Source organism: Pelmatolapia mariae, linkage group LG2 (assembly GCF_036321145.2).
Source record: "Pelmatolapia mariae isolate MD_Pm_ZW linkage group LG2, Pm_UMD_F_2, whole genome shotgun sequence".
NCBI lineage: Eukaryota > Metazoa > Chordata > Actinopteri > Cichliformes > Cichlidae > Pelmatolapia > Pelmatolapia mariae.
Genome location: NC_086228.1, coordinates 3,643,076 through 3,787,254, shown reverse-complemented (window position 1 = coordinate 3,787,254; position 144,179 = coordinate 3,643,076). Strand labels below are relative to the sequence as shown.

Here is a 144,179-nt window from a genome sequence, read left to right as displayed (position 1 = left end):
AAAACGCAATCACAATCAGTACAGAACTAACAAAGGCTAATCAAACTCTGCCTTATATTTATCCAGGATCTACAAATCTTGTTTCTATTTAAAAATATAGCCAGCATTCTGTAAGGGAAAGAAAAAAATATCACGTCTTATCTTCAGTGTGTATAAGGGTTGCACCAAGATCTTGAAAAAAAGCAAAGGACAATATAAGTTCTTCTTTACCTTTCTTTATAAAGTTCATTTCTGCTTCAGTAATTTCTATTTACATCACCTGCTGTGCATTGCTTGACAATGGTGTCCTTGTGTTTTTTAATTGAGATTTTGCATCTTTATTTGACTAATCGCCGTTTGTGTAAGGGGATTTAATTCAACATGTCATTTGGCATCTATTCAGTCATAACTAGATAAACTGGTTATCTAGACAATTCCTGCAGTGTTTGCATTAAGGGAAGCAGTATAGCCACTATCCCAAATTGTATATGCAATGTAAAACTGAGCCACAACCTGAGACCTTATTCACATTTAGTGTATTAACTTACATAAACTTGTTTGTTGCAGAACCGCAGAACTATGATCAATGATCATACAGGCATTGTCTTTAAAATAAGTAAGCATGCCCTGCTGCAGCTTTAGCAATAAAATGTGGCAAGGCAAATAAGCAATTTGAAATTTCTACAACCTCCTCCTTCACTACTGCCACATCAGCAATAAACAGCAGAGCGCCTGAAAGAGCAACACTGATTTGATGCCATATTGTTAACAAGGATACACCCTCTCTGTGGTTTTCAGGCAGACTGCATTGCTAAAAGTTGCAGGGTATGGTTACAACTCTGACAACATACTCTCTTTTGTAAAATGTGGCTTAAGCCATGAAAAGTATTTGAAAATTACCACGCCAGAATCCTTTCACAGCTAATTAAAATCAGCCTCTGGGCCCAACCATGGATCACAGTCAACATTTGCTGAGAAGTCCCAGACAGACATTCAAACATTCTATATCCAAGAGGATTCTGGTTACTCCATGTGCAGTTATAACTTTATATATATCCAGAATTTCTCTAGCTAGTTAGGGAAAAATGCTAACCTGCCATGCATGAATGACAGACAAAAAATAAAAGGCATTGATGCAACTGCTTATCTTCACACAGAGGTTGCTGCTGTTCTAGATATCAGCTAGATAAAACGGAAGCTGTGATACTCTCAGTGACACACAATCACACATATTTCCGCTGCTATACTGCTGAAACATTTCCCTTGCTCTTCAGTGCAACTGCACTTTAGCTCTCATATTAGTGTTAATTTTACTCATAACAAAAGTTAAAAAATAACAAAAACTAATCAGCATTTTACTCATTATATTTAAAAAAAATGCACATACAACCCTCTGATTAATCAGAGGAAGAATGTAACAATCAGTCTTAATGACTCAGCATTTATTGACACTTTAAGAAAACAAGTCAACAAGTTCCCAATTTCAAAGGTCTCAAGACACGAGCTCTTACACCACCCAGTAGTTCAAATAAAGCCAGATTAGAATGAAGGCACACTCATTCAGGCATAAAAATAATCTCTCTTTTAGTCTGTCAATTCAAATTGCTTTAAATTAAAAGTTAAAATAAAAATGGTGCAGATACATCAGAAAATAAATATATGCAACAATATACAGTATTAACACAATACTGCAGGATAGTGTGATCTATATAACATTAAGTTTAGTAAATAATTTACATGCTTCTGGGTGTGTGTAGATGAATGAATGTTTCTGGCACGTCATGACCACTGTTTTTACAAGTTGCGGCATCTTTATACATCTATGCCTCGTCTCCTTTATCTCAATTGAGACATAAGTTCTTTCAAATGCGGAATTACTGAGTTAAATTTTGTAAAGTAAATGCTGCCTTCTTTGTCTGACTCGCTCCAACAAAAGTAAAACATGCTGCAAGAGGTCACACACAGAGGGGAGTCAAGTGCATCCACAGGATTGCATTCTTGGATAGACTTAACACACTATTGTCTGACTGTGCACAATAAGCCACTAAGCCCTTGAAAGAACAAAAAATAAAAAATAAATTTTTAAGAAAATCGTGCAATAGCCTACAAAAGCTTCAGAGTACAGTCATCAGCTGAAAATAAACCAGCAGCCAAAGGAGAACAAATGTGCTGAACAAAGGTGTTGGCTTGCTCTTTGATAAAGTTAGGTAATAAATTACTGCCATGAAAGCTTTTACCAACACTCCCATCAAACTATGCAAAAATGCACCGGAAGCAAACAAAAGAGAGAGAGGGAGAGGGAGGGAGGGAGAGAGAGAGAGAGAGAAAGCTTGACATCCACCAACAAGTTACAAAACCCAGCAGATGACTGGTCACTCATTAATAAATACTCTGTAGTGGCTCTTTTAAGTAGAAAAATAAATAAAAACATAAAGCACCCTCAATAACAGTAAAGCCAACTCAAATAACAACTGTCGTAAGTTGTGGTCAAACTTCTAACACACGTTTACTGGTAACTAGTTGCCACCAACATGATTGTAAGCCAAAAGTGTAAAGTTAGTTGGGGGTTTTTAAGGGTGTGTTTTTATTTTAATACACATTCTGCTCTTCCTGACCCCGAAAAACAACCCTCATTTTTTATTGACTTTATCACCATCATTACTATTAATATACAACAACTTAACTAATAACTTAAAACTAAACATTTTCAATACATGTTGAAATAAAGGCACACACGAAGATAACGGAATCTAAACTAAAGATAAAGGCGGAAAAACTAACACGATGTGTTAATTTATGTATTTATGTGTATGCTAGCGTGACGCTGGTGGAAAATCACAAACAATCTAGACAATTTTTGTATTGTAACTTAACGACGGACAAGTTAACTTATAGTACAACTCAAGGGCTCTGGTTCAACTACCACAACGTTGTGTGTAACTTAGCTACAAGTGTCAAGGCGATCGTAAAGCACTTCTACCTTAAATTAATTAATTAAAATGTATTTCCAGGCAGTAGCAGCTAAACAGGGGTTGGACGACAAGTCTGTTTCACATAACTCCAAAAACACCCATTGTTTAATTATTCAGCCTGGGAGCTGTCAAACTAGCTTAGCTGGCTAGCCTAGTCAGCTAGCTACCCACCCAGTCAACAGGCTACATAATTAGCTTGTTAGCCAAGCAGGTTAGCATGCGCTTTCGGAGAAAACGAACAAATGACACGCGCAGTCACACAATATCATCTTAGCTACAGTTTAGCTGAACGACAAGGCAAGAGGAACTGTAAGAAAAACAAGACACCCACACTTAAAACAATAAGTATGGTGTTTGTAAAAGTCAGTTAACTAATTCGCTAGTAGCATACAGGCTAGCTAACTTGTAAAGAATGACGTGACGTCAAAGTTTTGGGTACGTGTCTCTTTCAAACAGGTAAACTACAAGCACAAATAACTCGTTATAGCCGTACTGTGATTAGAAGATACTCACGCTTTGTCAACCAGCTCCCTAACTTTCCACATGTTCAGCATGTTGGCTCTGAGAAAGAGGGCTTAACGCCTTTACTCCAAGCGAACACCGACACCAAACCTTGAACTCTGGAAAGTAAACTATTCTTCACCTCGCTTTCAAGACAGGAGGCGCAAACGCACCAGCAAGCAGACAGGAAAGGTTACTACGGGAAATGCCCGTGCAACGTCATCAAAACTGCGTAAAGCAGGATTGGAGTTGTAGTTTATAGCGTGTGTATTCGGACACCACCTTGATACATAATTACATTAACCTTTATATAAAGTTAGAGAAAGAGCTTTCGCAAATTAGTCACATCTATTAATGACTATGGGGATATTTAAATAATGGGAAAACGTTCTAGGACGTAGACATATTTTTAGAATAAGGACCTCTGACTGAATTTGAGAAATTGTTAAATTAAACAGTAAAGTTAAAAAACAAAACATAACAAGTAAAACATACTAAGACCCCATATAGACCCCCCCCCCAGATTTACGCAATAGATTAGTGACGTCAAACATAAGGTCCAGGGGCCAGAATTGGGCCAACAAATCAGCCGGAATTCTGCTGATATTCTCTTTGAAAAAAGAGAATATATATAGATATACATTTTAGACTTTTAACTGTATTTTCACAACTTTTACAGCTTTTTCTACTAATAAAGACCTTCCTCATAATCACCATTCATACTACACCAAAGTAATTAAGTAACAGAAAAACAATTAAATAACAATTCTTACCTATCAGCTGTAACAAGCCTGACAGGGTATTGTTGTCAGCCAGGTGGGTGGAGTGGACGCCAAAATTTGTGAATGCGATAACTTGAGAACAAGGTGATGTAGAAATTCATACCATAGGCGCATCTAATAAAGCTTGGGGACAAGTTTGACTCCCAGTGAAGGTCAGAGGTCAGGTTTTCTGAAAACTTTCTGAATGCCATAACTCAAGAAGGAAGTCACCTAGGATTTTCACATTCATACCATAGGTGCATCTACTAAAAATCTTCTGCAAATTTGAATCCGGGTGATTTTGAGCTCAAGGTCAAGGCCACTGGTAAAGATTTCTGAAAATCTTGTGAATATGATAACTCAGTAAAAAAGTCACCTTTGATTTTCAAATTGATAACATGTCTGCATCTACTAGGAGCCTGAGGGGTCGCACTGGAAGCCAGCAGTATTTTTCCATCTACTATAGAAATGTTTATTGGGGGGGGGGGGGGGGGGTTGTTCTGAATCACACACATTTTTTTGTGAATTAACAAAAACTTTAATAATTACAGGGAAGTCTGAGCAATGAGCTACCAGAACTTCTTTTTAAAAACACATTTATTTTTTACAGTTTAAGCCCAAAGAATCATGCTAACAGATTTCCTTGTTGCTACAGCAGCATTTCTTTATCATGTATAAGAACTGACAAGACTGTATAGGTATACTTCTTTACATTGACTGAAAGTGGGCTGTATATGGCCCACAATTTAAAATTAGTTTGACATTCCTGCTATAAAGATGTGTTCTTCTATATCACTTGTGCTTTCAGCTTATAGTCATTAAGGTTCACAGGAAGTTGAGACAAGATGCATTATGCTGCATTAGGCCAGTGTTGCCATACTAGTGACAAAAGGGTTTTTTTTCCTATTAGAGAGCACTGAGAACTAAACAATTTCAGTTCCTTAAAAAAACAAACTCAAAAACAAACATGAAGATGAAACTGGATGTAAGAGATCTTTGAATATATTGTCCAGTATTAGATATTTTATGTTATCACACATCTCCAAAATACAATGTTATACTGTCTAGAGTTGCCATTTCTATAACACGTTTTCCTCAGTTTGTTATTTCATAGCAAAATTCTTTGGCTTTGACTTCACACAGCTTCCTGCACTATTGGAATGGGTGTTCTTCTTTGTCCAGATGAACTCCAGCTTCCCCCAAACTATGGGCTGCATCACAGACAGCGGGTCACCACCCCATGTGTTCACCATCCCTCCTCATCTGGCATTCAGGCATGCTACAGTGACCCAGTGATGCTGTGTGACAGGCCAGCCAGGGCACTGGCTGTTTGTGTCAATCCAGATCAATCACTCCCTCTTCTGGACAGACAACGTCATCAACGTGCAGAAAGGTCACGGAGTGTACTCAAGCCAGGCCTTATGTGGCGTGCAGGGAGGTCAGCATAGCAAGTGAACACTCTTGAAAGACTGTGTATTATATTTAATAGACACGGTTGGCTCATGAGTTACCTGTATATGTATTCCAGAGGGTAGTTTTTATTTGGGATGAATTAAATGATTGGCAGTAGTCATTTTATCTGAAACATCTTTTTTTTTCTTGATTCTCCAGTGACTGGGCGTGTGCAAAAAGTGTAAAGGCTCTTTGTCGTATTGATTGATATTCCACAGGGCAAAATAAACCCACGCATGTCCCGCATTCGACAGGGCTTCTATTCTCTAATGATACATGTAAATATGGCCCACTGCTTACACTTCTATAGGAAAGCAGAAAGAAACAACACAATAGCCAAAATACAACCCATTTGAGAAAAAAAAAACAAGAAACAGCACTTAACGGCCCAGAATGCACTGCACCCAAGGGAAAAACCTCAATTACTGTTACACGTCCGAAAAAGGAGAACTCTAGGAGAAGTGATTGCTGAGATGGAAATGGCTGTGTGTATGTTTGTGCATGTGTTGAGTGTGTTTTTGTTTGTGTGTGTGACTGCGTGTAGGGTGGGGTGTGGTGGGAAAGGGATGGCTAGAAAGGCACTCAGTAAAAAGATCTTTCAGAAACACTTTGCCTTGGTGACGTTGACACGAGCTGTTGATTGACGTGCACTTCTCGACAGAAACCAGGGCTATCAAACTATCTGGTTCGCATTAGGAATGGCACGGTCCTCGGGGAGGGGCCTAAGTGGTAAATGATGTTGCTCGAGACACTCTCTGTCAACAACCGGCGTGTATTTGCGGGTGTGCGAGTGCTGAGGATGGCAAAGTATTCAATCAAAGCTTTGATTGAAAAAGCCCCGTGTCCTTAAAGATCAGAATCCCATATGAAGGGGTGAATGTGAGTGTTTGAGAATTTTGTTGTGAAAACAGTGCAATGCTGTGCGGCACAGGGAGGGAAAAAGGTACTGGCAGAAGACTTAATTGTAAAAGTATAATCTTGAGCATTATTCATGGCTGAGAGGTGATGCCAAAGAAAGCTTTGCACAGACTCAAAGTTCAAAAAAGAAAGGAAAAAAAAACATATTTTGCAAGAATCTGTGTAGACATTCTTTCTTTGGATATGTTAAAAAAAAGAAAGAAAGAAAAAAGAAAGGAAACCCTTTCTTGATATTTCATATTTTATAACCATGTCTTCTATTCATCATCTTGCTCCTCAGCTGATCATCAATTTGGTCTACTGAGACCAAGTTGTCACTAACAACTTGTGAGTTTTAGGAGATGAAATACCGGGGAAGACAAACACATGGTAATGGTAAAGCAAGCAGCACTAGGGGGCACTCTGACTTTTCTGGTACTGGAGAATGCTTGTGTGTTGCACATGGGTGAGTGTGCTCAGCGCTGTTCAAGTGTGTGTGTGTGCATGTGTGTGTGTCAGTCGGTGCAACCACTGGGAGTCAAGGCTGTGTGTTTACATGGCTGAAGTTCCCATGACAAATGTGGTCAGAGCATCATCTTGAACTGGGAATGCGCGCAGAAAAACTCGCACAGCTCTGCCATTATTCTTCCTTCTCAAACATGTGCTTCCAATCTGCCGAAACACTTGGCGCTCTTTTTCTTTTGCTGTTTTACAGTGCCATTACAAAACAATGTTCTTTGTTTTGCACATTAGCTATGAATTAGTGATCCTGCCCATCTCTGTGCCCCGTGGAAGAGTTTCTGATCTGTGGAGTCGCTTGGCTTGGGGCCTGGCTTTCCTCCTGTCACTGCGAGGGTTCTTTTGCTGCTGTTATATTTCAGGCTGTTATTGTTGGCCCTCTTGCAGCCCCGGTAAGATCTTTAGTCCTTTTTCCCAAGCGATATAACCCCCACACACATCACACAGTATCTGACCCCTGTCTGCATGACACATGACAGGTCCACAGTGGTGTTCATGTGTGTGTGTGTGTGTGTGTGTGTGTATGTGTGGGTATGTGAGCAAGGAATGATGGGTGTGCGCTTTTATGTGGGTGTTTGCTTTCATGTAAATGTGTTGTAAATATGTGTGCCCTGCATAGATATGTTATGCAAGTGCACAGAGCGTATCTGGCACAGTGTGTAGGTATTGAATATGCTTAAACAATGAGGCCGCTTGTCACATGTTCAAAGTCGTACAGACAACCCGCTGTGATCTCAAGCCACACTCGCAGATGTTCCTAATGGGACGAGAGTAGCATTCGCATTCCTGCGGATAACCAGTCTGTTTATTTTTCTCTCTAAACCGGAGTGGATTGCCACTTTCTCTGGTGAGAAAAAGGATGGAAGATGATAAAAAAAAAAATACAAGGAGGCTGATGAGAAGGCTCCCACCGCAGTTTAGACCTCCAAAGCCAACTTGTCAGTCCTGCTAAACCAGCATAACCTCAGCAGTGGTGATTTAAGGGTGACAGTAATGCAGGGTGTAATGGAAGTTGATGCCAGTGTGCAATTGTGTGCAAGTTAAAACCGCTGTTGTCTTATTCTCCCTGCAAGAATAAGTGAGCTAGGCGTAATTGTGAGGGGGTTATGTTTATGAGTCAGGGGTGTTAGAGTCGATCGTGTTGCTTTAAACACGGGCAGGAAAGCATTCGCGCACACATACGCACGCAGACACACACAGAGTGAAACCCACACAGGTATGCTCGAGTCCTGAGAGCATCTGCTCCTTTACAGCCAGATTGAATTAGCAATTACAGAGAGTAAAAAACAGAACAAAACATCTGGAGCAGTAAGCAGCAGAGGTTATAAATCTGAGAGGGGAGGTGGGGTGGTGAGGTGTATGAAAATGAGCCAAAGTGAGACTCTCAAGGACAGTGGCTCTGATTGGCCCATTAACATGCCAGGGGTGTCAAAAAGGACCCGAGGCAATGGGAGAAATGGGACAGAGCAGAGGGCTTTAGAGGGCATAAAGAACACCAGTGAAAGGAGAGGTAGAGCGTGCAGAGGAGAGCAAGATTCAAGGCCTACTGTAGAGGATTGAGATACAGTAAAGACAGCATATCTGAGATTGTTTTGCCTCTTGAACCTTTAACCAGGAATCGACTCGGACAAGGAGAGAGGAATCCGTGGAACTGATGGGGGAAGTTGTGGAAAAAAAAGACCTAGGGGGAGTTTGGAAAGCTGTGTAAGAGTATAAAAGAATTAAGAAACGGGGGCTGGAGATCACCCCCTTTTTTGCCAAACCATAATTAGACATGTTTGGACAATGAAAATGTTGGGTGGGTGTTCATAAATGTATTTTAACAATTATATGCAGTTTGGTTTAAGTCCATATAAATGTGGGGTTGGAAAACTGCAGTGCCATTACCACATCTGTTTTTGCTATTATTGGCACAATAAATTACGTAGGCAATTTGTTTGCGCTGTTGTTAGAGTAATAGAATCAAATTATCCCATGTTAGGGAAATGATTATGTACGAAGCGGAACCCATCAGGGATTCACAAGGCAATCAGTGAGGTAAGACAGAGCTGAAATGTTGGCGCTCTGCACATCAACTCTTCCAGGTCCAATACGTCATTTGAAAGCCACAGTACCTGTAGTGCTCGCAGTAAATCTCCTGCACAGCGTCAGTCCAGCGGAGCTACGCGAATCAGCGAGATAGGAGGCCAAGTCATAATTGAAGGAGCTTGACACACGTGAAACGAGGAGTGTTTGGGATGAAGGACAATATCAAACGAGCCTTATCAATTCATAAGCCGGGGGAGCAGTGTTTACATTCCCTCTCGGTTGGTGAAGCACTGGGTGGATGTTTCAAATAGGTCAAGGTTACAGCGAAAACAAAAGTTAGTCGATTAGCAGTCGAGGTGCAACATTCCTAATTTGTATGCTAATCTGGCGGATCATCATATCATGTAGGTACTGCCTGCGATTCTACATCTGCACGCACTCATTTAATTATCCAAACACAATTCACAAAAGTCATTGGAAACAAACCAAACCAAAATAAAATAATTTGCATATATTTAAAAGAGCAGATAAACTCCCTTGGGGTTGGTTAATATTTCAGAGGCATAATAATAATATGCAAAATCATTCACATTTCATCCAGCACCAAAACAAAGTGGCTTTGTCGATGTAATTAGGGTGTTTTAGAGTTGAATCACCCTGGCAAATGACCATGTTTTTCTCTCTGGGAGACCAGTGTGTGAATGTATCTAAGCCCCCCCCCCTTCCCAAATATATGTGTTTGTGTGAGAGTGTGCGTTTGCACGTTGTATTGTCAACGCTCCTCTGTGCGCACGCAGTCTTAGAAAAGGATTGATTAAAGAGAGAGTGTCTGTCTCAGAGCAGTTAATGAGGTTTAGTCCCATGAGCTGCGAGGTTTGGTGTGTGTTTGAGTGCACGCACACGTGTGTTTGCGTGTGCACATGTAGACCTAGTGGAAGACGTTGTTAATTGGCTAAGACTTACTTTCAGCAGGGGGATAGTCAAGGGCACAGTGCCTCCACATTTGTGGAGTGCCATTTGTAGAACACAACGATACATTTTCTTTCTATATTCGCTTTTTTTTCTTTTTCTTTTTTTTGAGGGAGTGATGAGTCAGGAGCATGAAAAATATGATTACAATGAAACCTGGAATTTTTTATGCTTGTATTTCATTTAAATTTCCAGATTAAAAAAATCACTTTAAAAAAAGTAAAGAAAAGAAACTGACAGAAAAAATGATATTTGCTGTTTGATCTGAAGAAGGAAGAAGGAAATTCATTTACTTTACTCTCTGGGGACATGCAGAAGAAGAAGAAAAAGAAGAGGAGAAGAAGAAGGAGAAGAATAAAAGGAAGAAAAAAGAAGCAGAAGAGGACGAAAAAGAAGAAGGAAGAGGCGAATAAAAAATAAATAAAAAAATATAAAAAAGAAAAAAACAGACATGGAGAGAGGTAAAGGAAGAGAGATATTCCACAAAGCACAAGATGGATACAATCTCACCTGCTCTGGTCTCCACGCAGACCTGTCCGTCTACATGTATATACAGACCTGTATGTTCTTTTGCAGTGCAACACACAGCTCGTCTCAAACAGCAGGAAGCATCTATGCTTTCATGTGGAGCACAGCCCAAAGTAGAGCAAGATCACAATGTGTGTGCATTTGTGTGTATATGTGTGTGCGCATGCATGCATGCATGCACGCATGTGTGTGTGTGTGTGTGTGTGTGTGTGTGTGAAATCCAGGCTTTTCCCCCCTTGGGACCTACACAAACACGCTTCCCATCTTCCCTTTGAGTTCCACATTCAAAGGTTCCACTCGTTCAACTGTCAATCATTCTCTCAGCCAATCAAGGCCCTTCATTCTCAGTCTGTTTATAGATCAAGGGTGGTTTAAGCGTATGTATGTGATGTGACTGGAATTTTTACCATGACTAATACTAATACTGTAAATATTCATTTTTTTTCTGCACATCACCCGTGGTGTCAATCAAAATCAACGCTATTGTGCCTATACTGTGAGGGCACTGAAAGTCTACAACAATGTTTATGACTGCAAGGTCCTGGACCAGGTGCTGGTGCTAGAGTTAGTTTCGAAAATGCATAATGGGATCTGGACCAAAGAAGGAAAAGATCCTAAAGTTGGATAAATGTAAGAAAAGAAGTTCACTGATAGGTTTAGAAAGAAACAGACATTTCTTTTAAAAGTGTGTGTGCATATGCGTGTATTTGTGTTATCAAAAGAGATTCAGCATCGTATAGAAGCATAAAATACTGTGTTATAGGGTTATCGCAACCCAGATATGTCACACCTAATTAAGTGGCTAAGAGTACAGGAGAAAAAAGGGGTGAAAAAAACGTACAAATTGCTGTGAAATGTACATTTAGAATAGATCTGTAAGTGTGAGTAGACTGCATCACACAGCATCTGCTCCTCATGCTATAAGAAACTGAGAAGAAAAGAGGATGAGAAAAGCAAACAGACGGAGCATCAGGTGACAGCAGGCGTTATCAGACCTCACCTCTGATTACTGTCTATTATGAGGCAACAATAGTTTCCTGTGGGGCATGCTAACGACCTGAGTGTATCAGCAACGTGGGAAATTAACCCCGAGTCTGCTTTATGTCAGGAGGGAAACGGACAAAAGCAGAGTGTGAGAACAAAGAGTCATTCCCATACCTGTTATTTATTGACAGGCAGCTGCCATATGTCCACCTTTACCTACACTGTGTGTGAATGAATGGCGGTTAGGATTGAGATTAAGCCGCCAACAGAGGGCAGCAGAGGGCTTCAGAGCCAACGTATCCCTCAGAGGCCAGGCCAAAGAAGCTGCTTCATGGTGAATCAGACTGTTTAGATCTGCATGCCACCTCCAGAATGTCCACTAAACAGTCATTTTACATGAAATGCAAATGATTTAGTTAGTATTTGCATGTAAAGCAACGATAAAACCACCTCAGAGCTGCCACGGTGAGATACTTGTTTGTTTTTGTCAACTTTTTATTTTTTTCCCCAGCTGAAATAAGGTGGGAGTGAGGTTTGAACTGCGGGGCACTGGTAATGGCGGAGCGAGTGTTCTACAGCACGTCTCAGCGAGAAACTAGCTCGATCTATTCACACTACATGCAGAGCCGTGGCCTCCAGGCTTGAGTTCCTGCTTCGGTAATGACTCTGTTCCCCTGTGGAATGTAGAACATTGTCTTTCCTCAAATGAGGGAAGCACACAATCTCTTTGCACACATGCGCACACACAAACACGCACACAAGCATGGGCTTCAATATGCATGAAACACAAGCTTGTAAACATATACAGGCAAAACAGTGCACACTTGCATGTAAGTACACATAAATACGCATACTTGCACCCACACATGCCCCCCACCCCCACCCGCATATCTCCCTGCTTCCAGAAACATTGATTGGACCTCTTCTCTCAGGTTTGCTTGTCTCTTCCATGGTCAATCAGCGGGTTTATACACCACATTGTGTGGCAGCCTGTATTGCTCTTTCTCCCTCTTCGTTACCGATCAGAGAAAATCCCACTCTAAGCAGGCGCAATGCACATTCATACAATTTTAATGACTCTTAAATTAACCATCATATTTTTTTGCTCCACTCCTTCACTGACTAAATCGCTTAATATGCATCAACGCTGGCCTCACTTGTGGGCTCGGCGTGACATTTTTATAATTCCTTAGCACAGGCATTGTGTTTATTTATGAGTGTGTAGGCTTTTTTGGCTGATAAATGGCACAATTAAACAGTGCTCAGACACTCGAGCAGGCGTTTCAGGCTGCTGACAGATTTTTAGTGTCCTCTTCTTTGGCTAACGATGAAAGTAAATAATGTCTTAACGAGGTTGCTGGAGCAGTTGTTTGAGGATTCATTTTATCTTTTACATTCGCTTTGAGCAGGAGTGGTTGAACACAACACAAAAGCAAGGTTCACAGCCTAGATTTTACGCTTTGAACATGATTTAGTAGCTTGTTAACAAATTCCTTTACAATTATTACCAAGGTTACAAATGGGAATTGAAATCATTTTTGGATTTTTTTAGGACTGTTTTTGGAGTAAGCAGACTGATTACATTATTCATGCCGTCTTCCAGTGACTATAGACCCAACTACTATTTTTGCTGTATTTTTCGGCTTTAAATATCACTTTTTATTTGCATAAATGATAGGAAAGCAGGGTCAAATAAGACATACAACAGCAATGTTAAGCTGCAGTACGCCAGGCGCCATGGAACTTGAATCTTCCGACTTCCTGTATGCATTATTCAAGGGCTTCTATTGGCTGCTGTGGGTTTAGTGATGAAAGCAGCCTGACGCAATAGTCGGCAACAGTGTTTTACAGTATTGTTTTACAAACTATTGTAAGGCAGGGTTAGAACAAGGGAGAATATTAGCCAGGCCCTGGGAGGAGGGAAGCTTTATGAGCCCTCTGAGGCTGGCTGGGGAGCGCCTGGGCTCCTGTGCAGTTAAGCAGTAGGCTACAGCTCTACAAGCTGCCCCTACATTTACAGAATGCCCTTGGACGGAGGATGTGTGCGAGAGGAAAAAAGTGTGGGGCATGCATGCTCATGGGCTAATGAGTGCATGTGTTAATGCCTGTGTGTGTTTGTGTGCACATGTGAATGTGCACGGACGAGATGTTGTTGGGTTGAGTCAGTCTCCAGAGGGAAAGAGAAGGACAAATGCTCCTTAAAAATAGCCCCTGGGCAGCTGGTGTACACAGTCTATCAGCAGTCCGTCCCTGGGGCCAAGGAGGGAGGGAGGGGGAGATGGAGAGAGAGAGAGTGAGAAAAAGAGAGAGAGATGGGATAGATGTAAGAGAGAGAGAAGAAATGTGGAAAAATAGGGTTGAATATGAGTGGAATGCAAAAAGAGAAAGAAATATTTTTTTTATTATATATATAAAATGGTAAAAAATAAACTCTCTACTCAAAAAGGGAAGAAGATAGTAACCCCCCCCCCCCCAAAAAAAAAACAAAAAACAAAAACAAGAAGTAAAAGTCAAGAAGAAAGAGGAAACACACTGATAGTCAGCAGAAAAGAGAAGGTAAAAGATGAAGAGTGGCTCCCAGTCTCAGTTGTGAATGCTCTAGAGGTCACAGTGGAGGGATAGGGTTTTAGAGAGAGCAGATTTGTCCCCAGACGTCTTTAGTTACTAATATACCAGAGTGTGGTGCGCTAAATCGCTCCCAGTCGGCAGGAATAGAGATCTTTGAGACCCACCGAGACCCTTTATGGAAATAACTCTACCCCATTTGCTCTCAATAACTCGCCGTAGCAGTGTACGTGTGCACGCCGGTAGGGGTGGGTGGTGTGTATTTGAATCGAAGGTGCTCATTGAGCATTTGCGTGCGTAATTTTAATGGACATGCACATAATGGATAGATGGTTTTTACAACTGTTCAATCTACTGGGAGCAACAAAGTCATCAAGCCATTAGATATTTATGGCATTGGAATGGATTCTTTTGGCTGCACTGTGTGTGTTTTTTTGTGATCGCAGATATGGCATTAGTGCATACCAGAAAAATTAGATTTAATCCCAGCAATAAGAAAAAGATTCTCAGAAGGAATTTTTGGGAGAATATAGTTTGCAGCATGTAACTGGAAGGGTTCGTGGGTGTATTTTTAACTTTAAATGAGAAATAAAGAGCTGGAAGTCATTCTATAGATGCCTGAAGGATCTCACACTCTCACAGTATCATCAACACACCAATTAGAGCCACAGACTGGGAAAGGATCAATGCGATTCCGAGTGTGTGTGTGTGTGGGTGGGTGGATGGTGTGTGTGTGTGTGCACAGATAGATGTGTTTCGTTAGTTCCTTCACTGAGCTAATTGAGCTGTTTCTCCTCAACAGTTGGGAGCTCTTAGGCTGCGGACAGATGCCCTTGGGCACAAGGTGTGTGTGTCTGTATGGGTTTGTGTGGATCTGTGTATTTGCCACAGTGAGCATGTGTTCCATCCTGCCATAGTGATTGCAAAAGTTTGTTGCTGCATGCCAAAATGAAAACTTGTGTGTGATATGTGTGTGTGTGTGTGTGGCATGCAGGCTGTTGGTCTGTCAGTGGCGTATTTAGCGGTCTCCAGGCGTCATTAGTACTCTGACTGTCACATCGGCCAGTCTTAGTTGAGCTCTTTATAAACCTTTGTTTGGAATACTCCGGCCACATGTGCGCCACTGCGACTGATGGGCCCTGAGCGGGTGCTGATGGAGGGTGCGTGTGTGTGTGCGTGGAAGCGGGGTGGTGATGGAGCAAAGCCGTCCTGACAGAGATGTTACCCAGCAGTGGGATCCTGTGGCCCCCGCCCCCCTCTTTGTACACATATACACACAGGAATTCTCACACACACTACCATCACCTACTCAAAAAATCTGGCTTCCAATGCCACCATTAGGGTCATGTTTAACTTGAAAGATAAGGATATACGTTGTTTATTCCAGGAAAAGGACAGTTGACCATTCCTCACATACAGGAAATACAGCTAAAATGCAATCTGCACCAGACAGCAATATTCAGGTTATGCCACAGCAGTGCCGGAAAAGTAATTTTATTTATATATAATGGGCAAATTAATTTGGTATTTTTTCTTTGTTTTTCTGAATATAGACATTTCAAGTTGCAGTACACTTTTAAATGCACTTTTACATATCTTCATAAAAGCATTACATTGAGGCTAACAATCTATTTGAAAATGTTAAAATTTACAAGTTAAAAGCCTCGGCGGGTCTCTGTTCATCAGCTTCTGCAGGTGGTGCCAGATCCAGCAATTTGAACAACTTTCTGAAACAGACGAGCCCACATCCGTTCTCACGTTACGGAGCAATTGACAGGGTATGAGGAGGCATGAAAGTAAAAGCAAGCATAGTATTTCTCTCTCATTCTTATTTTTTACAACTTACTTTTTTTGTGTGTGTGTGTGTCTGCAACTTCGTAAATTGCAGACACGGAGAAAGAGACTTCTTCACATCACCCATAACGAGCCGCACAAAGTCCCATCTTTGAATGTGGCTGCACGAAATAGGTACATTTTTGGCTCTGAGTGTTGTTGGAAAATACATTATAGTACGTCTGAATTAGTTTCAAGCAAACCACATTGTTATTGTTGGCATTATTTTATATTTTTCTTTTCCTTTTCCATGAAAATACTTTAATCTGTCTCTCAATACTTTCCATCACAACTTCTCTGCTTTGCCTATGGTTTTCAAAGCAAATTTCTTTCTTTCTAAGAGTTAAGATATTAATTTTTACTGTCATACAGCTGACTAATATATTTTCTTATAAAGCAAACATGGCCACTGTAGCGTTTGCACGAGTTGTCTAAAATGGAGTTAAACAGTGCATTTGTTGAAGACTATTTTCAGCTTTGGATAAGGCATCTTTGATCTTTTGTGTTGAGGTGACTTCTTCTTTGACATATTTGGATATGGATAGAGGTTCTTATGCAGAAAAATCACCTTTCATTTGTGCCAAGCAGATCCTCTGTTACTGTGACCAAAAATCTTTGACCTTTATTCATAAAGGTCTGTTCTTAGCCTGGATTCTTCATCTCATGTTCTTTTTCAGACAGTAAAAGTTTTCTCCTGGCTTTTGTGCTATGTAAAATAAATTAGTGTAATCTCTGTCTGACTGTAGCCACCTTCACAGTTGCAAAAGTTATCTCCTGTGGCTCCTGTGATGACATGCAGGCTCCTTGGGCTTGAATTCTGTGTAGCTTTTTTTCCCATCATTTGATTGTGTATGCCAACTGCATACACACATGTAATAAAATAAATTTAAAAAATCAGCAGAATTAAATCAAACAAATGTCTGTATTCGTCACAATAAAGAAAAAATGCCACCCAGTCCAACAGTGTGGCTCATTATTGTTTTATTGATCATTTTTGTTTGCGTGGGACAGCAGAATAAACAGTGTTGATTACACAGACCAATACTGTTACTACAGTTCATTGCAATGTGGAATTCAGTAGTGTATCACTTCAGTGTGAAAAGGACTTTAATGAGTGCTTTATTTTTAATACTCAACTGCATTTTGCTGCAACCACTTCTGCACTTTTATGAGCATGCTTTGAAAATGCAGGACTTTAAATTGTGAAGAGCAGAGCATTAAACTGTAGTGCTGCGAGCAATTAAAGGATCTGCCTTCTTGCGATAAAAATGTACGAGACATGTAAGCAGCCGTGGAATCAACAAGTAGCCGATGTTATTTCCACGGAAACTTCTCTGCCGCATAGCTGGTGCTAGTCGTCTCTCCTCACTGCGGCAGCTGCCTGTGATGGTTATCTCTCATTCATTTTTAAACAAACACAAACGCGCACACACGCGCACGCGCCCACACCCAATGCACGTTTGCGCACCCGCGTTTGCACGGTTGCACACGTTCGCGCACACGAACGCGATTGTTCTTTTTCTCCCTCTTTCTTTTTTCGAGAACACAACTTCCAGCTTAACTTCCAGCAGAAGTGCGCCACTCCCTAGTCCTTCAGCACAAGTCATCACTTTGAGCTGCTCGGGAATACAGTCTAACTTTCTAGTACAAGACTAGTCGTTGAGTTTTTCTCCAGGGAGCGCTGCTATATACCTTATACTCACTTTACAGGACTTCCATATCAGTGGAAGGCATCTCTCTGTGAAAGAACTGAGGTAGGAGTTGGGATAAAGCTATTTGATGTTTTGTAGCAAACGTATCTGAGGTAATGGATACTGTGTGAAAGGGTACGGCTGCGTGAGTGAAGTGACAAAGTTAGTTTGGGCCTTACAGATTTTTTTAAAATCCCCCTGGATCGCTCAAACTGCCCCCTTGTACACTCACCGCTCTACTGATTGTGTGTGTTTATGTGTCAGATGATCGGTACCTGGGCTAACAGAGAGGAGTCCCTCCGGTCCTTCTGTGGAGCTTCTCGGGTCTGGTCAGTTAACCTCCATCTCTCTCTTTGATCGCTACGGCTCAGACGACCCTCAGGGAAAACATAGCACACTCAAACCTGGATCAGACTTGTGTTAGCAGAGACGCACACACACACACACACATATCCACAGCAGACAAATGGATTGACAGAAGAAAAACTTGTGCATATGCCAATGCATACACCCCCCCCTCAACCAAACACACACACATACACTTTGCTGCACAGTCAGACCAAGGGGTAATGCTATACAGCCAGTGTCAGTGAGAGCAGGGTACTTAAGGTGCTATTACACTCCCATTACCTCTACTCTCATGTGCAATCAGAGAGAGGTGATGGCCTGTATTCTGGCAACACACACCCTGTTTCTCCTTCTGACAGCTGTGTGGACAGAAGCCTGAGGCGCTGGGCTGCAGGATCCTAAGTAAGGTAAAGTGAGAAGATTTAATCTGATGGGTGGGTGTCGAATCTAGTAGGTAGAAGAGAAGGAACGCACCGGGTAGCAGCGGGGCTAAAGTGGATAAAGCTGATACTCCGGTTTGCAGATGATCATGACGGATATGCAGAGTTTCATGTGTTTGTGAGTCTCTTGTAATGAAAGGCATGAAAAGAAAACATCTTCAAACCCACCACCCCCACCCGCCCCCATTTTCTACCTGTTTTTTGTGCCCTCTCTCTCTATTTTTCTCACACACACACACACACACACACACACACACACACACACACACACACACACACACACACACACACACACACACACTCTCTCTCTCTCTCAGCTGGCCCCAGATAGTTTTGCTCTTCCCCCAACTCCTCTGGGACCTCTTCTCTGTGTCGTTAATCAGAGCTCCTCAGCTCAGCTTCTCTCTCTCTTTCCCTCTCCTTTTTTCTTTCTTTCCAACCAACACACACACTTGTTCGTGCACAGAGACACACACACATACACGCAGCCTTACAGTCTATCCCCCCACCCCTTCCCCCGTGCATCCTCAGCCCCATCCATCATAAAACAGCAGTGGGAAGGTGGGGTTGTGTGTAAGTGCAAGTGTGTGAAAGTATGCGCTTAAGGTTGTGCGTGCGTGTGTGTTGGCTCATACATGTGCACACTATAGGCACACATCTCAGCAAAAATGAATTGAGACTTTACAAGAAGAAAAGCAATTAGGCCAGGGCTTTGCCCTATCATTCACTGGCTAATGTATCAGAAGCTGAGTGAATATTATTAACGGACGGGGAGGGTTAGGCTGTGTGGGTTTTACAGCCAGAAGGTAGGACAAGAAAAGACTAATGATTGTGATGAAGTAACCCTGAGTTGAAGGGTTTTAATCACTCGCAGGCTTTGTGGCTTCACAGTTGACATGCTCTTTATGATAACTGCACGGCTCCCAGCTTCCAGTCTCTGCCATCCACCAAACGCTAGTGGGAAAGAATCAAATGAGCCATTATCGAACACGGGCAAGGCATGGATGAGTACAATGAAACAAGATTACTCATTCATCAGGACGTGTGACTGAGAGCCGTTGAGATGAGGGAGCATAGAGAAAACAATTCATGAGTTGGAAAAATGGCAAAAAGAAAAAAGTACCACGAACAGAGGACAAAGAGACAAATGATGGGGAGAAGAGGAGGAAGAGGGCACAGGAGACAAAAAGTGCATGTGAAGAGAGAGGGGTGAGTGAGGTGGAGCACTGATGGACAGAGTCAAGAAGGAGCAGGAAGAGGAGTGAGAGGAGGTGAAGGAGCAGCGTTGGGTCAATGATGCATAGAAGCAAACCATTTGCACCTCAGCAGCAACTGAGCAGAGTGCTCTTGACTTCTCTCCGTGTGTGTGTGACATGGGTCAGGGGAAACTGGGTTCAGATCTAGGATAGGTCATACTGTAATGGTGCCTTTTTTAACAGCATTTCTGTTTCACATCTCCACCAACGCTCTTAAATGTCATGCATTTTAAAAAGCCGGGTCTCCGCAGGTCACGCTGACATTGATGTGTGTGCTTTCTTCAAACAGGAACCTTCCTCTCTGTGATTTAAAGCAACATCTTGCGCTCTCTAGTTACGTTTGTTGACATCACTCAGCTCTTAACAGCAAATGTGATATGATAACTCAATCAGGCAAGTCGCTAAATATTGAGATAAGCCCATAGTGACCCTGAAGAAAAAATATGAGGCCAATCTGTTCCAGCCTGTTTCTGTGTTACAGTCACAATTACTGGAGATTACAGCCAAATCACTTCCACATGGACTCAATGAAAACTTTACAATCTCTCCCACAATACACGATGAGGTGACTTTGTTTGGACTTAAACCAATAGAGGAAAGCGGAGAAGGGCTGCAGGAAGTAAAGTGGAGAGAGCCTTAGAGCGCTGATGGGAGGGGTGGGGGGGATTTGAGGAATAGGTGGAGGATTTTTGCAAAGAGCTTATTTTTGAACCATCATGCAACCATCAGTTTCTCTCCCAAGAATTTCTGTTCCAAAATCTGTCAAATTGGAAACAAATGTTGCGGGTGAGACCGCACGAAGATAAAAAACATTCTTGTTGTTTCACAATCCACCACCAGAAAAAGAGCTGGCTCAGAGGATGAATAAAAGAATGAGCAAGCAAAGACAAAAAAAAAAAAAATCAAAATCAGCTTCAACATCACAGCAAGCAGAAGAGTGCTCCAAGACAGACCCTTTAAAAATATATTTGTATTTAAAAAGAAAACAGAGAGGCACAATGAGGGACTGCACAGAAATTACAGGGGGTCGGAAAAGTATCTTTTTGTACTTTGATGGAGACCAAGAGTCATAACTCTAAGGGACATATGGGATCGTCTTTTTTCTCATTCTAGATTTACTGTTTATTTTATCCTTGTCTTGGGAGAGTCTTCAAGAAGATACGCATTAAATGGCCCTTGTGTGTATTTAGCCATATGCCATGACTAATCATAATTGTAACAGACATTTTTCATTGCACTCCTAGAACAATATGAGATCCATGATGGTTCAGTATGGAGTGCTAATTGTTTCCAAATATGCAGTGCTCCATATGCTGCATGATAACCATTTTGATTATGTAGCACAAGGGAAGTAGCTGTCAACTAATTTTCAGCCAGTGATGACAAGCAGGATGCACTCAAATGCACGATTCTACAGACTAGGTTAGAATTTGCTATTTGTATGAAGTAAAAGCACATGGAAAGGGACATGGTTGATCATTTCATTTTCATTTTCATTTCATTTTCATCATTTTCATTTGGCAAGCAAAACCAGAATGAGCAAGCAGAGGCAAAAACCAGGAGACAAAACAGGGGCAAGTACATGGAAGGATTAGATGATCTCACAGAGGACATGGGGAAAAACTTATATACACGGAGAAGACAATTAGATTAAGATGAGGCAAGTACTCCTGGTACTAGAATAAGAGACAAGAATGAGTAACCAAATAAATATGAACAAAATATGCAAGGACAATACACAAAGCAAGCCTTAACTTAAGAATTCTGATGGGTTCTCAGAGAGCTTATGCCCTTTCCAATAGATACTTACCAGTTTTCAAATTTTTTTGCAGCACTGAGATCAACAAGTTTTTCTACTGCCTGCTTGAGTTTTTCTTTAAAAAACTTCACACATCCTTCTCCATCATGATTCCTTCCACCTTGTTGAGATTTCCAGTTCCAGATGGACAGAAGCATCCCCACAGCATAATACTCCCACCACCGTGTTCCACGGTGGGGATGGTGTTTTTGGGTTGTACGTCTCTACCTTCTTTTTCCGAACATAAGCAGCAACTCTGTGGCCAAAAAGCTGTAGTTTCATCTCATCTGACCAGAGGACACGATTCCAGTATCCATAATCATTCTCCAGGTTGTCCTTAGCATACTTCAGTCTGGCTTGAAAGTGTCTTTTCTGCAGAAGTTAAAATTTTTATTGGTGTGCAACCTCTCAGTGCATTGGTATGCACGCTTCTAGTAATTGCCTTCTTTGAGACAGTTCCCAGCTTGGCTAAGTCATTCACTAGTGCCTTGGCACTTGTTCTGGAGTCTTTAGATATATCTCTCACTAGCTTTTGTTCCACAGTCTTTGAAATCTTTCACTTCCTACCTCAGGTTTGTTCTGTACTGTGTGGCTTCTCACTCCAGTTCTTGACACTCGCTGCGTTAACTTTGCACATCCATCTCCTGCTTGGAGAGCATCAACAATTCTTTTTCTCAAGTCTAAACTGATTTCTTGCTTTCTCATGTTACAGCTCAAACTCTTGCTGGAATTTTTACACTGTGTGTAAATTGGAAGATAACCCTCAGTTTTAACTTGATTTTACAAGGTCTGAGCATTACAAAGTTAAAGCACATCACTGCTCGTAGTATGTTTAGGAGTGTGATGTTGAAATTCCCTTGCGCTGTTAAAAAAGCATTTGGAAAATTTTTTGACAGAAACTTTAAATTACATAAGGGGTCTAATAATTCTGTCCTTCTCTATACCTACGAAGAATTCATCCACCAACGGTTTAGTGTTTGATTTAGCTGTGTTAAGGCTAGGAACACCTAATTTAAGACATACGTGAAACGATTTTGGTGAAACATTGTGACAGTGACTTTTCCCGTGTGAAAAAGCCCATTTCCCCCCCAAAAATAATCTACAAGGTGTAATCAAGGGGATCAGTGATGTGTGACGAGATTTAACTGATAAAGGTACACTACCCAGACAGCAGAGTGATGTAATGCTGACATATAACTGCTGTGTGGGTAGTGGTAGCCGCTATGAGCAGAAATATGTGCTTACCAACTGAGAAGAGGTCGTTTCTTGTTTGCTTAGCAGTGCTCTATGTTCCAACTGTCTCTGGGTGACCCACACAGACAGTGACTCTAGCATTAATGTAGCGTTCTCAGCAGTAAGGCATCAGGGTAACGTCACTAACCACTGGTTGTTCGCTGTCTTAATGATCTGATATTAGGTAGCATGAACGTTGTTTCCTCGCTGAAAAGATGTAGCAACGATGTAGCTTACCGCTGCTTTAGCCACTTCCTTCTGCTCTCCAAGTGATGTTCGTAAGACACACGTGTATCTCGCCCAAACCGTGGTCTATTGTATGTTTTAAAATGTATCAAGCATTTCTATCTCCTGCTAAGTAGAATAAATAGTGAACAAATAAGGAAATATATACTTCGATATTTATATGCTAAAATTTAATACATAGGCTAACACAAACGCCTGCTCTATATTAAAAAATGATCTATCTAGTAGTTTTCACGTATTGCATATAACTCCTCTGCATGTAACCTTGTTCGAGTGTACTACTTCTCATTGTTATACTCTCCTAAACACCTGATGCATATGGATGCAGACCTTGTTAATCCTTCAATTATCTCTCGCTCATATTCCATGTTAGGATTGAGGGGCTAGCCTGGGGACCCTTGTTGGGATTCAAAGCCCAATCTGAAAAGGCTTTAAAGATGGTAGTTTTTGGCACTACGTTATCCAGCTACACTACTCATGCCCCAAACAATCTCCAAGCTACCCCATTGCATCCTGGGTAGGGTCAGAAAAGCGGAGGCAAGCAACCAGTGTTGCCAACTTAGCGACTTTGTCGCTATATTTAGCGAGTTTTCAGACCCCCTTAGCGACTTTTTTTCTAAAAAGCGACTAGCGACAAATCTGGCGACTTTTTCTGGTGTTATTGGAGACTTATTTATGACGACTATTTGACGTGAAAGCGCGTATCGCTCTTACTCTCAACAAGCAGCGGGTGCTGCCATGGGCACCTCGCCCGTTCCAAAGCGCTCACGGGTGGAGGATAGTCCTCCCCCAGCTGCTATCAGGGCAGGAGATGTTCACACCTATGCGTCCAAACTGCAAATGAATCACGCATGAGCGAAGCCGCTGTTCTTCTTTTACTCTTATGCTGTTTTGTGGATCACAAGGTTTAAAACTACTTATAAACACACACACACAAAGTAACTCCACCAGAGTGCCTATTTCGGGTCACTTTTTCCGGTCCAAGCCCGGGTAAAGGAGCAGGGTTGGAATTGTGACATTAAAAAAACAATAATTGCTAAAAGAAATTTAATTTGTAGTTCTAAATAAACTCTAAATGCATGTAGGACGTTTTTTACTCACTTTATGTCTCTTCCACGATGTTATTTCTCTCTCCAACAACGCAGGTTACAATTATATTAGCATGACCAATTATGCAAATTAGGTGATGACGTCATTTAGCGACTTCTAGCGACTTTTAGGACAGCCAATAGCGATTTTCCTTACTGAAGAGTTGGCAACACTGCAAGCAACGCAGTCTTGACTTCTTGCCAGCAAGCAAGCTACATTAGCACTACCGAATCTCTCTCTATGTGGGTCACACAAAGAGGTAGAACATAGGCAAAGCTAAATGACCTCTTCCCAGTGAACAAACACACGACTGGCTATGTAGTGACTACCTCAACCCACACAGTACATATACACAGCAAGTTGCTGCGCTGTGCTTTATTCTGTAACGCTGACATTATGGTGACGGAGGGTGCAGTCTGGGTAAGTAAAATCAATTTTTTATCTTAAAAAAACAAGTTTTAAATTTGGTCGTAGTACCTGATACCAGTGCTGTTTGTCCGTGTCTCAGGATAACTGTTTGTTTTAATATTTTAGTGGTAGCTGCATTTTTTTCTTTCTTTAAAAAAAAGTTATTATTTTAGAAAACTCTTTCCAACTTTACCAAAGACTGCAACTCCCTGTTTCAAACATTAGACAACTCCATTATTTATTTTGGTGTTTTAAAACCTTGCTCTTTAATCTTTGCTGTCTTTGCTGCAAGGAGAGAAAGTGGTGAAAATAAAAGCTAAGATAGCAAGCTATTTTGTTTTGCATCTAAACGGTCTGTTCATAATAGAGTTTGAGGGGTCATGCAAACTGAGCGATTTTTCCATAAGAAAGAGCAAAATGAAAGGGCACTGGGAGATGTTCCCAAAACACGGAAGAAACCAGAGACGACGAGTGAGTGTTAACCGATCTGAATGTAGCCTCAAGGTGCTAGCTAAATCTGGTAAGCAGCCTTCTTTCTACACATCCCCTGATTTTTGATCTTTTCATTTTCAAATTTGAGAAGCTTGGGAATTTATCAAAGTTTAAGCAGCTCTGTCAAAAAATACCAAATGATATATATATATTTTTTCCCAACCAATATGTAGAAGTATTCCACAAGACCTCTGAACACACATTAAAAATGGAAAAGCACCATTTTAACTTTTACGTATACCTGTTGTAATCATTGCAAATAATGTTGCTATACAATTTTGAGATATTAGAAATAGTTTAGCATTTTCTCTTACTTGAGAGGAGGATCCAAAAGAAAATTAAAAGTAGCAGCAACAGTGGTGGGCCTGGGCTTTTCATAAAGTGAAACATAAAGATCACCCCTCTCCTCACTCGAGTCGTTTTTGAATTGTCTCAAAGTCAGTGAAAGGAAGGGGGCAATTGTTGAAGTCATTTCTCGTTTTCCTCTTTTCCTCCATAACGTGATCTTGTTGAAATGTCCTCTTTGTCCACAGCAGCTCCTTGGTAAAACAATCCACGTTAAAGTCAGAACGTGTGGTCGTTAACTTAGCCTGGCATAGCAGCCTTGCTTTTATAGGTGGCAAAAGCTACTAATCCTTCAGTCCAATATTTACTTAGTCCAAGTTATGCTTTCCTGGACCCTAGCTATGCATCTCTCCTGCTCCCTGCTTATATATTCTTGGCCCTTGATGTATTCCTGGCTCAGGAAACAACTTTTAGTGCCCCGCAAGGGCTGAGTGAGAATTGACAGTGTGTGCCAGAGTGAGAGCGAGAGGTAGGGGGCCTGTTTTAGTTCCACTGTGTTTGTAAGGTCACTCAGAGTACATCTGTATGGAGTGGGAACTCACTCGCTTTCACTGTCACAACCACTCACAACAGCCATCTGTAATGCTGTTATGTGGAGCACTGTGTCCCTTTGTCCCTTAAACACGCGCACGCACACACATGCGGCACGCAATCGCGCAAGAGGGCACGCGTGTGTACGCAGGCACACATTCGAACCCGAGCTCGCACTCTGGCGAAGTAGCCTTTCACACGACAACAAATGAACCAGTGCAAACACACATTAACATAATGCTAAGCTGTAATTGCGAGAGCATGTGTTTCTAATGAATAAGTTGTTTTAGGGGTTTTATTCCGCTCAGGCTGTCAAACAATTCGGCCGTGTTTTGAAATATAATTGTGGGGACTGTAAGAGTTTCGAAACCAAACCAAAACATTGCCGCGATCCCGGTTTCTAATGTTTCTAATTTGTTAAAATATGCTGAGTGAATGACAAAAGTAGAAGTCGGACCTGCCAAGAAAAACATATCAGAGGCTGGGCCATGTGGAAATACAGAGACTCTTTTAGAAACATGATCAATGTAACCTTTGTTACAGGAAGGGGAGGGAGAGAGAGAGAGAGAAGACGTGCAGAGGAGTGTGGGAGGCGAGGAGACAACATACAGAAACAGTAGGTTCATGCTTGTGTACATGATTATTTATCACCATTGCCACAGTACTGTGCATATAGTTGGGACAAACTCAGAAATTCAAGTGGACAGTCTCGTTGTGCGTATGTGCCACATACTGATGCGAGCGCTTTGCTGTGGTGAACAGATGATTTTCCGTGTGGACAGGATATGTTAGAAGGTCGTTTTCACAATGCAGAGAGGAAGAAGAGAGAGGAATTTGAGTGTTTACAGATGGAAAGTATATCTTCTACTTCTCATTTATGCTTCTTCAGTTCCAGTCCGAGGAGGAGGAGGAGGGGGAAAGGATGTGTATCCCTCCCTCCTCATCCCACACTTCTTACCCAAAACTAACATACAGCCTGGAAGTGGGCTGAAGAGTGGATGTATAAGTGTGTGTGTTGGTAAAGTGGGGAGAGCAAATTTCATATGGCTGCAGAGCATCTTTTTTTCCCCTTTCCCCCCCCCCCCTGCTGCTCCCTGCTTCTCTTTCGCTCTCCTCTCCTCCTCACGTATCTGTTCCTCCGAAGAATAACATACAAACCCTCTGTGAAAGGATTCATGGTTTATTAAACCAGAGGTCCTTTTCCTGTTTCAACACTGAGAAGAAAAAATAAATACCACAGTTTGTTTTCTCTCCCTCTAGCTTAGTCCTCTATCTATCTCTCTATCTATTTTCATGCATTTTTTTCCCTTCTACCTTCCTGGTTGTGTCCATCAATCTTTAAACTTTGCTTTGAGAATATTTTACCCTGAACTTTCCGTGCTCCAGTGACGTGTCTACTTCTTGTTTCGAGTCTTTTTCATCTCCTGGGCACCAATCAGCCACACGGACCATTAAAGCGGAGTGTGTGACCGCTGAATGGGTCCCACTAGTTTACACCCCGTGTCTGCTCAGTCACTGTGGGTGTGTTACAATGAGGACAGACTAGGATAACTCAGGGTAATGTATTGTCCTGGCCGTGCACCCTGACAGTTCCCCCTGCCAGTGCCTGGTCATTCATTACTGCTAATTTGACATGTTTACGGACCCCCCTCCTAACATTACATACTTAAGGCAATCGACTGACCTTAAATGGAAACACCTACAGCCGTGCAGCGTGTCAATACCAGATGAGGATGTTTGTATCTGTGTGCTGGGTGTGTGTGTGTGCGTACCTGTGATGCAGCCAGTGCATCAATACTGAGTTAGCGGTCAATCTCAAGGAGCAGGTAAGTTATGTCTGCAGAGACAAGCTCCAGCATTACCTGAGTAAGTGTCCTTAATGCAGCTAAGAGGTGAACAATTCAGAATAATGCAGGAAGTTTGTGTGTGTGTGTGTTTAAGGTAGGAGGGAAGGGAGGGAGGTGTGTGTTTGAGTGTGTGTGAAGGGAAAGGTGAGAGATTAGACCTGTAAGAGGCCATATCTGTTGTGATTTCAATCACACTCTCTCTAATTTCCCCTCTCTGTTTGTGTTTTTTTACACATTCAGCACTTAAATACAGTGTTTTGTCATTAAACGGCCAATCTTGCGTTCGTCTCTCACTGATACACAACATTAATCACCAATTAGCTTGTCCTGTGACTGGCCACCTCTCTCATTAGAATATGATAGAATATAATGGTACTTAATGATGCTTAGGAAACATAATTAAATGAGTGAGCTGTAGAACATGTGGAAGAACCGCGGTGCATCAATCAAAGACGACCCTGTCAATCCAGCGCTCGCCGAATGTGTGTGCCTGGAAAAACAGAGGGGTGTGTGCGGCGTGCCGAAAGCGCTGGCCTCTATCATGACCTCATTAGGGAGAAATGAAGGGTGGACGTGTCCCCATCACAAGATACCATTGGTGCTTCAAAGTGTGAATGACATTAACGTGTGACTGTCTATGCGTGTGGGTGAATGTCAGCTGGTCTATCTATCTGACTGCACTGGAACAGATGAGGGGGGTGTACAAAAAAAAGGGCCATCTCTCTGAGGTATCTGTTTCTAGCTCTAATTAGCATGTGAATAAATGGAATAAATAATCTATATTATTTATGGATTTGCTTTTATCATTAATCAACATAACAAAAAGCTCGTCTAATGCGCTCGCTGTAGTCGCCACTGTACCGTCAGCTGAGGAGGGGAGGCTGGAGGGGGGAGAAAGAGGGAGAGGGAAAGCAGGAGGAGGAGGGTGGTAGTGGTGGTGGTGGTGGAGGGGCAAATAGCTTATCTTTTGTTTTGTTTTTTTTGCTTTTTGTTGTTTTGTTTTTTTTTCATTTTAGTAGAACAATAAAGATAAGTGTTCTACATGCTTGCTTAACACACACAGTTCGCCGGCCTCCTCCCCTCTTCCCTCTCTGTGTGCCGCCAGTGGTGAAATCCATCTCTCTATCTCTATCTCTCTAACATCCATTACATACCCCAGCCCCTCACCTCCCTACTCATTAGGCCAACGCACAGTAAATTAGCAGCAGCAATTACAGGGAATATAAAGCACGGGCTCTGCTGGGCTCCCTCTGACAGGTACCACACAGATCATAGACAGACACCCACAGTCATCGGGATAATTACTGTGGGAAACGACCACACACCCTCGCAAGCGGGCGCGCAAAACCCGACTGTGAGTACACACTCGTTCGAGGTGTGCTCAAATATGCTCCGTCTAACTGGCAGGCGTGTTCGTGCGCATGCGGGAAGGTGCGCACGCGCTTAGTAAGTAAGGCCGGGGATGGCTCTCGCTTCCCGTTGCCTCTCTGCGTCTTTCTATGATGTCCATTGTGACTATTTTCCAACACAGAATATTATTAATATTCATCCCTCCTCTCCTTGTGTTTTGCTCGCTGTCTAAGCCTTGCCTCCATTCTGAATATCCCCCTACACACACACTCACACACTCCCATCCTCTCTCCTTTCCATTTCTTTCCTTTCCTCTTCTTTATCCGAGATCCCCATGGGGACTCCTGTTTTTCTTTCAAATACATCTCTCCGCTCTTCCTCCCTTCATGTGTCCATGCAGGGAGGAGAATGAGAAAAAAGAAGGAGGTGGAGTAGGAGAGCGAGGAATGTGTGCATTAATATATTTCATTAGGGTACTAGTAGCACAGAAGCTCCTGAACAGCACCTCTCTTGATGTGCGAGGGCTCTGCCGGCTCTATCCAGTGGAGTAGTTCTCCAGGAATAGCGTCTTTAATGTTACGTCTCCAGAGGGCTGAGGTCTGCTGGCTCCACGCTGCCCTCGGCCTCCCACTCCTATTGTCCTCCTCCCACACTGACCAGTCTATCTGGGGCCTGAAAAGCAGCTGGAAATAAAGAGCAAAATGCGTTCACCTTTTGTCTATGCGTATTTATGATTTATGAGTGTGTGCGTGTTTCAGTGTGTGTAGGTGCGTATGTGTGCTGCACTGCAAGCTACATTTGGGGGAAGCCGAATCCCTCGGTGCAACGCGGCATTGGTGCTCGGCTTGCTAATCAAAAACATTAGGCTCCAGGACTCATTTTCCTCGGGACTAAGTGTGCAACCTCCATAATTCAATATCCCACCTCTTACTGCTAAATCATGCACGCCGCCACCCACTTTACTGTTTGTCAGCAAACTATCAACTCTGTTATTAGACTTAGTAGAGAGAGGAAAAAAAGACTGTGTGTTGTTATGAACCTTTAGGCAATTAGGGAGGCAAACACACACAAGCACACGCAGTGTTTACGAGCCCTTATTTCATCAGTACTTCCAGGTCGTCTTGCTCTCCCCCCTCACTGCCCCTTGGTGTTGCGGAAGCCTCCAGTTACCGAGGAGACCCTGGAATACTTTGAGGTCAGCAGAATCCTGGGATCCGCTGTTTTCACGAGCTAATCCAATCGCAGCCTTCTAAATTAGATATGCAAAAAATAAAAAAGAAATTAATTTTCTGCTGATGACCGGGTATGCAAATGATGACTCAATTATGGTGGGCTGGTGCCTTTGCAATTAATAACCTTGGAATCATCATTAACTAATACGTTTAGGAGGAAACTTGTCAGGCTAACCATGTTCACCATGCCATCAGTAATGCATTAATGAATTAGATTCATTAGAGAAAGGAGCCGAGCAGGGGGAAGGATGCAGGCCTGTTTCTGACCTGTGGAATAAGCCGTAGCCGTTCCTCCTCTATTCTTAGTCAGCTGCCTGTCAGCTAATTGAAGAAGGCATTTTTAGTCAAAAAAAAAAAAAAAAAAACCCCAGAGAAAACTGGTAACATAAAATAAATCAGGAATGAGGCATATTTCAAAATAAAAAGACACCTGACAAAGTCACAGACAAGAGGTAACTTTAATTCAACATTGTGAGAGTCCAAAAGTTATCTTACAGCTCAATTTTCATCAAAAACAATAACAATCTATACAGTAGATTTTTTTTCTTCCCTTATATCATAGAGCTGTTCAGTGTATTTGCAGTCAAAGACAAACAGAGGAAAAAATAGACACCAGCTATTTGGTTTGCATCTTCTTCTTTTTTTGTTGTTTGTTACCTAAATACAAAAACTTTGTCACCCATTACTGATATTCATATTTGGGATGGAACTTTTGCTTACAAAGATGCCATTGTATGACAACAGACCTCTGTAGTTCATTTGAAACAGATATGCTGCGGCCCCTCCCGCCCCGGCCCAGACCAGCACAGGCACACAAGTGCCTGAAAAACACTCGTCTGTCAGCAGGCGCCTCTGTTAAAACGGTCCTTTCTACCCACTTAACAAAACCAGGCTCTAGAAAAGAAAAAGCAGAGAGAGAAAAAGCCCTATTCTCTGTCCAGCAACAGCTTGAAGACACACGGCAGACATGAAAAAAAGAAAAAAAAAAGACTACAGAAATGTCTGATGGGCCAAGGAGCTCCCTTTTGTGGTTCATCATGTTCTTTTTAGTCTTGTTTAGCTTGAAATGAAGCTGTATTGTCCAAAGGCCAATACAGACAGCGAAGGACTGGGGGGGGGGGGTTGACTGTCGGATACTGGAGTCAGACCTACGACTCCGTGTAGAGATTAAAATTGTGCTGTGGCAGCGCTTGTCTTCACTGTGCGCCCCTCTGTACTACAATAAAAACAGCCATGTGTTGTCGTACTGTTGTGATCCTGTGGTTGATGAGAAACGTTACTATCATGCTGTCAAAATCATTAAAAAAAAAGCTACATAATTGCTACAAAAAGTGTTTCTGCGAACGTGCAGGAAGCACAGCTGAGAAAGGCCGCTCCGACTTGTCCTTCAAAGCGTGCCATTGCTGCAGTATTATAGTACATCGGGGTGTGTGTGTGTGTGATTGTTGAATTATGGCTCTTTGTATTCTAGTCTGGATTTACCACCAAACAGAGTGGGTTTGTGCTTTGTCCCCAAGTTCTCATGAATTCCTCTGTGGCAACAGACAATTGTGGTGAGGGTAGAAAAACTGTACACATGATTGAATGAAGAATGGGTTTGCATTGTTAAGGCATCTAGACTGCTGGTAAAGATTACAGTGACAGAAATAAAAGAAAGAGTATATAGATACAGTATGTAAGCAGGCATAAATAACATAGGGAAGAACAGAGGAGGAGGAGGAAGAGGAGGGAGGCGAAAAAGAGGAACACAAAGAAAGAAAAACAGAGCAATTTGTTTGTTCTCTTGGTTTTCCACACACAAAAAGAAAGAGTCACTCAAGAGAAGAACCCATGCATATTATCAGTTCAAGAACAGTATCAATCTGAAAGCCTCAGAGTTCAAACAAAAAGATATAGATTTACAGTATATATTAATGTGTGTTTATATTCTTAAAAAATCTACTTCAACGAAATACTCTGAATAGGATGCTACTTTTTTTTGCCGTACAATAAACATTTTCATAAGGAAAAAAAAAGATTTTTTTATTAACTTACAAATAATACAAAAATAGACAATGGCATGTTTTGAATCAACAAACAGAAGCATGGCATACTGATGCAAAACAACATACAAAAAACAAAAAGGAACAAAGATTAAAAAAAAAGTCACATTTAAATAGTGAGAGACAACAGCAAATAATGAAATGAAACACTGCAAAAAGTGTTCACTTACTGTATTAAACTTACACAACACAACTAAACGAGGGTGAGAGTCAATGTACAAATACAAGGGATAAATACATTATTTATAGGGTATTTTACAGGGATCCCCTTTTTGTATCCAAATCCATGTTTCTCATGTTTAGCAAATGAGATATTGACAAGACGCAGTAAATCTATCTTCTGTACTGAGAAGCTGCCTTAAGACATTTAATGTTTACATTTCAAACTAGAGCTATCGCAAAAAAAAGAGTAAAGAAGTGAAAAAAACCCAAAATCAACATTTTTTTTATATACAAAAATATATCACATATATCACGCATTTATTCTAATTTGATATTTGCTAGGCTCCTTCAGTTACAGTGCTGGCTGGACGCACACACATCCTCTGGCTTTTCAAGTCTTCGCTAAAAACCTCGTCAGTTTTGGCTAAATTCTCATCGTCACCTTGTCTTCACATGTCAAGCAGAAAAAGCATATTGCAAACAGCTCTATCCTCACAGTTTTATTAAAATTCAAACAAACCAACCAAAATGAGAGAGAGAGAGATTTTAAAAAAAGAAAAGAAAAGCAAGGCGTGATGTTTAAACAGCATAGGGCAGTTTTGCTAGACAATTTTTAAGATTTATTGGAAAATTAGCAGCAAAATCAATGGTTGATTTTCTATTTTTTTCTGTGTTGTTGAACTTTTTTTTCCCCCTTCTCCACTTGGCCACTGTGTCGTTCTGTGGTTTTAGAGAGGCGGAAACGCTAAGGAAAGCTCCTTCATTTGTGACAGAAGTTATTGTAAACTTCGTGGCCAAACCAACGCTTCACTGTTGTTTGTGCGAATTATGGATTGCAAGGCGGCGTGGGGGCCTCCAGTAATCAAACCCAAACCTTACAGGCATAAACACAAAGATAAATAAATGCTCTTTTCATGAGGTCAGTGTCACACTGTGGGCAAACTATCAGTCTCTATACACTCCATCCAACATGGTGTCAGAGAAGCTACACTATTTCAACCAAGAGGGAAATAACATCACAAAAGGTTCATATTGTCCCCTTTTTCCTTCTCTCCTATCGCCTTCAGATGAAATCCCAATGGAAAGGCCTGAGTTTAACAGAGTCCTGCGTCTTTATCTTGACTTCCTTCAGTTCAGCTCCGGAGCATAACAGAGACTCGCCAGACTCCGCTACTGTGTCTTTTTTTTTCCTCTCAACATTCCCAAATCTCCAGCTATCCCAGATCCTCTACATGGGTGGAACGATCATCCCGGGAATCGCTGCTTTGTGGGAAAAGAGGGGGAGGAAGAAGGAGTGAATGGGAGATTGAGGGGTAAAGAAAGAGAGAGAAAGGTCAGTCATGTGATTGCTGGGTTTCATCTGTCATCACAACAGTCACATAACAGCAATGTGCTCCAGCATCTGGCGAACAAAGACGACTCTCCCTCATTATCTCTTCATTCCGAGGCCCCCAGAATCAAAACATTTCCCTCCGCCGCTGCCGCTGACTTGGCCGTGCATCGACAACATTGTTCAGCTTCTCACAGGCCTCCTGAACAGCTTCATGCAAGAGCTGCCGCTGTTAATTGTTAACAGCTACATGGTGCAAGCCTATTATGTGCATTATGGAGAATGACTCAAACGAGAGGGGTGGGGAGAGAATGAACTGATGCGGAATGACAGAGGTGATGAAAATTAGGCTCAAACATGGAAATGAAATCCACGAGATATACTCACATCTTTACCTCCCTATAGCACCAACTCCTGCATAACTCCTCCCCACAAGCCACCTCCCCCCATCACTCCTTCCCTCTATCCTGTTTTTTTTTCTTACATAGAAGCCATCACAGATAGAAATTTTTCATATAACATATTGGCTCCTTATTGATTTCCTCCACTCTTCAATCCACCAATTCCCAGGTTATTTCCTAAGTGTCTCCCGCTTGTTGGGATTAACAGAATGGTGTGTGCATGTGTGTGTGTGTGCGCGTGTCAGTGTGATCAGAGCATAGTGGCCATTGGCCCTTGGGTCACAGTGGTCAGAGCTCATCAACGCCGACGAAGGAAGTGAGGAAGTGCTTAGCTTGGGGCTCTGATAAAGATTCCCATCCATCATTTCTCTCTCTCAGGATCTCAACACCATACAACATCCTGCCCAGACGAACAGACCCCGTGCCGCATTCGATGGAAATGAGAGAACAGAGTGACCCGTGGTGGCATAACGACCTCCCCTCACACCCTCCCCCCACAGACGCACCAACTAGAGGACGGGCAGGAAGCAGGAAGTGAAAACAGGAAATATAACACATATGGGGTAGCATGATGACTATCTGACAAGTCAAGAATGACAAATAAAAACAGAAACGAGAAGGAAGGGCAGGGCAGGATGGTGCAAATGAGCGGTCTGGGATAGCGTGGAGTGTAAAGCCAAAACGGAGAAAGAGAAAAATGAAAGCGAGGAGTAACATACTTCAGGAGAAGGCCAGGCCCTGCAGAGAGCTGGCTGATGAGTACTTGCTAGAGTCCACAAAAGACTGATCTACGGTGAGGAAGGAGAGTGGAGGGAGGGCCAAGAAAGGGGGAAAAAAAAGGAGTGAAGAGGAGGAAGAAAAAGGAAAATCGAAGGAGTAAAAGTGAGACGTTATCATAAGAGGTGAAGAAAAGCAGGATTAAAGCTTGAGGGTGAACAATTCCTAGCAAATATTTTCACTAAAACTTTTTACTGTGCTCATACTGCAAATTTCAAATTCATCAGCAAGTTAGCGTGAGGCTATTTAGCGGCTTACCTTGCAGGCTGTTAGCATTAGCGCTGGTGCACGTGGGAGGAGGGGAATTCTGGGGTCGAACAACGGGGGCAAATGCGCTCTTCTGCTTGACGGCTGCAGACACCATGTTAGCTGGAGAGAAGGAGAAGATGCCGGAGGAACTGCTGCAGTTGGAGGGCAGGCTGGTCGACGACGCCATCGTCGGGCTGGACGGGACGACTGAGGGAAAGAGAGAGAGACGGGTAGGAAAGGGTGTTTAAGGAAGGGGCGTCATAGGTGTATGTCAGGGAAGAAGGACAGGAAGGGACGACAATGGCAGAAAGGGGGTTAGAGAGAGGGCCGAGGGCAGAGGACAGGCAGACGGGACGAACAGAAGGGGACTGGTCAATGGATGATGGCAGGAGGGGTGACATGTTGGTCTCAGATCAACTGGCTCAGACTTGTTTTGCTACCTGTTGTGCTGTTAAGCAATTATTTGGCAACGAGATTTTCCATATCTTACACAAAAATGTGTTTAGTTGGAAAATGCTGAAAATGGCCTGAGGTCGTTTTTTTCCCCCTTCTGATCAATCTGTTTTGATGACTCATCCTGTGCTCAGGGGGTGATAAACATCTCCTCAGCAACTTTAGGTGCTGTAACCTGTAATTTATTTTCAGGGCAACTTACAAACAAAGCTCCCACACATCTACTTTATCACAGATATTTATGCTAGAGGTTTTAACCAACAAGGTTTAAAAAATTAGAATACATAAGCAATATGCTTGTCCACTGGCTCTTTGCATTTTAACTGCACATTAGGCATCATTCACCACCTTAAAAGCACTCTAAACAGTTGTTAACCATATGTCATGTAATTTAAGGGCTAGATGTGGAATTGTACTTTTGGGACATCCCCTCTGGAATGTTGGATTGAAGATTTCAAATGCAAGATAGAGAAACTTTTTGAACATATTCATATCTAAAAGAGCTTCACGGTGCTTCTGAAATGAAATCAAAAGCTTTGTACAAGATAGCCGTTAGCTGGATTTACTGTGGCCACTGTAATTCACCCTCATGAGAGGCACACACAGCCAAATGACCCAACTCTTCACAATCCAAATCATGTCCTCTGACATCATCCCATCCATCCACTTCTCCCGGGTTTGTCTTTTGTCTGCTAATACACTAAGAGCATTTCCCCCTTCAGTGATTTTACAATCAGCTGAGCCGTATTTCACCTGCCCTGTGATATCTGCCTCTGCCTTTATTGTTGTTATTATCCAACACTTAGCTTTTATGGCTCTTCCTGACAAATCCTTGCAATAAAGTCATAATCCATTTATGAAGGGGCCTAACTAATCAATTAATGAAAATTGGACCTACAAAGGCAGGCCGAGGGGCCATTGATTGAAAGTGTCTGTGTGGGGCCGATGAGCCTGTTAAAATACTTGTTAACACCCAGGAATCAAAGAGCTGAAATGGAATTGCTTCTCTAGCAATTAGTTTATTGATTTAATCAAGAGTCTTTAATGTAGAGGGTGAGTGTGTGTGAGCAGAGGTGGTGGTGGTGTGTGTGTGTGTGTGTGTGTGTGTGTGTGTGTGTGTGTGTTTGCGCGTGTGTGTCGAGGAGGGGTTGGGACGTGCTAGGTGATCTCCTCCCCTGGCCAATAAAGCGGGGATTTGTGTTTGACTCTGCTCTTAAAGAAACAGATGAGCCAGCTGAACTGAAATACTTTCTCCTGTCGTGTCGATTCTTGTTTCCTGCCGTGCTTCTCAGTTCCTCTCAGAGATGTCTTCTGTCATTTACAAAATGCTGATCCCCACCCAAACTTCTTTCAGCTCTAGTATGCACTGTATTTACTCACTAGCATAGGGCGAGTTGCCTGCAGATCCATTGAGGAAGTTGGGCGAGGTGCCCAAGGTTGCCATGCCAGAGTTAGCGTAGCCATTCATGCTAGTGGAGACAGAGCTGTAGCTACTCTGCTGGGGAGTGGAGCTGGGGACATAACCATGAGGGGACACACTGCTTGTACTCCTACTGAAACCTAAGGACAGAGAAAGAAAGGGAGATGGAGAGAGTGTTAGGGGTATAGCAGATGGCAGACATACCAAAACAAGAAAGCCTACATGCAGCTGCTGCTAAATGCTCCTTTTTTCATACTAATGGACATAGCATTACAAGCCAAAAGAAATGTTTTTTTTTTTTGTTGTTTTTTTAGAAAAATCTTAGACAGCATATGGGAGAGAAAAAAAGCAATGAACAGAGTGGAGGAAGAATGATATGAGAGGGATCTAGCTGCAGCCCCCCCCCCCCCCCAACGCCTGAAACAAGAGGACTTTCACCCTGCTGGCTCCTCTTCAGAATTAGATATATTGATAAGGCAATTAACGGTAAAAGGCCTCGGCGGCTCTCTTGTAATTTACAAAGAATGAAGCTAGTATTTCTGACAGGACCTTTCATGCTTTACAGGGGCAGTGAACAGAAGGAGAACAATGTAAAATGGAAGACTATAAATACACACTGATCAGCTACAACACTAAAACCGCTGACGGGCAAAGTGAAAATCATTGTTTCACTGCAGTGTTTTGCTGTGAAGCCTCGGGTACTGCCATTCATGTGACGTGGTAACGCCCACCTGCACATTGCCCTGCAGGACGGTGTGCCCTGCCTGCACATGAATGGTGCCCAATCTGTTCACCCGGCCTTCAAACGCTACAGGATTGAGGAACATCCCTCGTACACGGATGTATCACTCCACATCACAAACTGCCAACATCCCAGTACCAGACACTACAGGGCACCCATGGGTCAGAGCTGCTTTGAAGACACAAAGTGAGCCTACACAATATGTATACAATATACAACATGATAACATAGGTGAGGGAAAAAATGGCTGGAACTGAACATCTGGAATTTCCACTCTCTAGTGTGGGGATGTCAAAACGGATTTTGCTGAGGTGATTCTGGCTCCGGGGCTTTATGTTTGACACCCCTGCTCTAGTGTAACAAAGGCTACTCATCACAAGTGTTGTCTCACTTCTTCACCACTCTGCTCCTCCCTGATTAAGTTCACATTTTCATCTAATATGAGGGTGAAACAAACGATAGGTTAAAAATGTTTCGGGATGAAAATGAAGGGCAGAGGAAGCTTATTGGAATTATTGAGATACATCCAGAGGCTGGTCCATCCACTCTCCTCTGGTTCCCCCGATACATGTGATGAATCACCACTGACTGCACCCACATCTCTCTCTGTCAGACAGGGGCCGACCCCAGTCTAATATACACACCCCTAGGACCCACTCATATTTCTCCATCGTACTCCATCCACGGGTTTCTTTTTCTCCATTCTTCACTCTCTCACCATCTTTCTTTCAAGTTTTCCCCGTTTCTTACTGTCACCTCTCCTCCTCCTGTCCTCCTTTTTCACACTTTCTTATTTGCTCCATGCTCTTAAATCACTATCTCTAAATTTCCCACATGAAAAATAAAATGCCAGTTGCCCCCCCCCTACTGTCATCCCTAAATGGACAACAGCAAATAAACATTTTTGCCTTTTCCCATGACAATAGGCCAGAATTGTTTCCTGGTGCGTTTGCTCACCCTGATTGGCTGTTTGTGCCACCTCTGACCCGGTGAAGGAGTTTACTGCCATCATGCCAGCATGAACAGAGCTGCTGCCAAGACTGGCTAGCTGGTTGTGCCCTCTTGGGACTGTTGTATAGAGGGCCTCCGCGATATCCGCTGCTCGTTTCAGAATCATCTCCTGACGATGAGGAAGAAACAAAAAAAAAAAAAAAAGAGTGGTGGTCAGTAACAGAGAAGAGAAGAGAAGAGAAGAGGGAAAATATACCCTTGATGTTGGCTTTATAGCCTGATAAGAATGCTAGATCTCCACTCAAGATACTGCACGTGTAAATCTAGCAGAGCTGAGTGGTTTTTATCAGTTGTCGCCGGGAGTGGTGGGATTGGTTCAGTAAATGGAGGAAAGGCTCATTAAACAGACTCATCAGATCTTTAGCCTGCCTCTTCCTCCCTGTTTTGCGTTTCCATTCTTCCTCCTTCAGACTCGAGCCTTAATCCCACTCCTCCTCTTCAACTGCCTTCTGCGTTCCCTCTAATCTCATCTCCACCCTCTGCATTGATAAAAAGCTCTAACATAGTCTAGCGTGCATGTTTGTGGGTCCCAGATCTTGCGCGAACACGGCGGGGTGCTACATCGCCAGCAGAGATAAACATCTTTGATGCTGCCACTTGGCCCGAACCACAAACATAATAATGTCTAATAAGAGATATTGCTGTTTGTGTTTTTGTCTGTGTGTGTGTGTGTGTGTGTGTGTGTGTAAGAGAGAGTTTACCTGGTTATTGTGAGGCATCCCGTACAAGGCCTCCACCAGATCTGCCGCTCTCTTTAAAATCACCTCCTGCAATCAAGCGCAGACAGAGGAAGGGGGATTGATCACAAGTGTGGCGGCTCAAAGAGTTCAGTCACTTTTATTACATTTCACTCCTTGCATTATGCTGTGAATGCAGAACAGAGAGAGTGTGAGGGAGAGGAAAGGGGTAGACAGAGGAAGGGAGAGGAAGAGAAATGGGCCCATCCCAGCACTTTGTTACTAGCTGGGCAGTTTGGGAGAGCAGAGGGAAGATACTGTTATCTGTGAATAAAACATGAGCCTATATCTCTCTATCAGTCAACTATCTTCCACATCTTCTCACTCTCTCTCTCTCTCCTCTGTCGCTGATGGATCACGAACCCGCCGCACATGATCACGCATCAATCTCGTTTAACACAACATATCATCAGGTTGACGGCTATACAACTCTCCTCGTCAGCCGGGACACACCCGTCTCCTGCCCTGTATTAACCCTGGTAATGATCCGAGTGAATAGCCCTGTATCCACTTTGTGTGATAAATGTAGAACATCATTGCTCAGGTGAAAACCGCCGAGTAGAATTTCCCACATCAAACATTTATCCTAATGCAGCTTCTCCGCACTCATTTTCCACCGCTTACCACCCTTTCCCTCCTCTCTCTGTCTCTATTCTTTTTTCCTCCCTGAGTGTATGAGTGTGTGACTCCAGGCAGTCTTTATATATATATGTGTGTGTGTGTGTGTGTGTGTGTGTGATGTAGACACCTACAGTCCTACAAAACCCTTTTTAAAAGTTAATGTGCCGGGGCCAGGATATATGCTGGAGGCGCGACAACCAGAAAATTGCAGCCCCCTCCCCTTCAACCTTCTCCTCGTTTCTTTCTCTTCCACTCGCGCACACTCACGCTGTGCGTTATACTCTCCTGAGTGTATCCCTCGCTGTGAACAAGCCCCGGAGCATGTGTGCTCTCTGTTCCGTGACACGCCGCCTTTCAATCAGACCTCATATCGCACACACACACACAAACACACACGAGTGTAACCGCACACGCAGCCATGCACATGTGGAGGCTGTCGAGCACGCCCAGGACATGACGAGAGGGTCAGCAAAGCAATAAAGATTGTAGAGCGCTGTCCGAGGTGCTAAATTCACTCAATAATGGGAGCGCTGCCTCTGTGTTAACCTCCCATTACTAGCACTATCTGGGGGAGGCAGAAAAGGAGGCGAGGGGAGGAGGAGGGTGAGAGCTGGGAAGAGGGGAGACCAGAAAGGAGGCCTGCTTGAGGTGATTGAGAGATGTAGAGGCCCTAGGAAGGTAAGTGGTTCTTTAGTATGTATGCACTGCTCCTCGCTTCCTTCTCTCTGCTTTTCCTCGACGCCCCATGCCTCCCAGGGATTGCTAGATAGTTAGATGGATGGATGAAGGAAAAGGAGAGGAGGAGGAGGAGGAAAAGAAAGCGGGGGAGGAGGAGAAATGAAGGAAGTGCGAGGCATTAGGACACGAACAGATCTGCAGTTGGAGTGTAACGGTGTTCCGGGAGCACACGTGCAACCTCAGTCTCTTTATTTAATTTTTTTTTTTTTGCCCCTCTCTGCACCAGTCATTCTGCTCATTCTCCTTAGGTCTATTATGTGCGTGCATCTCCTCATTTATAATTCACTCTCCCCTCACCTGAGCCTCCGAACTACTTTCACTTGTCCTCCCCCCCCCCCCCCCCCCCCCCCCATTAATCACTCTCTCATGCTCCTGTGCCCTGTCTGTACCTATCAGTCTCTCGTTAGCGAAGGGATCTGTCCAGTAGCTAAACGCGATTAGGCAGCGCTCCAGAGTCATTCTGATAAACAGATAAATGTGGTTAGCGCCGTGCTGCCTCCCTAGCCCTGCTGCTGTAAGGGGAGACCATTTCCTGGGCGCAGGGTCTCTTCCCGTAAAGTCAGGCCCACAGAGACGTCAACAGGAAGGGGAACCTGATCCAGAGCAGAGCCTGGCCTCGTCTGGCAGGGCGGTCACTCATTAGCCAGCCCCAGACCCCCAGCCACACCGCAGCCTTAGCTAAACACCCTGCAGTCTGGCTACCCAGCAGTCCCTGCTCAGTCTGACTGCCTGACTATTCTACAGCACAGTATGGGGCTGTTTTCAGCTGGATCACTGGATCATTATCGCAACATACAGAGATGGAACAGGGGTTGGCATATATCCTGCCTATTCTCTGTACGGTGTATGTGTGTATGTGTATTGGGGGCGGGGCGGGTTCGTCAAAGTGCCAATATATTGGAATATATTATAGTCCCAGTCAGTTGAATCTAGTTTAAAGACCCACCTAAGAACAGCCACACAGAGGCTTGTGCCAAGGTAGCTGTGAATGGACATTTGTAGCTCAAGAAGTTGCCAGCATATGCCCCTCTCCTGCCCCTCTCTAATGATTGAGGCCAACAGTTGAGAGAGAAGCGTGGTCAACAAACTGTTATTACCTCAATAAAGGCACAAATCAATAGAGCTGAAATGAACAACCAGGCCTGCCAGCTACCGCTGTTCATTTAGAAGTGAAAGAGACACCGCCAAGCGAGGGAGAAAGAGGAGGAGAGGAAAAGAGATGGATGGATACAAAGATATTTGGAGAGATACGGGGGGTTGATAGGCTAAAGACCAGAACTCACCGGGACAAGTCTTGTATCCACCAGACATGACACACAGTGAGGACAAGTGATTTCTCTATCTTCCTTCTGCATCTACCTGTGCTCTCCATCTCTGCCTCGTGGTGACGTCCCTCCACTGAGTGTGTGTGTGCGTGCACATGAAGGCATAGAGAAGTCTGTGTGCATTTCTGTGTGTGTGTGTGCTGCATTGTGGATAAGTGTGTGTGTTGGAAGTAATAAAGTCCACCCGGGGTTGACTTCGATCCACTGACCCAGCAGGAGGTAAGACTGGACAGCTATGATGGATCACCTAACCTGCTTCTGCCTCTCTCTTCCTCTCTCTCTCCCCTCAACCTCCTTTCCTCTCTCTCTCTCTCCCTCTCTTTTCCTCTCTCCATCTATCCCCTTTCCTCTTCCCACTTTGCCAGTCCAAATGACCTTATACTCGGTGGAAGGATGAATAGAGTCGCTTGTGCATTCATTGCACAAATAAAGTGTTTGTTTGAACAGAAAATGACCATGAACATGTGGTTAAATGTTTATGTGCATAGTGCATAGTGTCATGTATGGCCTACTGTCTATAGCGCATGGTTTGTTCCTCTGTCTAAGAGGTCATGCTGTCCTTGTGCCATGTATATCCTACATACTATGAAACTCAAGAGGTTTTCAATACATCTTTGTACCAGTGTTACCAAGACAGATTCTTATGAATTTATTGTGCTTGGCAACTAGTGTGAGCAGACACATGAGAGGAGCAGAGGCACTGTACCTTAGGTAATCTCTCTTGATCTCCAGGGTGTCTGGGAATGACCTTCTGTAACCTCTGGAAGCCGTAGTCTATGGTTGGCTCGTTCAGCGCTGAGCAGGAAGTGGAGGGAAGCAGGCAGAGAGAGAGAGAAAAAAAACATTTACAGCTTGATCCTTAATGATGAACACACCTAATGTTCAAAAGCACCAGAGAAGGTACGGCGGGAGAAGCAAGTGACAGCAGACATAACTGAATCCATGAATATTTCAACATTAAACTAACCACGCTGAAAAATGTGGGTGTTCTCTATTAGGTCTGGTGTGTGTCTTTGTTTGCCTGTGATGTAATGAATCTCTCTCTGTCGCCCGCTTTGGTGGTTAATAAAAAGACTGTCAGGAATCAGGGAAAGTGAATGTGTGTGTGTGTGTGTGTGTCCTGTGGTCTTGCGTTGATCAGCGACTAATATAAGCAATTACAGAGCTTGGTTCCAATATAACAAAGGCTTGATCGCTCCAGGGAACAAGCTAAACACACACGCACACACACACACGCACGCACGCACGCACGCACGCACGCACGCACGCACACACACACACACACACACACACACACACACACACACACACAGTCAGATCATCCAGGCAGCAGGGAGAAAGCACTCTCTGCATGCTGTGGTCGTGCTTCGGTAATTGAATATGAGAAGGTTTACCATGAATATTTAAACATTAGAATAAATACAATGAAGATCTGAGGCTTATAGTACAAACACTTCAGAGGAGGATTGTTGGATAAGTGCTCGCTCCACATAATTCATTCCTAATGTACTGTCTCTCCCTCTCCCTCTCCTGTCTTTGCGGGCTGCCTCGGGGGGTCAGGGCACAGTCTTGACAACTTTCCTGCGCTACAGCCTTTAAGACGCTGCTTCCGGACAGAGTTTGAAACAGTAAATGTGCATTTGTATGGAAGAAAAAGAAAAGGCGCCATTACGCGTGAGAATCGCCTGTATACGTCTGTGCTGTCCGTCTGTTTCCCCTGTGGGTCGCAGCTTGGACGTTTCCTGGGGGCTGATGCCCTGCTCGCCTCACATCTGAGCAGCCAGGCTGACTAGGCGGCCCCCAGAAAAAAGGCCCCTAGAGGCTATGAGTACAAGCTGTCCTGCTGGACCTCCAGTGACTTCACCATGGCTCCTCCTGAGCCCGCCCGCTCAAACACACGGAGCGAAAAAAACAGAGCGCGGGAGCGAGAATGGGTGATGCTCTGTTTTGGCAACACAAACGTATTTGGACAGCTCTCCCAGTGGAGTGTTCCAGCGATCCATAAGAGTGAATGAAAGGAAAGGTGAATAGCTAGAAGCAAAGACAGCAAAGAGATGGAAAAGTCGAAGTAGAGATGCCAGAGGCTGGCTCAGCTTACGGAGAATGACACACATTACAGGGCCAGCTGGTTTGCTGATAAAATAAGCCAAAACAATGAGGCGATCACATGCAACAAATAAAGTATGAATTATTTCCGAGGACAAATATTTGACATTACTTCCCTATTCTCTGATCTCTCTAAAGCTTTAAGAAGGATTTGCCCTGGATTAGGCCTTCAGTCTGAGGAGGGGATTGTTCCGACAACATCCTCTCTTTCGTCTCAGAGGCTTTTGTTTTTATGATGAATTTTTTATCAGTTCCCCACAATGTGCCAAATGAGCCTCGAGTGAACAATAGCATAAAAACCCAAGACATACATAGATACCCCTATTACAAATAAAGAGACAATTTTGGTAATTGAGAGAGGAAGTGATATTGTCTCTGCTCGTTTTCAAGGACCATAAACCAGAAGACGAGTATGTGGGGGACAACGCACATCACTAACTACCTGCCTGTGCCTCTTTGGGGATTGTCTTATTTTTTTATGCCCTTATATCCATGCTCAATATCTCACATTTTACACCAAGAATTAATGCTAGAAGAAGAAGAAAAAAAGAAAAAACAACTTTCCAAGTTGGAAAGAGGAGTGGTGTGCTGCTGCCCTCCAGGATTCCAAGCACACTCTCCTATTCAGGTATATTTATAATCCTTAGCTGTCGCTCTCCAGAAGAGCAAATCAAAGCCAGTAAAACATAACTGCCATAAATAAATGAATAGATGAGCAACAGCTCTGGACTGGAGGGATTCACCTAGCAATCACCCACATCAGATCAGATCAATGCTCATGGAAATTTCATGAAGCCTAGAATCCACATCGCTTCATATTTCACTATAATAACCCACAGAGCCGCAGGGGGAGTGTGTACAAAGGGGTGGGTGGGGGGCTAGGGTGAATGGGGGGGGGGAGGGGGTCGGATGGATGTTTGGGGTGCAAAGAGTAGGAGCTCGAGTGGGGAGGGGGGGGGATCAGGGATAATTGAGAGGTCAGAAGAGTGGAGTTGTCCTGGAAACACAGAGCAGGAGGAGGGGAGAACAAGAGCCAGCGTCCAGTTGCCCTGTCTTCTTCTCCTTCTGTGTCACAACACTGTGAGTGTGAGGAGGTGAGTGGGTAGTGTACTTGCAGGGTTAGGTAATTGGCTCTGAGGTTTGATGTTAACACCTTAACAGGCCCTCAGACAGCGGGTAAGGAGCTGATCATATCACAACCTTCTGTTTCTCTCTCTCTCCTCCTCGCTCCTTACTCCTTCGTCTCCCCCTTCCCTCGTCACCCCCCCCCCCCCCCCCCCCCCCCCCCCCCCGTCCGCACAGCCCCCCCCGTCCTTCCCTCCCCTCTGCAGTCTCCAGTGCTCAGGTGTGATCTCATAACCGCTGCCTGGCGATCGATGCCGCCAGTGGCAGGGGGTTCAATAGCCCTGAATTACGGCTTCATTTCTGCTCACCCCCACCACGCCCCACCCTCTTCACACACACACACACACACACACACACACACACACACACACACACACACACACACACACACACACAAGAGCTGCCCGTCCCCCCACCTCCAACACCACCTCTCACACACATACACACACAACACCCCCACCAACTACTCACAATCCAGATCAATACCTTACAATCTAATTTTTATCCATTTTTCCATAAACCCTGAGATTGCGTTTATTTGCAGAATCCGACAAGCTAAATAAAGCATCGCTTGAACATGTCAGGGAGACTAATGCATGGCTGGAAATTCATACACAGAAAACAGATGAGTAGAGCTTTTTGCTCCTAAAGGAGAGGAGAGGCTGAGCCTGAGAGAGGGCTGGAAGGAGGGAAAGAATGTTTGTATGTGTGTGCAGAGAGATTCTACAAATCAATGGAGGTGTGGATACTACTAAAACCTAAGCTCTAATTATCTGTTGCAAAAAAAAAAAAAAGTGCATGTCGACAGTTAACAATACCTGACAGCATGGCTTCTCGCTGGGAGAATGCAAATTCTGAAAAATCCAGATGAAAAGTGTGCGCTTGAATTAAGATATAAGAAAACACGAGAAATCATTTCCTCCGGTGAGCGCCGCTCGTTTCGGCGGGGAACAAAATAATCTACATTCGAAATTCATTTACATCATCATCATGGAGCAGATGCTCCCGTAATAAGAACGGAGCATGCTAAAGAGGCAAGACAAGCCACATGGTGCAGAAAATTAATCTCAATCTCAAATAGAGGTGTGAATTTCCTCGCAGTTAAGACTGCGCGCCGTAAACGGGAATGTATGCAGCTATCTCAGCTGGCCTTGTCTCCAGCTGTAGACCAGCCGTTTTAATCAACAGCAGGCATCCCGCCCAGGCTCAATAAAAGACAGCATTCACAAACAGGAGCAAGACAAGTAATTGACCAGCTCGTGGCTGCACCCCACTTTTATTGCCAGATGACTTCGTGCCACATTCGTGCATCTGTGTGATGTGCGAACGTGCTCATGCGTGCGGCGATCCACGTGTGTATATGAATGTAGACTACGTCTGTCTATGTTAATGTTAAGTTTGTTTATGCAGCAACATGTGCGGGAGATTTTCCCACTGATTATCATGCACGCTTCTCCAAAATTATGATATCAACACAACCAGGATCACATATACTTACAAATTTAAAGCACTCTGGTGATTTGTAATTAAAGCAGTGCTTCTCAGTGTGCATCACCAGCAGATTTCACCACAGTGCGGGACAGTTTAATTAGAGCTAGCACTAACTTTAAACTGCAGACTCTTGTTTGCAGCACTTACCTGTGTCACACTTTTACAATACAGCGTCTGCACTGTATAAAATGAGAGACAACTGACAGTCCTAAAACTAATTTGGAACACACAGGCAGGCGTGCAGAGACGGAGAGAGATGTCAGCAGCAGCTGGTTTAAATTCTGCTCTTGACTTTTGTCTTTTCTCCCCCCCCTTCACTGTTCCCGCGCCTCTTTGCCGCAACTGAGTGATGTTTCCTACACACCTAATCTGCACTGAGCGCTGAAAAACTACCCCTAATGTTTGTGCGTGCGCGGATGCGTGTCTCCGTGCGCGGTGCCAGCCTTAATGTGAGCCAGCAGAGCCTTTTAATATCAGCAGAAGCTGTAGTGGAAGCACTAAGCAGACAAGGCTGCATACTGAGGAGGGAGGGATTGCCTTTTGAACGACAAGGGTGATTCATCAACTCCCCCAATCTATGGCCGGCATCCTTGTGTCACACAAACACACACACACACGAGTACAGGTACACACACATAGGCCGCACTGGTTGGGTATTATCACTTTATGTTGCATGGCGAAAAGAAAAGAGAGAGCTTCCTTGATGAATGTTACAAAGACAGCAATCTAGTAAAAGGTGATACACAACCAAACATGGAGATGCATTTGTACAGGGGGGGTGGGGGGGTGACCTGATAATGAGAGAGAGGGAGAGAGAGCAGAGGAAAGCGAGGGAGATTAGGGAAAGCTCTCAGCCCCAAAGGTGGGTAAGGCAGAGGGCAGAGAGAGGAACAGAAGGGGGATAAGGGGATAAAAAGACAGAGGAAGAGCAGGGAATTAAAAAAAACATTCTTCTATTCTTATCAGTGGATAGCTTAATTGCCTTTGATGAGTCTAATTGGAGCTTTCTGAAGTCTAATGGCACAGGAGTCCTCAGAGACGGCAGAGGACACATTACTGTAATAGCTTCTCTTCGAATTTTCTCTGCACCAAAAGTTCTCGTCTCTTCTTTTTTTTCATTTTGGTGGCGGCTGGTTCTAGAGTATCGATAATGATGCAGAGAAGGGCGGAGGGGATAAACCTATAGGTAGGGCTATGTGGGTAGGTTTGTGTGTGTGTGTCGGGTATGTTTGCAAAGCAGCAGTAGCAGCAGTATTGGGTATGTGTTGACTTAATTAGGTCTGTGAGCTGCTCGCTTTCCTCTCCTCAGCAGAAGTTGATTAGCAATGCCAGCTGTCCCCAATGTAATTCAGAGCGTGCATGTGTGTGTGATCGCGCATGCACATGTAATATAGGAGTATATGCATGTCTGTGAGTGTGGGGATGTGTTGATGTGTGTGTATGTGCCGGCTGCCAGCTGCCACGCAGCGCTGCCAATCCTCCATGATTAGTACCCACTGGCAACTGGGCTCAAACTGGTGCCAAACAGACCCAGGAGGGCAACATGGCCCATGGTAATCCTCCATCCCTCGCTCCCATCTTTTTCCTCTCTCCTCTTTCTCATCCACCTCTCTGTCTCTCCACTCACATCGATTGCTTTTCTGCTCCAAATGCCCTGCTCATCCTCCCCTTCTTTTTTTTTCTTTTTTCCCGCCGCTAAATGTGAGCAGGTTTCCTCCTCACTGGGAGAAAGTAAAATGACAAAAACCTATATTTGAGACGTACAAATGCCCACGGGGGTGGCTGGAATGAAGTGTGTGAAAAGTAGACCTGGGGTCTGTGCCTCGACACAGTTGACTCTGTCACCGCCAGCTCTTGGCACGCGGTACCGCGGCGCATGCGCTCGGCACCCAGCGGATGACCTCTTGCTACCTCTCACCTGTTGAGATTCTTCTATGCGCCTCCACGGAAGCCGAGCACGGAGGGACAGAAAGCGGGGAAAGGATGAATTTGTTCAAAGAAGCTGAGTTTTGAATAAGTGAATGTGACAAGGTGAAAGATTGGAGGACTAGGAAGTGATAGGGCGTTTATGCATGCGGTTGCCACATGTCTGGCACATTAAAAGGCTGCGTATACACATATGCACACCTACACACACTTATACAAACACACACACACATAGCTCTATGGGTTTGGCAGAGTGTGGGCTGTTGGACAGCTCTGGCATGGCAAAGGCTGCCCACCCATCTGCCCTGTGTCTTAGTAATGCAGTTACTTGTCAGCGTGCATGTGTGCGCTTGGACTATGTTCACACTTACGTGCAAACAAACACAGGCATCCTATTGCAGTCTTCCCCACAAGTACACAAAACACAGTCATAGCTGTGACGAATAGGAACACACAAGATGCAGGAAACGCTAGCAATGTGACGCACGCGCGCTGTCTCTCGATTGTGATTTTGTCAAATGTTGGTAATTCCAGCCGGGGCTTACGGCCTAAGTCTATCAGTGGTTGAGATTACAGACAGATTTATGTGATTCACAGTCTCCCAGAGGACCTGTGGCCTTGCATTGGTTAATCACAGCTTCACATTCACTCTCTCTGTGCCGCTCTTCTCGCGGCGCCTTTTTCACTCTGCACCAGTGTGCTCTGATGTAACACTCGAGCTATTCATGCCCCTGTGCTGACCATCAAAAAAAATAAAATAAATAAATAAATATCACACACTCCACACGGACCTCTTCCTTTCTGAATCGTGTCTTCGACAGGGTCAATTCTCAATAATCCCACCAATCAAAAGGTTAAACCTCCTCCTGACCTTCACCTGCTTCATAAAAGAGGGCAAATGCTTTTCCTCCTCTGATCAGCAGGCTTTTTCCACTGAATTATTGAGTTCTGTTATTGAATTTTAAGTTGCTTAACATGCACATTTTTCACCAGAAACCGTCCAGAGAAATGACAGCTTATAAACTGAAAGACAAAACTTTAAGAATACATATATATATATAACAAAAAAGTGAGATTTTTATAAAACTTAAAGTCAGCGTGTGAAGATTTTGATGTGATTATAGCTTTAAATTTATTCTACATGAGTTGTATGTAGAATTGAGAGAAACTGTGAGAAAAGCCAGCAGATTGGTAAATGTTAGTGTAAAGGTACCTGTGTAGATGAAGCGTCCAGGTGTGCCTTTGCAGAACTGTTTGGATTTGTAGGAGAGTGTGACTTCCACCACCCCGGGGATGTGTCTGGGTGGAGTCTGGACGCGGATGGCATGGGGGGTGATGAGCTACAGGAAAAACAGAAAGGCCAGGCAGATTAATGCGATGATACTTCATATCTAAACATGTGCACTGGTGGGGGTGGGGGTATTCTCGGCTCATCTCGGACCTTTCCTCTCTAGCTGTGACTTTTTTTCTTTGTATAATCGGCCTGAAAATGATGCGCTTGGCTACAAGCCCTCAGGTGGCCTCGTAGCCTAAGGCAATGTCACTGTGAGGCTTGGGATGGTTATCAGTGCTGACACGGACTCTGTAAGAGGGGTTCAAAAGCAGTTATCTGTTTATGAATAAAACACACTTTTCCTCTGCGTACGCCTATTGAACAATGCGAGTTAATGTATAATGCGCCTGTCTCTGCCGCCCCTGTCTCCGTGTCTGTCAGCTGAAGCTGCCGTTAGTCACATTAAAGCACAATTGTGTCTTAAACAGGCTCACTTAGTGCGGCTGATGAGCCCGCTCGCCACGCACGTGTGTTCATGCTGAAGGGTCTTTGAAGGAAAACGGTAACAAGACAAAACACAGATGAGACCTCGCTGAGTGCTCGTTTCCTGCACGCTGTAGTGAACGAGCACTCAAAACTAGCAGTGCTCAAAAGCTATCACTGCTGCTGCCAGCACTTTGTGTATGTGCGCATGTATGTGTGCATCTGTGTGTGTGTTGTTCTAACTGTCCTTTTCATTGCTCACTTAGCTAGGCTTTCATTCTAGCATTGTTTGGCCCCACTCACCTCTCAGCGAGATAATATAGGAGCTTTTTATAGAATTATTCCTTTACTAAAGAGAAAGCTGTTTAGTTGCGCTGCTCACTGACCTTCAATTTCACACATAGACTCCATTTACATTTTAGTCATGTAGCAGATGCTCCTTACAAAGGGATTCATACTGTACGATGTGAATATATTTCAAGACAGAAGATAGCACCGTATTAAAAGACAGGAAGAGAGGTGAATAGCAATATGACAGAAGTGAGAACTGACAGAGAGAAATGCAACAATAGCCTTCTATTGAGATTGTTAAATATTTCTAATATGCATTTATAACCCTGCAAACAGTTATTTCTTATAGTATCATTTATTAATCATGACTGCTATTTCAATTAAAAAGCATTTCCAAAAATGCTGGTACTTTGTGTGAAATGCAAACAAAAACAGAATGCTGTGTTTTCCCATTCATTTAAACCCTATATTAATGTAAGAATTGCACAAACATGTGATATGATTTGTTGGAACTAAAAGGATTTACTTTGCTTTGTTGAAAAAAAATCTACACCCATTTCAGATTTTTTTAACACCAGCAACACGTTTTAGAAAAGTTGGGACAGGGACATGTTTACCAATGTGTTGCATCACCTTTTCTTTTAACAACACGATGCAAGTGTTTGGGAACCGAGTAGTTGTGAAAGCCAAATGTTGTCCTGTTCTCGCGTGATGCGGGACTTCAGATGATCAGCACTGCTGAACATGACTCAACAACGACATATGCTTTGTTCTGTTCAAATAAAGGAAAATCGTTTTTAAGGGTTCTGGTTTTTATCCGACAACAGCGTCACACACTGATCCATGTTTTCCTCCAGGTGATTTTTATTTATGTATTTTCACCGGTGCCCAGCTTTTCCATATGCTGGAAACAACTTAACATGCCTCATTTTCAACATTTGATGTAGTTTTGGTGGAATTTAAATAAGGCTATTTGCAGATGGTTGCTCTCTGTTTAGTAATATTGATTTCATGCAGTGTGGGTAACAAGGGTTTATCTGATTATATTATTTGTCTATAAAATAATTACAACATTATCAAAAGTGTGATGCTACAGTGTTACAAGTTTTTTTGCAAAACTTTTGAGCACTTTTAAATCACAATTATGTATTTAATCTAATGTAAAAATAATGGTTCCCAAGTGAAGCATTTAAAAGACTGTTTGCCCACACTGGCTATATAAGAAGTGTACCAAGCCAATAAAAATAAAACAAACAAAAAAACACAAATATGACTAAATTGTGACTAACCTCACTCCAGACCAGCATTGTCCCAAAGATGACCTGTAGGCCGTCAAAGAAGTTGTCCCCGATGATGATGACTGTTGCGCCCCCTGTGGTCCAGCCTTCACTAGGGCTGATGGCTTTGATGCTGGGGGTTGCTGGAAAAAAAAGAAAAAAATATATATATAACAGATTAGATGCTATCCTAATGAAAGCCTAGAAGGTCTTTTGCTATTGGCAGCATGCACAGTCCCCTCTACTTTCCATCTCTCCCTCTCTTTAACACACATGCACACACACATACACATATATCACCTATCGCCTCTCTCCCAGGGGTCGGGGGGTGAGTGAGGAATACTAATCAGAGTGATTATATTCACCCCGTTATTAAACATCACCCCTGCCCCGCATGTGAGGGCAGCGGCGGTGCACTTGTTTTATGACACGTGGCAAAGCGTGCGGGCCTGTAAATGTCAGGTGTGCTCAGTGTCTGATCAAAGGCCATGCGACCGGGGAACACAGCAGAGCCAACAGTAGCTCTGCCCTCTGAATACACTGCCTTCATTAGCCAAACACTTAGCTCTTGCTCAGCTGCCTGTTTCATATATCTGTGTAGTAGCCTGTGTCTCAGAGCACGACCACACGGGCTCCTTCCAGCTTCTGCCCGGTACATTTGTAATGGGTTTTTCTAAGCTCCCAGTGTTTTCCTTTAAAGCATATTCTTTGCATCTTATGGGACAAAGTACGTGGGACCACAACAATAAACAGCATTTTCAATAACTGCCATTCAGTGTGCTTTTTGACCTTATCTCTTGGTGTTATGGACTCGGAGATTACTGGATGTGATTGAAGAAAAGAACAGCATTGGGAAAATACATGTTTATACAAGCTAAATCTCCTCTCCTTAACAGATATGCAGCTTGTCAGACATGCTGTAATTCTGTAAAGCGGCATAATCCACTTTAGACTAGGCTGACTTTTTTCCCCGCAGCCTAGCCTTTGCTCTTTGCCTGACTCCCTGTTCTGTTGATCCTCCCCAACAAGCTGGAATGATATTTAGCCCCCCGATACGCCTGCAGAGATCAGCGTTCACCAAGCAGCAATCTGTGGCCGTAATCATGGCCTAAGATGCCTCCTTTTCACAGCCGCTGATATTATGTGCGCTCGATGTGCATGTGTGTGTTCATGTGTGTATCTGTGTGTGTGTGGATTAACCAGATGGTGGAACGTGAATCCATGTGATAGGATTATACTTTGGGGTGTTCCTCGGTGCCATCTGTTCAACTCTATGCACTGCTCATCTATTACCGCCTGAAATGGGCCCCAAAGTTGCGCATCCTGCACACAAACTGAACCCACACCAGAAAGGGGGGTGGAGGGAGGTAATGGGAAACTACTGTCCTCTTTTTAATGAAAAAAATTATTTCTCTATTCTTTACACTGTTGGGCACTTTTCCCCCATTCTTTCATCACATTTACATTTCTCCCTGTAACCTGTTCTCTTCCTTTTATTCCTCTTGTTCCTCCTTTTTAACTCCCATCACCGGGAAAACTGAAAATCAGAGGGGAAGAAATTCCCAAACAAATCTCTACCACACGAGAAACATCTGTTGGTGTCCTGTGTGCACTCTTCTTTATGTGCAAGATCCAAGCCTCGCTGACGTCTCCAATATGTCTCATCTTTGTGAACTTTTCTAATCATCTGTGAGACCAGTCGCAGGGACAAGTGGTCCACCTTGCCTCTGGAGAATAGTCATTAGAAAGACTTAACCATAACATTCAATCTTAATGCAATCTACTATAGGCCATCATGTAAATCCCCGCTTATTTTTTTGTCATTATCATCCCTGAGGTTGACTTTCCTCAAAGAAAAAAAAATATGTTTCTCTTATTCAATGTCTGGGAAATCGAAATGAGAAAATAACTGGATTAGGGACTTGGGAATCAGTGCAGGCTCCTAAATCATGTGCACATGTCATTATGAAGTATTAAAGGTTTGGGTTTGACTGTGCATGCGGGGGTGTGTATGTATGTGTGTGCAAGGGGCTTTTCAGTATGTGTATGGGTGTGTTTGAAAACCTGAGGGATGGGGAGTGATGGAGGGCTGGAGGATAAAAGCAGGTCTCCGAGGAAATAAAGCCAGTGTTGGCTTTAAGCAGAACAGACCTCATAAGACACATAGTGCTTATGCGAGGCAGAGTAGAAGGCCCAGAGGCAGAGACCTGAGGGGAGCAAGCCACAAGGGAGAGACAAGAGACTCACTAGCTACCACTCACTCCTCTCTTAGCTCGAGTTAGAAACCCTACAAGAGAGGAAAGTGAGAATCCGGGAGGAAACAGGAGAGAGATAAGAAAGAAAGGTTGGAGGGGAGTGGAGTGGGAGACAGAGGAAGGGTTGAGTGTGGAGCCAGACAGGGGGGAAGGGGTTGAGAGAGGGAGGGAGAGGAGTGGAGTCATAGAGAGAGAAATAAAGTGAAGGAGACAAAGAAAGATGGGGAAGAGAGCCGAGGTGTTTTGTTCTTGCTTTAAATACCGTGTTCCAGGTAGGATGGTGTTCCTTCTGACGGGTCCAGCCTCCGAGCTCGGCGCCCGTGTTTTGAGTTATTGTGCACAAACATGTTGTCGGAGACGGCCAGAACGTGACCCTCCACGCTCACCGTAGTCGACACAACCACCTGAGAAAAAGGAAAACCAAAAGAAAGTGAGAAACAAGGGGTTAAAAACAACAAACAGCACCCTGTTGTGGATGCTTACAAATCTTCAGTAATTGAACGCTGTCGTGATTACGCCGGACAAGCATTAGGAGTTCTTGCAAAATCCTATGTGGATTAACTTACTTTCACACTGAAGTAAACATGTTTATACTTCTTTTGTTATATTTACAATTTACCAAACACTTCATGAAGACTGGTTCATATATTTTCTAGGAATAAATGGGTTTTAACATATGAATCACTATTTTTGTAAAGTATATACATTTATTTTAAACATGTAAAAGAATAAAGCACAACTGACATATATGGATATTAAAAAACCCAAATATATTAATCATCTGTATATAAGTAAGTCAAGTTTTATGCTTGAATGTGAGTAGGAAGAAGTATAAACTTATATGACCCTACTACTCCTTCCTGTCTAATGAATGACAGCAATATCTTACTTTCACATGACCTGCCAGTGGCCCATCTACACATACAGGTGCACTCATACATACAACACACATATACAATTATTTATACATACATTCACCTGCGCTATACATATGTGTACCCTGAGATTCACTCCCACCCACACACACACGCTTACACACATTACATAATCTTTAACCCACGTTTAACAAATACTCCTATTTACATTATAATATTTATTCGTATAGTCTCACACGTTCATGACTTTTAGGACTTGTTTTCTTTTATGAACAGTATGTTTTACACTTTTTAAGTTTTACTTCCATTATTTTTTGTCCCAGAGGGGTTAATTTGACATTATTTTGCTTGCTTTACCATATTTGTGGTGCTTGTTTAGTTAAAAAAAACAACAACACTTTGGTCACTTAAGAAAATAGCTGGGAACACACAGTATGTGTTGGTGATGTATTAGCAAACCATAGCCTACAGTTGCCTACTTACACATCCTGTAGACGTGGAGCACTCTCCTTTTGGCTATGCTTTGGTCTCCACCAACCTCTGAGAGAAATGGCATGCTCTTTAGCTGCTAAATATCTCTCTACCTTTACCAGCAGCTCTCTGCACTAGACACATGACACCATTGATCCATAATAGAAATTCATAGGAGAATTCCTTGAATGCATATATGGGGGTTGTTCACATCTGGACATCTATTAGCCAGTTTAGATGCACAAATGCACGTGCAAAGTATTTTGTATTTTTATTATAACATGAATAGTTAAAGTGTAACTTGTTAGGAAAACTTTTAAAAATCGATTCTGATTCACTGGTGATTCTAGACATGCAACACTTATGTCCCTTTGAAATTAAAGTTATTGCTATTTCCTCATTCACTTAGACAGGGGCTTCAAAATAACCACCAAATTTGTTGCCAAGATGGCTGCCAGTGGCGAGCCTTTCTTCCAGAAGGAACAGGAAGTGCGTGCACGGTGGATTCTCAGAGCTTTTTCCCTTAAAGGAGCCAGTGGCTGCCACCAAAAACAAAGCTGTGAGAGCAGTAGGAGTCATCCAAAACTGTAGAGTTGTCAAAGCAAAGAGCAGAAAGATGCTTTGAAGAGCTTTCAGATAGAAAGCTGGGTTTATCATTCCTAACGGGTTCACATCTACTTATCGTTTCAAGAGGCATTTTGCAGCTTTGTTTGTGGCGTTTCCATATGTGGGTTTAGAACTGAACGTTCTTTTGTTGTGATGCTTTTCTCTGAGTCCTCGGGACATTTGTTTGTTAATTCTTTTGTAACTCTCGAACATTTATGCTCTGTGGCTTCTGGACATTTTTACTAGAAAGAGATCTTTTGAATTCTTTCTGTTATTCTTTGAAAGGAAGGAGATTCTGCTGTGGTTGTGTGTGTAGCCTTAAAAGAAAGAAGAAGAAGAAACAGAAGAAACAGACAGAAGTGTTACTCCTGTCCACTATAAACACTGAGCTAGGCATTCAGACAGCTATGTATCACCTGAAAACGCCTCATGTCTCGAGGGTTCCCTGCATTCTTCAGGCAGTTCTGGTTACACTTCAGGAAGAACTTGAGGAAGAACCTGCACGTGCAAAAGAGACAAACAGCAAGAGAACTGAATGAGCTGTTGCAACAGCACCTGTGAGTCACTGAAACAGTGCGAGCTCCCTTCAATAAAACACACAACACAAATAAAACAAATAAAAGAGCAGTGGCAGACAAGGCTCATACACTATCCCACCATCATCCATCAGTTGTTTATGACAAAGGCACTTTTCTATGTAAAAACAGCTCCGGGATATTGAGTAAGATGCTACCTTGTATATCCATCTCTTGGAGCTGCTGTCACAGCTTGCCATAAACTCACCGGGGCAGACGCAGAACCCCCCCACCCAACCACCACCCCACAGCTGCACAGCCGTGTGACGGAGGTTGTGCTGTAGCTACTCTGCAGCATAGTGTTGTCATTCCTGCCTCTCTCAATCTCAGTGTGAGAGACCACATCAACAGCACCTGCCATGCATTATTAATAGGCTGAGATGGCAAGTATGGCTACCCGCATCAATACTTAATGAAGGAGGGAGGGAGGGGAAGGAGAGAGGGGGAGAGAGGGAGGGTCGGAGGAGTAAAGGGGAGAGTTGTGGGGGTGGGCTGAAAAGCAGGAAGGGGGACGGCTGACAATTTATTCCCTAGCCCCACCTCAAGGCTCGAAGCCTGACAACTTCTTCTTTAACTGAACCTACACTACTGTACGTCTCGTCACTCTCCCTTCTGCGCTGTCTGTCTGTCTTAAAAAACAACAACAACAACAAAAACACACAAAAAACACAGAAATCAAATGAGCCGCGAAAATAAACAGCGCCGTGTACAAATAAACAGGAACCCTCAAAAGGGGAAAAATGAAACTACAACACACGCCACCACCACCGACCCCCCCGCCCCCAATCCCCCCCACTCCCTTTGAGGTAGCTCAAAGAAGTGCTGACAGCTGAAACTGCTTACAATACAGATCTCGACCAGCCAGTGAGAGAATCACTCCTTTGCTCAGCTTTTCTTTCATATGTCTTATTTTCTCCCCTCTGTTCATTTGTTATGGCTAGGATTCTGCACTGGGCAGCGCGTTTGGAGCCAACCGCCTCAGATATAATCATGCACGACTGAGCGCATCACACACACACACACACGGGCACACACAGACACACATACAGAAACATGTCAAGAGAAACACTGTAAGTAGCAGCGTGCCTTGGACAATTGCTTCATCTAGGGGTACGAAAAAAAGAGAGAGAGAAAGAAGCAAAGAAGATAAATGGACAAGCTGGAGTTATGTCTCATTCCAAGGGCCAGCCTACTGCTGTGTGCATTATAAGCATCTGATGTAACACAAGAACTCGTGAATTTATCCCTGACAACTTTTAAATGCGTGACAGCTGGTTAGTGGTAGATGCTCCTCTTGAAGCAAAAGAAGAAGAAGAAAAAAAGACTCTTATATGCTCTCAATAACAAACTGTCTTTCTCTGATGCTCTGTTTTATTCTTTGGCTTTGTTTGTGCTCTGATTTACAGTCTCGCTGGCTCGAGCAGCCAAATCGAAATGAGAAGGGGAGGGGAGAAAAAGAGGGGAAAAAACAGAGAAGGAGGCAAAAAGTGAGAGGAGAAACTGATAGAAACATAGACAGAGAGACGAGGTAGACAGTATGTGAAATCTGAAAGGAGAGACAGACCACCCTCCTGTATATTTTAGAAGCTGTAGGCCAATATCTCAATAATTCATGAAGCAGAGAGATGGAGTCCCCCCCCCCCCCTTTTTTTACAGTGGCTGTTAGACCCCACAGACTGAGGGTCTCCCAACTTTCTTATCTCCTCGAGGTCAGGGAGCAGCCTCACAGACAGCTGTGGCCTACCTCCACTTGTCCAACATACTCCACCTTCCTAGCTGCGCCTCCTGTTTAATTCATCGATTCTACGCTTTCTCCAACTGCCCTCCTCCTCCTCCTCTTGCTCCGCTATTCATGACAGATAGATGATGGATAAGTGGAAGGAGAAAAGTTAGGGTCAGCCGAGTCAGAGGTGACAAAATCAGAGGGTTAAATATTAGAGTTTGGAGGAGGGGGTTGGGTTGCTCCTGAAACAGAGCGAGAGAAAGTCAGCGTGCCTCATATGCTGCTCTATATGTCAGCATGCGGATCTCCCACAATCGCGCATCGTCTGATTCATTATTTACATGACTTAAGGTGTCTCGAGTCAGCCGTGTGGAAACATTACAAAACTGCAGCGAGCTGGTTCCTCTGTGCTCCATCTCGTCTCCCAGGGAGAGCCGAGGGGACTGGAATCACCACTGGCACACATTTACATGGATCAACAGAGTGTGGGTGTGTGCTGTAGGAGTGGGGGGTGGATATGCATTAGCAAGGAGATTACCATACGGATTTATGGATAATCTGATTGACAGCTGACCGGTAAATATGGACAGATAGCCTGTAATTCTCTCATTTGCTCGATTCAGCTCCCTATTATACTGTTTTCTTTGCTTTTTGATCAATAGGGGACCCATTTGATGTTTAACAATTGTTGCTTCTCACTCTCTCCATGCACATGGCGGCGTGTGAGAGTAGTTTGGTCCAAGAAAATGGGAACACCAAGCAAAATAATCATGGTCACATTACATCTTATCAGGCTCAGGACCCACACAGTCAGTCCTACGAAAGTCAGTATCTTTAATTCTTTACTTTTTTACTATAGGGAGACGTAGGGGAATGTAGTTGTATAAGATTTATAGAAAATATTGAAACGAATAAGCTGAACGCCGAAAAGCACTTGGAAAACCTGACAACTCATTTGTGTGTGTGTTTGGGGATTTTGCCTCCTTACTTCTGTATTTATATTCCTCAGGCCAGCATATGATGTTTTTTAAGTCTTACACATAGTAAATGAAAAAATAAAACAGCATCTTCTCTGAAGACATCAATTTTCAGTTGCTTTACACGCACCCTTGTCTCCCGCGCACGGTCGTGCTTCGATTACAGCCTCCCTCTACCTTGTTTGTATTTGAAACTCTTGTGGTTTTCAGCTGTTTTACTGTGCAGACTCCACAGCTACAAATATTACCGGTGCAAATTGCTGCGCCGGCTGGATTAAATGAAATAAAACCATTTTGCTTTCACGTAATTACCCCCCCTCCAAATCTAGAAATGGCTGTGGAAGTGAATTTGTGAAAATAACTGCTTGGCCTCTTGAAGCCTCATGGCATAAATTTGTAAAAGCAGAAAAAAACCCCTGAACGAATAAACACACGCAGCCAGTCGGCGTAGTAATTTAATGATCTCACACTTTCATCATATCATAAGGGGCATTATTTGTCACTTTGGAGCAATTAAACACAAACTCACCCTCTGCCCATAAAAAACAAAACAAGGAAAAGCAATTATAACACAACTTTTAAGTAATCCCTGTAGCATCTAAATATTATTACTGTGGTGATAAAGATTGTCTAAGTGATTAGCTAACAGCAATGAAGCCTCCGAGGGACAATGCTGTTATATTTTCTAATAATTTTGCCACATTAGCCACAAATGAGGTAAAGAGTTGTTTTCCTTGTCAAATCTAACACAGATAACTTTGGAACTCTGGGTTTTTTATCTTCCTCCGCAGCTCTGGTTTATTTATCTTTTCCACCTTTTGTTGGACATCTCTTTGCCGTTTCTTTCTCCCTCGCCCCTCCTCATGCTGCTCTCTCTCTCTCTCTCTCTCTCTGTTTTGTTCTGATGCTGATGCGCTGTAAAAATGGCTGCGGGTGATACCATAACTCAGCCCTCTCCTCTCCCTCCATCCATTTCTGCTGTACAGATCATCTCCAGAAGAAAAGCCCCTGTGTCTGGCTCCTAATATGCTTCATGAGGTGTGTAATTCACTGTGCTCCGGAGGGGAGCCATTTGTCTCCGGGGTTAACTAAGTGACACAACAGCACTTCCCCATGCCTGTTACCACCGTGGGACATGTTGAACTAATCTAGGCAGGTAGAAGGATGGAAGTTCCTGCACTTCAGCAATTAAGCATTAAGATTTGCTCAAGAAATCAATCCTAATGAAGTCAGAGGCAGATTCAAATTAAGTGTCAATATTTGTAAGCAAATATAATGTTACAGCACAAAAAACAAGAAAAAAAATATTAAAGGAGCAATAAATAGGCGACCAAACTAAAAGCGAAGTCCGGCGCTCTCACAGAATCAAATATCTTCTTCAACTCCTGTTTTGTATATTTTCTTTTCCTCCCCTCGTGTTTCATTTCTCATTTTCTTTCTTTCCTCTGCAACTCTTTCTTGCACTCTTTCCGCCATGCATCACTGACACTTCAACCGAGAGCCTGACTGGCTTGTTTTTGTGGTGACCTGTCTCCCTGCCTGCAGTATATGTTTAAGCATGGAGGCACACACACGCGCGCGCGTGCACACATACACACACTAATTTAGGGAGATTTATGAGGGGGGCCTTGCACCAGGAGCCATGCAGGCTGACCCCAGGGGTGTAGTGCAGGGGAAGGGGGGGGGGGTGGCACTGGGTGGAGGAGGCGGCCTGGCTCCATGGGGTTGGGGGGACATTAATAATCCAGAACCAGGTCTGTCTCTTGGCCTGGCCCTCAGTCTCGGACACCAGCCTGTAATAGTCTGCAATGGCCCACTTTAGATAGACAGTGACAGAAACACCCAGTGCAAGATAAAGTGATGTGACTTGACTAAAAAAAGAAAATATTTAACTAAATATGTAAAAAAAAAAATACTGAACACAAAAACTTTGAAGTAGATGGACAAAGAGAGGCCATTTTTCTCTGACTCTTTCCCAAACACGCACACGCACTTCATTCCTTTGGAGTGGTACTCCTCAAAGTAGTGGTGGGCACCTCTATATTGCCCTCATGTCTATCTTAAGTGTCATGATTTATTCAAATAGAACATCTCACTGCGCTGAAAAATTCATTTCCAGCTCACTCCGCGCATCGTCCCATCCTCCTCTTTATCTGCTCGATGTGTGTGCACGTCATGTCGGTTGAATTTGCCCTGTCGTTAAATATTTCTCAGAACAAATGGACCCAGGAGGAGGGAGACGACGGGTCAGGGAGCGTGGGGGGATCCACGCTGTGCCTTTGCCGCTCGGGGAGAGGCTCTCCTTGGGGGAAAATCTCTCCTCGCTTCCCCCTGGATCCGGAGCTCAAGTCCCAGCTTGGGGACAGAAGTCCCAGAGACACTTAACCAATTGTGTTTCATCCATTTCATCCGAAAAAGATCATTCAAAATTCAGCTGAGAAGTTGTGCGCCGAGCACCGTGACACAAGGAAATGAGAGCCTTCCTGATGACGGAGAAAAGAGCGCCCGGTTCGACAACTTGTAGCCGGATAAGATCGCTACCTGTGGGCTGGCTTTATGCCACAACCACCCACAGAAAAATGCAACCAAATAAACATCTGTGCATGTGTGTGTGTATGTGCATCTGTGTATCAAAGCCATGATGAATAGCAGGCTGTCTAGGTGATGGACAATCTTGGCAGGCGGCACTGATTGAAACACTTCCTCTGTCGGGCCTGGCCCATTAATCTGATGGAGACAGAGACAAAGAGAGAGAGAGAGGCTCCAGGCCCCCAACCACGGGAGTAATGAAGGGTCCTGGTCCCTCTCACCTCACCGCTGTCCTGCCATGCTGGGACGTGCTGCTACGCTGTCCAGCCCAAACCCTGCCCTCGTGGGACTGACCAGTGAATAATGGCCCTGTCATCAGCCTGGGTTGACACCGCCACACAGCCGAAGGGTGTGTGTGACCGCATGCATGCATGCATGCGCGCGCGCGCGTGTGTGAGACCGGGCCCTTCAGCCTGCTTTGTGTACCTCCCCGTGCAGTCATTTACCTTAACTGTTCTCCCCTCCGCCTTACTTAAAGACTGATGCATTCATATTGAATACTGTTGATTTAAGCACATGTTAAACTTAATGCATAATGCATCGACTATATATAGCTTGATAAAGAGCACTGTGTCAACCCTGGACCGGCCCCATACATTGTGGGGATGAATGTGCCGCTCGCAAAAGTTCTTTCTTTTTGTTCCATTTAAACACCACATTAAATCATAACTGTGACTGTGACTGTACACAGGCTCAAGGTTATGTTTCTAAATGCAGCAGGATCAGAAATCAGAAACGTAATTAGTGTGCCATGTTTGTTCTCGGGTGAAAAGTTGTTTCCTCCAATGGGTCTTGAGGGAGGAATGTGGAAACAGGGAGCGGGGGGAGACCGAGAAAATGCAAGACAGAGAAAGAGTGTGTGATGGAGGGAGACTGATACTGAACACAGATGTGTGTGCGTGTGTGTGTCTGCAAATACGTGTGCACGTGTATGTTTTGGCCTTGCATCCTTCTGTGTTTATCAAACATATTACAGCTCCTTCTAGATTCCTCACCTGCACACCCCCAGCCTGCTACATATGGCCCACCAATCACAAAATAAGGAATCATGCATACATTAGCATAGCTAATCGCCTACCCTCTCCATTTAATATGCAAATTTCCTGAAACATTACTGAATGCCGTCTGTTCTAAATGAATAAATTTGAATCGCAATTAGAATAATCCTTTATAATTAATGAAAACTGTCAATTTTGGTTCATAAGTAATTTGATTAAAGTGGTGATGGGACACTTATGAAGTTCACCGGGCTGCAAGGGGTGCGAGCATACAGTCACACATGTGCGCGCAAACACACGTACATACACATGCGAAGTATAAGATGACCAATGTTAGGGCTGTGTTATTGATGAAGATAATTAATAAAGTTTGAAGAAGGTGGATGCCACACACAAACACACACACTTAAGAAGAGCAACTTCTTTCTTTTATCATGGTGGTGATGAAACAACAGATCAATCACTCCTTTCTGCTGCCTGACAGAGAAGGAAAAGTGAGGGAGTGATTGAAGAGGTTTCCTGGCCTTGTGGTGCTGTGTCAGTGGCCTGTCTGCCCGGTGGGAGACACTGATGGACTGTCGAAGCAGAGAGAGAGAGAGAGAGCTGCACACACACTCTCTCTCACACACACATACATGCCAAGTCATTACAGAGGGCTGAAAAGCTTTCCTTATGTTTCTAACAGTAGGATGGGCTTTTGCCAGTATCAGTACCATGTTACGAAGACCATATAGCTAACGGTGAGGGCAATGTGCGTGTTTGTGTGTGTGTGTGTGTCTGCCTCTTCATCAAACCATTCTTCAGCTGAAACTCTTTTATGCTGTCCCGCAAGCAAATAATGATGCCACTTAAATTAGTCTCAACTGTGCTTCCAGTTGTAAGGTACACGGTGAGTACGCTCGTGTTTGTGCACCAACTTGAACGCGGGCGTGCACGCGAGTGTGCTTGCATGGCTTCAGCCCAATAATAATGGTCCAGATAGTGTAGAGCCTCGCAGACTAATTAGCCAAATCACTGAGAAAATAGCAGCCTGCTAATTAATGGGTATTATGGCATTTCAGAAGTCACTACTCTAATTGGGAGGGGAACTGAGCCTCAGATTTCCATACTGCAGTAATACCGACTTTATCCATCCATCTATCTGTCCGTCTGTCTACCTACTTGGCATGCTTGCTTTTAAACACAATCCTCCACGTGCATACAGGAAAAATAATTATCCTGCACGGGCTCAGATTTTCAGATGTACACGTGCACATCATGTGTGTGAACACAGTTGAGTTTTTTTCAGTTCTGCTATAACATCAAGGAGGCGATGATGACTACATGGACCATTTGTGTGACCTCTGACCTTCTTACCTTTTGTATTTATTCTATTAAATATCTGTATATCACTTTGAGAGCGGAGGGGGGATTGCTTGATGCAGGCAAAATGGTCAGTAATATAATCCATCTGAATAATTCTCTTTTTTATATTGTGCATGTGAATGTCTCCAGCCGGTCCTCTGATACACATGCACGCATGCATATCCCCTATAGATTCCTTTTAACCCTATCAGACGGTGAGACAATCAAAATAGATTTGCATTCAAATGCCACATGCTCGGTATCAAATATCAAATCAAGCTTGAGTCACTGAGACAGGCAGACAGTCACCTCCTCCCTGCTGCCTCCGCCTTCCCTCCAGCACCTGCTCCTTTCTCCTCTCGGGGTCCCAGGGACTCCCATTCTCCCCCGGATGAGCTCTATCGAGGAGTGACAAGCTGTGGCTAGGGCTTGATTGACAGCCTGTTGATGCTTCTTTTTTTTCCATCACACACCCTTCTTTCTCTACACAAACACTGATGCACACACACACACACACTCTCGATTCGCCTCCATCACCTCCCCCTGCTGGTGTACTGGTCTGGGTGTCTGTGATAGCCCCTGGGCTAGTGCCCTGCAGGCTGCACACCACTATACATACAAATCACAGCATGTCAGCCTTGTGAATGGGTCCATTTTGACTTTGTCCTTGTAAAGTCAGGCCCCCCTTGAAGCAGGCTGTATCTGTATCCTGCCTCTTTCTTTACTTTCCCTCTCACTCTTACACGCACACAGGCAGATGCATGATGGAAGTTACACAAAAAGGGGCGAGCGGGAGCTTAGTGCACGTACGCATAAACACAGGCATGCACAGAAACGCGCACAGAGTCGGGGAAAGGCACATCTAAATGCGGTGGTAATGGGCGGCACCGCACAGGAGTAGGATATAAATACATCAACAACAACACAACCTCACAGACAGGCCAACACTCCATAACAGCCAAGTCCCGGGGCCTAATCTCACACACTCAGCTAGTACACCTGGTTAATGTTAAGAGGGCAGTTATAGTCAATTACATTCCCATATAATGCATAAACCTCCACCCTGCCAGTGCCAGGAGAATAATTGAAAACAGGCACAGAATGCAACTGGGCCCAGGCAAAAAGTCAACTTCCCACCCCCCTGATTTTGACTAGTGCTATATGTGCTGTCTTCCTATGCCATATTTTGGGGTCCTAGGGGGGCAAATAAGGGGGAATAAAGGGGTGGGGTTGCCATTGGGATATGTGCAAGGAAAGACCAAGAGGATATGGAGTCATATGAGGTGGTGGAGAAGAGGACAAAAGGAGCAGGAAAAGGAAGACGGTGAGGGCTTTGTACCCCAGGTGAGGTCCAGGGAAGGGGCAGTTAGGGTCGCAGTGAGAAGGTGGTGTATGGGTGGTGAAGTTCCATGCGGATGGAGTGGGGGGAGAGTTGAGGAGGGGTGGGGGACAGCGGTTGTAAGTAGGAGTTTGAGACTGACAGGTGACATTACCCTGCGTCATGGCTGGACGGACAGAGGGACAGAGGGCACGATGGTTATCCAAGCAGAGAAATGTCACTGTCCAGACACCGCTGTGACACGCACAGACACACACACATACACACACACACGAGCACACAAAGATCCAGGACAAAGGAGTCTGGAGTCTTTGAGAGTGAAAAAAAAGGCTGGCTACAGTGGGCAAAGATGAAGAGATTACATCCTCTCCATTTAAAAAAGGAGATTAGAAAAAAAGAGACAAAACGGGAGAAAAGGCTAAGAGTTACTGACTATAATATTACAACGATCATGCATTTATTCCAGTTGTTTGCTTTCTAACACAAACTTCCCTTCCTTTTGTGAAGCTGGTTCTTTCTTCACATTTTTTTGTCCCTTTTCAATCTGTTCTCTCCTGTTTTTCATTAAAGCCTAACCTAATTTTTTGGCAAAGCTTATAAAATGTCCATATTGCTGCTCATTCGACCTCATTGATTTAGTGTTTGGTTAAATATTCACGACTGTGGATGCAATTAACATGCTGTTAATGAATAATTGATCGCATCTTAAGCGGCCATAAAACTCATGCATATTAATTATTGAAACAGGAAATATGGAAAAAAAACAGCCTTTCTTGTTTTGCCTCAATCAAGCTTCTTTCATTTTTTTTTAAAGTCAGGAAGGCGTATTGAGAGTGTTTGTCGTAGAGAAGTGCCTCTTAGGAGTGTGTGCTTGCGCCTGTGTGTGTATGGGAAACAGAACGCGCTGTGAACACTATGCAAATGCCTCCCATAAACACAGCTTTAACAGCCCTTATATGCATTTAAGCTGCCTCTGAGTACATCTATTTCGCTCATACATACAGTACATCTCGTATGCATGTGTGTGTGTATGTGTGTGTATCTGTATGCTGTACAGCTCAGTGTGATGCGGATTACGGTGCAGGTTGAATGTTGTGTTGACAGCCTCGGTGTGACAGAGGGAGTAGCTGCCTGTTACAAGAGGTGAGTGTTTACCACAAGCGAACGGAACAAAAAAAACCCTCAATAAAACAAATCTAGTGAACATGTGAGGCCTTGTCAACGAAATGCTGGAGATCAGTCGACCAGCAGTGAGCTTCCCGCTCCCTCAGTGTCTCTGATAGTTTGTGATTACAGGCTGATGTTGCCCCTGGCGCCTCCCCTTGGATCCCGGTGGGTGGAGAACAATTGTGTGGAGAGGAAGACGTGGGTGGGAATCAGCCGCCTGGTACGTGGCTCACCTGTGGTCAGGTAAATGGTTGACTCCCTTCCCAGTGAGCATGTGTGCATGAGAGCGAAACTGTGCATTTGTGTGAGTTTACACTCAGTTTCGGGGGGTTAAATTCATTAGTTGTACATGCTGCGCTCCAAAACCACTCTAAAATGTCTCGACATGAAAAATACATCCCGGGAGCAGCCGCACACTACAGGAAACACCAATTTACATCAGTGGTTGTTATTTATTTAGCACACAAAAAGCTCTTGGAGGTGTATATGTGAGTGTATGTGTGTGTTACCCCCTCTCTATCTTACTCTCTCTAACTAACTACTTGGCGATGTTGGTGCCTGGGAGCTAAAAAGTGACAAGCCGTCAATTGTGTTCCAATATTAACCCCCCTCTCAATGTCTTCATGCCCATCTCCTTCTCTGTGATGTCGGCTTGATCAAAGCAGCAGCACTTTGGTAAAAATAACTGGGGAGAGTGAGATGGAGGACACCACGCTGCTCGCAGACTGATGAACGACGGCCAGTCTTGCAGCAAAACAATGTCACGTCCTCTTTTTCTTTGTCTCTCCTCCCCAGTCTACCTCATTATCCCATTCGCTCTCTGTTTCTGTAAGACAAACATGAGGCTCTTCAGTCCCCCTCTCTATGCAGCTGAGCGGCTTGGCGGTATTTCGCGTGTTGTGGAGAGGGAGAAGCGCATGATAAAGCTTTTTATATGACGAGAAATGCGCGGCAGTCACCGGCGTTCTTGCTATTCGGAAAGAGAGATTGAAAGCCGGGTTGGGTGCGAGATACAAGAAAGAGGCAGACCACCGGTGAGACAGAATGTGATCGAAAGATGCTCCGCGTCTGCGTTTCATCTCATCTTAGCAGGTTCAGCTAGCGGTGAGATTCCTCAAACGTACCTTCACTCATCAGCAATGGGGAACGGGGGGAGGGGGTGGAGGGGAGGGGAGGGGTGGGGTTGGTAGGGAAAGGGACGGAGACAGAAAGAAGAAGAAAAGGGAGAAAGTATAAGCATACACACACACACACATACAAAGAGAGAGAGTGAGTGAGAAGGAGAAATACGAGGTGGATCTCTGTGTGGCTAATTCTCTGGGTGTGGGAAAGCAGAGCACCTAACACAGGTTGGCCTGGTTTCAGTAATGAGTTTGATTCTTCTCTCTGCCTCCTCAGTCTCACTAGGGACCAAGACTGCATAATAACATCCTTCACACACACACACTCACACACACACAGACTCCCTCTCTCTCTCTCTCTCTCTCACACACACACACACACACACACACACACACACACACACACACACACACATACACACACACACGCAGCCACAAACAGGTCTATGGGGAGCTAATTATTCTCACCTGTGTTAATTATTGCTGTAAGCCAATCAGTGGACTCTGTGCTAATTAGGCAGTGTTAGGTCTGATTAGTGTTTTGCAGAAGGCCCACTCAAACTGTTATCTACCACACTAGTCCCCTCAGGCGAGACAGGGGAGAGGAGAACAGGTGGATGCTTGCCCTATGTGTATACGAGAGTGTGTGTGTGTCTGTGTGTGCTCATCCTTAATGATAAATAACTGAAGGACATCTTGAATTCACAATAAAAGAAAGTCTTATCAGTTTTTTTTTTAAACCAAACTTCTGTTAAACAAAACAAAGCGTGCCATCAATTCAACTAGTCTCAGCCCTCTCGGTTAATTGGTCTTGGTTTGGGTGGGGGTGTCATTTCTTTTATCTGGACAAACAGTTTGCGTACCCTTTTAGTTAATGAGGGCTGATCCAGGATCAGTTCTCTCACTAATGGCTCAGTTTTTGCTAGGATAACCTCTTGAATTGATCCGTATGTCACACATGCATGACACAGGGAGTGCTGTGCATGAGCGTGTGGCAGAAAAACAGTCTCCAAAAAAAAAAAAAAAGCGAGAGAGAAAAAAGGGTGTGATAAAGGTATAAATGGAGCAGTGGGTGGATGACCTCTCAGATGAGGAGAATGAAAAGGAGAAAAAGGGAGAAAAGAGGAGAAAGGATGAGAGGAGGAGAGAGAAAAAAGAAGAGGAGGGAAGAAAGAGGGAGAAGGAGGCTGGAGGAAACCTTCCTCTTATGACACGATTGATTTTCTTTCAGAGGCTCGAGCCTGTCACTACTGAACACTTGGTCCCCCAGTCCTCCACGCACACACACACACACACACACACACACACACACACACACACACACACACACACATGCACTTATGCACAAACTCTGTGCCCTGACCTCCACGTGTGCCTGCTGGTCCATACTGGGTCTAATGACACCGTGGCCTCCCACAGATCAATAGTAAGCTGTCACTCAGCTGGCAAGCACACACATGCACGCACACACAACCACACACACCTATACACACACACAAAAGCAGCCGGACAGATACAGACACACATACACTCATGCAGCTTGGGTGTGCGTTTGCACATTTGTGTATGCTGGAAGCCATGTTTTCTACAACCTCAGCAGATGCCCTCCTTCCCCCCTCTACCAACACCCTCAAGCCCACCATACACACACACACACACTGGACCAAAGCCATATTCTCTCTCCTCAGCTGTTTTCTCACCCTCCTACTCCCTAACCCAGGGAGTCTGAGTCCTGATGTAATATTGATGAATGAGTATGGAGGCCGTATAAAAACTGATAGGTCCTTATGATTGTTAAATTATAAATTGCCATCGATTTCCCATCCCTGCCCACATATGCACACATGCATATGTGTCCACGCAAAAACACACGTATTAAAACAGTCACACAATTGCATTTGCCCAGGGAGGGAAGAAAGAGAGTGCCCCCCACCTTCTCTTGACTTACTCCACGTCATTCACCACGATCTCTTCCTGTTTCTTTTCTCCATTCCACCCCCTCCACCACCCCCCTTCATTCTCTCTCTCCCCCTTCATTCTCTCTCTCTTCTTCTCCTCAACAATCTCAAGCACCCATCCGCCTCTCTCCATACACATCTCAAGTGCCACTTAGAAAACCAGACTGGGGTTTGAGCCAAACTCTCCTCTTGGTGGTTCAGTGTTTGTATGGCTCTGTGTGTGCGCATGTAAGTGTGTGTGTGTGAGACTTTTAGTGTCTTGGAGTCAAGAGGAGCGCAGAATAAAGACCTCCATTTCCCTTTAATTTCGGCACAAACTCGATAATTTATGCCTGACTAAAAATCTGTTAACTGTGAAAAGCCGCGACGAACTCTGGTTAAAAAACATTTGTTTGTCTCTGTTAAATCACTAATTATAGCCTGGCACAACACGGGGCAGATGCGGGCTAATTCACCATTAGGCCGTTTGGTGTTTATTAAACTTTTATAATGTGATCACTCTGATAACGGCACAATTGTTTCCCTGGGCGTGTGTGATTATAGTGTACCCCTCTGTCCCCTTGTAATGTCTCCCATTGAGCGTGCGTGTGTCCGTGTATATGTGTGAGTGAGTATGTGTGTGTGTGTGTGTCTTGGAGCTCACGGAGCGGTGTTTTCCATTTCTCATTAGAGTGGCACAGACTCCTGCTGCAGGGTCAATGGAGAGGGGGGAGAGAAGGGTGTGTGGATGTGTGTGTGTGTATCTGTTTGAAGGGGAGTGGGGTGGTAATGAGTGCAGGAACATAATACTACGGCGTCCATTAATGCTCTGAGGCAGTGACATTAGGCATACTTAACTAATAGAGCCAGTCTCTGCAATTACCCACTGTTATCTCTGCAGCTTTAGAGGGGAACCGGCTTTAATAAATGTTTGTAGTAATGTGATAAATGCCAGGTTTGCTCATTTGTAATCTACACTGCGGGACAAGGGGAAGCGGGTGGATCTAATTGTTTTCCTCCAGATTTGAGAATGAGGTTGAGTTCAGAGAAGTCCTCTGCAGTGGAAGAAGAAGAAGAAGAAGAAGAAGAAGAAGAAGAAGAAGAAGAAGAAGAAGAAAAAAAAAGTCTTCCCTTTTTCAGAATGCATTTCTCCAGGTATACGCCTCCCTCTCTGTTGTCTGTCTATCTGTCTCACTCTCAGCCTCTCAGTGGGGTACTATTACAACCATCCTCCTGTCAAACAGAGAAAAGCATCCCATACCTGACGCTCACCGTCGCGTCGCTGCCTCTTCTTTTCTCTCTCCTCTTATCTCTCTTTCATCCTGGCCCACATCAGAGGTGCTGGCGTGATCGTGTGTGTAAACATCTTGTCATGCTAACATGGGCGTCATGACAGAAGAGAGATGCGCTTCATTAACGGCACGCTTGTAAGTTTGTCTTTGTGTTTGAACGTGCCTGTGTAGGCTATACGTCTCTTCATAGGTGTGTGCGTGTGAGGGAGCGTGTGTCATATTTACTCAGGTCAATGGAGGAAATACAGACGAATCTGGTAGTGCTTTTATTTTATCTTTCTTTTCTTTTTGTAAAAACGTGACCTAATTTAAGTCCGTTTCAGCTCTACAAAACTAAACTTGGCGCCTTATCTGTTTCTCTCGAAGGCTCCTCCAAACTCCTCTCTGAAAAGCTACCTCGACAGAATAGCTGTAAATTAACAAGCAAGTAATTGCCTGCTAAGACAAAAAAATATAAAAAAATACACCAGCAATTTTGCCAGTCACACCTCACACACCCCTTCATTCTTTTGGCAGTAAATCTTGTCTGTTTGTGCGAAGACAATAGCCAGAGGAAGAGGGAGGCAGGGAGGGAGGCAGGGAGGGAGCGGTGTCGCGCGAGGGGAAAAAAGAGAAGGTACGGCAGAGAGAGAGAGAGGCAGAAGAGAAAGCGGCACTGTTAATTGTTTTCCAGAGAAAAAGGTTGCAAAGGTCTGTGTGTTTGAACTGAATGTCACCTCATGTAAATCACAGCTCCTGTGTTTGGGGAAGCCAATAACTGGGGGGATAATTAGCGCGCAGTCTCTCCTGCAGCCGAGGAGCAGATCGAGGAGGAACGCGTTTGCCGAGGAAGAAGCGTTCAAAAAGCGAGGAAGATTCCAAGTGTGATTAACCGAAAAGCCTCCGGAGTTAAATCTGGAGTTCTGAGTGGGAGGACCAAAGAGAAAAAGACACATAGGCAGAGGGGCAGACAGACAGGGAGAGAGATGGAAGATAGGGGAGACACATGGATGGAGAAGAGCAGAGGGAGCGACACAGATCGCAGAAGGAGACGCAGAAGCAAAGGAGACAAGTGAACATTCCTCCGAGTGAGGTCAAGCCACTCAGTAAACAAGCAAACAACGATAGAGGCGCGCACATGAAGAGAGGAGGGGGGGGGTGAAGGTGGTGTAAAACAACAAAGTGCCTCAGTCGATTGCCTACGCCTTACTTTGTCTCCCCACATGAGTTACATAAACACAAACAAAGGCCTTTAAATCCAGCTCTGCTTTTTGAAGTGGAACAGTGACATGTGCTTAGGTCTCATTTGTTGTTGATTAATGCAAAGTTAAAAAAAAAAAAAAGAATATATTAGGAATGTAAGAATATATCATCCCTTTGATCGAACTGAGCTGTTGACCATAATTGTCTGCACACTGACGTCCGCTGCTTTACATTTAATTATGGCAGAGATGCTCCCTTGAAGATTTCCTTTTGTCTCTTAACATCGCAGCTCAAATTAGTCAAGCTCAGTGTCACAGAACTCATATATAAGAGCAGATATGAAGAGGTTTAACTGGGAGAGGATGACATAGTAACTAAATAGCCTTTGGTTGCTTTTTCTTCTTCTTCTTCTTCTTTTTATGGTTTTGAAAACGCTGGACCTAAAAGCAAATCTTGCGCAGAATAATCAGAAGATGACTTTTAATATTGTGACTTTGTCGCAGGATCCCAAGGCTGATATCACAGAACACATCCCCCCCCACCCCCAATCTCCCACATGGCGTGCAGGTTTTCCTTCCATTGTGACATGTGAAACTGAGAGCACCGCTCGCAGCGCCTGGCCAGCGAACCATTCTTCCTGGACAGATTGATGGAAAACAATCAACAGAATATACATCTTGCTCGGGCACAGCGTGTCACAAGCGCTCATCCTGGACACCTGGACTTACATCCTGGGCAACGGCGCTGAGGTAAAACACCAGAGGAGGGACTACTGGCTGATAGGAAGTGAAACATCAGGAGGGTTGGGGACGTGTATGGAGCTGGCATGAGACATACTGTCTGTGTCCTCACTTAGCAGAAACAATCAGTAAACAATGAATCATCAGTGAGGGCTGCGATCGGGGCAGCTTGAAGCTACACTGCTCGATGACATGCTGGCTCAGCCTGCTACGAAAGGATGCCCGAGTATCCTTCACTGAGAGGAGCTGGTGTGTCTATTCAATTAAGAGCAGCAACATGGGCAGCTGTGTATCACATTGGCTGTGAGAGAGCACTTAGTGGGTTGTGCACATCAGAGCACGGGGAAAACAAAGCCTCTCACACACTAACACACACAGCTTTGCACGTCCAAATGTATAGCATCACACTTGGAGGGGCACGTGCACACACATGCTCTTCACGCCTCATTTGAAAAGCAAATTGAGCGCATCTTCTAGGGTGAATCATGGACTAAATCCTGGAAAACGTTACTCTTTCCTCACTTACAGTACACCACACACACACTTGCACATGAGGTCCTTCGCATGTGCAAATATATCTTCCTTCTATTTCACTCCCGTTCTATCCCTATCTCTCTAACCTGCAATTTCCAACACCAAAAAATGTCTTAAATAGCTCTCAGAGAAGTAGGACGCTACTCATTTGGGTCAGTTCTGGCCAGCCAAACCCCTCCATTCTGGGACAGAACAAACACTGACACAAAGGCAGAGGGAACAGCCAAGGAGAGCAGCCAGGTCAAGCGGGGAATGTCAAGCAGTAATGACAAAGCAGTTTGGAGAGAAAATAGAGCTTACAACGGTGCTATGTGGCTCCGGCCAAAAAACAAACAAAAAAATCCCAAAACCCTGGTGTTGTGAAACTATGAACTTTTCACTGTTATGACATTTGTAAATTATGTTTTATATGGACTAATAAACTGGCTGTTACTTCATTCAGCAGGGGGGAGAGAATCAGCTTAAATACCTATAAAGTGGGATTGCAGCTCAGTTTTAGTTTATTGGGGGAAAGAATTAAGCAAACAAAAACACACAAACACACACACGCCCACAAAAAGCATTAATAAAATAATATGTTCAACATGTACCTAATTGTTTCCTTTCCACAAAACTAACTTATCCAGGGTTAATTTGATATGAAGTAACTCACCCCCCCAGAACAATTCCCAGGCATAAACTCTGAGAATTGCGTGGTAATTTATCGCAAATAAAAGTGAGACAGCTTTTGGGGGGGGTTGTAGGTTTGAATGAGAGAGAAAGTGGCAGCGCTGTTTTAGAGGCTCCTCGACCTCCAAACTCCCTGCTGTCAATCAGCGTAGCTGTCCGTACCCTGGGGACACGCTTTCCTCCAATGCTGGCGGAGGGGTGGGTGGGTGGTGGTGGTGGGGGCATCACAGGGGGGAAAAAAAAGAACACAAGCAAACAGATGCAAAAAGCTGCAGGTCAGTGTACATCCGTGCATGCTATATTTCTGAACGCCTGTGGATTCCTTGCAACTGGGCATGCGCATGCCTGCATGTGCACTTGGGCTGGAGGCAGCTCAGGCAGCTCTGCGAGGCCGTTAGCACCTGAGGGAGGGGAGTTCTGCCTGCATATCGATGAGCCGGCAACTTCGCCTCTTTGCCCCCGAGCCCCGCGCAAACAACCAGATCCAACTAAGGGCCAGTACTTTTCAAAGCCTCCCATAGCATCCTGCTTAAGACTGCACAAAAAAGAAACTGCACATTACCTACCCCCCCCTAACCCTAACAAATCAAGCCAAGGCGAGATCATAAAAGTTATGAAGGAAACAAAAAAAGTCGCTGGGGAGATAGTGTAATCCAACTTGAACGTGCAAGTGTCACTCCCAGGGTGTTTCTAGTTTCTCTTTCCCTCCTAGAGAAATGTCAAACTACTGATAGGTGGTCAGATGGACAACAGAAAACCAGCTGTGAGAAAAAAAAGGGAAAGAAAAAAAGAATCACAATCTTGCATAAAATAAAACTGACCCAAGATGTGGAAAAGAAAAGCAAATGATAAAGACCTTCAGGTGTCAGCGTATAGAGTGAGAGGATCACTGCGGTGCAAGTGTGAGCCTTCACCTTCTCACTAACACAGTCATGGATATGAAAATGAAACTAAGCTAAGGGGACGGAAGGCACTGCCAGTAAACCGCATTAGCATCAAATGCAAATGAGAAGGGGGCTAATGGCTGGACAGGTGCAGACTGGGCCTCTAAATGACACACACACACATTTGCAGGCACACGCACACACACACACACAAATGAGATGGATGAATTAAACATGGGTGGGCTCTGCTTGGGGGGCTGGCAGGGCTGACATAAAGTCAATGACATACATTATTCACTAGTGCACGTTAGCCCAGCCAAGGCAACACATGACCTCTCACCCCAGGAAGTGCATCCAAACATAACAACCAAAACAATGAGGGGGTTCCCTGCTTGCAAGAGAGGGACCTGAGATAAACTAGCCATACATGAGACTGGAAAAATGCTGTTTAAAAAAACGTTGACCCAATGTTTATTTGTGTTTTTCTTTTTTTTTAAGCAAAGGTGTAGACCCGACACAGCTGATAGGTGAACCAAAACCTGGTTCACAAGTGCTAACTACCCACCGTGAAGCTGAGGAGTCAGCCTGTTCCACTGGTTCAGAGAACAGGAAGCTGTCGGCCATGACATCACCCTCCCCGGGAGGAGCACTTCCTGCCCGACATTCTTCACTCAACACACACAACTTGTCAGGAAATGGCCTCTATCAAAACACACACTCGCTCCTGGGGAAATAACCAACACTGATGCAGATACACAAGCACAGACACGCATGCGAGGAAATGGGCCACATCAACAGCGGGCTGCAGGAGTGTGTGCAAAGGCAAACACACACCAACACACCCTCAAAAAAGAAAAGAAAAAACAGCAATAAACCTGAAATAACATTGTCTGTACATGTAAACTTGACACCCCTTTGTGCCCCTCCTGGCATTGCAAACGGAAGAGGGATTGCGGGCTACGCGTGATAACCAGTGGATTCTTATCGCTGGTCACAGAGTGTTTCTATCCCTCCCCTCCAGAGAGGCTCTCCCAGCCTCGGGGACACCCTGCAGCAGGCCTGTGGGAGCTGGATGAGCAGGAAAGGGCTACAGGACACAGGTGGTAAGACGCAGGAGAGGACACATGGTGCTGGAGGGATTGCCATACCCCCTCCACTGCGAATAGGGCTGACACATTTGTCCACAATTATACCAAGTGCATATACTAAAATAGTTCAGTGAGAAGACAAACATAAGATTCAGAGAGAGAGAGGGAGAGAAAAAAAAAAGCTTTACATGGGTGAGAGGGAAATGTGTTTGTGATTTGGGGCCCATCAGGGCACGTGATAGAGCGATCATACACTGTGGCTGAATACGATTAACCCCATGCTAACCGAGAGTGATGGGAGAAGTGGAAGTGGAGGTTTAGGGGTTAAGGGCTCCCCCTCATATTATCCTGCCTCTGTAAGAGGCTAAAGTGGACCACACATGTTTCCCTGGGGAGCAGAAGCACAGGAGCATCACACCTTTCAGCTGCTTCTCCTGCCCAGTGTCAAGCACAGACTCAACGTGTCATGCCAAGGTCTGACTGAATTTCCAAGAACTCCCTGCTACTGAGGTTAAATACATAAAATATGGCACGAGTTGCTTTCTTCTTCTTCTTCTCCTTCCTCAGCGCTGATCCACATCAGACAGCAGAGAGATGACAACGCGAGCCACGATAGTCCTAAATCAAAACAGCCAAGAAAGCGGTACAGATTGGCGTTGCGTTAAAGCGACTCCTGCCTAAACAAATACGCTTCTTAACAAAAAATCTGAAGCATATTGCTCCTCGTAGATGCTTTAAAGCCCAAACAAATTCTCTTTTCAACAGAGGGGGTGGGTGGGGGCGAGATAAAGAAAGGGCTGAGACTCTCCCGGTGAGCGAGTACAGTACCCAAAGCATTGCCAATCCACACTGTACCAGATTTGTTCTCCTAACAATCAAATAAGTTTCTCATTAGCTGACTTTATTTTTCCTCATTCCCGTGGTTTTGCTGCAGTGGCCTGTTTCTCCCATCTTAACGAGAGAGAGCTAATTAGGCAATCAGACCCATTACTCTTCCAGAAGAGTTAGAGCTAGCCCAGCTAATTAGGGCTGTAAAATCTAATCATCTCTGCGAAACAGCAGAGGGCTAACGAGCCCTTATTTAACGAACTAAATAACTTCAAGGGTGGAGAGGGGCTGCTGATGGTATTTCTTTATGAATTTGAAGGAGGGGAGCTCATGGTAATTGAGTCAGTTTCAGCCTCACAGTTGTTTGTTTGTTTATGAATCCCTGATTATTACAATTGCCAAGAATATATTGGTACTAAATGAGCAAACGTATAAACCCTCCTCTGCTTATCCCCCCCCCCCTTTTAAAAACTAGCTACCCCCCCAACCTTTCCTAACTGCTCTCCTCTCACCTGACCTATTTTTCTGTCCAGAAAGAGTGCTCACTGGAGAGGAAAACAGAGATATTGCTGTTGTTTTCCCTCCCCCTGTTCTAATTTGTTGTTCGTTAATGCTGCCCTCACACCTGAGCCATCGGGCGTCGGGGGAATACCGCCAGCGAGCGACCACAACACATGCTCAGTGTTGGAAAAGCTGTTGGCGGGAGGATCAGGCCGCTTCACTTAAGGCTGGTCGTGCTCAAACCGTGGCAAACCCAAAGAAAAAGTTTTCACATGGCGTCCGTGAAGACGGAGCAACGGAGCGTGCAGATGAGAAATTCAACAAGTATGCACACATGAAAAACAAAAATCAGAAATATGGCACAGAGTGATGGGCAGGCGTGTTGTCTGAGGCCACGTGGCGGGGTGCAGCTGTCTCAGGGAGCGCTGAGGTGAGGCCTTCTGCTTCAGTGGAGCGGAACAAGGGTGGCGCATGCACACACACAAACTTGAACACACATAAGTATATATATTTATTTATATATATATATACACACACACTCGCACAGGTAAAAAAGTAGCTTTCCACATAGCAGCAGTGAGAACGGGACAGCTGTGTTCATCAGATAGCACAGGTCACTGCCTCATTAACACTCACACAAATACACTCAAATGTGACAAATTCAAATCAGACATCAGATAGACTACAATCTCCCTCATTTTACCTAATGACGCAGTGGCTAGGACATAGTTGAATATCAGAAAATACATTCAAAATTCATTCATGGAAAGTCTTTTCAGCTCTCTTTAAGTCCTGATCAGAACCGCCTTAAATCTGCACGAACAAGAACAGCTCGAGTACGAGCAAAATACCTTCCCTCGTCCTCCCGTGTGCCACACGCACGCACGCGGCAGAGGCCGGACAGTAAATCTCTCTGACTATAAATCCTGCAAGCTGCTGCATCAGTCAGAGGTAGTTTATGACAGCAGGAGAAAGGCAAAAGACTGCGAGTGTTTTAAAAAATACAACCCAGCTAACAACAGCCATCCACGAGTGAGATTTATACACAGAAATACACACACCAGAGCGTAGTAGCTGTAACCCTAACTGCTCATCAGCTAAGTCATCAGCACGACCACACAAACGCTGTTTGACCACACTTGAAGTGGAGCTCGACTGCTCCATGATTGCTCCTCCACTTCACGCACGCAAACACACTAACACAAACATACAGCTGGAATATAATTTACTGCCATTTCACACTTTCTGCTTACACAGACAATTATGGCTGCTCAAAAAAAAACAAAAAACCCCCCAGAAAACAACCTGTGGCTGCTTTATTAGGCCTGCAGGTTGCAATTTCTCAGCCAAATCACATGTCAAAGATCCCTTCCAACTGCTTTCTTTCGCTAAAAATTTAAATGGCTTCTTGTCATGCTTTGTATGTTCCGGCATTATTTACTGCCCGTGTATTTGGCCCACAGCGCTTGTTTCACACACCCCTCCACAGTTATACCTGCTGCACTTGTGTTTGCGGTGACAGCACATCATCGTGCCGAATGGGGGTCAAAGGGCAAAGTTTGCTTACCTGTCGATGATGACAGGGTCTGATGGGGTCTCGTTCCTGTTGCCGCAACTCTTCTTATCGCAGCATCGACTGCAGGGGATGGGGATGAAACAAAAAAAAGGGCGGGGGGTTAGTCACCAGCAGCGAGAGCAAGATAAGGTGTAGCATTAGGGGGAGAAGAAAGCAGATGAGCATATAGGAGAGGGATGTGGGAGTAAAGGGGGCGTGAGACTTTTGTGGAGTTCAAGAGGAAGCATGGATTGGATTTCTGTTTAGCTTGTCAAGGTAAGACCGGGGCTTTTGCACTACAGTAGGTGAGATCAGCCGGGCGATTTTTAGGCAAAGTTTGGAGGAGAACGGGAAAAGCGGCGAGCTTGAATGGGGCTGAATAAAAACTTGAATTAGCCTCCAGGGCTCAGGTTAGCTCCATTTCTGTCAGACATCACAAAACCAGACATCTTATGTTCTCTATTTTTCCTCAGTGCTCGTCCCCTCCCTCTATCCCGCCTCTCTCCCTCTCTCGCTTGTTCTTTCTCTCTCTCAGAAGTGGGTCACAGAGTGGTCCCACTGGACCTGGAGAGTAGTGCATGCCGGGTAGAAGGGGGTTGCATACTGATGTGACGAGTCCTTTCTGAATCATTTGACTGCACTGCTATGTAACAGCGTGTTGTGTGTCGTCGACACCCCCCCTTCTGTATTCCCCCCAAAAAAGTATCATTGCATCTACCTTTCCCTCTCTTGTCTGCTCACCTGAGCCTTTGCATGTCTGTGTGTACCTGTGTCTGACTACATGTGTGCATCTACTGTATGTGTGTGTGTGTGTGTGTGGGAGGAGATGGAGAAAGACACTGAAGCAAGTGAGAGAAGGCTGGAGAGAGACTGACCCTCCCCCTGCTTTCTCAAGTCCCCCAGGACAAGAGGATTGGAGAGCCAGATCAGATTTCTGATCTCGACCGTTTCCTGCAGCATATGAAAACAAGTGGTCTAAATTGCCTTGTGTGATAACCAGGAAGTGTCTACACTTTGCCACTAGCCATTTTTCTCCATGCAACTCTTACATGTTCTTCTAGATGGCTGGTTTTGTAAGAGACAATCACACGCTGTGTGATGCCTTTATTGATTGTGAATGCATGCAATGGGACTGTGAGAGTCCTCCCAGCTTACTACTTTTGAGTGAGTGTGTGTGTGTCTGTATTTTATGTGTAATTTGAGTCTGCCTCCCTCTGCACATAGCTCACTGTCAGGACACAGCAAACTGCATGTATTACACAAACTGAGGAGGATGGGTTTGAGTAATGAGCTTTTCCTTGTCCTAATTAGCTGAACATGAGAGGGATGCACACGCGCACATACACACCGACACATACACGCACAACAGAAATAGGCCAGGGCCCGTCTCCCCAACCCACTTTGAGGAAAATGATAAGATTTCTATTGCAATTTAGCAGCGCTCCTCATGTCTTTGCCCCCTCTTTACACCAACAAAGACATCTCCGGAGTGAGAAATGTGGTATAAAATGCTCTGCGTTTTACCTGCACATGATCTCATGGGTCAGCAGCACCCGACACATCTCTGGATTTTTGTCCTGGCCCTCATAAACAATGGCCTAAAGAAAGGGGAGGGGGAAAGATGACAGAAAGTTAAAATGATTGTAGTTTACATTTTTTTCAGTGGTGTATTAAGAGGAAAAAAAAAAGTCAAACTACGATGCAGGGGGCAAGTAAAAAACAAAAAGATGTGTGTGCATGTGTGTGTGTCTTTCATCTGGGAGTAGTGTTTGTCTATCTGGCAAATCTGTGTATCGTGGGAATCCAGTCCGCCTGAACAGGAACTCTCTGTTCTGACAGAGACAGTAAGAGCAAAATTGTTTGTGTGTGTGTGTGTGTGTGTGTGTGTGTGTGTGTGTGTGTGTGTGTGTGTGTGTGTGTGTGTGTGTGTGTGTGTGTGTGTGTGTGTGTGTACTACTGCCCGTGCATATGTGTTTGTGCATGCACGTATGTTTATACGTGGTGTACAGTGAGCAGTTGGACTGCCAGACTGGAGTATAGTGCACCATCTGGTCCATACAGCACAGCGTCCAAAAATCTAGTCTGGTTACCCCTCCAACCCCACTCAACATGCTCTCCAGGGCTGTGATCGCCCTGCACACACACACACAAACGCAATCTCACACACACACAGACCCACAAACACAATCTCAAACACACTCACACACGCGTGCGTGCGCCGATAAACATGCAAACACACACGCTCTCGCACAAACAACATCTCCTCCTACTCTTTTCAATCTCAGACAAACTCTCTTCAAGCCTAATGGCACCAGAGGAAGAATTGGCAAAACAAAAGACCTGATATCAAAACAGCGCTGAAGAGGCTCACTTTCTTCGTTGTCTAATTCATCCGAGCGGTGAAATCCCTCAGTAGTGCGCCAGCCCACATGAGCTGCTCTGTATTTCTTTGTGCGATTGAATTGGCAATAACACACTCTGGGATAGTTTGTTCTGTTTCACATTGAGGAAATGAGGGTCAAGGTCCTCAAAGAGTGAGCTGGCATGCATCACTGTCTCTCTCAAACACTAACACACCGCCACGACCGAGATTCACACACTCACAATCACACACACACACATTCATGTGAACACACACTTATATATTGCCTGTTAAAAACACACACACACACACACACACACACACACACACACACACATGTCTGGTTTGCTATCCTCGTGGGGACATCCCATTGACATAATGCTTTCCCTAGCCCCTTACCCTAACCCTAACCATTAAAAATGAATGCCTAACCCTAACCCTTACCCTAAACCTAACCATAACCTAATTGTAACCCTGACAGTAAAACCGCATTTTGAGTGTGAAAATTGCTTTCAACCCCGAGGGGACCTGGATTTTGGTCCCCACGGTGCAGAAAGTCCCCACCAGGATAGTAAAAGTCAGATTTTGGTCCCCACCAGGATAGTACGAACCCGTACACACACACACACACACACACACACACACACACACACACACACACACAATTCCCCCTTACTAGCTGCTGTGCAGAGGTAGAATATGAGGACACATGTCCTCTACTTTTCTGGGCCTCTGTAAATGTATTCCACAGGTAAGACAGGTCGTTTATCAAGCAGGCTGTGCTGTGCTGAAGTTGAGGGTCTCAGACACAGGCATGCAGCAAAGCCAGGTTGGGGGGGGGGGGGGGGGGCAAGAGGAGGGGGTTGGTGGCTGGGTTTGGGTGGCTGGGTGGGGGGGCAACAGTCAGACCAACAGAGCCAGCAAACCATCGCAGAGTTCATTTTTTGTTGTTTTTAGTCTAAGGAAGCACGTCTTACCTGTTTAGTCATAGAGTCAATGAGACGAACATACAAGTCCTGCTCCGTCCTGATCCCTGCAGACACACACGTTAAAAAGTCATTTACACATTACATGTGAGGGAAAGCGTTTACGGGCTGGGGAATCTCTCTGAGCACAAAATGTATTATTTCTGATTTCCCCTGCGAGGCACTTCATGGAAACGATGAGTCTAAACTGTTAATAATGACTTTCAGTATTTGTTGCACGCTGTCAGTTTGGTTGGAACTTGAAAATTCAATTTGCTCTCTTTACTGTGTTGATTTTATCTGCATAAACATTTATTATCAACTTAATAGTGAAAATAAGCACAGCAGGAGGGAAACTCAAGTCTACTAAAATATAATCAATACAACTTAATTGTTCAACGAAGGAAGGAAGACTTTTAAAAAAAAGTTTAAAAGGAAGACGTTTTATTTTGCAGCTTGGAGTTTTTTACTCCTAAAGCAGGCCGACGAGGGATACACTGCGTTTACTCTTAGAAGCAACAGCAACAGCAACAGCAATAAATAAATACATAAATAATACAAATAATAATTAAAAAACATGCTTTTGTTTTTTCATTTATGAGCAATAATGCAATAATTTAAAAATATCTGAAGTTATCATCTTTCATGTTGGCTGAAAGCTAATAAATCCATAGAAGAAAACTATAAAACCTCTAAACCGAAGCTCAACCAAGTGACCACCTAAAACATTTATTTCCAGAGTTTTCTCACTTGTGTTTGACGTTTCATTCACACGCTGCTTCTGTTATTGCTCCATAAAAATTATGGAAACCAAACTCACCGTTACTGTAGAGGAGCTGAAGTCTATAATGGATCCCATTGTTGGTCTTTTCCCCCGTCATTTCCTATGAAAATTAAACCAGACCCGGTAAAAGCAAGCAGGCAAGCGAGCCACCTCGTCCTGGGACTTCGACTGCATGTCTACAACTTGATACATATATATATATATATGTATATATATTTTACATCAGCGAAATATCACAACTTTATATCTACAGTGAAATTAAGTTTTCATTTCTCTCTCACCTCTTCGTTTCGAGTTTGCAGAGAAGAGTTAGAAAAATAAAAAAAAGAATTCGTAACTTTTAATGAGGCTATTTGACAAAGAATAAGAAACCCAACTTCTTAATAATTAATTGTTTTTGTTTTTTAAAAAACACTGTTTTTTTATTTGTTTTTAAGCTTTGTAACCTAAACTATTCTACTGTTCTCCCACAGCTTCATTTTATTTTATTTCCTATTTTTAAAATGATACAACTTCCAACACATTTATTATCTCCCCCAACACAACAACGCGCAATGTGTAACGTGTTCTTACTGGCCAGCACAAAAACATTTGACTATAATTAATTATAAAGAAGTCGTTGTTAAATGCTAATAAATGCAGCACTTATTAATAAGTAAAACATTTTCCTATATCGATGTGACTTCAAAGACTAATATTGAAAGTTCCCTTTTTAAAGAAATTTAAAAAACATGTGAAAATGAAGAAGCTTGTCAGGAGAGCACCTGCAGGAATGGGCTGCATGCTGTGCTGAGCTGTCACAGAATATAAAAGTCAATATGGTTCTCGGCAAATGAGCGCAAAAGTTGCCGTAAATATGTGTAATATTCATTATTTTGCAGCTATAAAGAAAGTCAGAGTAATGACAAATATAATCAGAAGTCTGCAAGTATTATATTTTTTTAGGAACCCACGTCTAAAAATCACATCAGGGAAGCCTTCGGGAGTAATAATCCCTGCTGTGTGCGTTTGGTAATTTATCACTTTGACTATATTGTCAGGCGTCAGTCGATGCTTCGCTGCAATTTAAACATTGTACTCTTTCCTTGAATATTTTATTACACGCGGTGAGACGATGAAAATAAATAATAAGGCGTATATATATATATATATATATATATATATATATATATATATATATATATATATATATATATATATATATTTCTTTTTTTTTTTTAATTTGCAAACTCACCTTTTCCTTCTCTACAAAGTCGACGAAAGTGGTTCTCTCTATTTCCACAGGCTGACCCTGTCTGTCGTACAAAGCCAGGACGAAGTGGAAGAAGTTGGACTTGCGGAGGTTGGAGGGCGGCTGTTTCTCGAAGTGTGCCCGAGCGAGACCCACTCCGCTGCGGACACAAGCACAGACCAACTAGCATCCAAAACGACGGGCATTGAAAAAATATATACATATAAAAATAATAGAATAAAATAAAGAAAATAGAATCACAGCACGACAGAAACCTGCCCTCAGATTCAGCCTCATCGGTGGCAAAATTCGTCTCTGTGCAGTTGAATAAAAAAGCTGCAGTTTCATCAACAATAATTACAGAAATATGGCTAAATGTTAAAGCGTAAAGTTGAATTGCTTCGACGTACTATTTAATATTAAAGCCATAATTTGGACACGTCAGTTGCTCTCTCGATGGTAGGCCTGTCGTCCATGTTAGCGTCATTACTTTCTACTGCAGCTTTAATGAAATCAAATTCACTTTCTTTTATTTTGTGGGAAAACTGCGAAATTGTAGACCTGAAAAATATAATTCTGTATGCACATAAGCTACTAGGCTTTATCACAACAAAATCACAACTACTACTACTAATAATGTGAATAATAATAAAGGAGCTGAAAAGTCTAAGCAAAACTCAGCGCTCACTTTTTCAAACTAAAGTTATGCTGAGGGAACATTTAAACCCCGCTCGCCCAGGAGTTTTAGTCACTGTTACAGCCCTTCGTCCTGAAATCCGTTAAATAAAAAACTTCGAGGCACATACAATATTTTAGTAAGTCGGACTTTGAGCTAAAAAAAAGAAAGAAAGAGAAAAAATGAGGGAAAAGGGGCTTGAAATGCCTGGAGGGGGAGCGGTGATTATCCCACAACTGCGTCCTCTGGGGACTCGTGCTGCCCCAAGTGATGCAGCCGCTCTCCCGTCTTTAACACCGCAGATCTGAGCGGCTTTTCTCCCCCCCATATCCCCGGTCTCCACGCCTCGCAGTCAGCGCACCGCCAAGGCCGCCTCGGGCTCACCTCTGGGCGGCTGTGTTGGCGTCCAGCACCCCGGCGCCCTGCATCCATGTCCGAACCGCGTTCATCCCGGCCACCATGGGCTCTTCTTTCATACTACTCCCACTCCTCTGGATGCTCTCGTGGATGCCAAACATCAAAACGCACCTTCACACTGTCTCTATCTCTCACTCACTCACTCTCTCTCTCTCTCCCCCCTCTCTCTCCTCCTCTCCTCGGCTCCCTCCTTTCACTCTCTCTCTCTCTTCTTCTTCTTCTTTTCCCCTCCTGCCTCCCCTCCTCTTGCGTGTCTGTTTGATCGCGCTGTCAGAACGAGCAAAGTGGCGTGGTCTGTTTCACTCGGCGTTTAGTTGCGGCGTGTTTCTCAAAGTAAACAAAAGATGCGACATGTGGAAGGGAAAAAAAGAAAGAAAGAAAGAATAAAGGGAGGCCGGGAGCTGTCAGCATCCGAGGTTAGCTGCACCTCGTGTCAGCGACTCCAGAAGGAAAACGGAGTGGGGAAGCAGCAGCTGTGTGAAGATGAACAGCGTGAGAAACGATAAAAGAGGGGGGAAGCGCAGGATGAGAGGCTGCACTGAGTTGGCGACAGTCCCCGGGATCAAGGTGCAGCTGACACAAACGCGAGCAAAAATGTCAGTTTCCCCCTCTTTCTCTCTCTTTTCTTTTTTTCCTTGCAAACAAACAGTCCAAAGAGAAAACGAAAAACGAGGAGATGAAAACACGTTTCGCTTTCCTTAGCTCCGTTTCCTTATTTACAAAGTCTTCCCCTCCTCTCTCTCTCAGCTCAGATGAATGAAACGGAAGATTACGCGCAATTAAGAGGCAGTCCCGGGCAGCAGCGGCTCAACTCCTCCTCAGCTCCCGCTCGGGTGATTTGCGCTCTTTTTCCTTCCCTGAGGAATCACTTTGGACCATCTCTGGGATGCCAAACAGGAGAGAGGACTAGTAGGTGAAGGAGGCGTGGTTTGCACGCAAAGGGGAGGACTAGTAGGTGAAGGAGGCGTGGTCTGCACGCCTCAAACATAGTTAATAACGCGGACAATCATCTGTCCACCAACCCGACCACCACGTTGCCCGCCCGCCCGCCTTCTGTCCCCGCCTCGCTCCGCGCACTGTCCCGCCCCAGCCACTTAGCCTGAAGCTTTGCGCGCGCTCTCTCTCTCTGTGTGCGTGCGTGATGTGTGCGTGTTAAATCTTTTTTGTGTTTAGTGTTTAGAGCTGACAGTTAATATGTTCATGGCAATCAAACACCAGCTCCAGGGAGGAAGTTAGTTTGATCCATGTAGTTTTCCGTCTGTGAGCAAAGAGAAGAGCGAGAGAAACGGCACGCCACGAAATATCCCCGCATCCATCTGCAAAAAGCCCAAACAGATTCTGATTAAATGTTCTAATGAGGATCATATACAAACATTTTTTTCGTTTTCGTCTCGTTATTATGTGACAAAGCATGCACTAGTGGAGTGAAACAATCCGAGAAGCACTCACCATCTGCGCGCAGATTTATGCGTATATGTCTCAGATTAATTCAACATCAAACAACCAAAAATCAATATTTTAATTGTCCACATTCTGCACGCGTGTGCTGTGGAGAAAAAGGACTTTATTCAAACATTTATTTGTATTTTTTTTTAACTGAAGCTCCGTCTTGTTGTTTTCACACGAGATTCGGAATCAACTGCACGGAGAAGTCCAAGTGTTCATTCAGAGTATCAACTCCGGCAGATTATGGGCTTAACAAAGTTTCAGCGCACCAAAGGAAAAAAAGAAAAAAGAAAAAACAGAGCCTGGCAGCCGCTGTGCGCAATTTTGTGTTACAGCCCGGTGGTTTGAAATTAGCTTTGATTAGATGCATTACATAAATCTTGCGGGACTAAATGCTGAATCCAACATAAATATGAGGATTACAACTAAACTGTTCTGCGTCCTGCTGCCCAAAAAGAAATTTGCAGTCACTCAAAAGGAACTGCTCACAAACAATAACAGCACAAAAAAAGAAATGAAGAAAAAAAGTGTGACAAAAAATTTGCATGGCTGCTCACGGAGCCATGAAACTGTGCGGTGAGCTCACATGCATGAAGACCGGACGAACAAATCCAGCAGCTCTAGCAGGAAATGAGGATGCTGCTGCAGCTCTCCCCACTTTGCTCACCAGTCCTGGTTCTCCTCCGATCATTAGAGTCATTTCTAAATTGTCAAATTCAATTGTCCGGGGGAGGCATCTGCTCACTAAGTACTGTTTGCTTAATTATAATGAAATGGAAAGGATGAAAGAGTCGTTTGGTTTTGTTGTTTTTATCAGGAGGCTATATCTGAAAATTAAGATTTTATCAAAAAACGGCTCAAATGAAAGAATCTGACACGTTGATGCTGGCGGTTGCGGGCTCAGGAAAAAAAAGGTCACGTATAATTAAAACAAAATACACACTATTTGGAATTATGAGGTTATATATTTTGGCACTCTAATAACTCCAAACAAGTTTTACTTTGTTTTTAACTATTACTTTTTGAGTGACATTTCGGCATAATAAGCGACCAGCAAACCGCCGAGAAATGCCATAAACGGTCAAGGTTAGACACCAAACCCGCGGCAATCATCTCATCATTGTTTGTAGCTGTTTATTTATGTCTCCTGCTGTGGGAGGAGAAATGTGAGCACCCTACCACGTGAGTACACGATACAATAAATAGTGATAAAAAGTCTCTCACGCTCGTACTGGCTCAGTTTTTTTTTTTGCGCGCACACACACACACACACACACATACACACACACACACACACACACACACAAGTTGAGATCTATCCTTCAGCACATTTGTTTGATTGTGGCCGGCTCCCTCAAAGTGATCTGTCTGCCTTGGTTGGCATGCGGGCCCGCGCGAACACTGGAGGCCTCCGGGGTGTCGTATATTTATATCCCCAAACACCAACGCACACGGTTAGCCCAAATATCACTGTCTCAGTATCCAAAAACAGGCATGTCAGTCTGGGCCCCGATCTCCCAGCCATGCTAATACCGCGATTTACTAACTCCTTGGCACCCGGACGTAAGGTTTGCGAAATATCTCAGGTCATTACTCGCAAACAGAAATGCGCACGCCATTTAAACGATGTAAAGGTGCGTCTGCATATGTGTGTGTGTATAGGACACTTGACGAGGACTCATGTTCAAGTGTCCACATATGGGAAGGCTATTAAAATTCCCTGCGTGATATCTCTATTAGACGTTTTGAAGTAACTGATGAGAAAGGAGTTGTAGGCGCTGCAGTCCGTCTCTTGTACAGCCAGATGTTCCTGTAAATCAAAAAGGTTGGGCTGATGATAATAATGGCCTGATTGAACGGAAGACTCGTAAAAATCACTAGTTGTAAAATCAGGGCATATGCTTATGAGAGCGGAGCGTATGTCTAACAATATGCTCTCCAGTCGACATAAAAGTGGACAAATATAGGTGTTTGCCTTTTAAAACGTGTCAAACCACCAGCAGACTCGATCCATTTTAATATCAGCATAAAATACGAAAGGAAAAAACAAGTATAATTGTTGTTCCTAAAGTGCTTTTATAGCGTCAGCAAATATTGACTAGAAATTTAATAAACTGCTGTGATGAGAAATGAGAGTGCTGTACATTTTTCAGTCCTTTAGGCTACATATCTCTAGCAATCCCCAGTCCCGTTTCATTTCAGGTCAAGACCTATGAAAAGCACACTTATCAGGTGCAATGTTGCCATCTAGTGGGGTAAAAAAGACATCACACGACGCAAGAGGGCCATCAAGTCTCAGTAGCACTTGCATAGCATGTCCATGTGGCTGTATTTCTGTGCCATGATTGTCATAGTCAGGAAATGAGTGGATAAGGTCAGTAAGACGGCAGCGATGAATGAAAGCAATTCTAATCTAATCTAATCTAATCTAATCCCGTTGTGTATTCAAACCAAGTGTTTAAAAGCTAAACTGTTCAAAATATAGAAAGAAACAATATTTTTATGTGCACACAATATACACTCAGTGTACCAAAACATGACCTTGGCCTTGAAATATCCCCCCCCCCCCCCCCCCCCCCCAAATTGCTATTGATGGGCTCAGTAAGGATGACCTTGTCTTCTAGCAGTCATAATCATTCCTCATTTTGCTTATAAAAACCCTTTTCCGTGGATATGTTGGCCACAGCGTAAACCCCACAGAGACAATTAAAGCAATTTTTAATTTTTTTTAAAGACTAGACGTAAGTGTCCAAATACACATCACATGTATACACATAAATACAAGTATATAAAAATGTCAAAAGTAGAACTAAGTGGAAGCAAAGAATAGTGACTCTGTAGTGGGTATCAGGCTGTGCCCTTCATGTTTTCCGACAGGTGAGACAATTATTTAAACTGCATATAAATCAAACTCTACCAGCTCTGCACAAGAAGACATATCCATACACTGAAACTGAGACAGAAACTATCTTTATTTGGTTTAGAAGAAACTGTAAGAAACTCACTATGTCAGAAAGAAGTATTCCGTTTGTCTGTAGTCACAACCAACAGTATTGTATTTACCGTACGGACAGCTGTGAAACATACAAATTGATTTCACTCGTGCTCTTTGACCTACATTAATCAGAGACACACTGTATGCTGTTCCAGTCAGACCACGTGGCTAATGTAACACGTGATGCATTCAGCATTGTGGTTAGACTGGAGCTGAGGTCATGTTCGCTGCAAATGTTATAATTCCTCACAGACGTCTCCTTTAAATTACACCTACTATAAACTAAAGCTGAAAACATAAGATTGTTTCGATGATATATTGAAGTCCAGTGTGCAGATTTGATATTTTGTTATTTATGCAAGTCAATTAAAATCTTTGGTTTGTGGTCTGACTAGAATAGAAAGATGTCAGTGGTAAGATGTCAGCGTTAGCGTGGGTAAATCACAATTAGCCTTTGTTTTTAATAATTTTCCGATGGTTTACATCAATCAAAGAATAACTAATGGATTAACTGCCAGTAAAAAATGTTATTGCAACCAGTGAGGATCTAATTTAATCACTTATCAAAAGATCATGTCATAGCATTCATAAAGTCTCATTTGACCTCGGAGGACTACCTACTATAACCCTAACATACCGATTTAGTTTTTTTTAAGAAGCAATGTTAGAATTTCCACTTTTAAAAATGAAAAATGTAAGATAAATCATAGTATTTTTTCACTTTTTTATAAGCATAAAAGTTGAAACATTTCTCAAAAATGTAACAAATACTCTCTGTCACATGCAGACAACTAAAACGTAGATCAGGACTGTCATATCTTTTTTTGGTATTTTGCCCCGAAAGTCATTATGTCACTTAACCTCTTCTGCTTTTTACGATGGGGAAGTGAACAGAGCAGCCACCACAGCCTCGCGACAAACAACCATAACCTACAGGCCAATGCACACAAGAGTCGCTTATGATTCACTAGGTCTGATGTTGTTTATTTGGACTTTTCTTGCATGTGACATGGAAATTTGGTTCTAAATGATGCTTCATTAACAATTAGACTGGAATTTCAGGTTGTTAGGACCCTTTACACTCACACACACACACACACACACACACACACTCACACACACACACATACCAATACCAGTAAACATTAATTTAGTGAACTGCTGAACTTCTTAGAGCCACAAGACACTAAAGTGTGTTTGCGTGCCCTTTTCATTGTATAACGGTGATTAAATAAGCTAAAAGCTATTTTTTTAACATCAACATTTGACATTTACATACAAACATATTTAAATAATGTTTGAGAATAATATTTTTATCAATATATTTGCCAAGAAAGTCCTAGTGGGCATCAGTGACTGGGTACTGGTATTGCAAACTATTATAACTGCATAAGATGCTTTCATAGTAGAGGTTGTAACTACAGGTGAACATTACACAGTATTAAACACAGAATTCCTTATAGCTATAATGCTTTGGAAAAGTCTTGAACCACCTCTCATTTCTTTCTATTTTGCTTGGAAAATGGGAAGTAGTTTCAACAATTTATTCAGACATTTGCACACATAAATGGAAACACAGCATATCGGGCAATAGTATAGTTTGTGGAATTCTAACGAGCTTGATATTTGCTATGGACACCTTTATTCTTCAACACAGCCTGAACTCTCGTAGGCAAACTTTTGTGTCATTGAAGTAGTTTTTAGGAAGAGTTCTCCAGGCTTCTTGAAGGACATTCAAAGATCTTTATTGGATGTTGGCTGCCTTTTGTGCTGTTTGTCCAGTTTATCTTACACTGTTTCAATAAATTTGAGATCCAGGCTCTGAGGAGGCCAATCCATGACTGATAGTGCTCCACTGCATGCTTTTCAGTTCAATACTTGTGTAATTTGGCATACTTCAGCCTTTTACTCCTTGTTTCTCTTCATTAACCTCCTAGGACCTGGCGTCCACATATGTGGACATCACATTTTGGGTTGTCTAGACCAAAATACTAAATTTTGCTCTACAGGGGCCTGATATCCACTTACGAGGACATTAAACTGCGTCTGTTTCATCATATGAATGTCTTCATATGTGGCTCTCATTTTTCTTAGAAACAAAAATCAGGTAAAAAGAATCTGGTGATTGTTTGTTTTTACATTCATCAGGTCCCAATCAGCTCAAATAGCAACGAGAAATTAAAAATGCATGCCGTGAAAGAGTTTGGGTCTCAGGAGGTTAAGAATGATTTTTTGGCAGTCACCCTTCCACTGAGACCATTTCTGATGAGTCTCATTTGAAACTTAAGGACCACATGCATCTTTGAGGCCCTGTGTCAGGTCTTTGCTGGTTTTTTCTCCCCCATTTCTTAAGGACATGCCTTTCAGATACTGCTCATCTACTGTGGATTATTTTTTTTTCAGGCCTGACACTGTTTATTTTGTCCTCAACTATATAAAACAATGTGTAGGGTAAACATTACTGCCACCAGCGCTAGGCTGATAACCAGTCATGCGTGTAGCGATGTCCCAATGTCACTTACTGTGAAGAAGAGTTACTGGCAAAGGAAAATGCCAGATTGTGTTGACTAATAGTTTTAATCACATTAACAATTCCTTTGTTTAAAGGTCACTGCCTAGCTGTTTGACTAAGCTTACATTATATCACATGTGCGCTTCCTCTTATATGGGTGTTCGAAACCAAGCATGCTGAGGAACTCTGAGCTCAGTTTTGATATTACTGTATTTAGCTAAGGGAAAATGCTGCTCTATTAATATATCAATACTGGCAGAAGTTAATTGTTAATATATTGACCTTACAGAAAAGTACTGCCCTTTAGAGAATCCCATGTAAAATTAAGAGCTGTCAGCTAGTTCAGTATAAAGCAGATGCGTGATGATTTAATCTGAAATTATAATTTTGTAATATAACCATGGAGAAGGCAATTGATAGAAAGAAAGCAAGCAAACATGACACAAAATTGTGTCCTGGCAAGAAGCACATATTGGAAACCACAGGTGCCATATCTTGACTAATAACAACTGTTTTATGAAACTTCTGGTTTTTGTCCCAGAGCGAAGAGGAGTTTCTACCGAAAGCGACACTCTCACCTAACCGGTTAGGGAAAAGACATAGAAATTCTGCACACCTGATGTCCGTCTACATGTGTTATTCAAACATTGTTCTCTGCAAAATGGGTTTTAATATTACATCACCGACCTTTCGGAAGGCTGATAGGAAAAACAGTGCTACAGTCATTTCTTGAATGACTTCTATAGTGTCTCCCGACTACGTCTGAAATCTGGGCGATGTGTTAATTTGACTGGTAGCTTATATTTGATTTCACCAATATTGTGCAGCAGACAGGTGACAAAAAGATCAAGCTGAGCTCACTTTATTTACTTTCACAATTAGACATTACAAAAAACAATTTTACTCTGTAAAATAAATATATAAAGCACCACAATTCTCCTCTTTTATATTCGTTTGTTCAGGTGCTTGTTCCTCTTCTTCCTGTGGTTCCTCAGCCTGTAAACAGAAAAGAAATAACGGAATCATTTGGCACTCTGACAGACATAAGTTTAAGGCTCAAAAACACACCACAGCCATCAGTGAGTTATGTAAAAAGTGGAAACAATAGAGCCAAGAGACAACACGCAGTCGGCACTCTGACATGTGATCACAACCTATGGGGAAAAACGCGTGGCTTGCAAGATTTACAGAAGAAACGGATGTCGAGTGTCCCATGTTACACTAAAGAGCGGCACAAACCTTTTATGGCTCCACTCGCTCCACTGTGAGAAAGAGAAGGCATCTTTTGCTCTGACGCACACAGCCTTAGCCCTGTTCTTCACTTTGAACTGAAAAGTGTCTGTAGAGTGGAGTGTCAAAGCCTGAAATTGTTTAAAAAAAAAAAAAAAATGCATTTATACATGTACCCTTCATGCACTGTATCATATCAATTAACACATATGGTATATCATTATATTCATTTCTTCCTCTGGAAAAATACAGTCTGTAAATGGCACTTACTTTATAGTCGTTGCAAGGGCTGTCACAGCTCTCGCAACCATCCTTGAGCTGTGCAATCTGGAAGGTGAGAGGGAAGTAGGAGTAGGGGCTGCTCCAGGAGCTCGGGTAACTCCACTGTATCACTGTGGTGTTGACTTGAGCAATCTCCACCTTGTCAGGTTTCACTGTTTAAGACGGAAGCAAAACACCAGAGTAAGACCAAAACAATGAAAAGCCACAAAAGAGGAAGCTTCGTCCAAAGAATTCTCACCTATCTCTGACAAGTAAAAGCACTGAAAATATTCCTCCAACAGAAAGTGCTGGCTCAACACGAACACAGTGACGCAGATCTGCTTGCTCTCCTCGGCGTAAGGGCAATGCTGTTTGTCCAGGCAAGAGATCCTGTTGTCACTCACGGTACAGGTGAAGTTGCCGTAAACTGAGGAGCACGTCCACTGGCCGCTGGTATCCACAGAGCACTTTGTGTTGTTGTCAGGAACACTGTAGAAAAGTAAAAAAAACAAAAAACATGCATTTAGAGTCAAGTGGCTGTACAAGATTCTCATGGGCAAACATTTGCAGCTGTATTATTATTATTATTATCATTATTATTTATTTATTTTTAAACATGGTTCCCTGTACATGACCTTTAAAAATCACAAACATGTTTCCTTTCATAACTGGGTATTTATGTATGTCTTTCTGCAATCTCAGCTCTTACATGATGATTTGTTGTTATTGGTGAGCAGAACCGAAAGTGTTTCAGCAGTACAACGTGTGCTTACCGATGAGCTTTGATAAATGCTACTCTGCCATTGCGACTGCTGTGCCAGGTCCAGGAGCAGTGGAACTCGCCACTGTAATTTTGAGCCGTGCACTTGAGGTAATCTAACAAGACGATTCAGAGAGCACAAGACAAATACTTTAAAATGTATCCAGTTTTCTCAGCTGTATAATTTGTGTCAAGTTTGCACATACCTTCGTCAGTTTTCACTAGTATCTTCCGCCTTTTGCTCTTATCTTCTTTGATGAGAACAATAGTATGATTGAGAAGAGATCCATCCTCACTGTGGCAGGTGTAGTTGCCCCCTCCTAAGCTTTCCTCTAGCTGCACTCGATATGAGTTTCCCCTCTGAGCTTGATTTATTCCATTCTTCTTCCAAAAGATTTCTTGACTCTGGTTGGCACTCCCAATGAGCTCCTGTGGCGACTCCATACACAACAGGTTCTGCTCACCCAAAGTGCCATCCACCTCCAAAACCAGAACTATCGGGGGACAGATTCACATTCAAAGGATTGAAAAGAGGGCGAGAATCAATCATTTAAACTTAGGGTGACAGATTCTCCCAACTATCAAACTTACTGTTGGGCAACAGAGTCCAGTGCTTCTTTGGATTCTGGTAACTGATTTGGAAAACTGCACAGATGATGCTGAAAGCAAACCACTTCATCTGAGTGAAAAAGAGAAGACAGACCAGGGAGGTAATCATGAAAAATCAATAAAAATTGGAAGAAGAGGGCACAAAGGAAGTCAGTAAAAATGCAATAAAAGCAGTACAGGCTCTTGGACGCACATGCTTAAAGACATTACACCTACATTTACAAATGGCAGTAAAGCTGCACTTGTAATAACCCACTGCAATAGTGGAAATGCACTGCCATCAACTCTGATCAGTGTCCAACTGCCTGAATAAATAAATAATAAAATTAGATAAATAGTCATAACACACTCTGTGGAATGATAAGTTGATATCAACAGCAGCATTCGTGATGCTAAAAGGGATCAGTCAACTCAAAGTGCTTAAATGTTAAACAAGCCACACCTACTTATATAATACTTGTGCAATTTATAACCACTCTTATTTTGTATTATTACTTTTATTATTTAACATTAACCTTTTTTGTTTTTAAGTTATTAGTCCCCCCCCTCTCTTTTGCAATTTCCCAGTTGGTTACAGTGCTCAACTTCACACGCTTTAATATATATAATATATATAAAAAAACAGATTTGTAAAGAACCTTACCTTGTCAGTACCTTCCACGCTTAACGAAGATCCTGTCATTCTGGGCGCCTTTTATCGCTGATGGCCAAATTTCCCCGTGCTGCCTCTGGAGGGGGAAAAAGTCCAGAGGAAATTCGCTTTCCCTGCGTCCAGATAAACAAACATATATACATATGAACCCATTCATTACTCAATCCCAGTCGTGTCTCATTGAACAAAGCAGTAACAGGTACGATGCACCTTGAACACAAATCAGTGTGAATGTGTCGGTAGTTGTAGGCGTTTGTAACCTTTATTTATTATCATCTTGTCTTCGCTGGCACCATTAATCGTAGCTCCTGCTCGTTTGCTGCTCGCGAAAGATCACCTCGTTTCACTTTCAGTTTTGGCACCTCCTCTGCTGCATTAAAACACTTCCCAGCACCCCCCGCTTGACCTTTCTTTTTAATAAAACCAAATTTGAACCCTAACTTTTTCACTTAAAAAAAAAAAAAAAAAAAAAAAAAGCCCTCCTTAGTCGCATACAAATACACAATTATAATATTATCCCTCAAAAAAGGACGTTTTATTAGCTAATCTATGAATTAACGCAAGCAGAAGTACATAAGCTGCATGATGACAAAATGTCATTGTCACAGGGAGCCTGTGATCTCCAATCATCCCGCGGTGCCTTTAATCTAACTGTTGTATATTTCGCAAACAGACTATTTTAAAATCCATGGAAAAAGTTGCATAGTATTTTAAGATTTGTGCCTACTTTGTATCTCACCTCCCCTCCAGACTACACCTGACCTCCAGCTAGCAAAAGCCATTTCTGGCCTCCTTTTATGGTAAAGTTCCTGGGAGGGAATGTGCCAAGTGTAGGATGAAGAAGGGGTGGCATTTGGTGAGGTTAAAGAATCTGTTGGTTTTAAACATTTGCAGAATTGAGGCATTTTATAAAAATATTTTTGCTAATGTTCCAACTGTTAACTTCTCATCATTATATATGAATGACAGATTGAGCGCTATTAATTTATTTAATCCTTAAGTGGTATTTAATTGCTATTTCAACGAGTGGGAGGACACTCTCTTGGAGGGGCAGTATGGTAGGTCATGATGTAGGTGGCCCATAGTGTCAGAGGCCCTTGTTAAAGGGGGTTTGCCCATGAAGTACAATGCTGTTTCAATTTTGTTAGGATTAAGTGTTAATGTTATCTTTTTCCTTTAAATTTTTCTAATGTATTTTTTCTTTAGTTGGCTGCACTGTATATGAAACAATGTGAAAGAACTAATAAAAAGACCTGATTATAAACCTTCTGAACAACTTTTTTCTGCCTCCACCCTAACAGTCGTCTTATGTCACCTTGATGACATATACAAAAGTTAGGTTTATAGGGGGAAAAAAAAGCTGCTCTCATGTCTGACAAATGCTCAGCCTAAAGTGGGCTTCTGTTCTCCCTCATGGTTGTGTCCTCCCTTGCAGTCTGTTCTCGTGTCAAAGATGTGATTTTCCTAGGTTTGTTATTCATGTTATTTTTGTGCTTTAGTTTACTTTAAAAAAAAACACCTAATAGTTTATTCCTTGTGTTTTGGGTCCTGCATTTGCAAGACACACGGCCACTGTGACACTATGTCAGTTTTAAAGAAATGCATTGAAAGTATTATTATTTTAAATATTGAAGCTGTGATAAGGGAAAAAGATTGAATGAACTCAAATGTGGGACTTAGAATATAAGTTAAGTTTATTTACAAGCAGGAAATGTGCAAAACTCTTTGTTTAGTGCAAGCTTGGCTCCACAAAACAACAATCTAATGAAGATAATTGCTGTCACCAAACTCTCTCCCAAAATACACCAGGATTTCCTGAACAGAAGGAGTTGAAAGGTGGACAAAAACAAAGCCAAATGTTCAGACAGGAGCTGATTATGGGGTGTTAGTTCAGCAATCATGTCCTGAATGAAAGTCTTCCCTCCTTTTGAGCAGAGGCAATGTAATTTGAAGATGACGCACAAGTGTGCTTAGTAATGCCAGACAAATGGTGGGAATCCCAAAATGACTGGAGTCCCCTCCCATGTCTCCTGACATCCATGATCCTTCTTACAATAGACAGGCCCACTTTCAATGAGGTCAGAAGGCACCAGGAACTCAATCTCCTATGTAAGAGAAGCGGAGCAAAATCAGAAGATGAAAACTTACAGGTCTGGTCTTATATTCCAGGATCAGGGTCTGTAAGTGATAACTAAGTTAAAAAGGGTAAAGAACAGAGTCCACCCAGTTTGCCAGACATTGAGGTGTTTGGCTGCTTTGAGGTAGGTGAGGTTTTTATGATCTGTCCAAAGAATGAAAGGATGCTCAGTGCCCCCCAACCTGTGTATCCACTTTTCCAGGGTCAGTTCAGTTTCACGAAAAAGAGCTGTTGGACACAGACATCGCAGTTATGTTCTGCTGGGGAGAAACAATGAGAAAAAAACCCACATGGGTACAGCTCGCCCTCCTTCTGTTGCAAGAGGGCATCACCCATCCAGGAATCTCAGGCATCCACCTCCACTGTTGGGTGGTGTCTGGCTGGGTGAGAACAGTGAAAGTGAATATTCCTTGAGTGAAAGCTGCTTGTGCTGATTCTGACCACTGAAAAGGAATTTTGGATGAGGTGAGACGAGTGTAAGGAAGGTGATAAATGTTAGCAAAACTTATTGGAGCTGTTTCTGGGTGGACCGATCGGGCCAGTAGATTACTGTCTGCACCTTGGCCAAGTCAGCGTTGATTCAATGATGTCAGTGATGTAGCGTAGGAAAGAAACGGGATAAACATAAAATTCACATTTCTTTCCCTTAATAAAGAACTTGTTCTGAAGGATTTTTGGAGGACCTAACAGAGCTATTGTAAACAAAACAATTTAAGTAGAATTGGAAGACTGTAGGTGTGTTATTGAGGCCAAATGGCATTACTGGAAACTTGAAAGGAGCTAGGTGAATGTCGAAAGCAGCCTTCCATTTCACTCTTTGATTGGGACAAGGTGATAGGTGTTGCACAGGTCAGGTTTTAGTGAACATGGTAGCAACAGGTTGAAAGGAAGGACAATATAGGGTGTGGGGGTGAGATGGGTTAGGCCAAGTTGCATGGGTTGGCCTCATTCATTGTCTTATTTGCGGCTTAGCATGGTTTGCTTTTCTGTGGAAACTCCGCCAGAGCTGGGAACTCTCCAATGCAATGCTCCCTGAGAATTGTGGCCCATGGGCACCAATACTCCCATATGTGATCATCAATCGTAATACACATCAAAATAAGTAATTCCAAAGAGGCAGAGAGATTTTTTGTAGCAAACTCAGTCCCCATACTGTCTCATAAACCATGCAAAAATCCAACCTGAAAGGAATTTCCTCACATCTGAGGTAAGGCTGCTATTTAAAATGGTTAAACATCCTGCTTCCACTGCAAGAATCTAAAAATCAGTGGATCAATCTGCAACACTTCTCTTATCTTGGTGAAGTGAAAACAGTCTATGCCTTGTTGAAAAACTTCTGAAATTGGAAAGAAAATCCACATATGACAGGTCAGGGTGAGAATTTAGGAGCACTTGTGCCCACTGCAGCACGTGTTCTTGTAATAGTTCTACAAGAAAATGCAAGCTTAACACTGTCAGCTGAATAAGCATGGCTCTGCTACCTAAATGCCAGAAAACACTGAATGAAGATTCCACCACTTTTCTCCAACTTACCAGAGAAGACTTGTCGTAAGCTGAGGCGGAGAAACAGTAGCAACAGAGGAAGAACTGGGATTTGATTGGGGTGAAACTGGGTTAGACATTGGTGAACTCGGCCTTTGGAGCATGCCATCCTGTTATCCAGAGATGTGTTGCAGTATTTGTTCATGTCTTTCCAATTGAGCTTCATGTTGAACAAAAGAACGTTGGACAACTGAATCCATTTCTCTGGCCGGATCGTTCTGTCAAGGGCATGGACTCTTAGAGAAAAGTTCAGTTTACTTACAAGCAGGGAATGTGCAACAATATCTGAGGCAAAAACCTGCGTTGAGTGCTGGCTTGGGTCCACAAAAAACAACAGTCATGCAAACAGGTCTTCCCTCTGTTTAAGTAGAGTCAGAGGAAACAGACATAATATTTCTCTTGATCACACTGTGATGTCTTGCACTTAGATGTGCTTATGAAGTGTTTTCATATTATAAAAAGACTAAGAGCTCAGTCACCAGTTATCTAGAATATAGGTGACTAGAACAGCCATCAGTGCCATTGGTTTAAAGGACAGGTACCTTGTTTTTTACAGTGAGCATTTGAGAATTCCTCCTGGGAATGTTACCAAGTGTGGTTTCAATGTAAGTGAATAGGGCCAAAATCCAAAGCACTTTTTCTGTGCAATAAAGCATCAGAGCTTCCACAGTGGTCCCCTTACACTCATATACAGGACCGTAATACACTAAGGATCATTTTTATTAAGTTATCAAAGTCGGCCTATCCAGGCCTTTTACTAATATTAAGTATAGTTTGGAACATGTCATGGCTCAGAACAGATTTCCTCTATCATGTCTAAGGTTACAGTAGAAACATATAAAGAAGGAACCTCTTTCTGTCATGTTAACTTATATTGGCCAATACTGGTTCTTTTTGGATAACAAAATTCAAAACAGTACAAGAAGTGGACAATAAGGGAATATGGTTACATTCTTTCTCTGCAAAACAATAATAAACATTAAACACATTTTGAATGGCTGTTGCTGCTGCCAGGCTAATTCCTGCAATTTATAGCCTCATCATCAGTACTTCCAAATTCCCCTTCCTTTGGCCACACTATTTCTCCATACCAAGTGAATCGAACTGCAACTTTGTATTCTCTGCAGCTGGCACGCCAAGGGTTAACTGATGGCACGACCATAGCTGGACTGGCCATCAGGCATACCTGCCGATGTGATTTTTCGTTTTGATGGGCCGATGTTTTGTTTGTTTGTTTGTTTGTTGTTTTGTTTTTTGTAACGGTATAAACAATGAAAGATGGTGGATTGGCCAGATGCTGGCCGGTGTGTAAAATGTAAAAATAACTCAGTTGTTTGGTGGTGGCTATGGCGGAGCTTCCACAGAGGTCAGCAGGTGGATGAGGGAAAGGTTAGGCAGGAGGAGGAGAGACCCGAGGCGGCCGCCGGTCCGAGAGTCAGGGGAACTGAACCTCAGGTAAGAAGTTATGACCTGCAGTCTATCTGGGTCAGATATAAACCAAGTTTAGGTGTAGTTCATTTTCGTTGTGCTGACTTTTTACCGTCAGTTACAGTAAGTCGTACTGCGTACTAGCTAGCATGATGGAGTTTCTATACAGCTGGGTGGGTGCTATGATGTTACTGATAGTGAACTTTATTTTTTTCATAAGGTTAGTTAGTTGAGTTGCCAACCGCCCCTTAAAAAACAGAATCGTCCCGTATTCAGAGAAAATATTACGTGTTTCGTATTGATGTGAAAAGGAACGCAGTTTGTCCCGGACTTCAGCTAGAATGAAAAAAAAGACACAAAGCTGGAGTTATTCTGCGTCTTTGCGCTGCAGCTGTCTCTTCTTCTCTCATTCTCTCCCCTCCCTCTCCTATTGCTACTTCAATCGTGAAACTGATCAATGATCAGCTGATCGGCTTTTCTGACGCAAGTCCCGTCTCTCTTGATTGTTTATCGCCCACTTTGCGCCAGAAAGAGGAAACCAGCGGATGTCGTGCTAAACAACTGCAGCACGTTGATCAGCTGTTGTTAGAATTGATTTAATATTAATTTCTAGTATCAGCTGATGTTTGCTGGAGCCACAGCCGTAAAGCTGCTGGTCACGATATCGGTTTGGATATGTGGTGAGAAGGAAACATGAAGATGAGACCAGGAGATGTCCTCACTGAATCAGCAGAGCTGAACAGGTGATGGAGAAACAGGTTTACCTTTTAGGTGACATGAATGAGTTGAAGTTATGAACTGTTTCTGCGAGACAAATAACACCAGGATCCTTTTCTAAGTAGCTGACAGGTGGTAATTGTGCAGGGGCGGGTCTAGCAAAGTTTTGCCAGGGGGCCCGGAAGCGCATTAACTAGGAAAGGGGGCACAAAGAAATACCTTTCTTTCTTATTCTCATTTAAAATGTCTCGCTTTTAATAAATAATTATCTGAATATTACAACCAAAGATTTCATCTGATGTAAAATGTATGGAAATCATACATATACCAACAAGACAGTGTACATCACTGTCACACCAGCGTCTGTTTTGATTGTTGTGAAGAGACCATAAATAGCATTTGCATTTTCTGTACAGTTCTCTTCATATAGTAAACTGCACGCCAAAAATCAGATGCACTAATCCTTTTAACCTTGTGTAACCACAGTCCAATTCAGCAAGCAATATTAGGGTTATTTATTTATTTATTTATTGCAGTAATCAAAGGTAAGTAACTTATTTTGGATTTGATTTCTATGTTCTGAAATAACTGTGCATGCTGAAGTTTTTCTGAAACCAGCAGCATGCATGTTTTAGCACACTGAGACCAAGCTACTCCACAAAAATGATCTACTTGCCTGAACCTGTTGGTATCATAGTTTTAGCACAGGATGGAGCACAGGTCATCATTTTTGGAGTCCTGAGCAAACCATGACACACCTGGATCACAAAACTGATTTTCAAGGGTTCACAAGCCTTCTTACCCAAATCACTGTGATTTCTATTTCCTTGGACACAAGGAATAATTTGGATCATTTCCTCCTTGAGATGTAATTTCTCAATAAGGGTCCATATATGGATAGACGTTGGTGCTTCTCGGCACTTTCAGGCATCAGGGGAGGCATCTACTGTACTCACATTTCTTTCCAAGGTCTCAGACAAAAAGATTTGTGCCTCATAGACAAGCACTGTGTCGCTGACATTCATATTATTAAACCCAGTCCTTGCACTTTCCCATGGAAGACCTGATTCGTCATTTGCTCTTAGCTGTAGTTGTTTTGGATCATACTTGTAGCTGGAATATTTTTGACACGACAGGCTGCTCAGTGCTCTGCTATGTGCATGTATGTCAGGTGACAAAACATTTGATGTTTGTGCACTCCCATGGTGAAAGAGTTGAACCACAGCAACTTTAAAATAAGAAGCAATTGTGTATATAGATTTATTTTTTAACAAATGTAATTCAGCAAAAGCGAAATATACTAAATCTGGAGAACCTATTCATTAGTATTTCCAGGACCAAACAATACATTAGCTCACCATTTATTGTTATGTCACTGTGATGTCATGACTTGCTAACCTGTTGGGCATGCCCAACCTGTTTTCCTAATAGGTTAGGTATCCCACTTCTATGCGAGGCTTATTTATGGCACAGAAATTTCTCTCAGACGTCACAGAGAGCAGTCAAGTAATGACATAATATCTACTGTAACAAAATCTTCAAATGGAAACTGAAACAAATTAAAAGACACTTCCTGGTTTCAGGGGGAAACCAGGGAGTCAGAATGAAACAGGGTAGCTGGGGATTAAAAAAGAGGACAACAAAAAAAATGAACAGCCCCCAACACACATGCACACACAAGCACACACACGCACATTCACACACTCACTCACACACACACACACACACACACACACACACACACACACACACACACACATACACACACATACACACACACAGTATTAGTTTTAAAACAACTACCTTCTTTCTTTAGCAATCGAGAAGTTGGGCTTGTCCAAATTGTGATTTACCCATCTCTTAGTGTGTGACCTGTGTAAATCAGGTCCTGAAGAATAGCAGTTTTATTGTACTTGATGGGGTTTCAATAGTTCTCCCTGTACTTTCCTGTGGAGAATCTGTACATTCTTGCTTTGTTTACATTCATCATAGCATCATGGTTCGTTTAGTCACCGGGAGGGACCCAGCCGCTGACTGACTTGACAAAACGAAATCCCAATCAGAGAAAATAGGTAGCAACCTAATTCAAACATTTCTATGGAAACAAGTCTACAGTTTCAGTTGCTGTAACTGCGGACTTTGTATGATGGCATTATTAAGATGTTCTGTTCACATAGTGTATGGCTGTAAGACATGTTGGCTTAGTGAGATTTCATTACAGCTAAATCAGGAAAAAATGCCACCTGATCATGTCCTAATCTGGAACAATGGGAGCTTGACAGCTTTATGATGTTGTAAATGTTTCCTGAAGACAGCATTTACAACATCCTTAAAACATTCGCTTCTCTAACCCATTCATCTAACTCATAAACAGCCAACACAACAATCACAGCATGAATGTGATGACAAGGGTTAGTGACGTATGTTATTGGGCAGGGAAGGCCTGCGTGACTGAAAATTCAATGGTTTCAATGGTTTGGCAGACAGAATAGCCCAGGGTGAACAGCCTCATCTTTGTGTAACCTTCTGTTTAGTGTCAGGGAGTGGCAGAAACATGCAGACAATAACTGTTGGTGGTTGAATTTACTTTAAAAAGTTCTCTTTTGTGCATGATATACAAAGAATTCTGAAATCAAACCGACAGGGTTAGAAAAAAATCATCTCGGTCAATGAAATTTTTTGTGCGTGTAGTTTAGTGAGAAAATCTGCCAGAGAATAATCTGAGATGGCTGCGATTCATAGAGAGAAACTACATTAAACCCTTTTTTACTGTGGCTTCTACTCTTCTGTAAACATTTAAAGAGGAATCTGGTTATAAATTGACCATAAAAATAACCCTTTTTGTGTACTATTTATTTGCGACCACTAGATGTCCCCAGAGGGCCACAGGCGTTCAGCCTGCAAATTTAAACTTGTTTAAGAAGTTCTAACATTCAGAAAGGCCACATATTAAATCTCTGTGGTTTGATCAGTTATGCCCTCAACACAATGCAAGTGACATTACTCCATCACTAATACTGTGGCTCAACGTTTTTCCACCATGGATTGGGATTTAATTGAGTAAGACTGGTGTTCTTGCTCAAATCTCATAACTTAGTGCGCTGCAGCTGTTAAGAATTACACAGCTGGGAGAGAGTCTCTGTATAAGCCTGTGATCTGTGGCTGTGTGCTGGAATGTGGCCTCAGCCCATAACAGCTGGAATGAAATCAGTGCAATGATCTCATTTGCGAGGGATGGAAAGTAGGAAAACAAAGGGGGAAAGGAGAAGACCATAATGACGTAATCTGTGTGGTAGAGAAACGTGAGGAACAGAGTGGACAGGCGTATAGAGAAGCCAGCTTATTTAAACCGCTTTCTTTTTGCCCAGAGGTCTTTGTATTTCTGAGTACAAACAACTGCCTAGGTGGCGATCAATTCATTTAGGTGCGTTTTCTGGAAATGAAAGCAAATTTTCTATTTTTATATTGGTAGGAAGATGGATCCGTGCACACATTCACGGGGTCAAGGAGCTCGGTGACTGAAAATGTCAAGTTGCTCTTTAAAGCAGAAAAACACTCATTACCAAAATTGTAGCAGTTAGAAAAAGTCAAACTGTAAAATGAAGACATTCCAACATGGAGATAGTATTAAAGTGACTAAAGACAGCAAGCTTACTTTAATCTCTCAAACTGTACCGTAAAAGCGCCTTACTAGTCCCTAAGGACCCCAAAGCGCTTTACACATTAAGTCATCTACCCATTCACACACTGGTGATGGCAAGCTACATTGTAGCCACAGCCACCCTGGGGCGCACTGACAGAGGCGAGGCTGCCGGACACTGGCGCCACCGGGCCCTCTGACCACCACCAGTAGGCAACGGGTGAAGTGTCTTGCCCAAGGACACAACGACCAAGACTGTCCAAGCCGGGGCTCGAACCGGCAACCTTCCGATTACAAGGCGAACTCCCAACTCTTGAGCCACGATCGCACCGTACTTGACTCTTTGAATCCTATTCACTCCTACTTTTGTTTGATCCTGAGGATATACAAAAGGTCAAATTTTTTTTAATGTGTCAAGTATTTACATTACCTTTAGTGGGCCATTACGCTGTACCAGAGGTATGTCTTCATGTATTTGGATTGTCCATCATCTGCATGAACAGTGAGGCCAAAGAAAAACTACCTTTAGATTAGGGAACAAAGTGAAGTGTGAATGGAGTATGTGCTGATGTTTCTGACGATGTATCCAGGCTACCTTGTACCAGTAGTAATTGGTATAATTGGGATTGATGGACTGTTCAAACACCCCTTTATTAAGATTTTTGTAGTTTTAGTGATGTTGTTTACAAAACAAAGCTTTCAAACCCCACTCTTTGTGACATTGTGATCCTCCTTCATAGATCTTCTCAGATCTGTTATCATCCACTGCTTGTGATAAAAATCATTTTCGCTGGTGTTTTAATATCCGTGTTGACAAAGCTCCCCAATCATTTGCCACAGAGTTTCTAAACATATTTAATTAATCTGTTTTACAACACCACATGTTCTTCAGTCTACACTTAATCACAGGCATATTTTGGACCTAGCATTTACCAAGGGCATGTGTATTAGCCTCATAAATTTTGTCGACTTCTGCATATCTGATCACTGTTTTTATTTGATAGTAATTTCCAAAGGGTAAACAAGGGTTTCAAAATATGCTTGCGCTTTTAAAAGCATGGAAGTGGGTTGAAATTTTAACCTAATTTTGGTAGCAACAGCGTACCAAGTGTTTTCAGCTTCGTTTCTGCATCCACTTTAGATTCGGTTGCACATTTTAAAGTATAGGATACTCTGGGCACTCTGGATTAATTATGACATTTGCACTCATAGAAAAGAATGAAGAGTGAAACTGAGGTGGAGGAAGATTAGGCTTTAGGCACATTATCAATGTCAATTTTTTTTTTTAATATACAAGTGGGTCGTTTCATTTCATTTTTTTACTCGACTGTCTCTGATTTGCATAAAAATGTTATGGTTCAAAGTTGGAACATATATAATAAGTGCTGTGAAACTTTAGCTTCATACATCATAGTAGTTTTCAAGATATATATTCTTTGAAAATTGATCTGTTGACCTAGGTCTTTATTCCCCCTTTTTTTGCTCATTGAAAGCTGAGGCAATGTTTGAACATGAATATCTTAAAGACTATTAAAGATAAACGCCTTCACTGGTTTTTCTTATCATAAAAAAAAGTCCAACAGTCATGTAAATGACCATAATTGAGCACACGTTAATAAAAAACAACTACAGATAATTTCTGAATGGTATAAAGTTGATTTGTAAAATGAAGAATATGGAACACATCTAGATGGTACCTAATTATAACCTAGAAAATAATTTTGTTAAATATGTGAATATTTTTCTATTTTTACTTTTCGAGACCTACGTAACTCCATCTAAAACAATTTGCATTTTTGATAACTTTTGATGTATCCATTCCAAATTACAGAATCTGGTTCGGTTTGATGATATATAAAAAAAGACCAGTGAAATTTTCAGGCTTTTATCTTATATTATATCTTATATTATAGATATTCATGTTCAAACCTGTTCAATGTGCCAAACTAAGGGCCTGAAAGTGCCGTTGATGGACAAGTTAACAAAAATGTCTTTATGTTCTAACATAAAATTTTTATGCAACTCGGAGATGGTCAAGCAGGAAGTTTGGTTAATTTGACATGGAATGACCCAAGTGAGAAGTGCAAACTTCAGTTATCTCTGTTTTAATTCATACTTATTAACACAGTTTCGCGCTCTTTTGTTTTTACACTAAAGTCTTTCAAATCTTTCATGTTTCATTCAGTGTAAGCTATCTGTTGAGGAATATTCAAAATATTTTTTAATATATTGAGTTTTAAACCAGTCTCCTTAAATGAGCCCAAACACCCCTCAAGCCCTGTGGAGGCTTGCCATATTTTTGTGTGAAGTAATGGATAATTAACGGTTCTTTATCCTTTGGCTGTGTCCCAAGATTTTTCAAGACTGTGTAATCACTCATTCAAGAAACTGGCCTCGAGCCATCTGAATGTAACAACTCATAGTTATAAAACTGCCATGTTTTTTTTTTTTAAAGAATTTTTTTTTTTTCAGACTTTAGTCATGTTGTAGACAGCAGCTGCAAAGTGTTTTTGGCCTTATATGACAATATAAAAGTTATGTTTTTTTCCCCCTCATGAGTCCATGTTACCTCTCACTGATTTGTGGAGTTCCTCAGGGTTCATGGTAAGGACTCATTTTATTTTAACCATATGGTACCACTTTACACTTTATACCACCACATTACATTAAACAGACAGGTAAAAGTTATATTTATATGTATGTACAATACATCTTCTTATGTTATTATTGTCAAAAAATGACAATGAATATGTGCCCCCTAGTATTTCTTTCACTGCCCCTTATTATTTGATGTTAATCACAGTCATGGCATATGCTGCATGTCATGAAAAAAACACTAAGAAGGTTGCCATGTCATGTTGCTACCATGTCTCCAACCTCATATCCAAACAATGTGTTTTAGTGACACATAACTTTCATTCTTGTTTTTATTTCTTCATTGCTGGGCTGTTATAATAGCTATTATTTCATTTCTGGGTTTTTTTTTTAGAATCCCTATTGTAGCAAAAAACATCAACCAAGAAAAGTGAATATCAAATTTCAGTTTTTGCTAGAGGTTTCTTCCTGTTAATAGGGAGTTTTTCCTTCCCACTGTCACCAAGTGCTTGCTCATAGCTGGGTAATCTGATTGATTTCTCTGTATTATTGGGGTCTTTACCCTAATACTAGGGTAATAGGGCTTGGTCTTTACCTTATAATATAAAAGGCCTTGAGGCAACTGCTGTTTTGATTTTGCACTGTATAAATAAAACTGGACAGAATTTAATTGAATGGTCCTAGACCTGCTCAAGATTCATTTCAGTCCTGATTTAAATATTAGACTAAAACATTTAAAGCCCTAGGATCTTTAACAAAAGTGCTGTTATTTTTCTATGAGTGTACAGTCCCAGATTCTCAGTCAGGAATCTGTTGAAGGTCCTCAATTTAGACTAAAAGACTGCAAAAAGATGCACACACTGATTTCACAAATTGGTTCACTGAAAAAAAACATTAAAAGAACATTCTCTGAATCCACAATGCAATCAGAAACTTTTGACTCAAGCCAGTTTTACTTATTTTAAAGGGGAATAAATGCCAACCCCCCTCCCTTCACCACAGTTAATAAAAGTTCAGAGAGTTCATCTTTTGGTACAGATGAAACTGTATTAATGAAACGAACGTTCCACGGTCGTACAATCTCTATAGTCCTCTCTCAGGGAAATGGGTTGTGCTGCACCGTTTATCACCTTCTCTCAGAAGAAAACAGTCAGTGAGGGGTAGCCTGCTGGAGAGCAGGGGTAGGTGGGGGATTTTCTCGACATTATATCACCTTTTGCCAGACTGCATATAAACCTTCTCTTTAAACACAACAGTAAGTCACTTTATTAAAGTTTTGGATGGATTTTTGACATAAAAAACTTGTTAGAGAATAAAATGTCTATCAAATAGCCCTATGGTTTGGTTTTACAAAGAGGCCTTTTGTGTGTTTCTTTTCTTTTTTTCTTTTTTAGTCCTAAGATTCAAGCAATGATTATCTCAACAGACAAGAGAGGAGGAAGGGGACAATCAATTTGAAGAATACAGTAATTCCACAAAATGTTTGGGACATTGATTTTCCCTATTGTGTATTTTTGAAGCAAGACATAATTATGGGGAACATCACATTGACATCTTTGTCATAAAGGCAGGAGGAAGAGGTGTTCATTATCCCAAGATTGATATCTTATAAAATACTTAATTGATATTTCTGAATTGCCACGAGGAACCGGCCAGGAAATGAAATGGCTCCTTCCTCCCGTTTCGCACAATAGTGTTAATTAAAATTTGGAGTATTTTAATATTTCTAGAAAATCATATGTCGGGTTGAAACAATTAGAACTGCATTCTGAAATGGTGACACTTGGATTATTCCAATACTGCCAAGACTTTATAGGCAGTTTCTACAAAGACTCCCTATACTGGAACATACAGGATTAATTTAAGTGTATCACGCAAGGCTATTTAATTTCAACTTTAAATGTCTTTTATTCCCAGGGAGGATGGCTTTTCCTTTCTAAGAGCTCATGGTGTGTGGGACAGAGCTTTGGCCTTTTTTTGCCTGAATCTGTGGGTGGTACTGTAGGATTAAAAGGAGCTGCTGGCTCACGCACAAGATGTTGTTGTTTTTGTCTGACAACTTTATCAGGCTGTCTCATGAGGTCATTTACTGTCTGTGTTTGTGTGTTCGCATAAAGTGCGCACACTTAAAATCAGCTAGGATAAATAAGTTAAGTGTAATCGCTTCCCCTTTCTGTGTGTTTTCCAGTATCTGCCCGTATCAGAGACATCATCTGCACAAAAGGACTTGCCGAATCTGCTCCGAATGATTCAACCTTTGGCCCAGCAAGGAATGAATATCTCTTTTTCATTTTCCCCCCAATTCATATTTCTTGTAATGAATCTAATTCTTCCTATCTTGGCATCCTAATAGTGGCACAGGACAAACGTCTGAACTCTCCTCGGGGATCCTGGCATTCTGCCTGGGAGCGTTTCTAGTCAGAAGTAAAGCCAAAGAAATCGGAGACAAAAAGGGCTAAGTCGTCCGGCTGTGTGTACTGTAGAACCTCCCAACCATAGCAACGTCAAATGTTTTTTTGCCTGTCCGGTCATGATAATGAAAGGATGACAAAGAGACAAAGGGAGCTTGAATGACCTGTCATTTCTTTAGAGGCCCCAACACTTAAGAGATTTTCATTTGAAGGCTATGACAAGGGTGATGTTACTATAGAGATAACCTTTTCTGCAGCCTCACTTCTATTTGTTTACGAATCCATAAGCATTTATATAGACATGGGGAAAAATACATTTTCTTCAAATATTTTTAAACCTGCAATATACTAAACATGGGTATAATTGCATGCCCAAACAAAGTTCTTCCTGTTACTGGCCACCACAGTGCATCATCCGTTTCCAGCTCTTCCTGTCCTGTGCATCTTCCTCTGCCACACCTACCATCTGCATGTGCTCTCTCACCACATCCATAAACCACCTCTTTGAGCTTCTTCCTAAGAGGGAACAAGGGAAGGCCATCTTCAACGATCTGCCTCTGTGCTCTTCTTCACTTCTCTTCCACATGCCCTGATTGGCTTGGATAGTTGACCGAAAGTATTTAAAAACCCATCCGCCTCGGCCATCCTAACTATTCCACTGTCCTCCCTCTCATCAATGCTGAGATCACTATGCCATTTGCAGACATCATAGTCCAAGGAGTTGTTCGCCTGATCTCATCTGTTGTCTGATCATCTAAGTAAGAATAATATACATAAATGGAAGAGTTTGGAAATGTTTTGAGTGAAAACATAGTGCATGTTGCATTCAGCTGCCATTTTTGGTTGAAGGAATACAGAAGGAAGACAGAAAACTGCTGACATATTGTTGGGCCTTGTTGAGCCTTACAAATTTAGCTTTGTATTTATTTTTGACCAAAAAAAGCTCTGGCTGAAGTATATTTGTGTCTATGATTGTAATTGGGTTTGAAAGAAGGTGTGCTAGTTAAACATCAACCTTAAGAAATATAAACAGGAATGACTCTTCCGTGAAATGTTGTATGTTATTCCTGTCATTCAGAGCTGTTGAGTGATACTGAGCAGTTTCCTTGTACAGGCAGTTGTGTATGACAGACAGAAAGTACTCTTACATTCTCTGGTCTGAGGCATTTGTTTGTCTGTACATTTGATTAAAGGTGGTACGTCATATCTCAGAAGCATTAAAGTGTAATTTTGGATCAAAGAGGGTGATTCACAATTAGTGGTAGTGCAGCTAACAGCGGTCCAATGTAATGGTCTATTTTGGTCTGGTTACATTGTATTATCTGGGCTGCACAAGCTGATATGTGAAGAAGTAGACCTGTGATGTTGTGCCAGTGGAATGCCAAATGTCCAACAAGGCAGCCTCTTCAAGCGCAGTCATGCCACAGCTTTGCTTTCTCTTTCGTCACTCAATGAACAGCTTGAGCAAGTGTGAGAAAGACTTTCAGGAAAAGGAGAAGCTGGTGGATCACGTCCAACCGTCAAACTGCCTTCCAGGAACTTAAGAAAATCATAACATAGTTACTTCAGTGACTAACTGCACCTGACATGTTTACATGTATAGCTTACTCGTCTGATTTGCAATTTACCCTAGAAAAAATACTTAGATAAAGTACAGGTCAATAGTGGAGATAAAAATGCAAAAACTTGGTGCATGTTGTTTAAAAACCCCCACAAACAACATGCAACAAGAGATCAGCTCAATAGTCAAGTAAGCATTTCTGATTTGTATATGCTTATATTCTCAAACCAAATATTACAGGCTATAGTATCACATGTAATTCCACTATAGGTACAAGTGAGAAACAAACAAAAAAGTTTGTGATTATTGGGGTTTATGTCAGCACTATGCCAGTGGATACAGAGGCTTCTTGTGTGATGTCACGCACATGATGCTCAAGAGTTGTCTACCATATTGGATTTGATACAACCACCAGTTAAAAGGGAAAAATGGAAAAAAAATGTTGGGTGTTGCTAAGGGGTGCTGCACCATAAGCTACTATAATAGCACCGGTTGCTAGCAGACTGCCACAGTCAACTGTAATTTGCATGGAATGCACCAACTTGTCTGCAAACTCTCACCAACAACTTTCTAGGCATTAGTGAAATTGTGCCCCATAAACAGGAAACTGAGAACATCTGCCTTCATAGTTAAAGTAAAGCTCAAAAGGCACAACATTTACTTTGAAGACAAGATTTCTCAGTATCTGGTTTATGTGCCACATGTCTACTATTGTGGATCTGTGGCAATATAAGAGGCAGCACGTTGGCAGCACTTTTACTACAACCAGACACATTGGTTTCTTACATGAAAACTACAGGTGACCATGACAGCTAGACACCAACGCAATCACAAACTGGTTTTTGGTGTAGCACCCCTTAGCAACAGCTAGCAATTTTTCCCCTGCAACCGATGTTTGTATCACATCCAATATGGTGGCTAACTCACAAGCAACGTGTGCACATGTGTGTACACATCTGTACCAATGGCATGGCACTGAGAGGAACATTAGAACTAAGTACACAGTGTTGGATGGAACTCAAGAACATAGCAGAACTTAGCACAATTATAAAAGCTAAGGGAGAATGTCCATTTGATATACTGTGTGGCTGAATAAAATGAAAACACTAAAAAAAGAAGGAAAAAAAAACCTACATGCACAGTGTGTGTGTGTGTTTGTTTACTTGACCTGGTTATAGATAGAAGAAAATTTGTCATAAATAAACATTAAGTTAATGACCTTTTAGCTCAACTGGAATGCACAAGATGTGGATAATCTAGTAGCCTTCATAATACAGCAACACTGTGGGATTAGATCAAGTACATTCTGTACGCGCACACACACGCACAAAACTCATCTGAATTTGGGAATAATGTGGAGGGTGAAAAAGTAAATATTTCATTGAAATGAGATGTTTCCCCCCGCAATTAGGACGTTTAAGTCAAGTGAAAACAAAGAAAAAATGTTCCCATGGTCATAACTCATGCAAGTTCTGGTGAACTTAGTTTCTTCCCTTACGTAACGCTGCTGTTTGCTGTTTCAGTCGATTTCCATGTCATTTCTTTCTTTCTTTTTCTTCTTACCGCTTCCCTGTCCTTTTTAAACCTTTTTTAAAAAATTTACTACCCATTCATCGGTGCAAGTACCTTCACACAGAGCTAGAATATCTTGGGAAACTCGTAACACACACTCTGGTGACTGGTAGAATTCTGCAGTGGGTTCTAATGATGTTTTGTCTCAGCTCAATGCACTCATCGGCATTCCCTAGAGAAAGAACAGCTGCACTTATACCCTTAAGTACACACATACTACGAGTGTGTAGTGCTGGCTACAACGCAGCATCAGAGGTACAAATGTGTCTCTGTGTGATTAATGCCAGACGAGCAATCATTTTTAAATGCATGTAAGACTAAACTGGTTTCTAGTGTTCTATAAGCTACACAGCCACATTGTCTTCGCAAACACATGACCTAGTTTTGTTTTTGGATCTGTTCCAAAACCTGTTTTGGAGCACAACTGGTCCGCAGGTGTTTACATCCAGGTTCTGGGAATTTAATGGACAGGGTGTGAGACAGTTTGGCTAATAAATGCTTAAATATCAGCTCATGGTATGGAAAGAGTTACATACCAGAAAGTGAGTGGGTCTGGCAGAGCGCTTGCTGGTATGGTGTAGTGTTACATCATACTTACACCTGCCCAGTGGCAGAGACTACGCTTAGATGTCGCCATCTGCGCTTGACGGCTAATGTCCTTGCAGACCAGCAGCCCATGATCTATAGCAGTGCTGACAGCACATATTTAATGGGTAATGAACTGTGGATTTATGTAATGTATTATGTAGCCTCAGCCCTATTCCTGTTGTGTAGTCCTACATGCTGTAGTTGTTGCTGTTTTACAGGTTAATGTTGTCAAGCTCAAACCAACCATACAATCTTCTTGCCATTAAAAAGGTGTCATAGTGCTCTCTAGTGTGAGAGGTATGCTATAAAGGAAATTCAACACAACCAGGTTTCTTTGCGTTTTTCTTGCTTTTTCTTTACAAAATCTAAAACCCCAGCCAGCGATAATGGGTATCATGACAGTTGTTATCTGCTTTCTGTTAAACCAGTCTTCCTGCTTTGGGCTCTGTGCATGCTCACATAAAAAAAGGTGTCATGTGACTCTTCTGACATCCCTGTCAGTGATTATAAAATGATAATAAAAACCTATGAAGAAGAACATAAAAGCAGCTGAAATTCCAGGAATGTAAAAGAGAATTGGCAGCCGATTAGAATCAAGCATAAAAAGATATTTATATATTTCCACCATCACCAACTGAACACATGCAAATTACAGCTGCAATGTCACATACTGTTTGCACTCACGTGACTTTGGGTGGTTTTGCTTAACAAATTGCATGAATAATATGTATTTGTGGAGCAGAATCTGTATCGCACATAAAAACATGGTTTAAATAAAGGAACCAGAGAAAAATGCCACTTTCTTTCTAATTTTAAACTAAAACTCTGACCAGAACCTGGTTTTGATGAGCTGTGTGCTCAGCATAAGTAACCACCGAGCTTTTTTTCCCTGACACAACAAAAACTGACTTTTAGCTCGGCATGGCTCAGTAATCCATTAATCTTGCGTTGTAGTACGCCCCCGTGGTCTAGTGCCTTCACCCACCGATGTTTTCATTCTAGGATGTAAAGCTTCATTTCTTATTATGTGGGTGTTGATTCTTATTTTATATTATTGTCTTCTCATTCCTACTACTCTTATCTTTCAGTAGTTTTCATATGTGTTTTACTGGAACAGGGTTTCTTCAGTTCCCCCAGCTGTTCCGTTGCCGCTGTTTTCATGTTAGTGAGAAGTCTTCTTCTATTAGTTTTACTTCCTGTCTGCTTTCCTTTGATTCCCTGACTCTTTTCACCTGTTGTTAATTACTTTCACCTGCCTCTCATCTCCGAGCCGTTTGTCCTCCCTTGGAGTCAGCACTTGGAGTGTTTGTAGCTTGTCTCTCCTCTCTTGCTTTGTTAAGATGTCTGTTCATGTTCCCTGATGTGTAGCCCCGATTTCTCTTTGTGCCCTTGTTTTGCCTGGCTTCTCTTGTGGATTTTAGTTTTACTTTGCATTTTTGGACATATTTGTGGACTTTTTGTACCAGCCTAAATAAAGCTCTGTTTTTCCATTTCATTCCATTATTTCTGTGTCTTGCATTTGGGGCCTCAGCTCAGCGAAATCAAAATGCATCCTAAAGAAAAACCTATGACTCAAGCATCCTATCAGTGCAGGATGTTATTATTATTATTATTTTTTGCAATGTCTCGAACACACTAAAAAGGCTTTTTATTACTTGTTCAAACCTATCCCGAGTGCTTGGACATGGCATTTTTGGTCATAATCATTCCATTTATCTTTTTTACCTTTAAGAACAGTGTCAACCTGACCAATCTCATGGGGATAGAAATGTTTTATTTTGATTACCGAGAAAAACATTGTAACATTTTGCATTTGATTTATGACCATTACCTCTATGGAGACAAGTGGACCATTTCATATAAAAGCCCTCCACAGCAAAACAGAGCAACCACTTACAACCACTAGAGTTGTGCTTAAGGTTTTCTTTCAATTTGGTGCTAATCTGTATACATCAAAATCCTCACAAAGAAAAAATGTGAAAATTTAGATAATAAAATGATAAAAAATATATGTTTTTGGTTTTTTTATTGGGACTCAGAATGAATATTTGTTGCTTATTTTGATGTTTTTCCCATTTTCATTTGCTTCCTATTACTGGAAGGATTATCGCTGCTGTGCTCCCTGACTATTGTCTGGCGAGAGGACACAAAACAGCCTTTTTTTCCCGACCAGGACTTAAAATCCAGGTGAAAATAAGTTTTCATCATCCTTTTGTGTGCATGTCACATTTCCAAGATGACAAAAACCACATCTTTTGATGTGAGAATTAACTGTGGTCTACAGAGGCTGTTCATTCATTATATTTTCTTCACCCAGCACACAATCCAAAACAGCTTGAACAAGGGCCACAACATTAACAAGACCTACACAGAACAGCCACAAACATTAAAACAGCCTTCCAGTCATTGTGTGTAAATGATGGATGGAGGTTAAACATCCAGTCTTTTGACACTGATTTCAAAAAGAAAGCAAATTGTATAGAAGTCTATCAGAAAATGATTCTACTCCAACCATGAATTTTGACCTCGGAATATTGGCTTTAATAAACGTCAAGTCTTATTTCAGCCAATGTGTTTGTTTTGTATATTATTGACATCATTAGTGTCCAAAAGGAGGATAAAGCAGGTTATGCTTTACGGCTAACCTGTCGTTCTGTAGTGTTTTCAGGCTGGGCCAGAGTATCGGGATCCTTCTTGTGTTCCTCCAAAGCACTTCTTGTAGCTTAGCAGGCCACATTGTCCTGCTATGGAGGGTGGTACAAAACCATAACATCAGCACCATCAAAACCATTGCAGTGCATTGTAACAAAATGATCAATGCTATTCTTCTGATTGTAAAATGTGTGTAAGTTTTAGTCGGGCACAACATGTGCTGCAACTAGTATCACCACCAAGTCGAGTAAGAAAAGGGTCTGTTTTTAAGCATCCTTGATGTTACACAGTCTGCTTTCATTTCTGTTTAGTTTGCCTGGTTTTATAGGGGTTTTTGCGAGTTTTAGTTTTCTTATATACAAAACGTTCTCAGTGGGTACATCTGCAATCTTGCTGCTATAGCAACCGCTGTCAGGAAGAGGCCAACATCCTGTATAATCTGTGTTTAAAAAAACACAATAAAACATCAGACAAACTCTGGAGTAATTTACCATAATATTTGCAGCAGCCCCACCTCGCACACAGTTTCTTATCTCTGTGTGCTGTAAGTCACAAAGAATATTAGTAGCAAAAGCACCATCCAAAGCCAGAAATACTGGACTTAACATTTGGCTTCTTCTTCTTTTTTTTAAAAAAAAGGTTCAAAACCTGTTAAGAATGAACATCTTCCAGTTCATTGGTTATAATTAGATGGTTTGTGGGAATAAAAAAGATGAAGAGAAAAGAAGAAAAAAGGAGGGCCTGGAACATCCTGCCTCTTTGTTCTTGTTCTCACTCACAGGTTCTTTGGGATTCAGTTCTGCTCTTGCTAAATATTCCCATTTATATGCAGGTGAGTGATCAGGTGCATGCCAGTCTATTATGCCTTTGATTCGTATTTCGTAAACAACACGTCAGAGATGATGGTGAAGATGGAGCGCAATCAGATTCTATAATTATATCCACTCTCCTCTGGAACACAACACTAATATAAGAGATTGTGCTAATGCATCTTTTAGTTAAATTCTGAATTAAAAAGCTGCATTATTCATCACTCCCAATCTTGGAACAGAACCTGGGTAGAAAACCCGAAGCCTATCATGCAATGGTTAATAGCAGCCATTTGTCTGTGCTTCAGATAAACTGATAACTCAATGCCCCTCTTTTGTATGTATAACTGAAAAATTAAAAGGAAAAAAAAAACAGCAACAAAAAAACAAAGCAAAAATCATTTTGGAGACAAATAAACCAGGTCTCTGAAATGTTAGACGATAAATAGTGCGCCTTCAAAACGACTTTCCCAGTTTAAAGCTAGCACTAAAGATAAGCAAGCGCTCTTAAAAAATTTTCAGGCATAATCTTAGGAACAACTATGTGTAAAACAACACAAGTAAAGTTATCTAAACTATACAGTGCAATCACTGATGTTAAAAAGTTGTGTGCAAGCTCAATAACGACACAAATGGCAAGTTAATTGCAGGGTTTAGAGTAAAGAGGGTAATTGTCATTAGCTAAGCTAGCACGATGGGCACATGGAATGAAGGCACATACAAAAAGAACCTCTGATATGAAAGACATGTTTAGCTATTCTCTGTCTGCCCATTTAATCAGGGGTGATGTTTTAGTATAAACAGTGTACATGGGCAAGCTTAAAATATTTATTCCTTACTGCCTCTGGTGAAGTATTTAGCTCTTAACTGATGCAGTATAATAAATGTATTTGCATATGTAATAAATCCAAGATTTGTGTTTATTAACTGGCGTCAAATATGAGAAAACCCATTAGTGAACAGTGTAAGTGAACTTAGACTGGAAAAGTGAGGCTTCTTTCTGAAACCTTTTATCAAAACGAGTGTGGAATGTGGAAAAGTTTCTAATTTTGTTCAAGTCCCAGCAGAGCTTTGATATAAACTTTGATGGGGGTAACATCAAATAAACAGTTTATTTAGCCGTGTTAGTGTCTTGGCACAAGTAGAGCACTGCACTTTTGAGAGGTTTCAAATGTTTCCATCGGCACGCTGATACTTTCTCTACTCCAAACTAACACATATTTTCTCTATTATACCCTCTGCTTTACAACACAAAGCACCTTGATGTGACCGGCTCGTGTCGCATTCTACTGTCTCACTCGTCCGCGTACGCTTATGTCTCGTAGAAGTACACTGTGGCCAGTCATGCTAATTTTACTATGTCGTTGCTACAAAACAAGTTCAAGAGCAAAGCCAAATGATTTTATGGTTTAACAACTTTTGCCCTGATGATCCTTGACTCATAATCTGTTAATGAATAGGCTGGAATCTGCTGGTAAAGTTAACACTGCATGTCCTGTCCTCAAGCAAGACCGGAAAGTTCATCAAAGTGATTCTCGTTTTGGTCCACTGTTATCACAGCTGGCTTTATTTAAAATTACAGACAGGCACAAAGTGCGTGTAAGCGCTTGGATTGCTATCTACTGTATTATATGTGGACAATAAGAGTAACACTTCATAATTATTTCAGTACAATCGAGCAATGGTTTTTCTGTAGGTGGTGCTGCTGTATGAAATGTTATTATTACTCCTACCTACCAGTACTTACAATTCATCAGATAGATAGGGGCATGGGTTGGGTGATAAGGTCCTATTTTTCATGCTTAGTCAGGGCTCTAATGACGTCTCTTCTGCAAACAAATGTGTGTTATGCAATTATTTTAAGTGGCACTAGACTGCACAAAAAATGTATAAATCCAGACGTAAACCAGGCTTTTACAGAAAAATTAGTACGCCAGTGACTAAACACTTAACTTTCCAAAAGCTGCAAATCCTCTCAGCAACATTTCCTGCCTTCTTTTTATTCATTTTCTTAGTGTGTGCTGTCTGACTTTGGTTTATATCACAAGAAATGTAAGTGTTTGGTTTATTATTATAGTTGCAGCAGTGTCTGTATCCTTATAAGACACTCTGGTTTTTCTGTTGGATTTTTTTCCGGTATTACTTCTCAAATATGACGGGGCTCTAAAGGAGTGTGAATACTATTCCTCAAAAAACTGTTCTTTAATTTGTTGTTTTGATTATGGTGTTAGAAAGAATTAGCTAGCACAGTGGTTCCCAAAGTGGGGGGCGCGCCCCAGAGCCATTGCAGGGGGGCGCGGTATGAATAAAAAAAAAAAGAACACCAAATATGTTTCCAAACCAACTTCCTTCCAAGCCAAAGACAAGAAAATATGATGAACCACATCTTCCCTTTGGCTTCACCTGCACAAGTGCCAAGGTAGGTATCCTCAGGAGAATTTGTTTCCCCTGCGTGGGGAGCATGCGCTGGACTGTCCAAATTACGGACAAACAGTATCCCACATTCTTGATTTTTACTTCACAAACACTTCTTATAATGACTAACTACTGTACTCCTGAAATTTTGGCGATGTTACCTCTTTATACAGTCAAGTTACAGTGGGATACAAATAATAACTGTTTGGGATACAAACAGTATCCCACAGTTTTTTTAATGTTTTTGAACCCATTTTGCACAGAGAGGCATTTTTTGAAAAATATATTGATAGCGATGTTGAATATTATTACACAGGAAAAAGACAACTACAGTACACGTAAAATTATTACACCATGACGTCTCTGCCTTTCTAAATGGAGAGACAGTAACTGCGTGTGTATATGTAAGCGTGTAAAAACTGCAGATAGTAAGTTTAACAGCAACAGTATTTTGTCTTCAAAATACTTTGTTTTCAAAAATCTCCACCCCGGCAGGAGTTTTTAAAATCCCCGTTTTCGGTTATCCAAAACACTGTTTATTGTGGACAAAAGGTCCAAACACATAGAAAAGGCTGGGTTTTCAAAAATACCCGTGTACGTAAAAGAGTTAGTAGTTTATTTTGTTGCTACCTGTAATTTATTGCAGCCACTTTTATTTGTTTAATTATTTACTAAATGTTTGAGGAGTGAAATAAACTGCAATAGAGTTTGAAAACAAAGAATGGTGAAGATTTTCTTGTAAAACAAAGGGGGGCCTAGCGAAAAAAGTTTGGGAACCACTGAGCTAGCATGTCTAAAATATTATTTTAGACATACTAGGTTGAGATGTGTCAACTATGAAGGCTATAGCATATGATCCACATTGTTTTCATGCTCTAGCCATTCAGTGACCAATCAATGTAAGCGTAACAGAGAAGAGACAATGTCTGTGATGCTGTATAAACTAAAAACATCTGTCAGGAAATTATACACCAAGTCTAGTCAGTACATTTGTTCTTAGTGTTGTGGAAATACTAAAAAATAATACCGTGTTAGTATCAAAATGACAGAGGTTGTGCTAACTTTGTTTTTTTAACCACTGACTGGGAATGCAACCTAATGATCTCAATAATTTGTTTTTTTTCCTCCTCTCACTTCCAACTGGTCACGGCAGATCGCTGAGACTGGTTCTGCTGGAGATTACTTCCTTTTAAAAGGGAGCTTTTCCTTCCCACTGTTGCCAACTTAAGTGTTTGCTCATTGTTGGGGATTTCTCTATTACTGTAGGTTCTGTACCTTACGAAATAAATCACATTGAGGTAACTGCTTTTGTGATTTCGTATTATATGAATAATTGTTGAATAGAATAAATGTTTAAAGATGTAGCCCAGACATTGTTTATTTTAATTAAAAAATAAAACAACAACTTTGCTTTAGAAGAGGAACTTCTTGAATTAGAAAGATGTAATTCTGAATTATTTAGACACTAGTAATGCCTGCCATTTTGTGTTTCTTTACATAAATATATAAATAACATTTATTATGTGCTGTTACAAGCTATTTTGGATGTGCTACCTCTTCATAGTACATATAAAGAAAGCAATAATAAATAATAGCACAGCATACATTATAGTAACACAGTTACAGTACATCAGTACACCATCTGTACTTACTTTCAATGCACAGTCAAACACTGGAGGCTGCTGCTTTAATTCTCACATATTGTGCTTCAGATGTGGTGGCTATCAAGGCTATGACATATAATCCACATTGTTTTCATGCTCTAACCTTTCAGTGACCAATCAATGAAAGCGTAACAGAGAACAGAAAATGTCTGTGATACTTTATAAACTAAAAACACATGTTTGGTAATTATACACCAAATCTAGGCACTACAGTTGTTCTTAGATTTTTGGAAATATGAAAAAAGGTTTCTTCCTGTTAAAAATGATCCCCCCCCCCAAAGTGGCCAAGAGCTTGCGCATAGGGAGTCATCTGATTATAAATTAAGGAACCTAAAAAATAGAAAGAAAACTCCAACAATATAACACAACTTGAGGCGTACATAAAAGACACAACATAAAGAGAACATAGTCTATTTGGTAACACCATCTGAGTACATCACCGGCTATACTTACTATGAAGTTATTTAGGTAAATGTCATTGTTAAAGGATTAGTACTTTGATAATATGATCATGCACTGAAAAAAAACCCCATTAACAAGTGGTTTATAATTGACTTTAAAAGGTTACACTGGGCTAATATACATGCTAATAAGCTCCTATTTAATGCTGCATATATGTATTATAATATAAATATCTTGTAAGAATGCAAAAGAAGAAGCCAGTGCTTATCACAAAAAATAAATACGTAAATAAAGAGAAAGCAAATTTACACTAAAAATATATCAGCATTAAAAGAAGGGTAAAATAACCATTGTTCAATATTATTTTACTTTTGTGTGGAGTTCTTACTTTATTCTTTTATATAATTTTTGAAAATTTGAATTAAGTTATTCACACTCTTATTGTATGCCATTTTGTATTTCTTTAAATACCTATATAAATAACATTATTTGCTTAATAAGATATTTCAAATGTGCTATCTCTTTATAGCACATATAAACAGAAGCACACAATAAAACATATTTCATAATAGTCAGACAGTTCAAGTACATCACCTCCTATACTTACTATCAATGCACAGTCAGGCACAGGTTATTGAGGTAAAAGCTATACTTAAAAGATTAGTACTATAAAAATATGATGATGCAGAAAAAACATTAATGAGTGGTTTATAATGACCTTAAATGGGCCAAATGGTGCAATAAGGCACTGGTTAATGGTAAATATCTGTGCTCTAATTCTAAGTATGTCAGTGATAAAGCCAGAGCTTTATCACAAAAGATAGCTGCTATCTTTTTATGTATATGTTGTTGTTTTTTTAAAAAAGGCTGATGCTACTCTTCACAGAATTTGTTTTATGGTGTTACTCTCTGATTTAAAAAAAAGTAGTACAATAAAATAAATAATTTACTGTGAAAATATACAAATATTTAAAGAAGAACATCTAAAATTAACTCTAAGACATATTTTCTAACTTCTGTGAAGAGTTCTTACTTCAACTGGAGTCAAATGTTATGTTGATTTTATGGTTTATGATTTTTACTTCAAGTTTTGTTTAAAGGGGAAAAAAGTCACTGACTGATGATTTTAACCACTCATTTAGAAACCAAGTAGGTGTTTCCATCTTTGGGTCAAAAGGGATTATATTAAAGATTTTGTATCGAAAATAACAAGCGCGTTCCCAGTTGATATAATGTGTCAGTGTGAGCACTAAGTCTCAGGATCTGATCTCTGTCAGAAACATATTTTGTCAGCATATCAAAGCTGGGGAAAACTGCATGACTTAAAGACAGAAAACAAGGTCTTTAACTATATTCTTACTTTAGGCCAATTATCCAAGCAGTTTCGGCAGCACTTCTAAACTGTCCCTCACAGGCAGCTCCCTCACACAAAGCCGACTGCCACACGAAACCTCCAGACAGCAGCTCCTGTCTCACCAGGTTGCGGAAGCTCCATCAAACAGCCACAGCAGGTTGTGGTTGTTTGATTGTTGCTACAGTTTGATCTAGCTGTTTTCAGTATTGACAAACGGTTAATATGATTGAAGTTAGTTTTTTGCTTCCATCGACATACCTGCAGCATCAAACAACAAAACCCAGCTATGGCTCTTATAAAGAAAGGGTTGGATGAAATGTTATCGGACACCAATAAATAACTTCTAATAAATTATGTTCCACATTGAAAAATGACTGATTGGGATGTAAAAGCAAATGAACAGACAGGTGAGCTGTTCCACAGAGTCACAGTTCCTAAGATGCAGATTAAAAATTCACTGATTAAAGTGTATGGATACATTTCCATGGTGCAGTAAGCAGCTTCTAAAATCAAAATATAGCCACCAAATGAAAAAAACTCTAACCTCATGCATTAGATGTCAGTTGATGTAATGTCAAATCTTGAACACAGTACAAGGAATTCTGTTCCTAAGCTTGTTTTTTTTTTTGTAAAATGTCAAGGTTAGATACTGTAGGCCAACTACAATCCGTTACTTATTGCAGTGCCACTATCTGTTTGCCTTGCATGATGACATTTAAAAAAATACAAAAATATAGTCTGCACTTATAACATCAAAACATGTTACTGTCATTATTTTAACCTGTGTAACTCAACTGACAGATGGAAGACTTCAGGGCAGAACGACCCAGTTTAAAGCCCTGATCAGAATGAGCCCAACAGAGGCCTGTACCAGAAAGCAAGTTCAGCATATCCTGGGTTTGAAGCTGCTTTGTGGGAAATATATGAAAAGGTTAAGCACATAAAACAGACTGAAAGAGAGGTAAAGCACTGTAGAGTAATATAGCATGAAGCGTCAGCTTTAAGTGCTTTGGTCAGTAAGACTGGAAAAGTGCTGCTACATTAATGAAGTTTAGCCGGTTGGAAGCCAGGAAAGAACACTGGTGTTGGACCAAAAAGTGATCATCTGCCAAAAAGTGATTGCTGGTATTTAAACTGTTGTAAATGACTTGTTGACCTATAATCTGCCAAACACATCTCTCATGCATGATATGAAGCCATTTGGAAACCAGAAAGAACATTTCCATCACAAGGTAGAATCTGCAATCAGCTTTTGGCAGAGGGATTTTTTTAGATCCTTGTAAAATGCCCCATTGAGATTAAAAATCTCCTTTTTAAGGCAGACCAGGCCAAAAAAGGAGCAGAAATTGCAACAAACACAAAATACCAGCTCTATAAATATATTTGAAGTGGCAAAGAAGTACAAGATCGATAATAATGTAGAGTAGAGAGTAGGGACAATAAAGCAGTCAGAAGGATAGCTGACAAAACACATCATTTCTGCATTTTATGTATAAATGCTGTTGACTACAACTTATTTATGAAAACAGGGCTATAAGCATAAAGATCAGATAAATGATCCAATACTTTGGTACTATATCTTCATGCAGCTGTTTTTATAGTGTATATAATATTTATTATTGCTACTACTACTCTGACACAGTGTCAGTGTTACTTTTAATGTTTTTTAACTTAATTTTTACTTTTCTTTGTTTATTACTGTTGTATATATGTTTTTTTTCTCTTTGATCTCATAGTAAAAAGCCCTTACTAGACACTGTTGGCACTTTTTATTGTGTTTTTGCTGTTTATTGTACACTGTACTATTTTTTTAAAATTGATCGTGTTTGTGGGATCAACAAAGTATTGATCTATCTACAGTATCTTGGACACTGAAAATACATTCAGGAACATCAGGAATAACCTTTTGGCAGATTATCACTTATCAATTTTGAAACTGGAAAAGGAAAGAAAACATGAAGTCTCAAGGAAATCACTCAATGCAGGGCAAGAGAGGGCATGAGGAGGAACACAAAGGCCTGATTAGCCAGCCTGAGACAGGTTGCACAGCCCCCCAAAAAATCAATGCAGGTGAAGACTTGTAGGGCGGGGCTGACAAGAATAAAGGTGGGAAAAACAGAAAGCAAAACCAAAGCAAGAAACAACAGAAAAGTAACCTTCAAAGTAAAACAGGAAGTAACCAAAAGACAAACATATAAATATATTATAAACAAGACTCCAAAAATCAGAGATACAAAAGCCTAGGAACATGGAGTATATGGGAGTAAGGACTTTAAGGAGTAAATATATAGACACTTTACTCTTATTTTTACTGCACATAATGACAAGAGCATGACAGTAAAGTGTAAACTCCATCAAGGACAGAAACAATCACATTATACTGCTGACACAACTTTAGCTCTTTGCAATCATGTGCACAGAAACCATGCTAACACAAAGCTAACCAAGAACCCACAGTGATGATAAACCTGTGTCAGCCCCAGCCCAGCAGTCAGACCTGAACTTCATGATGTAACAAAGGCAGTGATGAGCAATCATGCTTGCAGCCTCCATTTCTACCTGTTCACAGTCGCTGTGAAGTCTTTAGTGTGGTTTCATCATTGTGTTGCGCTGTCAGCTTAGTGATTTGTCTTAGTATGTGGAAATGTAGCCTCAGGTTGATATTGTTAACTGGTAAGCATGAGAAAATGTGATTCAGTTCATTTATTGAGAAATAAATAAATGAACTGAATCACTGAACTAATGAGAAAGTAATGTAACGATTAGTGTATCACATTACTCTCAAATAATTAGGTAAAGTACTGTGTTACTTTTAAGGACATTAACGAGTAATGGTTAACACTGAGTAATGACCCCAACACTGGTTAAAAAGAAATCTTTATTTCACATTTTAGCATAAAGAAAAAATAAAAAAGTAGACATGTTTGATCAATAAACTGCCACAAGGGCCTGTGAGAGATAGCCAAAGATTAGCTTATAAATGCTACACAAACTGTAACTCAAAGGTTTTAAATGTGTTTAGCAGTGATGACACAGTGAGATACAAGATCAGTAGATTTTTATCTCCTCTAGTCGAGTGAGGTAGCGGTGTGTTTTGATGTGGAACTCTTTCAAGTCGCACCCCACACCAAGTTCTTGGCTTTAATCTCCGCATGGGTCTGATTGGCTTGAGTTAGAGGACCGAGGCTGCGTATGTACTCACAAGGTAGCCAATGTTCTGTTTCTGCTCCCAAAATAGGGCATCTGCTAATTGCCACTCTACTGGGATATGACTTGAAAATGAAAATCATTATTGCCTTTGATTACAGTTTGGGTAGAAAAAAAAAGTCCTCTAACTGGTTGTGCAGCTTACAGAATGGTGTTTCAATAATAATAATAAACATCAAAACATTTCAGAAGCAGTTAGCAACCAGGAAGATGAGATATATTGTGCTCCTAATGGCAACATTTAATAAAAAATATTTTCCTCATTTTTAAGAAAGGCTATGTTCTTTTCAAGCCTTTCACTGAATGTCTTCTCTGCCCGGGAAGCCTTTAATTGTGGCTCTTTTGTCGTTTCGCTTTTAGGTTTTCTACTAAGTAAAGGATGACAAGGCCAGATCTTGTCTTTTCCTAACCCTTTGCTCTCTGTGTGCATTTATGTGGGCATAGCAACCAGGCAGAACAGCAATAAAGGTGAATGAAAAAGAGGGGAGTGAGTCATCCTCATACACAACTGAATTCACAAATCAATTGAAAGGGGGGAAAAGGGATGTAGGGGATGCTTTTTACTACCAAATCAAGCTAAATCCCAAACCGGTCCAAACACACTCATTTAGGACACTTTCCATATGTAATGAGCTGATATAGTGCTTCTAATGTGCACGTGAGAGAATGCAAAAGTACTGTAAACAAGCGTTGATATGATGTTTGCACTGTGGCAATAATGATGCCTTCAGGAAAAATAGAATTGCAAAAGGCTGGTTGCCATCATTAAAGATATGCTTGAGAGCACACAGTGGGATATCACAACACCCACATTAAAGTTAAGACTTTATGACTCATATCTGTACAAATGAACACATCTATTAGTGTAACTTTCTTGCTCTAAGTTTTAATGTTGATGCTGTTCTCATTTGGCAAACTCCTTGGCTCAGGTTGTTAGTGAAAGAGAAGTTGTATAATAGAAATGTGAGCAATTTAAGGCTGCCTTGACACCTGCGGGAAGAAAGAGTATGTGGTAAAAGAGCATCTCGGTAACACAATTACCAGAGCACTCTCCAGTTAAAGAGCGTTGCTCAGGCACACGTTCACTTGGCTTCATTACACTCACTTTCCAGTGCAACCTTACCTTTAAATTCAGAGTTGTAAGTTAGAGCTGCAGCTGCCTCTTTTCCTTTTGAATGATTAAAGTAATTTAAATTTCCCCAGCTTTCAGAAATGATATACACTGTGCATGCCAAGCCCCAACACATGGCCTACATACGGCTGCCACGTGCGTAGATAGTAGAATGTTTTGGAGGTGTCAGGTATGGAAATCTGTGTACTACTTCACAGATTGGTTTCCGACTACAGGAGCCACTCAGCAGACCATCCAGACCTATTGACACCTTTCTATTGGTTCCTGTTGGCTCGTGCTAGGTCATAAATACTGGAAGAGGTGGTGACTGACAGATGTATTTTTGCCAGTTTAAACACTGATAAAACTGCTAAAGACAGGGTACTTTTGTTGTGGGAAAACACATTAACAAAAACTCCATATGCTTGAGAAAAATGAGTAAAATAGCACCTCGAAGAAAAATGAGCAGTAAAAATGTGATATTGACATGCTGAAGAAACAAACAAACTAGGCCCTGTGACATTGCTTTGCCACACACTGCTAAACTTTGCTTTTCCTTTTTTCCCCTCCAGGACTTTTCGATTTTTTTTTTGCTTTTGTTGTCAGTTGATGAATAAGGCTCTTGAGTGAATGAATAGCTTTTAGAAATCTGTAGCAGAAGGTCTAGCTCTTATCTCCTTTTTTTTCACCATTATTCTAAACCTGATGTGGTCAACCTAAAATGCACCAACACTAGCATATATATTACATTTTACAACAACCTTTGCTTTTATTTATAGGAAAAGTACAATATTAAACGTTTTTAATGCAAAGTATTGTAAAACAAGATCTCCATAACCTGAGTACCATATGTCCACACTTAAAACTAAGTGATTGTTATTTCTCAAGTTCTGCCATGTGATAAGAAGTAGCTTATGGTATAAATAGTCTCCCTCTGGCCCAGAATAATTTTGGCCCCATGCTGTCCTGGTCTGAACTGCCAGCTATCAGGAACACTCAGGCGTACAAGGTTTCATTTGGTGGAAATGCATATGGTGTCTGCTTGTAACTAAGAGGTATCATGTGCCCCATGGAACAGGGAGATAAAGTGCTATATGCTGCACAAATGCAGGCATAAGACACAGAGATGCCGACACCTGACCAGGACCCAAGTACACCTTCATGTGCACACCTGATGTTGTGACACCCCCCCCCCCCCCCCCCCAAAAAAAAAAACCCCAAAACAACTGTGACACAGTTCAGTCAGCGCCTTAAATGTAGCACTTACTTTTGCCTTGCATCAGATGTGAAATCCTCCCCTGAGCACCGCCATCTATCAGAAAAATATACACTTTTGTTTGATGCAGTTCTTGGAAGCATCTGCGATCGAGTCATGTGGCAATGGCGTGGGTCATGGTTGCAAACAAGCTTCCACTGACTTTATACAGAGAGAAAGCTAACCAAGACGTGAAGTGTTTTTTTTATTTTTGCATGACCTTAATTCGCCTGTAAAATTTGCAACTCCTGAAGCATCAGTCAACAGTTAGCATTGAAACACCGCCTGTGCTGTATCTGGTCATTAACTGTTTTGCGTCAGTTGGCCTCGTACTAGGAAAGAACTGAGCTAAATCCACACAAATTCCTGCACACAAGGAATTCCCCTTCCTTTTTAAATAGTCAGTTGGACACATCACATCCACTCTGCTTGTAGGGAATGAACAAACTGCATTTGCCCCCTGCATCTCTGTTCCTCACTCATTCTTTCACTTAACAGTGTTTCTTTCGGTTCACAGCTTGAGAACTTTCTGAGACCAAAAGAGGTCTCTTCATTGCTCAGTCAGACTCACTATCCATGAATTCCCTGAACAAAGCTTATTTAAAAGCCCTGGGACCAGAAGGAAGATTCAAACTTCCCATCCGTTTGACTGCGTCTTTTTAAATGCTTGTCATGCCTCACACTAGCTGCTTGGCACATAGCTGTCATCAGTAGTTCACCCCCTGGTTAGGCTGCAGCAGCAGTGTAACTTTTTAGCTGTATTTAGACTTTTATGTCAGTCTCTCTGCATTCAGCATAGAAACACCAGTGTGATTCTGAGCCACAGCAGTAAATCAGCATAACCAAACTGAACTAGGAGAGCAGAGTTATTCAGTACTTTGATCAGACTCTAATCAGTTGCAGACCTTGTACTTTTGGCATCATGTAGGCTGACAGATATGACCTCTGCTCACTTACTGTGCATTTATGACTGGGAGCCATATTTCTTTTCATTCCTGTTCAAGGTTTCTGTGTTCCTGTAATGATGAGCGACCGCTGGAAACCAGCGTCACAGAGGGACCTGGCAAGGTATTGAGCGGCCAGTTGAACACTTCCACTAACAGCCAAGGCGGCTGTGATAATTATATCTCCTGCGGGGGCAATCTGGAAAGGTTATTTCCATCTGCTGAAAGGCTTGTGGGTGGGCTTCCTCTTGGCCCTTGTGGAAAAATGGTTTGGGGAGAGAGTGACAGACATTAAGGAAAGACTCTGATGTACATCTGATATTTCTACACTGAGTAATCAGCTATAGTGAGATTGGGGTATTTAAGGCATTTCTCGAGATCTGTTATTACATAATAGGCTTTTAAATTTATTCAGTTGACTTAAGGAACCTGTTAGGCTCATTTTCATCTGGTAATCCACTAGAATGCCTTTACTTGAATCAAAGAACAACAGACAGTGAATGATTAACTTTATTCATTATCTTAAAAACAAACTGTTTCATCTTATGTCTATTTAGAGCTCCCTTGTTAAACGTTCACTTACTTCTGATTGGTTAAACTTGGTTGATTGATTGTAAGGACCACCTCCTCTACCTCCTGCCACTGCGGGAGATCCAAAGGAAAAACCTGTTAAACTGAAAGTACCACAAATGAAAAGTTTCTTCTTAAAAAGTCTTCCTTTGATGCACACATGTCATTCCTGTATCTGTTAGCAATCCATCTGTTTATATATGTTTATTCCACTGGATCGATCAGTGAAATAAATGTCTACATTATATGTTCCACAAGCTTACGTAATGCCTTTAGCCTACTGTTACGGCATAATTTTTTTACCTATATAAAAACAGCTAAAAGTTACAATTATATAAAACAAACCACAAGCGTTCCACTCTGGTTGCATTTCGTGACCTTAGTCATTTGAAAATATTATCCTAGTATGTTGTCATAAAAACAAAATGCAAAGTTATGAAGTCCTTACCAACAGCTGTGTTGCATTTTGATGCTATGTAATAAGAGCTGCTAAAATCAGGGAACTGAAAAACCTGTTTTTGTGTACATGTTTTAAATCAATACCCACATAATTACTGTTTCTAGTAATTTCTGGAGTATCACTATAATAGTAGGACAGATTTAGTGTCGTTCTACAATACATGACTGAAACAGCTACTGTGTGGAAATGGGTCTTTGTCAAGGGTGAGTTGATAACACCCACAGCACACAGTGAATGCACTGTGTATGTAGCCATGTAAGTGCAGTAGTAACACTGCAAGCTTTTAATTGCAGTTTTGCCCTGTTATTCAAACTTCACTATCACTTTACTGATAATGAGGTTTAAATCACTATCATACTGACAGTGACTTTAACAATAAACTTTATTTAATAATTAGTAGATATTAGAACTAATACGCCCAATAGGGTGAGTACGTTATGCAACACATCCTGTTTTGTCATGGCTAACAGGCCAAATATAAGAAAATGTCACCTGATGAATTTGTAAGAATCCATTTCATAACAATTAAGAAATTTACCACAAAACAAGCCACACCTTGTTTAACCAGCTTAAAATGCTTTAACTTAAATAATAATTGATTGTTTTGTGTTTGTTTTTTGTTTTAAACATGACATAATAATACTAGGTATATACTTCATAAATGCACATTTCCAACCCCAAAATTGTTAGTGTCACTGCATACTTTTTACAACTTCTCTAAGGGCAATAATAAACCCTTATATGTTGACTGTCCTATGGAGGAAGGTTCAGGTGCTATTAATCTTCACATGTATTGACCAAGCGTTTCCTGCATCATTGTGAATCTCTATGCTGTGGCATTTGGTGTTCAACTAGTGAAAAGGTTAACGATATATGAAACTAATTGTACTGTACTTGAGGAGGCTATGGCATTTGATCGGCTGTTTTTCTGATCCCCCAACACAATTAGTATTTTTGAATCATAAAGTTGAGTTGAAAATACCAAGAATGACTATACAGGCAGATAATAAAATGTCAGGATATGCTGAAAATCCTTAAGCACCGCAGCCACACCTACATGACACCCTCTAACCTTAGATGTTTGACACAACAGCTTACCATGTATTTCTCATTCACCCATATTAACACACAAACCAATGGTAGCAGAGCTACCATGCAAGGTACTTGCTTAACATCAGGGGTAATAGCTCCTTGAGGCAACTCTTGTTGTGAAACGGTGCTCTATATATATATATAAAATTAAATTGGAATTGAATTAACTTGGGTATCAGTGTCTTGCTTGAGAACACGTAGACATGGGGAGGGGCTGAGCATCTTGACAACCAATGTGGGAATTAGTGCACAGCTTTGACTTCAGCCACAGCCAGCACAGGAAGATGCTCATTACATAAAAAAATGTGTGTTGCCTGTTTTTGCGTTAAAAAAAGAAAACTGATTATGTCCTCGACTTGAATTAATCATGTTTACTGGCAGTTTAATTTTCTTCCTCCAGCGTTGTCCTCTTACTTGCTTCCTCTCAAGTGTGACATTGTCTACACAATAGCTGCTCTTGTAATTAAATATATCCAAATATATCCAACGCAATGCTATGCAGAGTGGATAATTGATTATAATCAGCTGTTTTAGATTTCCAATTAACTAGGAAGAGCTCTGTTTGCCTCGGTACATCTTGTTTGTATATTTTGGACTTCTAATCATTCAGTCACGGACTATAAAACCTGTAGGAGCAACACAACTTCTGAAACTGAGGAAGCAAGATGACTCAACACTGTATGGTGAAAGTCCAAAAACAAGAGAAGCAGAAGTGACAAGGAGCTGACCCTTGCCCTCAAGGAAATAGGGTCATGGAAAAATTATGAGAAAATGGTGGCGCTAACAACAGGGTGAACACATTTCAAGTTCACAATAGCACATTGTATTCTTGCCCTTTGAATGTCTGACCCTGGGATATTTAAACTTTATCACTAATACATGTTCCCCCTTTGGCTGAAGCATCCCATATGGGTTGAGTTTTTTGTACATTTGCAAAAATAAATCACTTAACAAATGTAAAAAAAAAACCAAAAAAAAAAAAAAACTGAGATGCAAAAATGAACAAATAAAAATATATCACAAATGATAAGTCTATTGTTGGTTGCAGGCACATGCAGTCCACACACAAAGTGAAATTGTCAGGAACAAACGCTTTAAAAAATTATGTGATAGCTTGAAATGTCACTTTGTAACACATGTTGGATACCACTTTTTCATAATCACTCCATGTTTATGAATTAAAGCAATTCATAAACATGGAGTAGTGGTTCTATTGGTTGACTCCCACCTTAGGAAGGTGTGGTTCAGGCCTTCCATTCATCATTATGCTGGCATCTGGAATATGGTTTATGTTATGACATCTGGCTGTTTTTCACTTATGTTCATGCATTATATGGATATGGTTACTGCTGAACATATAGTCATAAAACTCATTTAGCACTTTCACAAACACTTTCATTCAGTGGTGAAGGAGAGCATATATCGTATTTTACCTTCCTGATAATATTGTATACAAATTGAGGTTACAGTGAATGTGCAAAATACACAGCATAATTTACAAATGATGTACACATTCATATTTCTACTGCCTGATGTGTCATGAGTTTGGGCTGGAGGTAAAAAGCTTGACCAGAAAGATAAAGCCTAACAGGATGAGAATCCCTCTGAAGTTTGGTCAGGAGAGCAGCAGTGATGACAAATTCTTGAAAATTTGCCATCACCACATGCTTTACATTGAAAGGTAGACCCTACAAGAATACATGCAGAGAAAAGCCTAACAGTTATGACTCCATATGAGCAAGCACTTTGATGACAGTGGGATGGAAAAACTCCCTTTTAACAGGAAGAAACCTCCAGCAGAACCAGGCTCAGGGAGGGGCGGCCATCTGCTGCAACCGGTTGGGGTGAGGGGAGGAAGACAGTACAAAAACATGTTGTGGAAGAGAGCCAGAGAATAATAACAGGTAATCATTCAATGCAGAGAGGTCTATTAACACGTAATGAGTGAGAAAGATAACTGAAGAAGAAATACTCACTGCATCATGGGAATCCCCCTGAAGTCTACATCTATTGCAGTATAACCAAGGAAGGATTCAGGGTCACCTGGTCCAGCCCTAACTATATGCTTTAGCAAAAATGAAATTTTTAAGCCTAATCTTAAAAGTAGAGATAGTGTCTGTCTCCCAAATCCAAATTGGAAGCTGGTTCCATAGAAGAGGGGCCCGAAAACTAAAGGCTCTCTCTCCCATTCTACTTTTAAATACTCTAGGAAACACTAGTGAGCCCACAGTCTGAGATTGAAGTACTCTAAACAGGCAATATGGTATTATATTGTGATTAGATGGGGCCTGATTATTTAAGATCTTTGATGTGAGGATTTGTATTTTCGGACCAAGTACAATAATCTCAGTTATATCTGAATTTAGAAGCAGAAAGTTAGAGGTCATCTAGATCTTTATAACCTTAAGACATTTCTGCAGTTGAACTAATTGGTGTGTGTTGTCTGGCTTCATGGATAGATAAAGTTGGGTATCATCTGCATAGCAGTGAAAATGTATACTATGCCTTCTGATGATACTGCCTAAGGGAGCATGTATAATGTAAACAGAATTGGTCCTAGCACTGAACCCTGTGAAACTCCATAATTAACCTCAGTGTATGAAGAGGACTCTCCATTTACATGAACAAATTGGAGTCTACTACATAGATATGATTCAAATCACTGCAGCGCAGTACCTGTAATACCTACAGATCACTCTAATAGAATATTATGGTCAACAGTATCGAACACTGCACTGAGGTCTAGCGGGACAAGCTAAGAGATGAGTCAACTGTCAGAGGCCATAAGAAGATCATTTGCAACCTTCACTAAAGCTGTTTCTGTGCTGTGATGAGCTCTGAAACCTGACTGAAACTCTTCAAAAAAGCCATTCCTCTGCAGATGATCTGTTAGCTGTTTGACAACTACTCTTTCAGGAGTTTTAGAAATTAAAGGAAGGTTGGAGATTGGTCTATAATTGGGTAAGACAGCTGGGTCTAGAGATGGCTTTTTAAGTAATGGTTTAACTACTTTCAGCTTGAATGCCTGTGGTACATAGCTGATTATTAAAGATAGGTTGATCATATTTAAGATTTAAGGATTAATGGTAGGACTTCTTTGAGCAGGCTTCTTTGAGCAGGGATGGGGTCTAAAAGACATGTTGATGGTTTGGAGGAACTAATTACTAAAGTTAACTCATATTCTTAAATTTAGTTACAGCACTTTAAGAAAGACATCTACTGTGCTGAAATCTTATTGTAAATTGAAATGTTATCAGGAAATGATCAGTCACGAGAGGGTTTTCCGGAAACACTTTTAAATGTTCAGTTTCTATGCCATATGTTAAAACAAGATCTAGAGTGTTGATGGGCTCTTTTACATTTTGAGAGAAGCCAATTGAGTCTAATAACAGATTAAATGCCGTGTTGAGGCTGTCATTTTTAGCATCTACAGGGATGTTAAAATCACCCACAATAATTATTTTATCTGAACTGAGCACTAAATCAGATAAAAAGTCTGAGGAATCAGACAGAAACTCTGTGTAAGGCCCAGGTGGACGATAGATGATAACAAATAAGACTGGTTTTGGGGTTTTCCAGCAAGGGTGGACAAGGCTAAGCATCTGGCTTTCAAATGAATTAAAACTCTGTCTTGGTCTTTGGTTGATTAATTCGATACTGTAGAAGATTGCTGCTACACCACCCCCTCTGCCTCTGCCTCAGGGATTCTGATAGTTAGTATGACTCAGGGGTGTTGACTTATTAAACTAATATAATCATCCTGCTGTAACCAGGTTTCCATAAGGCAGAGTAAATCGATTTGCTGATCAATTATTAATTCATGTACTAACCAAGACTTGGAAGAGAGAGACCAAATGTTTATTAATCCACATTACACTGTGTTACTCTTTGGTGCAGATGTGGGTACTATATTGTTCTTTCTATGTGTTTTTTTTGCACAGAGGCATGTAAGACTGCAACTATGCTTCCTGGTCCCAACTCTGGATAGTCACGTTTTGGGTGGGTTTAATAAATTTGGCCAGATTTCTAGAAATGAGAGCTGTTCCATCCAAAGTGGGATCGATGCCGTCTCTCCTAACAAGACCAGATTTCCGCCATAAAGTTGACCAATTATCTATAAAGCCCACATTGTTTTTTGGACACCACTCAGACAGCCTGCAATTTAAGGAGAACATGAGGCTTAGCATGTCACTCCTGGTCCACTGGGGAGGGGACCAGAGAAAACTTTCAGACAGACAAAAGAGAGGACAGAAACATTCCTGAGGGAGGATGAGGGATGAATAGAAGGCAGAAAATCAAAGCAGCTGGACTCCAACTGAATCAAGTGAGGAGCCATTAAACAACTCTGATATCTTGTCAACTTACTCAGGAAAAGGTGAACAGCCTATGTAAAGAGTCAGGAATATAGGCATATGGGTGCCATCAGTAGACACAGATTAAGTTGGCATTGTGTCTGTACACTGAAACTAAAATACTGTAGACTCATTACAGTCTTACTGTTGGCCAATAGAGAAAGAAGGTTGGACTTGCTGACCACCACAGGTGCAGAGTGGTGTCAAAGTCCCAAGCTAATGTGGATACTGGAGCAGGATTGTGAGAGACAAGGGTGTCAATTTCCACCTCCCTCTGGCAAAAACATGCTGCCTAACTCCTCACAAAGGTGTCTTTACTGAAATCAAAGTCCCCGAAATAAAAAGGCAAATTGACCAGGAATTTGCCAACGGGGTTTATGCTGTACTGTTAGAAATTAGGGTAAAGTTTAAAAAATTGACCCACATGCTGATACAAAAGAGACAATCGGGCTGGAAAAGTAACAGAACTGAGGACACAAGAAAATCCAAAAGAAATGATCCAACTAAGAGAATCCAAATACGTAAACATAATGAAGTCCAAAAAGGTAATGAACTAAAAACCATAACTCAGGGAAGACAGGCAGACTGTGAGACATGAGAAAGTCTCACAGTCTTCAAAGATAGAGAACAGGACATGGACGACTTGACAAACTGACAAAGGGATAAAACACACAAATTAAATACTCACATGGAAGAGTAGGGTAACAAGGAAGAAGTAAACACAATCAGGCCGGAGCAGGCAATAACGAGGGCAGGAAAAGCAAAAACACACATGAAGTAAAAACACATGTCAAGCAAAGTAAATAACCTTCAGAGTACGAAAGGAAGCAAGTAAAAGACAGACATGGAACACACACATACACAGGAAGACGTGGAATAGGAGGCACAAAAGGCACTGAGAGAAGGCAAAAAAGAAGTCTTTCATTACTTTCCTTCCTTTTTCTCAAATTCTCATGTGTGAAGATAATTGTTTTTCGTTTACGGTAACTTACACAAACGCATCTGACTGTTATTGTTCATAAATCTTAAAGAATACCTGCTCATTTGTAAAACAGCTCTTACAGTCGTCTAATGTTTGATTAACGGCAACGCTATAACCAATCAGCGAAAAGGCCCAACTATCGCAGGCAGTTTTTGTAATGAGGAGAGATGAGTTTTGTAACAGAAGAAGGGAGGACAAAATGCCAAGCCATCACATGCACAGATTTGTATTAAAGCCATGTCTCATAGAGCAGCATTGATCACGTCAACACGGTGTGACCATAAGGCTTCTCTGTTCCTCACAAGACCGGGCTGAACTTTAGTCCTGATCTCTTCAAACCAAGGTCAGACAGATCAAACAACGTGTAAAACAAGTCAAAGCAGAGCACTGTGTAATTTGTTTCTCAGTTTGTTTGGCCTTGCCCATAGTAACTGCACATTTATCTTCATGCAAATTAGTTTCTCATTGTAATACCAAATTATAGAGGGCACACATGTCCCCTGGCAACAGTAGTGGTTACTTGAAGAGCCGGGATTTGTTGCCTTTAAATAAAAGTGCTGTAGCAATTGCATAACTCTTATAGTGCACATACATTCCAGTACGTGTGGCTGAACAGCCTTTAAGCAATCTCTCCTTACGCTTCTCCAACAAAACTGGTTTACCTTTTGTCCTTTATCTATCTGTCCCTTTATGAGTGGGTTTGCAACACTACAAATGCCTCAGAGAAGAAACTACATGAAAGTGCGCACCATTACCATCAAATTGCCTATCTCGTCCAGAAGAGCTGGCTTTTCAACTCAACTTTGAGTGCCTTGGAACACGCTCCAGGACAGTTATAAAACCATTTACCTTTCATCATCATTAGACAGTATCCTGATTAGTCATTCTTTTGGGGACAAATAAACCTAAGGCACCTAAGGCCAAGTTGCATACACACATTACAGTTTCTGCCTGTCGTTCATTAGGCAGTACATTTTATGAGTCCTGTTTGTTAGGTATTTTTCCACTGTCATCTCACACTATTGCAAATAATTGGGTGTTATTTAGGACAAGATTGGCTGTGACATAATGTAAAGGACTATTGATATTTTCACGTGATACATTTCCAGGAAATTAGCCTCATGCAGACAAACCCATGAATCAAAACTGAAATGGTTGAGGGTCTATAGCCAGTTTCGATGTAGAACATTTACAAAAGAGAAGAAATTACCTCTTTTTAAATCACCTCTCAAACACAAACCTGTATGAGTATAATAGTAGTAGCAATTCAACTACTGTAGAAAATTATATCTGTGAGGCACATTGCATCTGGAATGAAGTAAACATGCATACCGGTTTTGCCTTCTTCTTTACTCTTCATGAGCATGGTCAACAAGACCACAGCTCTTATTGCTTGCTATAGTCACGAAGACATTTTAAAACCCTGTCTAAGGTTCTTATTAATGCATTGCTCCAACGCCATTCTCCTCACCAAAGCTAACATTAGTAGCTAACTGTGATCCTTGGGGAGGATTTACAACATTTGTCTTGGCAGATGCATGCCCATGTGTGAATATTTACAACTCCTAGACACGTGACTGTTGTGCATCACTTTCCAGCTAAATGAGGTTTCCAATTACCAAGGATATTGGCTACAGTTAGAGTTTGCCTCTGAGTGTACTCTCTCTCTCCCCAAACAAGGAAAATGCTGTGGTCACTGGGCAAGAAGATGAGATTCTATGACAGAGGGAAAAAAAAATCAGAATAAAATACAATCAATAAAACGATTAAATAAGAGCTGAAGTGGTACAACAGTTCTTCAGCTCTTTCTCCAAAGAATAATGAACAAACATCGCTTTGTATACCTCTGTCTGCTGACACCTAACATGAGGGTTGAGTCTCTTCAATCATCTCTCCCCATCTGTCTCTGTATTTTTGACATGCACAAATGTGGCACCACCCCAGAGTCCAAGTCCACTTCAGTTCCAAGATCTTCATTTCTGTTTTCTAGTGCCAGGGCACATCAAACTGACTAGTTTCCTGTTCAGAGAGTAAACAGTCAGGGAAAATTGTAAGGTTGGAGAGATAAATAACTGAGACTTATACAAAGGAATCGATGACACAGTTTGTCAATACTGAAGTGGCAATGTTCTCCCTTCAAAAGAAGACACTGAAGAAATGATTCTGACGATAATAAAGCATGAACTTTTTATTGCATTCTTGTTTTTGAGGACTTGTTTCCTCCAACTTGTGGGAAAGCTATATAGTTGTGCAAATTGTGTGATGTATGCTCAGACACATTTTTGTTTTGAATACAGAATCAGCCTTGTTAGCGTGTGTATTTACAAGGCCCTGTGTCCATTTAGTTTTGCCAGATGTCCTTGTGTAACACTTTAAATTATCATCAGCCATGCAGACCCAGTTCTCTCTTTGACTTGGGTTGTGACAGTGAAAGTCACATAATGAGTATAATAATAAGCGTGACAAGTATAACAAGTGAGTGTTTTAAATGCTACATGAGTATGGTATTGAATATTGTTGACCTTGCTGCAATTTATTACACATTCAATGAGCTCATTAATGACTTAAACACATTAATGAATTAAACATTCAGGCTCAGTTTAATAAATGCCTATCTGGATGATGTTTGGGGAATGCTCTTTGTTCCCAATACAAATCTAATCAAAAAACTCATACACACTGTGTTATTTATAACAGAACCAACTTTTGAATTTAGATTCACAATGTTCAGCAAAACATGTCTGACTGACACCAGCCGAGATATACCAGCAGGTCACTGGCCTCATTCGTTTGTCTTCACTGGTTACGCAACTTAAATTTGCTTCTTCCTCTGATAAGTGTTGAGCGCTGTGTTTTCTGGCAGCAGAAAGAGGAACCAGAAGTGAAGGTAATGCAGAAAGGACACCTCCCTCTGGTATGGTTTACCAAGCTAAGATTAGCAGTCAATACTTCCTTTCTTACCCTTTAGAAAGAAGAAATGTTCAAGTACTGTTTTCTTTTTGGGAGAAAAAATCAATACTACAGTCTGCTTTACCAGGCATAATTAAAAAAATAGTGAACATAGTGTCATAGGTAAGATCACACTGTGCACTACACTGAACTTTGATATGAGGTGTTATGTATTTAGTAAAAGCAATATATTGTTTAGTGGTACTACTTTCAGTTGTAAAGTAGAGAACACCAAGTGTGGTGAATGCGCGCATTGATATGCATGTGTCCTTCCACAACATCTTTAATAAAGTAAGTTACTTTCCACAAAAAGATGTTGTTGCTTAAGTGGTTAAGTTATAAGAGAGAACATAACATGAGGGTTAAAGGAAAAATTAAATGTAGGATTGCAAATGATGACTATCAAACATAAAGGTTATAATGATCTATATGATTTTACCTTAGCAGCTCAACACACCATGTTTTGGTATGAGTAGCTGCACTTACAAGCATGAACACTGTGTGTACTTGTCTGCTTAAAGAAGAAGCTCCCTTCTTTGCCAATTGCATTGCATTTGATCTAGTTTACATTTTCATGAACTGTAAGCCTGCATGGTGAGTCTGTGGGTGATGTTTGCACTATCTGTAAAGTTTCAGTTATCTTATGAAATGCAAAGTGTTCTGTATCCACTGGGTTAAATTTTAAATGACTTTGGTTTATGATACCAGCACGCCAGATACGAATGGTGTAACTGAAAAGATTAAGGACATTTCCACCTTTCTGAGCTAATGCGAATTATCTCATTTCTATCTGTACTAGCAGACACTCTGGCCACACTACCACTCATTATCACAAATGTCTTATCAGCCAATTATATGGAAGTAACTCAGTGCATTTACACAGGCAGAAATGGTCAAAAGGACCCGCCCGAAGTTCACATCAAGGATCAGAATGGGGAAGAAAAGGTGATTTAAGTGACTTTAAATGTGACATGGTTGTTGGTGCCAGATGTGCTGGTCTGAGTATTAAAAAAAATACTGATCTACTGGGATTTTCCCACACACACACACAACCATCTCTAGGTTTTACAGAGTGCGGTCTGAAAAAGAGAAAATATCCAGTGAGTGGCAGTTCTCTGGGCAAAAATGCCTTTTTGATGTCAGAGGTCAGAGGAGAATGATCAGCCTGGTTTTAACTTATAGGAGAGCAACAGTAACTCAAGTAAAGACTGGTTACAAACAAGGTATACAGAAGACTATCTCTGAATACATAGCTTGTCAACTCTTGAAGCAGCACACCACATTAAATGCCACAGCCTACCTGAGTATTGTTGCTGACTGTGGTCATCCCTTTTTGACCAAGTGTACCCATCTTCTGATGGCTGTGTCAGTGACACCTTGAAAAAAGAAACACCATCACTGGATCTCAAACCAACAGAGCACCGTTGGGATATGGTGGAGCTGATAAAATGCAGCAACTGAATGTTAACATGGACCAGCATCTCTGAGCAAGGTTTCCAACATGTTGTTGAATGTGCGCCATGGAGAATTAAGGAAGTTCTGAGAGGAAAAAACAGAGTCCAACGCAATACTATCAACGTGTACCTGATGAACTTGTCGGTGAGTGAATGTTTACACTGAGTGTGTCGGCATGGTAACATTAATGTTTACTGTAAATACTGGTTATCTGTTTGCAACACTTTACAACAATAATCATTAAAAACGTGATAGTTTGTTAAACTTCAGGCAGTATTTTTGGACTTTTAACAAACAGTAAAATAATTAATAATGCAAAATAATTGGTTAATTAATTTTGAAAGTACTGCTTTTATCTTGTGAAATACACAAACTATTCACAGTTTGTTTTTTGCGGTTTTTTATTTATGATATAGTAATAGTGTATCATTTTCAAAATAAGGTAAGACAGCACTACTTTAAGTGCACAGACGTTTCCCTGCTTTCTACTATGCTTGTAAGATTTATCTTCTCCTTTTGTCTTTTTCATCATGAACTGGGTCACAGGTGATATACAACTTTTACTGCCCTTGCTTTTGTCTTGACATTTTTACAAAAACATCAAAATTTCATCAGTTTTGCCCTTAATGTTGGCTGAAACCTCAGTGACAAAATGGTCTGACCTGAATATTTTGACAATGGTGGCCATCAGCTTGTATGCCACTTATAAAGCATCACTTTTAAAAGCCCTGTATCTACCACTGTGGTCCAGACTGTCTTTTTTGGGTCAGGCGACTGAAAAAATAAACTCACCAACTTTCTTTTATCTAAATCTGTGTATGTGTTGGAATCTGTGTGTCTATTATCTTATTTGCAGCAATCTGCCAGACATTAAATGATGGCACGTGAAGATATGGATGTCTTATTTAAGACAGAGAAGTAAGCTGACAAGGAAATTAAAAAGCAATGTAACTGGTAGCATAAATTTATCAGCAGTGCAGCTGCAATTTATGTTAAAAAATGCAATGGACAAACTCTCTCTCCACTTCAACCTGTGATTTTGTACAATTGCAGGTCTGGTTTTGTGCCATACAGTCATTACAGTGATAATGGCTCCAAATTAGCTTCATCCTGCAAGCTTGCCCCATCCGTCTTGGGCCTAGATAACAGAGGTTCATCTTTGGGAAGAGCAGATAAGTTACATTTATATCAATTATATTACCATGCCAGAATAGATGAAGTGAGACCAGATTTACTGGCTGCTCTACAGTATCCCATGGGGCAATCTTACGAGCACAGAAATGAAGCCATCTGGGAAATGCCAAAAACTGCAGTTCTTCAAGTGGCCACTTGAGATTGGATAATTTGCATGTTTGGAGCTTGGTACACAAGCAGGTTTTTGTTCTTTCTAGCTAAATCTCCCCTCCCGGCCTTAATCTAACTACAGGATGAGATACATGGATTCCAGTACAGGCAGCTGTAGCCGGCAGCTGTCTGGAAAGCTTCACCTCTGCACATCTGAGTCACCGAACTGGACCTTTAGTGCCTTTTGGAAAGGTTAATTAATTGATGTAGTGAATTGCACTAACAACATATCCAAGAAGCCGGTGTTTAGTGAGTGATGTTCTGTTCTGCAGTTTTGTTTGTATATTATGTAGTACTATTTAGCAGGTATCTGTAACTAAGCAGTGCACCTATACAGTCTATGGAGCTGATAACGTCGCACTCCATCATCACTTCCAAATTTGGTTACTTCTGGCTGCAATCCAAGATGGGGATGGCTACCAAGCTAAAATTCAGGTTTTAAAATAGGACTTCACAAAGTGCTGCTCAGTAACGTCTGATTCTTTCTCATGGCTACACTGAGCGAGGAAGTAGCCTGTTTACCTTTATCAGAGCATCGAACATCTAA

General features: G+C 41.9%; 3 protein-coding genes across 8 annotated transcripts in view; all 3 read right to left on the bottom strand.

Moving 5' to 3' along the window:
• Nucleotides 1-3,622, bottom strand: part of clint1a (clathrin interactor 1a) — a 12,477-nt gene extending 8,855 nt beyond the window's left edge. For both annotated transcript variants that reach the window (XM_063490540.1, XM_063490548.1), the window contains exon 1: nt 3,465-3,622. In XM_063490540.1, the coding sequence (XP_063346610.1) occupies nt 3,465-3,505 (41 nt within the window). In that variant the 5' untranslated portion in view covers nt 3,506-3,622. The remainder of the gene's footprint in view (nt 1-3,464) is intronic.
• Nucleotides 3,623-31,334: 27,712 nt separating this feature from the next.
• Nucleotides 31,335-86,853, bottom strand: ebf1a (EBF transcription factor 1a). Of its 5 annotated transcripts, none has more exons than XM_063490493.1 (17): nt 85,927-86,853; nt 84,870-85,026; nt 83,672-83,735; nt 82,864-82,919; nt 81,049-81,122; nt 79,537-79,605; nt 56,898-56,979; nt 54,792-54,933; nt 52,287-52,417; nt 50,164-50,290; nt 43,009-43,097; nt 39,583-39,648; nt 38,828-38,990; nt 37,089-37,268; nt 35,265-35,462; nt 34,949-35,017; nt 31,335-33,761 (listed from the first exon to the last, which is right to left on the bottom strand). In XM_063490493.1, exons 1-16 carry the CDS (start codon nt 86,058-86,060, stop codon nt 34,950-34,952), a joined length of 1,800 nt encoding a protein of 599 aa, XP_063346563.1. In that variant the 5' UTR covers nt 86,061-86,853; the 3' UTR covers nt 31,335-33,761; nt 34,949. The 5 variants fall into 5 exon arrangements, with proteins under 5 accessions (XP_063346563.1, XP_063346555.1, XP_063346571.1 ...); XM_063490485.1 differs by having other exon boundaries at nt 31,335-33,758; XM_063490501.1 differs by lacking the exon at nt 34,949-35,017.
• A 6,987-nt stretch (nt 86,854-93,840) lies between these two features.
• On the bottom strand, nt 93,841-95,842 carry il12ba (interleukin 12Ba). Its single transcript, XM_063490530.1, has 7 exons — nt 95,755-95,842; nt 95,370-95,657; nt 95,177-95,279; nt 94,663-94,892; nt 94,413-94,576; nt 94,152-94,273; nt 93,841-93,908 (listed from the first exon to the last, which is right to left on the bottom strand). The coding sequence occupies exons 1-7, from the start codon at nt 95,840-95,842 to the stop codon at nt 93,857-93,859; spliced, it is 1,047 nt and encodes a 348-aa protein (XP_063346600.1). The 3' UTR covers nt 93,841-93,856.
• Between the last annotated feature and the right edge of the window lie 48,337 nt (nt 95,843-144,179).

Excerpts from the sequence above, each read along its gene's own strand:
- il12ba (XM_063490530.1), bottom strand. The coding sequence starts at position 95,842 with ATGAAGTGGTTTGCTTTCAGCATCATCTGTGCAGTTTTCCAAATCAGT. Across the intron at positions 94,577-94,662 it reads CTTTTACTTGTCAGAGATAG|TGAAACCTGACAAGGTGGAG; the intron begins GTGAGAATTCTT and ends CGTCTTAAACAG. Across the intron at positions 94,274-94,412 it reads GCCCTTGCAACGACTATAAA|GCTTTGACACTCCACTCTAC; the intron begins GTAAGTGCCATT and ends AAACAATTTCAG.
- ebf1a (XM_063490493.1), bottom strand. The coding sequence starts at position 86,060 with ATGTTTGGCATCCACGAGAGCATCCAGAGGAGTGGGAGTAGTATGAAA. Across the intron at positions 85,027-85,926 it reads GCCAACACAGCCGCCCAGAG|CGGAGTGGGTCTCGCTCGGG; the intron begins GTGAGCCCGAGG and ends TTGTGTCCGCAG. Across the intron at positions 56,980-79,536 it reads GACCCTGTCATCATCGACAG|GTTCTTCCTCAAGTTCTTCC; the intron begins GTAAGCAAACTT and ends TTGCACGTGCAG.